This window comes from Drosophila montana, unplaced genomic scaffold (genome assembly GCF_035044405.1).
Source record: "Drosophila montana isolate Dmon_TW-CO22-7 unplaced genomic scaffold, ASM3504440v1 contig_2081_1, whole genome shotgun sequence".
Lineage (NCBI taxonomy): Eukaryota > Metazoa > Arthropoda > Insecta > Diptera > Drosophilidae > Drosophila > Drosophila montana.
Genome location: NW_026996991.1, coordinates 1070499 through 1214041, shown reverse-complemented (window position 1 = coordinate 1214041; position 143543 = coordinate 1070499). Strand labels below are relative to the sequence as shown.

The following is a 143543-nucleotide window of genomic DNA, read 5'->3' as shown; positions in this document are numbered from 1 at the left end:
TCTTTGTGTGTGTGTGTGTGTGTGTGCGAGTGTGTGGTTATGCGGGCGGGCACGCGCATGACGCGGCAAAGGATAACATGGCCCAAGGATAAAAGCGGAGCAACGTTTGACTTTCAGCGAGGCGCTGCCAGAGGCGAAACAAAGGATGCCCATTATGTGCATGATCTGTGGTTTTTCTTTTAGCTCTTCCTCTTGCTCTTTGCTGCGCTGCGGCGCTTTGTCGGCAAACTCGGAGCACACAGGACACACACGCCGTTTGCCAACGCCGGCGGCGGCGTTGCCGTTGAAGTGTGAATTCTAACGGCCCGCGTCGACGGCCTGGCCAGATCATGCATCGAGCTGATCGTAAATAAAAGACGAAGATTCACTCGCTGAAATGTGGCGGATTCTTTTGAAAATGATGCACATTAATTGCCTTTGGGCTGGGGTTTAACGCATTCCTGCTAATTCCTGGCCATGATAGACATCGCTGATCCTTGATTAGCACCTCTCACTCATAGCTGTGGGCGTGGCAACTCCTTTGCGTTATGCGCCAATTGCTTTGGCTTTGTTTCTCACTCGTGGCGTCAAGCCATAAAATTCGTTTAGCACCTGCCGCCGCGCCGGCTCGAGCTCTCTGTGTTTGTGTGTGTATCTGTGTGTGTGCAAGGTGTGATGTCAATGATTATAATTATAACGCCTGCAGCTAGTATTACCTAATGAAAGGGTTGCCGCCCGACACCAGACCAAATCAATCTGCTTCAGATTGATTGTCGAGTGCGCTCTAATAGAGGCTACCATGTTACGCCCAGAGAGAAGCGAAGCAGCGCCAAGCGTAGAGGATATTCAGACAGGTCTTAATTAATATTATGATAATATCCGAAAAGTGTTATATGAAGGGTTTGATTATATTATGCACCCTAAAGAAAATATAATTAAATCTTGAGTACCATAGTGGGTTAAGTCTTCGGAAAACTGATGGCGAAGTTTGGGGAACAAGCCCCCGAATAAATAGAATGAGAAATTATGTGAGTTTGGCTTTTTCTATTCAATCTTTGTTCGATTTGAGAGTGGCTTCAAAGAATCGAGTCTTTATTCTTAGACCTATATAATTAGATAGATGGATAATAATGCCCGTTGGATCATCACCAATATAATTATTTTATAAGGAAGAATTTATAGTGATATCAGATATATACTTAGTTCAATTTCTATTCAATTTAGGGATTAGTCCCCAAATGAATAAAATGAAAAATCATACGATTTTTTTTAATTTATTAGATGAATAATAATACTAGTTATATCAACTCCCATATCATCACTTTGTAGGGAAAAATGTATATGCATATCTGATTTATATTTAGTGAAATCTTAATTTCATTTGTTGCTTTCCAAGCAGCTCGTAACTACTCGTATTTAAGTTCACCCAGAATTACTTTAATGTTCTTTTAGGTAGCATATTCTTGTCTTGTAATCAGTTGATGCATATATAAGTCATATAAGTGTAATTCGAGGATTCTCAGTGAATCATTTCGATAACATGCTCAATTATGCATGCCAACATCCATAAATTCCCCACATATCTCACATGTTTCACATATTTATCACACTTTGATTACAACTAATTTGACATTGAAATATTAGCATGTCCAGAGAAAAAAAAGAAGCCAAGACCCAAAGGCCACTCACCACCAGAAAACCAAATAATCACGAAATGCAATCAATCCTTTGATGCTCACGATGCTGAGGCTGATGATGATGCAAAGCAGGGAGCACTATTCTATAGAGGAACCACATACATATACAGAAGTATACATAAATAATACAAATAAATACGCGCATGCGAGTCAGTTTTTCACCGCAAAGCCTTTTCTTTCATTTTCCTCCTCCTCCAGCGCGAAGTGTATCTCTGTCGCTTTTCCCGTTTTGATTTATTTTCCATAGTAAATGGATTTTTGTAATGCATTTTAGTTCTGCATTGAGAGGCATTTCCACCGCCACCGTTCACGAAATTATCGCCAGAAAATGCCATGTGAAAATGGGGAAAATAAATAATTATCGAAAGGTTACATGGCTGCCATTTGGAGTCGCGCTTCGTGTTTTCGTTCTTCTTCTAATTAAAGACGCATTTCCAGACATGTCTGCGGCTGGCCCCCTTCGCCAATCGATTGGCCACAATTTCCATTTTTGTTGATTTTTCCCAAGTGGCAATTGGCCAGCGTGATTTTCAATTATGCCCAGTGTGCAGTGCGTCGGGCGGCACATGTCAAAGCCCGACTTGGACTTAAGTCATCAATTGATCCCATATTTCAACTATAATTGTGGCATCAAGCCAGGTTGCCGTTAAGCTTAGGGCCTAAAAGACTCGTGCCGCCGACTTTTCCAATACAAATTACAGCGGCTATTTATTTTATTTCTTCTGTGCTTCATTTTTTTTCGACTGTGAATAATTAAGCTGCATGTTATCTTTAGTTGATATAATTCGATTTTGATTTGTTGCGCCATTTTTGCATTTAATTGTGCTTATGTTTCTCAGAATCTGTAATTGCTCTTACATATATTACTTTGAAGTTGCCGAGAGCAATAATTGTATCTAACAAAAACATTTAATTTTTTGTGAGTGAAATCTTCAAAAATGTGTTCAGTTTAATCTTGCACAATACAGGAATAGATTTCTAGTAGTACTACAACAAATTTACTTATGGAATGGGAAGTGAAATAAAATAATATGTAAGCTGTTTGAAATATTGACTAGAGATCACGATATGTTTTGCTACCATTTGCTATCAAGCCTTTCAAGCCCTTCAAGCTTAAAATCAAACTAAATTGGAAATATCTATTCAACAATCTAACAAACAAAGAGCTAGAGCCTGTACGAAAAATGAGTTCATATACCAATATATTAAATACTTTATATCATCTATATTCTTTATAACAAATAAAATAATACATTTCCTCAGCTCGACGCCGTTTTCCCCATTTTGTGATATTATTTTCCAAAATCCAGTCTTTACGCTTACTTTCGACCCAAAAGAAAGCTTCAGATATCTAGACCAGTCACAGGACGCATTTAACTGTAAATATCCAAGTCTTCCGCCTTTACTAATCAATTATAAGCTAATATTCACATTTATAAATTTAATTTATGGAAATATTTTGTGGTCTTTAGTTGGCGTTCAAAATCAATTCGCAATAAACCAAAGCCAAGCGCCATTTGGCCAATTAACACATTAGCTCGGACAGACGGGCATAATTATTTGTGATTATAGTATGTAAATTTGTAGCTGAGAGCTGAGAGATGCACAAGACACGGCCGAATCGTTGGCGTTGAGGTGTCTAATTTAATTAGCATAATTTGGCAACACCTTTTTGGGCTACTTTGGCAACGCCTACAAGAGTTTAGCTAACAGCTGCCTGGCCAAGAGGCAGCCTCTGCGTCTATGTTTGTGTGTGCTTAGCCTAAAAAGCGCTACTAAAGCGATTGGCAACGCCGGAGCGAGGACCACAGCGACAGGACTGCATCAACAGTTGCATCCTTGGCAGGAGCTGACTAAGTTGCCGTATCAAATCGATCATTGGCACAGTTTGACAACTCTATTTGCCGGACAAAACAAACAAAGCGTCCGCTAACTGAGACCACCACCTGTTCGGGGTTCGAGTCCAGTTGCAGTTGCGAGGCTCGAATCCTGTTCCGAGTCATAGCGTAACACTCACGATTTGTAATGGCCTCTATTATGCGACAAAAAACTTCTGCTGTGGACAAATGTTGGCAACTTCTGCTACAAAGTAGCTGAATCCGATGTTAAAAATAGCCAAAAATAGCTGAATAATCTTCGTGATCTCATCAAGCGACAAGAAAGCTGCCTGGATTGCTAACTTCCGCTTCAAAAAAAGAAGCTGAAAACTCAATAACAGCAGATTTAGCTTTGAGAGCTCAAATGACCTCTAATCAGGCGAAAATGAAACTGTCAGTGTTATCAACAGCAGCAAAATTAAAGTAGCTGAATTCGATGTTAAAAATAGCTAAGAAAAAGGTGAATTAGCTCTCTTTCGAGAGTTATAATATGAGCTGCTGAGAATATCAAAATTTAGCTAGAAAACAGCTGAGATGGCAGCACGGCTTTGAATAAAACAGGACCAACCGCGACGTTACCCGAACAGGTAGCACTCCCTCCCCTCTCTCGCACACCCTCTCACTGTGTCTTTAGGCTGCGTATCTGTCAGTTTGCGTTTGCGGTTCGGGTGTTAATGGTTTGTTAGTGCGCGGCATGTCCTTGTCTCCTGTCGTCGGCCTGTCTCCGGCCTGTCAGCAGACGCGCTGTCACCTGTTGCCGGTCAGCGCAACGCGCGATTTTTAGCCCGCAGCCCGCAACGCCCCCGCCAGCATGTCGATACGCGGCAATTATGAGCCCTCTGACACTGCCCCTGCTATTTAGGCCTGTTCCTGCCGACGCCGATGCCGACGCCTCTGTACTCGCATTTGCGTTAATTTAGCTATCTGCAAAAGCCGCACGCAATTTTCGCCGGAAATTGACAGTTGGCTGGGCTTGCGCTCCTCTTGGCTAGTTGGGCAGTTGGGTCGGTGCCCACAGATCTTTGATTTAGGATGCACTCTTTAAAAACGCATTCGGCTGCATTTAAAAATGTTTATGGCCAATGCCAGAGATAAACACAAAAACGCCGACCGTCATCATAAATCTGCGAAAACTTGCAATCGGCAGTCCGACTGCCCCCTGCCGCCTCAATAGTCAACCAGGGAGGGTAGTGGTTGGGAGGGGGGCTAGGGAGCATGTTTAGCAAATTACTCAACACTCAGACATATTGATGATGCACTGCCTCCAGTCTGCAATCCGCGGCGAGCAGGCCGCGCGCTTGTTGCCATTAAATAAATTATAAAGAACGACCTCCAACTCGGAGAAAGAGAGAGAGAGAGAGAGAGAGCGAATGAGAGGAACTCTCCGAAATGCTTAGCAATTTCGCATTGTGGCTAACGAATTGCTCGGCAAAGCCCCTCCACATGTGGGAGACGACATACAGTCTGCCGCAGCCGGTTAGGAGCTGGGAGCTGGGAGCTCTTCTGCGAGGGGTAGTTCCATGTGTCAGCAGCTTGCACAAAGCAATGCCGCTGGGAGTTGCCCCTTTACTGGGTTTTTAATTTATGTTATTGATGCGAAGATTTATGACAGACACTGTGCGAAACATTTCACAGCCTATAGTAGCCAATTGGCTAGCTTTTAGACGAATATATTCTTATATATGTATTGGTTAGATACCAAGTAAATTCAAGATTAGTAATGCCAGTCATTTTTTTACCAATTTTTTCATTGATCAAACCAATCAGAGAAAGTAAATACATATATATAAATTTGATTATGTTTTTCGTAAGGATTATTTTATATTCTATCCATTTCTTCCGGAAATAAGATGAATATTTGATCCCCGATTATGTATTTGTTGGGTTTACTCAATTTGTCACAGAGTATTTTTTCATTAATCTAACTATCTAGCCACATTCTCGGCAATTCCTTGCTAAATTTTATTCCCGACAAAATGTTGTTGCATATCTTTCAGATTTCAGTTTACATCACATTATCTCAATTAAATCCTTTTTAATTTCAACTTTTTTGGAAAGTGTAATGTGGCAACATCTCAAGAGCTGTCTCCCCCTGCGCCGTAGCTCAGCTGCGATCGTAACGTGTGCGTGTGCGTGTGGGAAAATGCGGGGCATGCAACGGCAGACAATGCAATTCGACAATTTCGGTGAAGGTTGCACAACAAATCCCCAGTCACAGCCACAGCCACAGCCACGCCACGCCACAGTCTCAGACTCAAACCAAACCCAAAAACAGAAACAAAACAAAAATAAAAAGAAATAAAAATTTGTTTGCGAGTATTTAAAAAGAAGGCGAATGAGTTACGGATTTGCAATCGCTTAAGTTGAGTGCCAATCTGCAACACGAGACCCTCTGGCACGCCCTCTGCTCCCGGCCCCACAGACAGTCATATAAACAAATGAACATATGTAAAGTCCATGCTCGAAACGCAGCAAAAGACAGTCTCTGACGGGAACGCTGACGTTTTTAACGACTTGACACAGAGCCTCAACGTAAACACAGGGCGGACGGGGTGGAGAAAGGCGGCAGAGCAGGCGAGAGGAGGACGCAGGAATAGTAGTGACTGGACAAAGTGGCCGACAAAAGTCACTCGCAGCCCAAAACCGAGCTGCAGCCGAAGAGCTGAAGCGAGCCCAAAAGCCAAATGTATTTGTATCTGTGGCTGCGCAAAAGTATCTGTATCTGAAGCCAGCAGTGTGGCTGTGCGACTGTAGTTGCAGATCACAGCTGGAGCTGGACTGAAAATGGCTTTGAAGCGCACATTTGCCAAAGTGATCGTAAAAATGCCAAGCCAAATACCTTGAGCACGTCAAGCGCGGCAATTAAAATTGAACTTTTATGTTACAATGACATATAGCCAGCCGGCCAGGTCGAGCGCCCCGACTTTCAAATGAGATGCAATACGTTGAGCCCTCAGATCATCCTTAGGGCGCGGGGCAGGTTGGGAAGGAGCAAGAGAGGGGTGGTGCGTACGAGCGGGCGCAACATCAAAAGGCTTAAGCCGCAAACGCACTTGCCCGTAAGTGGGCTAAGACGCGCTCGAAGCCGAGAAAGGGGCCAACTTTGGGAACTGGCACCAAGTGCGCCGCTGTCGACGGGTTCAAAGTTTTTGGCCGGACAATGCAAAACAGCGAAAGGCCGGCTCAAAGCCGATGCAGATTTAGTTTTTGTTTTTCTGTTCAGTTTCACAATTTAATTGCAAATAAATTGAGTTTTTGGTACTTCATTTAAGCGAAACGCTTAACACACACACTCGCACACACACACACACACCTTTCCAGCCGGCGGATCCATCAAAGTCAGGGGAACGTCTCTTTTGCCCAGTTGAAAGTTTTGTGGTTTTATGTTGTCTCAGTCGCAGTCGCAGTCGTAGTCGCTGCCACAGTTGCTGCCAAAAGCAAACGTAACGAAATGACAAATGAAATTGAAATTATTTTTTTCCAGACATCTCTTAAAGTGGTTCCAACTCCAGACAGATTGCATTTCGCATATATATATATATATATATATACTATATATATATATAGTTCTAGGCTAGAGTAAAGGATTGTGTTGGTTGCTTCTTATTCTTTAATCTTTAAATAGTTTGTATTTTTATATTCTGCATGAGTACCCTGCTGTTCATATTACTTTTAATGTGTTATTCTGTAAAATATTCACTTTGTAAATCATTTGAGCGAGACTTCGTAGATCAATGGATTATAAGAGCTTAAAGATGCATATTAAATGTATAAGAAAAGTCTCATATCAATAACAAAATTATAACATTAAGCTATAGTTAGGCAACTCTGTTGAAAAATATAAATTAATAATCTAAGAAAAATAATAAAAAATAATTAGTATGCAAATACTTTTTCCAATTTTGAATACTCCCACACCTCTGCTATACTAGACAAAATATAATTATTTTATTTTCCCCCTCATAAAGGAAAATTATATTAATATTTGATTCCTGATAATGTAGATGGGCTTACTAAAAACTGTCATAGATTTTCTTAGTCATTTCTACATAATTCGAACTATCTTTTGAAATTTCAAAATCTTTTATTTAGGGTTGGAATTGATCAGTACCTTCTGATCTTTACCAAGCGAATGAGTGTGAGCAAAAAGCATAGTTACAAGTATATAGCTTACATGATATTCACATTGAAGGATATTTACAATGATGGAATATTTACAATGAAGGGGTAGGAAGGTATTTTTTTTTTCATTTTTGCTATCAATTACATTTCTGTTGCTTATCTTTAATTTTTCTTATTGAATCCTATTATATTTAGCTGAACCTAATAGAAATGTAAGAACCCGACAAAATAGAATAAACAATTATTTGATAAAGGCAACCTAGGTATTATCCAAACTCTATTGAACGTCTTAAATCAAAGATTTCTGTGCTCAAAAATATTGTTTTTTCTTCCTATGCAATTGCCTTTAATTACAGGTAACTCCCAAACAAAGCTTCTAAAGTATTCAATAAACGCAATAAATATGTCAATAACAAAGTAAATCGGAGTTAAATTCAAACAAAATGATTCACTCGAGGTGCGAAAATGTGTGAATTCGTATCTTCACACTCTTTGGACAGTTTCCAGCTAATGTGGGCATACAAAGCCCCCAATTAGTGTCCCATAAATGAAATTCAAAAATCAATAAACAACAAAATATCGAATACACTCGTTTAGCGATGCTCTCATATCCAAAGACTTTATGTGAATGGAAGTGCTAAAATTCAGCCAGAAGTCGGCTTCAGCTGAAATGGAGCACATGTTGTGCGCGGGACAGGACAACAAATCTGGGCACATGATTTACAAGGGGGCTGTAAATTTTGTCGCCAAGCACAGAAAGAGGCGGACATTTGAAAGTCAAGATTTGGGCATAAAACTCGTGTATAGATCATCATCGGAGGCTGTAAAACTTTAAGTACATGTATGCCATCGAGATTCATTGACACAGGCTCATAAAAGTCCTTACGAAATAAAAAAGAACTCCTGCAACTGGAACGTAGTGTGTGCCAGACGTGCCCAAAAGTCTCAGCTAACTGGAATACTAGGAAGCAACTTTACTGGAACCGAGCAGCGAGTATTGTCAAGTATTGTCTGTGCGCTTGTGTTTATGACTACCGAATCTCGAACGAGTAGCCAGCCAAAATAATATCCTTGCCACTTGCTGCGCTATCGTCCTGGGCCGCACCCCGTCGTCTGGTTGTGCATCTGTACGCTGCGAGTATTTGCCTCATGCCAAGAGGTCCTGCGGGACCTCGACTCCGTTTGTTTGCCTCGCAAATTTAGCATGAAGGAGTGAAAACGGTTTCACAATTGTCCTGCTAGTTTGCAAGTGTGTGCGTGTGTGTGTGACTTGGCTTCCTAATTTTCACTTGTCCTGCTGCAGTTGGTACAGCAATCCGTCATGTGTCCCACACCTTGGGATTGTTCAATATTTGATCTTATTGCCAGGGGTCTTGAACTTCTCTTCCGAATTTGTTTGTTTTGCCTTGCAGTTGCGGCTACTGGCGGCGATTGAGATTTGAATACTTGTGAATATTTTGTGCATATACGAGCGGCTTGTATGGGCTCTGTTGACACTTGTCTAACGGGTTTTGATGGATCATTAAGTGGAACTTCATTATAATAGGTGCTGGCACAGGAGTTCGTTTATTGAGAGTTGGAATGGATTGTGCTGTTCGTTTCGGGCGAAATAAGTTGGCATTTCTCTTGAAATAATATGAGTATTTGATGGTTATATATTATTTGAAGTGATATAAATCAAGGCACGAGCGCAAAACTTTTTTTTTTTACCATTAACCCAACTTTTAAACGAATTTGTTGTCCAACGACAAGATTCCAAGGAATTCCACAGATACCTTAAGTTTTTTTGCTAGACAACCCCCTTAAAAGAATTTTGATATAGAATCTGTGAAAAAAGGTTCATTATATTGACATAAGCATATAAGCAGGTCTGACGAATACTATGGGAAATAAAAAAAGTGTATCAGAGGATTAAAAATGCCTAGTTCGATGGCGTAGTCCATAAATTGTACTCTCTGAAGGATCTTTAAGATATAAGATTTAAGATTATATTGACTCAGTCAGCCATATCATATGCTATGAGAAGTATATAGCTAAAAACCTTAGAGCTTCATTTACAGCTAGATTCCTAAACATTCTGCATATTTAAGCGATTAAATTACATGTGCTGCAGCCCCTCTTCAAGTCTTAAATTCCACTCAAAAATTCAATCAGTGCTCGTCGAACTCAACTTCCAGGACACGAATAATTTACCCAAACTAAACAGGAAGCCAGGTTTGAACGCCCACCAGCCCAAATGAAACTTCCGTTTGACAGGATAACGACAACATAAAATATATATGTGACTCTTGGGCTTGGCTGTTTATCGATTGGTCCACGCTTCAGGGATTCCAATAATTGAAAACTGTCAATAGGCAAATTAGAAAATTTGTCATGTTTATCGTGACCAAGTTTGTGGTCTACTTGAATTTTTCACTGTCAGAGCCAGCGGCACAATTAATGGCCAGCCCAGGCATGTCCTGTGGCTCATTTGCATTTGCCAGCTGGGGTCTGCAGCTGAGCCATGCGAGTGCATTCAAGTGCCCGAGGACGAGTTGCACAACGCTTCATTACCGTCGAATTTTATGCTGATTAGCGCTGAGAGGATGTTTTACAGAATGCAGGACCCCGGCTCAGCACCAGCTTATAATCCCAGACAGAGTTTCAGCTATTTTAACAGCCTGACAGGCTCATTCCGCTCAATTCAATTTTAATTTCAATTTCTATGTTATATGGAGCACATTTGCATTTGGCCTGATGCCGCACACACACATATACGCACACACACACTCACGCCACACACATACAACGGCCATTTTACGGAGCTGGTTCTATTGGTTTTTCCTTGCCCAGATGCAGGCGGCGTGTGTTCGCATGTGCGTATCCTTAATATGCGTAAACTTCACGCTTAATTCTTTATATTATGATGATGTCCTTTCGCTGCTTTTTGGCTTTTGTTTTCGGTTTACTCTTTGGTTTTACAATTTTTCAAAAACTCCATTTGGCAGTTTTGTGTTCCAGGTGTGACTATCTCCCTTTCTCTCTCTCTCTCTGTCTCTCTTCCTTATTGAAATCGACTGCAATTAATGGCTGTTGATAGATTTTTATGTTTGTATATCGGTAACTGACTTTTGCAGCTGGGGGTTGAAATCTAACCTCCCGCCTGACATATGTGATGGATGGAAAAACTCGTTAGGATGTTGAAAGAGAGCAAATAAGTCAAGGGAGAGGAGAGAGAAACTAGTTAGTAGGGTATTAATATAATCACTTCAGACTGTGCTTCTAAGCAAGGTAATAAAATCGTACATCGATTGCAATTTATTTAATTTTTATTTAGCTGATTTAGCTACTTTTTGGTTTTGGGTTTTAGTTTGGAATTCTAGCTTTGAACACGCTCAATCAATATCAGATATCTTTCATACTCAGTTATCTTTTCAATTAAATTTACACTTGCGATAATAATCCAAAAGACTCTTTTACCCCCCACGAAACCCCATCAAATTGTATTAAAATCATAATTCATAACCCAAGCTAACTGCTAACGAAACAACAAACAGAAAACTATCTTGACTTGTTAGATAAACAGAATCTCCGCTAAATGATGTCTGTGCAAACACAGGAGGGTGGTCGTAAATAGGCATGAACTGCCATTGTGTTGCCAGCGGCAGGATAAGCCAAGCCAAGCCAAGCCATGCCAGAAGGAACTGCGAAACCCCCATAAAACTTGACGATGACAAACAACAAAGCGGGCAACACGCAATGTCTATGTCTATGAGTCGACTTGGACCTAACCCAACTAACAACCCAGAAAAATTGCAAATGAACAGCAACGGCAACAAAAGCTAGAAAAACATTAGAAGCCCTTGTCGAATATTAAACACCCTTGCAACTATACTACATCATATTGGTGAAATTTTTTTTAAAAAATTAATCTTTTAAACGTAAATTCTTATTGGAACTATATGATAAAGCGGTTAATAATCCCGATTATAAGACGGGAACTGGAAAAAGAGGGATCTATGCACAAGAAAGAAAGATTGGGTTATATAAAAATAGGTGGACACGGCTCTAACGACTCGGTGTTGGTGCTGATCGGGAACATTTATTTACTTTATGTGGTCGAAGATGTCTACCATGCGTTACACATTACGCGCTAAAATGATGCTACCCTTTGCAAGGGTATAAAAATGGCATAAGTACACACGACTGTGGGTGCGAAAATGCCAACCGGAACGATTGATAATATAATGCGCAAGAGGTAAAAACGGTGGCCATGTGTCCTGTTCTGTTCTCCTCTCTTCTGTTCCATTCTCTGCCCTGAGCCCTGTGCCCTGTCCTGTGCCGCCGGCAGCCTTCACGCTTTAATTGGCTGCCGGCGACAAAAGTCATATATTGTGCACAAAAGTGTCACACACAAGGACAACAACAACAGCAACAACGGGAACAACAACAAAAACAACACGCACACACAGAGCGGGCAGCAGCAGCCATGACAGGACTAGTGACAGCTGCAGAGATCGCTGATGATGTCGCCGCGTGGCTGCATAGCTGCGTCAGGGGCAGGGGGGGTTGTTTCTTTGATTGTGCGATTGTTGTTGATATCAAAGCGCTGAGCGCGAACCGCCCCACAGCGAGCAGCCAATCAGCGTGCGCAGCCAGCTCCGAGGCGTTGCCCCAGCCGATTAAAGCGCAGCGTACGCGAGACTGAGCACAAGCGTGCGCTCTCCCTCTCTCTCGCTTACTCTCTCGCTCGCTCACTGTCTGTGCACAGGCGAGGTATTTTTTTTGATCGTTGCCATATTGTGGCGCCAGGCAACAGCAACAAAAGGGCGGACGCGAAAGCTGCGCGTTGCTCGCTCTCTCTGTGTGCGTGCGTGCGCGCGTGTGTGTGTATGTGTGTGATTCGTGCGCTTGTATTGCTATTGGGAAACCAGTTTATGGTCGCGATCTCATTGCCGGCCGCATTCGCCGCCCGGCGTCGCCGTCGTTAATTTATGCCTTTAGTTGCTTTGCAAGTCTCGTGCTGTTTGATCGTTGCCAGCGCGCGCAATTCCAAGAAACGGGCAAACGTCACGTAAACTCAGATTGCAAAAACGGCGCTTCCTTCCGTCGGATATCGCGTTCGCGCAGCTTCAGTTTACTGTTAACTCAAACGTTCAGTGATAAGTATTTGGCCAAAATAAAGCCAATTTGGCCAGCCATGTGAATCGTGCATTGTTCCTAGTGCTCCACCTTCCACTTGTGCGTGCAATTTGAGCCCATTTCAGGCCCCCTGTGATCTGTGCTCCACTGTGCAGTCGCGTCGTAGCAGCTCCCAACGTAGTTCCTAAGTTTATTTATAAGCAAACACAACTAAAAAGACAACAATTAAATGGATATGTCCAGCGCCAACTCATTGCGACCGCTGTTTGCCGGTTATCCTTTTCAAGGTAAGTCTACGTCTTGAGGTCGCCAGCCAAAAGGATGCAGCTAATCCGTATCGCCAACTAACTTGCTCAAACCATAACGATTTTAATGATTGAAGCCATTTTGCTGTCAGTTTGAATGCACTCGAAATTATGCATTTAAAATTAACATTTTTTGGAATAATAATCCCTATTAAATGCTTTGATAAAACTGAATAATTTACAAATAAAAAACGAATTATTCCGCTTTTCAGCTTAAAATTTATTTTATAACCCACATTTTATAACAAAAAATAGGTTTATAATAAGTAATGTTTAACTAGCAATGCCCTTTTGGCATTAAGCTGTCATAACTTTTGCGAAAATTTAACCGATTTGCCAGCGGAACTCCATTTTGGTAATGCTTAAAACTTAGTTAGTTAAGAAACCCAGAATCGAAATATTTTTTTGAAATCTATGCATGCAGTCTGCCCCAATTAATGTTGCTAAAAATACTATAAAAATAGATTGATTTATAATCGATTGAGAAGCATTCAAACTAAGTAAAAGACATTCCATTTCAGGCCAGGGACGCGTCAATCAGCTTGGCGGCGTCTTCATCAATGGTCGCCCGCTGCCCAATCACATTCGGCTGAAAATCGTGGAAATGGCGGCCAGTGGGGTGAGGCCCTGTGTGATATCGCGTCAGTTGCGGGTCTCGCATGGCTGTGTATCCAAGATACTGAATCGCTACCAGGAGACGGGCTCGATAAGGCCGGGCGTGATTGGTGGCTCTAAGCCGAAGGTGACTTCGCCGGAGATTGAGGGACGCATCGATGAGCTGCGCAAGGAGAATCCCGGCATATTCAGCTGGGAGATACGCGAGAAACTGATCAAGGTGAGTGCGCAGTGGGTGCTTCTCTCTCCCATTCTTTCTCTCTCGCTCTCTCGATCGCTGCACCTGCGCAGGAAGCAATAAAATGTGACGGCACAAATGGGATAAGGATTTGCAGTGCCGCCCAGTAGCTCTAACCGCATGGCATTATGTCCATTCAGTTCGGCAAAAACAAAGACCAAGACGGCGGCTTACTTCCGTTTTCCGAAAAGTCACGTGGCACACTCGGTTGCTCGGTTCCTCGGGCATGGAACCTGGTGCGTGTACGGCCGACCGCCCGCCCGCCCGCTGGCTTTGTTTATGGCACGTTGCCGTTGTCCATTTGTCGGCCCTTTGCATATGGCCCGGCACATCGATCGGCCAATTGACAATATTGTTGTACAACGGCGACGACAAATTTTTTTGCCAGATGCCACCCAAACCGTTGAGAAATCGATTAAAGCATAAAAGTCGGCATAAAACGCCAACGGACTTCATGTTGGCCGCCTTTTTGTTGTTGCGCTGCGGCTTCGACTGCCTTTCATCCTTGAGGCTAACAAGGTGCAACACAGCGCAATATGTTTATTTTATTCTTTGTTGTTGTTTTTGTTTTCGTTTTTGCCCTGCGGCAAGCGCTTCTAACTTCCGGTTTGACGAGCATTTTATCATGCGGCTAACAGCCAGGTTGAGGCGTAGGTTTATGCAGCTCGTTGTGCACATAACGGCACTGAATACACTTGGCGAAATCGGGCACGCTTAGAGATTACTCACATATATATACATACATATATTCCTTATAATAACAATGTTTTTTAAGGAGTTAAGATTTTGCTTACATATTGGGAGCATAATGAAGAGCTTAGTTGCTGAATTTGCTTAAAATATCTTAAAAACAAAAAGATTTTCTTACTTAAACTCAATGTTCGAACGACTCTCCCTATAACAGCTACACAATATACTGCTTCGAATCGAAGGACTTCAGAAAAAATGCTGACTGCTTCAAAAAGGTTGGGCTTTAAATTTAGGGTGTGTAGTAGAAACACAGTCCGAATTGACCATATAGACAAGATGGATTCTCAAACTTAGGTAATTAAGGTACAATTGTATGAATCATATAGATAGATCGGAGATTCTAAAGCTTTTCGCTGCCTTCCTGTAAATAAAATGTCCTTCAACACAAGTAAACTAACATTATTTGAGCAATTGTCTAAGGCTTGAGCCTGAAATTTAACTATTTCCTTGCTTCATTGAAGCCACAGTTGATTATCACTCAGTGTATATTATCTACGAGCTTAATAAAAGCTCTCAAAATCAATTTAATTCAAGTCACGTTTCAATGCATCTCCCGAAAAAAACAGTAGGAGTTCAATCTGTCAATCCCCACACACACACACAAATCGGCGCACATATTCATTATTTTTTCCACACATTAGCGTAAAAAAATATTTTACAAAATGTTGCCAAAATAAGCCAACAAAAAAGGAATAAAACCAAAGCGTGGAAAAAGCCTTGAAGCGGGTTTTCGAAAATGTTTTCTGAACCTACGCCAATGCTGTTTGCTTAGGGGCCAGACCAAGTGTCTCGGCGGTTTTTGTTTTGTTTTTTTTTTTCGTTTGTTGGCGTGCTGCCTACTGATCAGAGGCCCTCAGATGCGACTGCCTGCCTCCCCTCGCCCTGCCAGCCCCTTCTGATGCTCTTTGCTCTTTATTTGAAGCCGCAATTAGTTACAGTTTATGTGGCGATACCGATTCGAGCGGCCATCGATGCGATCGGTCGAAGATATTGCAAACAGCAAACAGCAAACGGCAAAGCGGAAAACGGCACACGGCCGGTTGCATCACTCGTCGAATGTATCTGTGAGGCCGTGTATCTGTATCTGTATCTTCGCATCTGTATCTGTATCTGCAGCTCTCTTTCGCTCTGTGGCAGTAGGCGTAAACTGAGCCTCCAGGTGCGCTTCACGCTTAATTAGAATACGCCATCGGGCTCCATACGCAGCCTCTCATGCTGTCTCTCGTGATCGTCTGAATCGAAGCCTTAGCCTGATCTCAAGTCGCCTGAATTTGGCTTAGGTATCTGGTTAAAGGCAGCTGTAGTTGTTGTTGTTGTTTTTGCTGTTTCATGTTCGTGATTGATTCAGTTGGTATTTATTGCATAAATCAATTTATTAATCGTCAGTATCGAATTCCCGATCATAAAAATTAACTGAGATATGCAATTAAACATTTTATGCCACAGGCACAGGTTTTATCTATAAGGTTAGCATATGATTTTGCTAATAGTTTTTTATAGAAAACCAAAAACAATTACTCGGCGTTGCCCGGTTCAACTGAAGATATTGAAAGCGCATGTAGTACCAGAATTGTTCGACTAATTAATGCCAACTGTGGACATATACAAAGCCACCCATCAAATCAAAAGCTTGCTTCCACACGTCTATGCATTTGCCCTAAGGACATTCATTTTCCATTTCCTTGTTTTACCCTTGCAGGGGGTATTATAATATTGTCTCGAAATGTGTAACGCATGTAACATCTTCGACCAAATAAAGTAGAAATATTCTTGATCAGTAACAACAGCCGAGTCGACATAGCCATGTCCGTCTGTCCGTCTGTCTGTTTCTATGCGAACTAGTCTCTCAGTTTTAAAGCTATCATCATGAAACTTTGCAGAAGCTGCCATAGGAACGATCGGTCGAAAAGTAGGTTCTTGCATAAAAAACTTTTTATTTTTTAAGATATCTTAACCATACTCGGCATTAACTATTTTCCCAGTGCTCTTAGATACGGGCAAAGCATTATGGCTATTATGAAAAGGTTGGGTCTGCAAGGGTATTAAATCTTGGGCGTGCCAAAGATAGCCCTTCTTTTTCGTTTTAGTATTTAAATTTATTATTATTATTATTTTTGTGCATAATAACAACTCGTTTAAACAAATATACAAAATGGAATTCGAATCGGCGACTTCTAGCTTGCTAGTCCGACGCTCAGATACTTAAGCTATGCAGGCCTATGACAGAAGAGATTTAGCTCAATAACCAAACTGTTTTATAGACATGCTGACATGAGCCCAACTCATTCCGCATTCTCTCTGACAAACTGCTGATTTCCGAGAAATATTTTCATACATTTAACCCTAGAAAAGAGCCGAACTGAAACTGCGAGCAACACACCTGCCACTCATGCAAGATGCTAGACCCAAAAAAAAACGAGACATATAAAAAGTATATGTAGAAAAATATTTTTGTTTAAAGCGCGCTCGAGTGTCAATCCAACTGTCAACTAATTAATTAAATTTCAATTGAATTTGTGTAGCCAGAAATCAAAGAGGCAAAAAAAAAAGGTGTCGCACAGTCGGGGGCAACGCTGCGGCGTCTGAAGGGGCAAGCTTGGGGCTGGGGGCGCGGCAGCCAGTTGTCAGTTGCTACAAGATAAGCTGTCACACATTCCAGCTGGTAAAGTAACTGGCAACTGGCAACTGGTGGGCAACAACGGTAGACACTGACCGGCAGCCGCAGAGCCAACCAAGTGCCATGGGGCAACACACAACAAAAGTCTAGTTGAAAATCAAAACATATTCCCAGTTGTTGCTGCAACAGTTGCTGTTGTTGTTGTTGTTGTTGTTGTTGTCATATTCATGACACATTCAATAGAAATAAGAGCCAGTAGCCAGCCAGTGGGGCAGCTAACCAGTCAGACAGCACAGTGAAGCGCAGTTCCCCCCCAGCGAAAACTGGACAAAGTGTCAGTTTCTAGCTCTAAGCGGCGTCTGGGCTATGTCTATGAGGTGCCAGTTGTGGCACCTCAGCCATTACCTGGCCATAATTTTGTTAGTGGCTACAAAAATATGCTTATTATTAATCATAAAAAAAGTAGTGTTTGCGGCACATGCCACTCCATTTGAGACGCTGATGCTGGGTCAGTTTTTTCAACTCCAACTCAAACTCCAACTCCTGCTCCAGCTTCAAAGATCAGACAACTTGTCCGCGTCGCACAGTTGCGCTTCGCTCCGCAGCGATTAGCTTGGAGCTCTGAGCTGAAGCTGGAGCTGGAGTTGGAGCTCAGCCTGGAGTCGACGTGTTGCTCTAATGAAAACTGACAGTTTTCGGTTGCATTGCATGAGAAATTGGTTTGGATTTTGTTCGTGTTGATATGATTTGATTTCGATTTCATGTTTCTCGGGAATTACGTGCAGCAGCAAACAGAGCTGTTGCTTAAGCGCCATTAGATATCAGATTCAAATCAATTGATGGACAAGCCAAACAAATAAACAAATATATACATAATATATAAAATATGACTTAACTCAATTTAAGGTTTGTTTTATGGAACACTTGAGTTGCGTAAAAGCAAAAGAAACAAAAATCATATAAAAATTTGTTCTAATACATAAAATCAAGGAATACCTGTCATTTCCCGGGCAAAGTAGCATTTTTTAAATCAAATATTTAATAAAATAATATGAAAGGCTTACAAATAACTTCAAATATTTAATAAAATAAAAAAAATGGATTTCAAATAACTTTGAACATTATTTTATTGTCAAAGGGGGAGAAATTTGGGAATTTACCACTGAAAAAATATTAAAAGGCAACATTTTTCAACACTCATAAATGTATTAGATACTTTTGTATCTATACTATTTGTATTCAGTTGAGCTATGGATAAGACGGGCTTCATAAATGATTTAATGTAAGCGAGTTTATTTGTAAATTCGTTTTTAAACAAAACTACTTTTTCATTATATTTTAAACGATAAGAAGACATCTTTTCACCTTTTTTTATTGCATAAATTCTCAAGCCAAATGCATTAAGATTCACACCTGTGATCTGTCGCGGCATTTAAGACAACACGTGACACTCGGACAAATTCTCAAGCCCTGCTCAGCTTGACATTTCTCCTAATTGGATTACAGCACAGAGAGTTTTAGAGCGGGCAACAGCGAGAGAGATGAGAGAGAGAGAGAGAGAGAGAGAGAGAGAGAGAGAGAGTTGGGTAGAGATAAAAATGTGTCCAAACAGCAAGTGGGCAGCTGCCCAGCAACTGTGGACTTAATGTCACTGCGCCAAGTGCATACGTAAATCCTCAGCCCATTCGAAAAGACCAGACCGAGTGCCTAACGCTCGTATAATTTATAGGCCCAACCGGTAGCCCACAAATATTTATGCGGCTGGGGTTTAACCTAATTGGATTTGTGTGCTTGATTTGCTACGATTTCGAGTGCTCATTTAGATAGGGATACAAATACAAGATACATATACATAAGCGAGCTATTTACACGATCTGACCTATTGATAACCTTTTTCCCGCATATCAAACAGGAGGGCTTTGCGGATCCGCCGTCGACTTCATCGATCAGCCGATTGCTGAGGGGCAACGATCGCAGCAGCGAGGATGGACGCAAGGACTACACGATACATGGCATACTGGGCGGTAAGTTTTAAATATAATCTTAACATATAAACCTGTTTGTCCCAAACCGTAAGAGCCAGGAAGCTGAAATTTTCACTGTAGTTACCTTATGTGAGAAAGGTGCACGTTAATACGGGGTTTCGAGAAATTCCACCCGCATGTCTGGAAAAATCGCGGAAAACGTTTCTATGATACTTTTGTGTTTACCATCGGATCGGCTTCAAACTCATTTTCAAAGATCTTCGTTCAAATTCATTTGAGGGGTGTTTCACACTTTTTGAAAAATGCATTCCTCCTTGGTGGAAATGGGGGTCAAAGATTTGGTGGGCGACGTTGAAACGGTTTTTTATTTACCGTTCGATCGGTTGCAAACTCATTTTCAAAAATCTTTGAGAGAATTTATTTGTCATGTACCACGAGCACATGTCGAAACTTCCCACTCCTATAACACGGTCAAAATGCAACCGATTTTCATGAGGTTTGGCTTTTTGTTCATGGGTTGGCCTCTAGATCAATTTGTCATCTAAATCTGCCAACATTATTCATGGTCAAAATTTAAGTGAAAATGATATCCTCAACTCTCCTATATAAACATAGGTTAAACTTTCCCACCCCCATTACTCTCATCTGATTTACACGAGGTTTGGCTCATTGTTTTTTTTATTTTATACGAACCACGGGCAAGGCCGGGGTCTACCCCGGGTATACCGCTCAAATCGGCTTGAACTCGAAATTGAAATTTATTTAATATGAACCGAACTTTAAGGCAAAGAAGATGTTAAAATATTTCGATGGAGTGTCAGTCCCAAAACATAAATAACTTGGGCCTCATTCCTTGCATTTATCTAACCATAACGAAAACCTCGGTTTATGTGTGTAAGACCAGGTTCACGAAATGAAACTCAAGGCGGGAAGATGGTTCGAATCGTTAACCGAACCAGCCTTGCGATATATATATATTTACTCTTGTTTATTTTCCTTGCTTTTTCGGCAACGTGCTACCAAAAAATTGGAGATCATTTATTTGATATGTTTGATGTAATTTCGTAAAATCATTCCCAAATCATTTGTTGCTCAAATCAACAAAGTTGTGTATGTGTCGGCAATGGCTCTTTGATCGTCTTAGAACGAGCGACTTAAACTTAAATCAAAGCCGCTCAAAATATTACAATAGATCTTGGCCTATGCGATAACGATCGTTTCTGTCGGTTCGGTTCGGTTGTTGGCAACACAACAGCCCGAAATACAGGCCACAAAATAGGTGTAGATGATGACACCTGAGAATCAAAAAGTACACGAGATTCCAGATTCTCTGCCTATTGCACAGCTAATAACCAGGTTTTTCATTGGCTTGCGTGAGACCTCGACTCTGACTTCGACTCCGACTCTGACACCGACTCCTACTCCGTCAGTCAGTCGCACTCTGGACGGGGCCAATAATCATGCTAAATATGCAAAGTCATTCGATAAACGATCGGCGGGGGTCAAAGCGGTTCCCCTTTTCGTTTAACGTTGCCCAGTTTACGACTTTCTGCCTCAAAATCGACTAGAAAATTGTCTGTTTCGTATTTGTTGTTCCCATTGTTGTTGTTGCATCATTAGACGAACGTTTTCACTGTACTTTAGCCGACCCTCGACAACCCTCTCGCACTGCCCTCTTTGCCAATTGTCCAATTCGCCGACGGCCTCTGATATTTTCCGTCCCATTTCTGTCACAGCATAAACGCCTCACAATAGCCCAGTGGGTGAGGCCAGAGCTCAGTCAGAGTTGTCACCTTGACTTTGGTTCTCTTAAAGGCCTCAATGGATGCGGCTGGCATTTGCAGAATGAATATTTTTATTTTTATTATGTTTTGGGTGTTTCCTAACCTTGAGCAGAAGATAGCAAGTGTTTGTCTTCTTTGTCTGTCTACTGAATTTTTCTACTCTCCAACTTGCTGCTCTTTCCTGCTGTGAGGCACATTTTCTTGCAGCTGATAAACATAACGCTTGCGAAATAAGCAAAACGGGTGTTTACTAAAAATATAATACTGAAGATAGTTTGCTTTTTTAGCTAACGAAGAGAGAGAGCGAAAGAGAGAGAGAGAGAGAAGAGATCTCATTCTTCGATGTTATCCCAGCCCATAGAGTTTACAAAATAGCTGTGTTAAACCACACTCACAAATAATATAGCTCTTACTTTAGAAGGGTCTGTTTTGAAATCGTCAGAATAGAAAGAGTTGATATTGACCAGAAATATTTTTCTTAGGAAAAATTATCCCAACAAGTCTGTCCTCAAAAATATAATTTTTTATACATAGAAAAACAGATTTTTACTAAAATTTAGCAAGATTCGATTTACTAGATGTATTCATAGATGTGAAAAGCTGGGCTCACAAGAACTCCAACTGACAATTATTGAAGAAACATTTGTGTTCCGTTAAGTGACTCCTTTTTCAAATCGTAACTCTCTTAACCTCTATTCCTTTTGTTACCCAAACTTTTCAGCTTTAAATTATGTATAAAATATAATAATTGGCCTCCCCACATCACATTTAATTGTTTATCCGTTCTCGCTCAGCACCTGTATGCCTAACCCATTTAACAAACCCCAAATGGTGGCTCCAATCGTACAAATGCCAATTACTAAATATAATCTATATAAATTCAAGACAAGAGCTATCATTATGTTGTCGAAGCGTATAATAAGCACACGCCCTCCCATCATCACGGCCATAGCCATTGCCATTGGCATTGCCACAAACCCTACACCAATTCCTACACCAATTCCACTGACTTCGTAATGATGCGACTGCGTAATGATGGCTGGGTTGGTTGGCTGGTCATCCTGGGACTCGCAATCAGAACGCAATCGGAAGAACAGGCACAGAGACACATTCAGGGCGACCCATACAGCTGGCCAAGCATCCGACCAAGTCCGGTGTCGGTGTCGTTGTCGGTGTCGGAGTCGGTGCCTTTGCCTGTAATCAACGCCTTCTTTTGCCGACTGGTGGGGTGGCGGGGTAGGGGCTAGGGGTAAGCGGGTCTCAAACAAAAAAATTATGCATTATTAAATATATTTCTTCGTCTCGTATTTCACTTATAATTTCGTTTGATTTTGATTTTGTACAATTTATACAACTGGGTCTGGCCAGGGCCAGAGCTCTGCGGCCCCACCTCAGCTCTCGGATGGGCCATTGTCGTTGACTGTGTTTAGCGGCGGTTCGCTTTGATCTTTCCACGAAAAGATGTGGAATATCAAATAATAACTGAAACACACAAACACACACACACAAAGAAAAGCAGATTTGTGTGGGGGCTGCAACTGACCGAAACGGGGGCTACTGGTGACAAAAAAAAAACAAGGGCAGGGGAAAGCCCGAAAATGTATCAAAAGCGTTTGATATAAGAAAAATAAAGATGTTAGTCGAAGCATTGATAGTTTTTCTCATTTATAGATGCCGCGTTTGAGCCAAAAACCAATTATAATTGCATTATATTAATATATTTGCTTAAAATTATTTAAAGATAAAAGACATTTTGAAAATGTAAGATATATTTTCTATTTAAATGAGTTTATCCTATAATAATGTCTGGTTCATAAAATTTGGGAGGAACACATTCATTTCAGAATTTAACATTGATTTTATATTAAATTCATTAGACATAAATCAAAGTGAAAAAATTACTTTAAAATGTGGCGCGCAGTTCTGCGAACTATCCATTTGATAAACTTCAAATCGATACGCCTCCGTTTGTCAGTTGCAACAAACTTGCCGCTAAATGTTGCAACGCCCCCGCTAAACGGGCTTAACAATAGCTCAAACCCAGCCGATCCCGTTCCCGACCTTGTGTCTGATAAATACGCGTGCGATTTGTATTATTTGGCGTGTTAATGGACCAACCCATGTCAGGTGAAGGCCCACTCCAAAGAAAATACAAATAAAAAATAGAAAAAAACACACACACAAAATCAAATGCCAAAACACCGACAAAAAGTCAAGAAATGAACACTTGCGGCAATTAGTGTAAATGAAAAGCCGCGCACAGGACAATGGATCAATGCCAGCAACAAGCAGGCCGCCAGGACGACGCGTGGGAATGGCCAGGGGCTATTTACTAAATATTTGAGACGGCCAGACAATGCGGCAACAATTGGCCGCAGAGGCTCGAACCCAGCGCAGGGGCTAGAGCCCGGCCCAGAGCTAGCGCAAATACAAACAGGTTCAATTATTTGCAAAAAAAACAGATTTGAGATAAAAGAGCAGAGACAAGAAGAGAAGTCGCAATGGCCGCAGAAGACAAACGGTCGCCGCTCGATGGAACTCAAGAACAGTTCACGCCAGTGTTGGCAACTGCCGGTCAAACAAACTGGCTGAATTCCATGTTAAAATAGCCAAAAAGTAGCTAAACCAGGTTAGTGAGCACAAAGAGATATAATTAGTAGGAAAAGAAGTAAAATCAGTTTAAAGTGTTAATAATAATTTTCTCTCTGAATACAGACAAAAACAGCTGGAAAATAGATTAAAATTGTATTATATTATTAATGTTCCTTCTGAATATGGCAAAATACACCTGAAAACAGCTGAATTGGCTAGACTGGTTGACAGTTTTTCAAATACTCTTATTATAAAATTGTGATATCAATTTTCCATCATACAAGCTCAAAAAAGCTATATTAAGTTCGAAAAACAGCTGAATTTGCATTACTAGTTCTCACTCCTCTTCTAATGCTTGAGATATAATTGGAGGCAAAAAGCTAAGTCAGTTGAAAATTTTGTTAAGAAGGTTCCCTCTGAATATAGCAAAATTCAGCTAGAAAATAGCTGAATTGGCTAGACTGGTACACACCTTTTCTAATGCATGAGAGTGGGCGAGTTGCGGAGAGCGAACGCGAGGGAGAAAGAGAGAGAGAGCGAGCTGCTGCATTCTTGCAGTGTCAGATGACAAATGACCAGAGCGACAGAGCGAGAGAGAGGGATAGATGATTGCGCAAAAATATCCTGCTCCTTTCGCTTGCATATGTGTAGTGTGCGGTCCCACAATAAGATCTGGTCGTGCCCTCAATCATGCACATGGTCTGCGGCTCTTCGGGCTCTTCGGGCTCTTCTTGTGGTGTGGCGTGGCTCATTTGTTCGAGCTGGGAACCCATTAAAATCGTTCATGCCCGAAAAAAGTGTCAACGTAACAAAAGCAGCGCCTCGACTTCAAATGCACCGATCTGCGGCGGCATCTTTAATGCCCACCAGGGTGTCCTGCGTCGTTCCGTTTGATCTCATTGTTGAGACTCTCATTTTTTGCCGCCGCCGCTGCCGCCACCGCCACCGCCGCCGTCGTCGTCGATGCACCGCTGCGCTGCTCGTTCGTGTTGATGAGTTACAAAATATTTTATTAACGTATTATCACACTTTAGCCAACCCAAGCGAGCCCTTGCTCACTGTGTTAGTATCTGTATTTTTGTATCTGTATCTTTGTATTTGTATCTGTATCTGTATCTGTATCTGCATCTGTATCTGTCGCTGTCTTGCATGTCTGCTCATCTTTGGGGGATTTGTTTTGATCAAGTGTTTGTGCGCATTGTTATTTAAATTAGTTTCATTTCATTCTGAACGCAGAACTGCATCTGAATCTGTTTCTGGTTCTGATTCTTTTTCTTCGAGGGGGTGCTGGCTACGCACAATCGGCTCTTTTGCCGCCGGATTATGATTATAACTAATTTTTGGTCTTTTCTCAATCTCCTTGCCGTCTGTTAACAATTTTGTAAATTAGTTTAAATGTGCTCTGCGTATGGATCGGGCACATTTGATATCGCGAGGGCGTTGATAGAGCATAAATTTTGGTTACTTTATGTTTAATATATTCGATAGAAGCATTTCAATAAATATTTGTTATATAATTATACAGTTCCTGATCGGGGCTCTAAGCTGGCCAGGCAGTTTTGGGGCTTAGAAAAAATGAAAGCTAGTTGCGAGCGGCTGAACAAAAAGACTTTGTCTAACGCTAAGTTTTTAATTTTCTTCTCAATGCAAATATACATATGTTCTTATCTAGCATTTATATTATTTTCTGCTTTTTCGATCATTCACCCAATTCAAATTTCAAGGTCTCTGCACAAGGCACCAATTAAAAATCGCTGAACAAAAGAAAAGATATGAAAAAATTATGAAATTCCTCACTCAACGCTTATTTAATTTCCAAAAAAAAGAGTGTCGTATTTTTTTAAAGCTCCTGTAATCCTTTTGCTGACAAGAATCTTAAGCCTTAAAACAGAACAGCGCCCCATAAGTCGCTCTGGCTGAAGGCACCGAAAGTCCCAAATCTGGCTGGTGACAGAGCCCGCGCGTGTCCGCTCCGTGTCTCCAGCTGACAGCTGACAGTGGCCTCCAGCTTGAGAGGCTCCACTAATAAAAAGTGTCATAGCCGAGGGCAAATGAATTGGGTACCAAAAAAATTTCATTTCATTTACTTGAAGCGTTTCCTATATAATTATATAAACAGATCTCTTGCTGGGGCTTTTCAATTGCAGCAGCCTCCAAGAGCCGCAATCGTTTATTAGATGCAGGCAATTTAAATTGTGTCAGATTCTTGTTGATTGATGGCCGTAGAATTTCGTCTATAACATAGGGTTTGGGCTATTCCAAAAATGTGCAGCCGCCTGATCTGTTGACCTTTTGGACACAAAAGTGTGCCCAGTGACTGTCCATCAAGTGAATGCTTGGAATTGGGGCCTGTGACCACACCAGCCGCCGCCCCAGCTACCCCCAGCTCCGCTGTCAGCCCATTTACTACCTGCTGTTTTGAAAATGCAGTCCGAAACGTCGTTGAAAATGATCGATACCCCGGACGGATTACAAAACCACACAGCAATTTATCACAGAGCCGCTCGAAAAGAAAGCCATAAAAGCCACGGAGCACCACCGGTAGCCACAGTGGTGCCAAAAGTTTGATCTTTGTTTTTGGGGCCACCATCGGATTGTTAAATTGTTAAATTGTTAAATTGTTCGACTGGTGGATTGTTTTTGGACCTGGACTCCGGCTCTTTCTCAGTTGTAGTAACAACAAATTAATAAATTGTTTAACATTTAAAAACTAATTGATTTTTGTTTATCTCTCGCTCTCTTAATCTCTCTCTATCTCTCTCTCTCTCTCTTTCACGCTCTTTTGTTTTTCTCACTCGGCGTTCGGTTTTATTGAACAGCTTCTGCAGTTTTTGGGAACCCGTTTCTTATAATTAAGTTTTATTGTTGCGTGTGTTGAAAGATTAATAGTCGACTTCTGTTTTTATTCATTTTTTCCACGCATGTGAATTTTGAATTTCGAACCACTAAACAGTGGGCGTTCCAGACTTGAAGATTTCTTTGCTTTCGCAGGGATTTTTGTTGTTGTGATTTTGGGTGTGTTTTTATAAGCTTTACGACTTTTATAAGCGTGCCTGAAACTTTAAGCTTACAATTGAGGGTTTGTTGGGTTTCGATTTGGGTTTCTGGCAAATCCTATTTTCAAGATTTGCATTGATTAGTTGGACAGGTGCTTGGGTGTGGCTAGGAGACTGTACAAACTTATGCAAATTCAAAAGTTCGATCATCCATAGACCTTGTTCCTAACAAAAGGGAATAGTTAGCTTTAGAGTGATGAAAGCTGAAACCCGCTGAATATTCGAACTACAAAAATATTAAAGATTTCATAGTAAAACAAGTCCCCTTGTTTCCCTACCTAACTTTTGATTTCCACTCAATTGACAGCTCTACCAAAATAATGAATTCCAATACATAGTCCAGTCTAGTCGCACTTCCTGTTTGCCTGTTAGGCAGTCTCATTTATCAGCCAAATAAAATCAAAGTTGCCTAATCCACTAAACCAATTAATATTTTCCCACTGGACAGACCGGAAAAGATTACAACGCGCTTAGGCTGACCACAAATTGTTCGAGCTCTTCCTGTGCCACACACACACACGCACACGATCAAGGACGATCGATTTAATCGTGCCTTCGATTCAGAAAGCGAGCAAAGTATTTCCGCTGTCAGGACAAAGCCAGGCTCAACGGCAAGTGTGTGTGAGTGTGTGTGCCTCTGCTGCTTTATGAAAAATGATCTTGTGATCTTGTTGAATAATTCCCCACTTCTTTGAACTGCTGCGTCGCCAAGCGAGAAAAAAAAACTCAACCCTAATGTCAGTTTATTGTGTAATGAGCTCTCCAAATAATTTGGCATGCCCTCCGACTTTAACCGAGTGTACAACCAATGATCGCGGCGGCTCTGCCACACGCCGCGCTTCATGCCCGATTTCTTGCCAAGGCGGCATTTACTTTCGTAAACAGACGCCGAAGTTAATTGGCGCACTCCTCCATAGCGCTCCATGGCCTTAGATGGCTCCCATCCATGGTGGAATCGCCAGCTCGTTGACAACTTGCCGATCATCTTCTTGTGTAATTTGATATATTGTGTCACTTGTCAACTGTGGTGACTTTTACGAGCTGCCTGCGGCAACGCCCCACCTCCAACTTCAGCGAACCCCTCTCAGCGGATCGCATCATCTGTTGACTTCTGTTGTGCGATCATCGTCGTCGTCGTCGGCGGCGGCTGCTTTTGACAGATTTGTTGCGCTCCCTGACGTTTCAATTAATATGCAATGGCGCGCAGTGAACGTCGACACTCCCATTCCCATTCCCTGTTCCCATTCAAACTCCCATTCTCATACGATCGCTAGTTGAGGGGATCACACGATTCACCACGTCGGTGGCCCCATCGAATATGATTTAGTAACTTTTTCCATATATATTCCATTCAGCAGGGCTAAGCGTATAAAATTTTATGACTTCTTACGAGGCGTTTATAATTTTAGTAGCCTTTTAATAAAGTGAGTCTCTTTCTTTGCCAGGCCGGGATTCGGACATCAGCGACACCGAATCGGAGCCGGGCATTCCGCTGAAACGCAAACAGCGACGCTCCCGCACCACATTCACCGCCGAGCAGCTGGAGGCACTCGAGCGCGCCTTCTCACGCACCCAGTACCCGGATGTCTACACGCGGGAGGAGCTCGCCCAGACCACCAGCCTGACGGAGGCGCGCATCCAAGTCTGGTTCTCCAATCGTCGTGCACGTCTGCGGAAACACTCGGGCGGCTCTGGCTCCGGGCTTTCGCCCATGAATGGCAGCGGTGCCGGCGTTGGCGTTGGGGTTTCCGTCAGCGGTGCTGCTGCACCACTCGGCTTTGGTCCACTCGGCGTTGGCTCCATGGCGGGCTACAGTCCCGCCGCGGGCACCACGGCCAGTGGTGCGACGGGCATGACCGACAGCACCCACCACCATCACACCACAGCCCATGCGCCCAGCTCCCATAGTGCAGCGGCCGCTGCGGCGGCGGCTCATCATCACACACAAATGGGTGGCTACGATCTGGTGCAGAGCGCGGCGCAGCATGGCTTCCCGGGCGGCTTTGCGCAGCATGGCCACTTTGGCAGCCAGAACTACTATCATCAAGGTGGGTACAAACAAATCAAGATGAATTCCTTTTTGGAACTCCCATGAACCCCATATTTCTCCCACTTCAATACATCCTTCCTATTCCTATTTTAATCCTGATCCTACCCTTTCTCTTTTAGCTCCTTCTACAACTCAACCTCCAACTTTTCCTTCGTATCCCTAACATATCAAAATATATGTCTCGTTCTTTATCACTTTCCCCACCTCATGCTCAATCTCTTCCTTATTCTCTCATCTCGTCTGTGTCGAGCTCCACATCTTCCATAATCTTATTCCATTTACTGTTACATTTATCTCCACCGCCTGTCACGCCTCTATCTTCTATTTCCCCTCAATTTTTCCCTTCCTCCCATTTAGTAACCTCTCTAACAGTATGCTTCTTCTCTTCTCTTCTCTCCAATTTTAGATTATTCCAAGTTGTCCATTGACGACTTCTCTAAGCTGACTGCGGATAGTGTATCAAAGATCTCGCCATCGTTGCATTTAAGCGATAATTATGCGAAACTGGAGTCGCCCTCCAACTGGTCGCAAGCTGCCTACCATCTCAACCAGTCGGCGGTAGCGGCGGCCAATTACAATGCGGCGGCGGCTCACCATGCGGTCGCCCAGCACCAGTTGACTGATTATGCGGCTGCTGCGGCGCATGGCAATGTGGCCGCTGCCTACAATCATCCACTGCCCGCCCAGGGTCAGACGGCCAAGTACTGGTCATGAGTTAATTACTTTAGGCCGAATAGATGCGACGACATTCCCTCTCCCTCCACAGCCCCACAGACCGACACACAGCCCCCGTTTGCATACGATATTTGAGTTAGCTGTAGAATATTTAACTTAATGCATATGACAATTAAAATTATCAGCAGAGGCACATGTAAATCTTAGGCGCTTACCTATTTATTCAACCGATATGCAAATCATCGTCTTATTAGAATTTAATATTATATTATTTAGAATGTACATTACACGGCTTTTAGAGGCGCATTGGGCCAAGACGACGTGTTTCCATTCGCTAAGTATATTTATTTTTTATGATCTAAGATACGAAAAGCGATATTATGTATAAAATATAGAAATAACATAAACAAAATTAATGTGGTATTATTTGGGGTTAATTGTAAGGAAGGGAATTTATGTAAATGACAAACAAAGGGTAAGTATGTTACGAGCTCTTAAATTTTCCAACACTCACTTCTCGAATAACTCATCCAAAACTTATATGATTTTAATGAAATTTTCAGTATTCAAAGTTATGCCAAAATATAATTACTTACGAGAAATTAGAAGTAAAAACTACGATGTATATTTGATAAATCTTAAGGACTTTTTAAAGTTTAATAGCCTGAATTCTTTCTTCTGTCTTTATAGGGGTTCGATCCACAAATTTCGTTCACAGTGTGCCGACTCATAACAAAAATGATGTAAAATGTATGTTAGCCACAACCCGCAGAATGAAACAACAGGAAATTCATTAGTTTAGGAGCAAACCGGTAATAAGTATGTATATATATTTGTAAGTTATATTATTAAGATATTACTTTGAAGTATTCTTTTTAGTATATAATTCTGTATATGGATATAACATTTTGTTAAGTGTTTAATGTTTTTACAGCGCCTTTTTCCGCATTGAGCATAGATAAATACATATATAGATAAACTAAGTAAATATGTATATATTACCGTATATATATATATATATATATATTCGTATATTAAATATTTTATTATATATATTTTGCATTTGGAATACTTTAAATTGGAAATAAATATGTAAGTTAATTATTGACAACATCAGACTTATAATTACGCACATTGAATATGTTTTTTTTTAGTTAGATTTTTATATTCGATTTCTCTTTGGGTATTTTTCAAATAAATATTTAAAAATGATTGAATGCAATACATAATAGAATTTTTTTTTCTTTTTGTTTTTTTTTTTTTAATTTTTCAATATATAATTTTTTTGTTTCGAGTTTTATTGTCAATTCATTTATTGTCTGTCTTGCAGTATTCTTACCAAAGTTTCTTAATTATTGTCTTTGACGCAGTAAACATTCTTCGGTGTGTACGAATGCTTAAATCATGATATATATATGGTTTATATATATATATATATATATATGATTTGGGCCACAACTTAGGCTAGAACTGGGGCCTTTGATTTTCATGTTAATAATATTAGTTATTGTCATCTACACACATAGAGGTATTAGAAGTAGTTAATACAATCTGTAGGGAGTTCGAAGTAACTGACAAAAACTAGGGTAAGTTGGGATCAGAGTCCTGCGTTTGAAATTCAATACTTCCTGCTAAGGTACGGCATTGGCACTAATTTGTTATTGTTTTTTTTTTTCACTTCCTTCTATTTTGGTTTGTCTTGAGTTAAATGAAAATTCGATATGGTTTAGTTTTGATATTTAACGTTCCTTTGCTTTGCACTGGCATCAGTTACCTCATTTATTCATAGATAGATTTGTTTATTCGATATTGTATACATATATTTATGTATATTTTGATATACAGATACGTATTCGAGTGGCAACGAACTACGGCAAATTTTAAGATACAGATACATTTGCGCTGCGTAGCTGCGTGTGCTGCAGGTGTGTTTGTGACGGTGTTAAGAACTACTACATCGAAAATACTGTATAACTGTTTTATATATGTTCTCAATTATCATAAAGTCTGTATACGATGCTATTGTTATTGTTACTGTTTTAGTTACTTGTATTTTAGATTATATTGTCACGATATATATATATATATTTTAGTATTCGTAGTTGTCCATGGACTCACCGTTGCGTCGATAGACGCCTCGATGCAGTGCTGTAATACGCGGCGGAGTGCCCCAAGAGTGAAAGGGGGGATAGATGGGTCGGCTAATGGATTTGGCTGGTCCGCTCGGCAGCGAATTGGTGGAAATGCTGCGCATGCGCGCCGCTGTTGCCGCCGATGACCTGGCCGCCTCGATGGGATCCGCATAGATTTTGGACAGACTACCGCGTATGCCAGCTCCGCTCCAGTTCATCATCGGTCGATTGGGTAGGAAACAACGTTTACAAACGGCTGCGATTGGTTGACGCAGTCGCTCGTGTTGGGGGTAGTACCCGACCTGCAGTTTACAAAAACAAAACCCACACATAGGTCCAATTAGTTCTCGATCGGTTTAGTTAAACTTACACAAAAACGAAATGAAACGAAAAACATTTAAACAGTTGTACGATAACTATGTGTGCACAATATAAAACGCTTGTTTTTCAATACAAGTCTTTAGTTGGTTAGATGCTCTTATATAAGTATATTCTATCTGTCCTACACACTTACTATTCGGCTAGATAACGAAGTAAAATTATAGAAAATAAGCATAAAAGCATAGACCGAGTCGAAACATGCCAATGGGTTTTCTTTTTTGAAACATGCCAATGAGCCAAAAGAAACATCAAACACTTAAATACAATCATGTTTATAAGAAAGTATACATATACAAGTCAGACAAAATTTAATATCATAAAAATTTAACACATATAGAAATTATTAAATTTGTTTATTTACAGGAGATCGTATTGACTTTTAAATAAACAAAAATTATAATTTAATTTGTTAATAAAGTTCAAATTGTTTCACAAATCCTCAAGAAACTACTCTTATATTTTCATTTTTTTTTTCTAAGATTTTTTGGTTATTTCGAGATCTGGTATTCTGTTACTCTATGTTAGCAACTTTTACCAGAGTGACAGTTATATTTTCAGCAGGAACAGTTACTAAAACTCTTGTCGGCTGCCCAAAGGTATGCAACAGAATGACAACTATTCCCGGGAACAGTTTAGCTACAGCCACAAGCCCACTTTGTTAGTGGAAATTTAATTCCTTCTTTTTACCAAGTGCCAAACAAAACTTTTCGAAACAAAAAACGGCTTTAATTGAAATATCGCGAAGGCTTCGCAAAGAAACTTTTCGCTTAACTATTTGAATTATCGCATTTGAATGCTAAATGCGTGGGAATAGAAATAAAGCACATTTCAGAATGGGCCCCGCCTCAAAAGTTTTCCGGCAGCAAATAAACTGCAGTAAAATGAACTGCCGCACATTGTAGGACGAAGAGGAAGGGCGCGACGGTTTGCCGCCCGGCTAACAAAATGCCGGAAATTAGACGATTATCCGTAACACGCAATTGTATGGAGGGGGTGGAGAGAGGAGAGAGGGTAAAGAAAAATGTGCGCAGATTTGCCAAACATACGGAAAATTGAATTTTTCGTTCGACAGTCAATTTAACAAAACAGCTTGGATATAAACAGAAATTGTATTTCGAATGTGTTAACGGAAATGTGAACATAAATTGGATTCCTATAATATAATTAAAATACACAATAGAAACGAAATTCTGGTATTTTAGGTTCGGGTAGCCATTTACAAATTCCTGAAATTATCATTTTTAAGATCAAGAAAGTTATATCTGTTTCTGTCTAGGCTTGTTAGGTTTTCTTATGTTATGTTAAGTTATGTTCAGTAAGACTATGTCAGGTAATGAGGATAAGTTTGTTGAGTTCAAGGTAAGGCTATGTGTGATAAATTATAGGGTATGTTAAGCTATGTTCTGTAAAAGTATGTCAGGTGATGAGGATAGGTTGATTTGTTCAAGGTTATGTCAGCTTACGTAAGCTTATGTGAGGTTAAATTAAACCATGTTAAGCTCCTTATGTTAGTTTTTGTATAGGGTATGCTAAGGTATGTTCTGTAAGGCTGAGTCAGATAATGAGGATACGTACATAAGTAAGTACCAGCCTTAATCCTTTCAAAGCTAGGCTAAGATATAATTCTAAGTTGTTTAAAGGATATCTAGTTTACCAATAGAAACGCTTGTCTTATTCTACAGAAGATTTTAAGTACATGAAGAAAGAAGCACTAAAAGTCGATGCTCACATGCGCCAACTACGAATCGTATAGTATTGGATAAAGGTTTAAGAGCCGCGCATTATAGTTACATTCACGATCTGTAGATAACGACACAGGCGACAGGCTGCAGGCGACAGGCGAGAGACTCAGCAGGCAGGGTACAACTTGAACTTTGAACTTAAACCGAATCACACAAAGAATAATGCTCAATTAAATGAAATTATAAAATAAATTTATGCAGCACACATCGAACCATCGCCATTTACTCATACAAATTGCCTGGCACGTCCCGAGCGACTAAAGCGCCCGCCGGCACCGCCATAGCCGCCGACGGTGTTGCCGGTGGGGCTGCGCAAATAACGGTAACTGGGCAGAAAACCGGAGCGATAAACGGCGCCGATATGACGCTTCTGCGGGGTTGCCTGCTGCTGCTGTTGCTCCTCCTCCTCTAGCTCCTCAGCAAGGACAGCAGCACCGGCATCAGTTGCCTCAATGCCGTGCTCAATGCCAAATAACTCGGGATCCTTGGAGGTGTCTTTAGTGCCGATCGATTAAACATAGGTAGGGCATATATATATATACAAAATTGTGCATAAGAAGGTACCGTAAAGCCGCTAACTAGGTGCAGTGGTGCTGGTGGTTCAACAGGGTTTGGGAAAAACTATCTACGGCAAGCCGCAGATTCGAGACATTGTAGCCTTGCAGCTCAGGTTTGTACCCAAAGGTGTAGTTCATAAAATAAATTAAATTGTAGTTCCGGGCTTGAACCAGCTACGTTAGCAGCCTTGGTTCTATATAGCTTTCCCTTTTACGATCGATTCGATCTGGTTTGACAGTCTAATTATAGTACTCTCTGCAAGGGTAAACAAAAAGATTTATAGTTGAACGGATCCGCTGTTAATCAGCTCTACCTTAAACGGACACTGAGAAGTTGAAAAGAGAGAGAGAGATAGAACTTTCTCTGCAAGGCTACCAAGCAGCAACTAGAACTAGAACCTCCCACACCCGATCTACTCACCCAAGTAACGCTTCTCGGCCCGTCGATAGTCATTCCAGTCGAGATCGGCGTAGCCAGCATAGCTGGGATACCACCAGTAGTTCTGCATGGAGTCGGCATAGTCCGGAGCGGCGGCCGCGACAGCGGGCATCAGGAGCATCTCTTCATCCTCGCGCTTCTGTTGCATGCCATGCACCGGCGACGACTTAAGTGCACCCAGATTCCGTTTCTCGGCGCTGTTGCGCTGATTCTGATGCTGCTGGGAATTGTAGCGTGCCACGGCGGCCACGTTGCGCTTGGGCTGGTCCCGATGGGTGCCGGGTGCACTCTGCAGTCGAGCCATGGTGGCGATGTTGCGTTTGCCATTGGGCAGCTGGAAGTCGCGGGCCAGTGTGCCCACATTGCGTTTGCCGAAGCTCATGAGGCCGCCAGCTCGGGCCAGGGAGCCAATGTAGCGCTTCTGCTCACTAGGCTCACCAGACTCGGCATCCGCATAGTCGTCGCCGGGCTCCGATGTGGGCAGCTGTCCGTTCTTGGCCAGCGTGGCCAGACTGCGCTTGGGCGCATTCAGCAGTCCCTGGGCGGCCAATGCAGCCACCGAGCGCTTGTCCTCATCCAAGTAGTCCGCATAGTCGCCCAGTGGCTGTTCCTCGCCCACTGCCAGCTGCCGCTCACGCAGCAAATTCTTCAGCTGGTTGCGCAAAGCGGAAGCCTGATGGAAAGGGGCGTGGGCGGAGGGAGAGGGAGAAAGAGTAAAGAGAGGGCATTAAATAGCAATTTAAGCTTAAAGCCTGCACAGCTGTTGCTTGTCAGGGGGCCAGGTAATCCTTCTCGTCGTTTTACAGGTGACTTACGTGTAGCTGATACTCGGGACTGGGATTCATCAGTTGATTTATTATGGACTCCATTTCACAGGGCGACATATTGCCAATATCCTCTGTGGCCTTAACGGCAAAGGCGCGCGGCTGTACGGCCTGCAAATGGAAGAGGGAAAAATGGAAAGAAATTTTCCGGAGTGAAAAATTTGTTTGCATCCACGTTGAAAACATTTCAATTAGCAGAAGGCTTTACTTTGGCGCTCTCAACGACTAAATTGCCGCAATTATTTACAGTCAATTAATTTTGAAATGTGTCGATGTTTGCCGCCTTTACGCCCCCGCCTTTAAGGCAACTCCACGCCCCGCCCCATGCCACCCGTTGATTGCCTAACAGTGTTGAGAGAGCCTCGAAGAACTGACAGCTCAAGTTGCCGGCTTAGGCAAAATTTATTGCTTTATTTGTTGCATACTTTTGTGCGTCATTTATCAGCATCTCAAGCGCAACATATTAACGGCTATTTACGCATATTTACATAACTCTCTAACTGTTGCGCGTGCCACAAATTGCGGCATGTGCAGCGCTATTTTAAGCACTTCGTCTGGGAAATCCCTTAAGTAACACAACTTGAAGTTCTTCAATATGGCGTTTCTTTTAACTAGCTACAAGGTGGCTTTTTTATACTTTTGTTAACATGAAAAGCACTTGACGTGTTCTTGAAACTTGCTATAAGGACTTTACTTAAAACAATTTATAAGAGTAGAAAGAAAGCTAAAGATAAAATAACTTAGGAGAAATGTCGCTAAGAAATGCCCATAAATGAAAGCTTTAATTGCGACCGGATATTACTTTAGTTGAGATATGATACAGTTGTAGTAGATTTAATATGGTTTTGAAGATATATTGGGACGAAAGTGGAGCTCTTCATCAAGATAACTTGTTACAAAGAAAAGTTTTCCATATAACTCTTTTCACAACCGATTTTTGTTATATAACTATATGATATAGCTCACTGATATATTAATAATGTTTTGCTTATCTGTAAGAAGCGTGGTGTTTTGTAAAAATCACAGTAGGTCAACATATGTTAAAAGACAAGTGTGTTTTTTATGCAAGAACTAAATTTTTCCGATTTTTTCTATTGCAACTATTTTTGCTATAGTCAGCTAAGGCTATATCGACCCTGCTGTTGATACAGATAAACAGTATATGTATATATATAAATATATATTTATATTTAACTAACTGAAGGACCTCTGAGCATTTAAGATATTCCTTTACATACTTTCATATTAAAATATTTTCATGGAAAAACCTTTTTTTACCTCTTATGTTTATTCAGTTTCAAGAATTTCTTTAGAGCAATGTTTTTCTTATAACTAAATATCGTTGCTTTTTATAAGGATTTGTTAAAGTCTCATTCATAGTCCAGCTAACTGTTGTTCTTATGTGAAGTTCAGGGCTAATCCTTCTTAGCAACAGGCTTAAAAATACCTTAAGTGCTCTCAATGCCTGTCATATCTACTTATTGGCCCACACCTTTTGACAGGAAGAAAAAAAAACAGTTCCTGAGTCACTTGAGGCATTTCCTTGGACGTGTGTGTGCTAGAAAATCTAAGCTAAACTCATAATATTTAGCTTTTAATATAAACGCACACACAGAAGAAGACCGAGTTGGAGGATTGAAAAAGGGCCGAACAGCTTGTCAAGCGAACGGTCCTTCAAGCGAAAGGATAACAACACGAAGAATCTTTATCCTTATATGTGTGTTTGTATGTGTGTGGCGTTTCCTGCCTCTCAGCAGTGCGCCACACAGAGACAATGAATTTGCCATTTAATAACCCAGCAGCTAGCTCCAAGGGGGTTCGAGCTGTGGGCGAGAGGGGCGTAGGGGGTAGGGTACAGGATGTGCCGTGGAATGTGCTCGCCGGCGGCGCAAACGTCCGCATCGCAAACGCCGTAAATCTCCAACAGAAATTGACAACTACTTATGTGCACTCATGTGTGTGCTGCGTGTGTGTGTGTGTGCATTGTGTGTCTGTGTGTTGTGTTTTTAGGCTGGCTGCTTAGAAGTCAAGTCATATCTCATATTAGCACTAGAAATAATGCCTTTCAGGTGTTTGCTGCATCAACTAAATGATATCCTGCGGTTATTTGATTTATGTGAAAAGGACTAAAGCTCTTGTTAAGGTTGGACCTAATTAGAAGTTAAGAGCAGCAACTAGTTAACAGTTAATAGGCTTAGATTTAATGTGGTGGACCAAAAGACAATCAAAATTTTTACAAATTTGATTTTCAATTATAATCAGATGTTGAACTAGTTTTGGAACAAGTTCCAAATCCATTAATCAAATTAAAATGTACGTTGTTTTTTTGCTTTTTAGAAAGAAAACCAAAACTTACAAAATATATAAAACTAGTAGAAATTAACCGGCATCGCCCGGGTCGAATGAATAATCTAAAAAAGCAAGCTATGTCGGAATTTGTTATGTTATTCTCGACGATTTCAGGATGATACAAAGCCTTTTAAATAACCAACACACAATGCATGGGTATTCGCAATAAAAGTAAAGAATGTTCTCCCCTCGGGGGCTCGATCCCTGAACATCACGCTCAGCGCGTTGTTATCTGGTTTGCAACATGGACGACTTTCAACTGAGCTAATTCTGATATAAGCCTGACTGCACATAAGCTTGTTTTGTTAACTGCATGGCGAGATCAGTATTAGTGTGGTCGAACGATTTTAATTCCTCTTTTATATTAATTTACTATATTGTATCAAAAATTTATATATATTTTGTTCATATTGTATAATAAATTAAAATTGGAAATTTACTTTTATTCGTTAAGGAATTTAATTTTATATTTTTTCCTGTACATCAAACAACAATTGTATTATTTTTCTTCAAGAAAGGATTTACATCAATAAAGTATGTATACATATATATATTTTATTCTCAAATGAAATTTTTATTTAATAAGGAATTAAATTTAATATTTTGTTTTACAGTACATCAAAAACCAATTGCACATTCAGCAAGCAACAAATATCATATTTTATTGTAATTGCAATTGTAAATCCTATTTAATGTCAAATTCATATTCACTCAGCGTAAGCGAAAAACCCAACAAATGCCCAAAAACGCAATCGACAAATTTTCACTTGTTTGTTTTGTGCGCAGTCAATAGAAAGACTGTTGGGGGGCGATTATTGCCCTTGGGAATTAACGAAAATGTTTGCAGTATCATAAACGATTGCCATTAAATGGTAAATATATGCATGCGAATATCATAAATCGTTTCATGACAATGCGAAAAGTGCGCACAAAATATTGTTGCATACTTTCGAGCGAGCGTGCGCTAGTCCTGCGCCAGAGTCCTTTTTGTGTTTATTTATTCATGCGAGCTGCGCAGATTGCGACGACAAACAGACAACAACTATGAATTCGGTCTCGCTTTACATTGTTGTCGCACATAAAACTGCCAATTCACGCTAAGAGCTCGTGAGCGCCCAAAAGCATGCAACAAAAATTTAATTTCAAAATTCAAGCGCTCAAATTCCAGCAAGAGCTCGGTTTTTTTCTCATGAAATAGTACCCTAGTCACAGTCCCTATCATCAGCCCCACCAAAGCAAACAGCGCGGCGGAACGTGTGCCCAAGCAAACAAAGGCGCGTGGGCGTGGCAAAGAGCCGGATTTTTGCCTTACTAGAGGAGCAAAAAAAAATGTTGGTCGCAAGAAATGAAGCGCGAAGCTTACCGAAAAATTTGCGTTGACAAAATTGTTTGTCTCGCTACTTTGTCTAATTTCAGTAAAAACCTAGAGGGGATATAACAGAGGGTGAGAGGGATGGCTGTGGGGAAGTAGAGAGGCGCAGGCATAGAATTTGCTCGCTTTAAATATTTTAAATTTATGCCTGATAGTCGCTTAGATTAATTTAATAATATTATTTCCTTAATTGGGCTGTAGAGGGAATATGTTATGAAATTAAAGAAAATGTGGGGGAATATTTGGAATATGTGTCTGCTATAATTTTGCTTTTCAATATATTTTTTTTTAATTTATTCAATTTCTTGCAATGTTAAATATTTTGTACTTAAATATTTTTAATATACATATTCATTAATTAATATACAGATATATATTCAATTTTAAATTGCATTTTTTTATTATAATTGTATGACGTTAAAATCCTTTCAGCTGATTAATTAAATTCTCACTCTACCTCGTTAAGCTGATGTTTTATTTTTCTGGCTCTTGGAAATGCGGCAGACAAAATCCCGCTGATTGTGCGAACGTATTTTATTATTTAATTTCCGGGCGCGTAATTAAAAACATGATAACTTAAAAGTGTCAAAAGCAGGCAGCGTCCTTTAACGCCTGCCAATAAAAATGCAATTTAAAAATAAAACAAAAAATATCAATTAAAATTATTGTCATAAGAAATGGCTGCCACCCACACACCTACACCCACACACACAAACAAAACAATTGAGCTCTTCAACTTGTTCGAATCGTCTCGATTCAGGATTTGTATCGCTAGCTAATTGCTCGTAATAAGCATTATTCATCTTCAAGGCACGCGATATCCGGGAATTTAATTTAATCAGCTTTGTGGCCAGGCAATTGAGTGGCCACGCCCAGCTTAACTGACTGCCCGTCCGCCCGTCCGCCCATCCGCCCGCCTGCTGTCGGCGACAGCTCTTGGCCAGCCTGTTGAGCCGCTTATGTCGCTTGTGTCCTGCCGCAAGCAAATTTTATTATCACGGGCGCCCTAGCAGGGACGTGTCACGAGCTGTTATTGTTATACTCTCGCAGAGGGTATTATATTATTGGCACTATAGTAGCAGGCTTCAGCTGCTTTTAATTTTCATTTTCTTCCAGAGTTGATAATAGTTTTTGTAATATAACAAATAATACAAAAAGTATGTAAACATTTGTCAACGAGACATTTCTATACCCTATAAAGCAGACAATCAGTCGATTTCATATATATGGTACTATCCCAACATAGCTTTCCATGAGTTCATTTTTCCCTATAACACATATATTGCACAGCCAAATGTATCATATAGCTGACACAGAATTGGGTAAGGGTATTTTGTCTTCGGCATCCCGCAGACATCTGCTACATCTTTAAGCTTATTTCGTTTGCTTTTCGGGGCTAATTTAATGACGCATTTTGTTTGCTATTTTCGTTTGGCTCTTCTTTTACTTAAATAAATATTGTGTGCAGCATTAAAACTTAAGTGCTTTCCCCTTCACAGGATTGTCCCACCCACTGCCGCCCGCTCAGGTATGCCAAATACAGCTAGTAGTATTTGAGTCTTGACAAGAATCTTATGAAAAAGTCCTCTGACATATAACTAATTTTGGCTTATTTTCTTCGAAGGATTCGTTTTTCTTTGTTTTTGGCTGCTCCGCTTTGTCAAAGGTAAATTTTTGTGGACTAAGTTGAAAGAATGTTTGCCTAGAACTAAATAGAGAATGAAGCTTCTTTTTGGGTTCGCTTTGAAGCTTGCCCGAGTGCAGAAAATATTTCATGAAAAGAGTTGTGCATAACTTCATGAAATCTCACACAAGCATACTTCTTAAATGACCGGTTGACAATAAAAAGCAACAGCGTCCATTAAACCATTTCTGACATGCCAGGACATTATCTGTGCCCATTACACGCGCGCACACACACTCACACACACATGTACATATTTGTAGCGCCGTTTGCAGCTTTAATTGTAATTACCTTTTCCCGACCCCCTTTTGAATGGCATCCCCGCCTGATGTGCCATTGTTACGCGCTTTTCATAAAACCCAACGACCCTCAATGGAACACATACAAAATCTACATAGGACCATAAAAGGTATAAGCAACATGACGTCGTAAATGTGAAGAGTGGCGGGGCGAGGGGGGCGGTCAGTTGTGCTTGGGCGTGCCGGCAATTACACACACTATACACGAAATGCCAGAGTGGAAAGGCAACAATTTTCTTCATGTTACTAAGTGGATGTCTTCACATGGCCTACGCGCCAAATTAGTGATTGATTGTGGAGATAAACCACTTGCTGGACAGCTACACTCAGAGAAAAACCCAGTGCGAAATTCTAATGTGAGCTGATAAATATCATTAATATCATTTTCTTCTTGATATTTCAAGTATATTTCAGTCTAAAAGATTCCGAAATTAGGTATATTTAAGCTTGAAATATGCTTGCAATTTCAAGAACAAAACTGTATGAAATTAAGCATATTTAATCCGTTTAAGAAAATAGCTAATTTGGATTAAGTTTTGAAATGCTCTGTTCAAGCATGAGCACACTTGAAATAAGCGTCAAGCTATCTCTTTAAGATTTAACTATTATATTTAGAAATTTCGGATTTCAAATAAGAAAGTTTCTTAAAAGAAACTTCGCTCTTTCAAAATTTCAAGCTAACGCACAATACTCTTGATTATTTCTGTGAGTGTAGCAACACAGCTGTTCCTTCAGTTGCCCTTTCTAGTTTTCATGCAGGCCAAATCACAACACAACAATCAAAAAATCACTGCCTGAAATTGAGTTTGTTTTTGTAATAAAGATGTCAAGTTGACGTTGGGGTTTCAGAATTACACACACAAACGCACACACACACTCGCACACACACGTGCCGGCGCTAAGGTGATGAACTCAACTGTTTTCAATCAAAATCCGTTTACATAACCCTGTTGACCTTTGCAAATCAATTGCCAAGCAGCTAACATTGAACTGTCATGGCAACAAATTGTCGCATTTATAGGTTTTCTCGAGTATTTCGCCTTTTGTCCTGTTTTGATTGGCATTTCACCTTAAGCTGCAGCGAATGTTTGCTTTGTGCAAGAAGAAAGCATAAAACAAAACTTAATTTGTTTAAATGGATATTAAACGTTATTCGGTTGAAAGAAGCTTGTGGAATTTGCTTGGTTTTCCTATTTTCACAGCACCCGAAAGTATGCAACACAATTTCAACACACGCCACATACCGAAGGCTGTGACAGTAAATATTTTCGCCATAAAAGCAACAAAATGTTTGCTGCATAGAGATGCGCCGCGCCCTGCCCATCTTTTCCTCTATGCAATGCGTGGGTGTCGCAGAACCAAAATGATAAAAAGAAAATCTCCTGGCATTTTAATAAGAATGTAAAAAATGTAGTCTCCTGTGTCGCATGTGCGGGCTGCCACGACACATTATTGATCCCCTCACATAATGCTGGTACTTATATCTATTTACCACGCCCCCCGCCTCTCAATCACCCCTCGCCCAATATAGGCGCCCACACACAGCTTTTGTGAACATGATTTTATGCGATTTTAATTTACTTGCGCCAACTGCTGACTGTGTTTTCCACAATTTGTAAAGCTGCCTTTGCCTCCTCCTGCATTTGATTGAATTTTTTACGCGTAAATAGCTGAAAGCATGCCAAAGAAAAACTGTGCAAAACTGTCGCAAATATCTTAACTATGCGCAATGCAGCTGATTAAGCTCGAAGAATAGCGCGCGCATAATAGCGGAAAAATTATTCACAGCATTTTATTTTTTTGCATAGCTGGGAAAAGCTTTTCAGAAAATTGAATGGCATCTGCATAAATAGTTGATTAGTTGTTTACAATGTCGAGCTTAAATTTGATTAACAAGTCTGGGGCGTTATGAGAGTTATGAGTAAAAGAATGTTGAGCTGGAAAATTAAAAATATTTCTTGCACAATATTGAGAAAATATCATATAGAGAATATTTAAGATAAATGCTTGTTGTCAGAAATATTCGTGGATATTGTGGCTATTGATATTTGTTCGTATCATATTTCAACAACAAGCTGGTATTTATAAAACAAATATATTAAAAATGTGAACTCAAACTCTTGGCACACTTGGCAAAGCAAACACAAACTTCTTCAAAGACTCCGCATAAACGAGCAACAGCTCGAGTGCCTTTCTATTATTCAGTTGATTAACTTAAAACAATCAACTCAAACGTATTCAAACAGTTTATCAATCTTTGCCTAATCAATGTCAATATTTATCAACACAAAAATACGTACCAAAAACTTGGCCAAAACTTTGCAGACAAAGCCGAACTACGAGCCACAATTGTTTGGCCAATGTCTGGCTGAGAGTTCGAACTAAGCGAAGTTCGAACTGACAAAGAGGGAAGTCTTCTTGGGTAGGACCTCCGTTTCAGGTGTGAATTCTCAATTCCGTGTGGCTCAGAGTTTGCTTATTTATGGGCCAAGACACAGGAAAAGATATCGTGTGTGTGTGCCTGCATGTTGTTTGCCCAAGATAATGAATCTATATGAAGGTGCTCGTATGTGCTCACAATTTGCAATTTTATGAACCTTGATTATTTCGGCAGCATTCATGTGGCGCGGCAGACATTGCGTATGCGCAACTTGAGCGTTTAATGATGCACAGGCAATGATAAGTGCGTAGCGAAGAGGGCGGATGGGCGTAGGAGCGACCTGCAATGTGAGATGCCATAAAGCCTGGCCCACGTACACTCAGACACACCCACGCACACACATACATATCGATCTGCTGTCTGTAATTAGATTGGCATGCCGAGCACAACTGTCGATACCAATCGACGCTGCATCACAAATGTAGCATGCAAAACTGCATGCTACCGTCATGTGGTGCACATGTACGCCCACGAGGACGCCCTGCGTAGCCCAACAACCAACAAAGCGCCTCGTGCATAGCATTTGAATTGACGCCATGTCAGTAAATCTCTGACGTTTTGTTTGCAAAAGCTGCGCAATATGCGATTGCCATTGCCTTTGTCTTGACTCCAAGTGCTGCGCTGCAATTCAAATAAATGTCAATCGGGATGCTGTCGTTCTCTATATATATATATATTACATAAATAGCCGGTTGACGTCGTTGCAACTGTCAGCGACAGTGATTACAGCTGACACGCTCAACGGGATAATAAAAATCACGTTGATTTGTGTCAGCGCCGCGAGATTGACGCATCGTAACAAATTTTGGGCTTCAAATGAAACCATCTTCGACTAGACATAATTTAGAACCGAAAATTGAGCGATAAGGGGAAACAATCTATTTTAAAATATATACAAATTTAGCAGTAAAGCAAGTCCGGACTATGAGATGCCTAACTAGGAGATACCCCACCCCCCTAGTTGTGCCGACAAACGTAATATCTTCCTTTCACACATACATACACAAGCTTTGCTGCCTCTTCGCTTTGCCCCACACTATGGTAAATGTGTTCTTAAATAACTTTGGATTTGTATTTAGATCCTTATTAACGTTTTCATGGCATAAAAAGGGCATTCGAATGTGTGTAAATAACAAAACTCAGAGCTATATCTCAAAGGAATAGCTTTTTACAACTGCTTCCTAATGGGAGCTTGATCCTTAAACTTTGTGTGCAGTAGGCAGACGCTTAGCGCATCGCATATTCCTAGCTCTTACAGCTTGGGCTGAGACCAAATATATAGATCAGCAATCAGACAGTCAGTCAGAACAAACTCTGTTTAATATATATTCTATGTCTATAGACAGTAAATCTATTAACTGGATTATCTTGCTCTGTAATAGAACTTCTTAGCACATCTATAAACAGTTTTAACTGAAATTCCCAAGCAAAGCCCAAAATCGTCTTGGACAGATTATAAACCACTTTATTTTACGCTCTTCAACAATTTTAATTACTCTCAAGCGTTAACCGCAATTAAGCTGCTTTGGAAAATCCTTTGCCAGTACACCCCCCGACCCCACCCCTGCTGGAAACAACAAGGACAAACTGTCACTTGAGCTGCTGCTAACTACATTTGCAACATTCCTTTGTGTCCTGCGAAGCAAAGAGACTTTTCTTGTAATCAAATCCATTTCTAAGAACACTTTATTAGTGCGGGTAAAGCATGGCGTATGCGTGATAAAATGACAAAATTTTAATTAAGAAGCGTGCAAAATGACAACAGCGAGAAAGAAAGAGAGATAGAGAGATAAATATGCAACATTTGGACATGGTTTATAGAAAATAATTTGCCACAACAATTTTGTTCTCAGTCACGAATTTATGACGGACAGCTGTCACGGGATGCTGACAGCGCATAGAGGGCCCGGAGTGCGACGTGGCAAGGGAAGGTCACAGGTCACGACCACAGCCACAACGTTGACACACGTCAACAGGGCAACAATAGAAATTGTTCTGCATTCCACATAAATTGTTCAATGTTGAGCTTTAAAAAAGATGAGCAAAAAATGTTGCACTTTGGGCCAGTTGCACGTGTCGCCAAGCGTCGCGCAGGGCACTGGTTGACGCAATATTGTCTCTGGCCCCGTTGGTGGTCGTCGTTGCGCAGCCACAATGGCAACTGTTGCAGCTGCCACAGTGCACCCCCCCCCCCCCCAGGGGAAGGCGTGGCAACATAAATAACTGCACAGCAACTAAGGCGTTTACGGAGTGCAACTGAAATATTGCAGACAATTTACAAGTACAAGTCCATTCCACACAAGTACATACTGTACCAGTGCTCAAGGGTCATTGCGGCAAGTGAATATTTTGCTCATTTGGTAATTGTTTGGGTCTGCGTGTGTGGGTCTGTGTTTTTGTGTGCGTGGGTGTAGTAACAAGTAACATAGACGAAAATTCCTAAGACACATCTATAATATACAGTCTAGATAAACATATTTAGGGGATATCAATTTAATTTAATTAATTTCCAAAATAGATATAGTATAGTATAGAACTATCAAAGGGGAGAAACCACAGATATTCTGCCTAACTCGATAGGGACAAAAGGCGGTAATTTTAAATATGAGGCCCATGAATAGAACTTTTTTTTGAATTTGCACTTTGTGCTTTTTACAATTTATTAAAGAATCTATATAAATGTTTTATGAATTTTCAATAATAATTACTCATGACTTAAAGTTCGAGCTGAAAGTTGAATGCCTTTCATTCATAGGAGATTATTGTTCTTAATTATTAAATTCCCCTAATTTCTAAGACTTCCAATTACCAAAATTTAAATTTAAAAATAAATTGCATTGACAACATAACCAGAATATAGTTTGAAAAACTTTTAAGAATGCCTCGCAACTCTCTATTATCTACGATTTTAAGAGAAAATATTTAAATATGAAATTAAATCATTTAGATAATTATAGACAATTAAGTTAAATGTCAGAGAATTTATATTTGATAATATAAAAATGTCTCATAATTATCGAAAATTTTCAAGGGAAATCTTTATAAAAATTCAAGAAATGTAATTTAATAATATTATTTGTTTAATGCATTTTCAAAATAAAATTAAAAAAAAAAAATCGTTATTTTCTCAAAGAATTTCCTTTTTAATATAAAATTTTCTCCCAATTAACTAATGCCTACGGATTTTTTGATAATGTTTTCAACAAAATATAAAATGCATTAAATGCAATAGTTTTGATATTATTATCGTTATATTAAATAATTAAATTAATTTTTGTTGAAAGCATTATCAGAATATAATTTGAAACTTGTTTTTGGAAGAATTTATATTTTATAATTAACAAATTCCTGCCAATTGACTTATATCTAAAATGTTCAAGGGAAATCTCTTAAAATATTTAATAAATTTATTTTGATAACATTATCAGTATATTAAATGAATTTATGTTAAAAGCATTATCAAAATATAATTTAGAAAAATGTTTTATGTCTTTTGTCAAGGAATTTCTATAAAATATTCTCCAAATTGCCAATTACCTACAAATTTCACATCAAGTTTTAAGCAGAAAATGAAATGGTTTTAGTTTTGATAGCATTATTATTATATCACAGATTTAAAGGAACTTTTTTTGAAAGCATTATCAGAATAAATGTTTTTTCAAATAAAAGTCAATGAAATTATATCTATTAAACTTAAAAAAAAATCCCAACCTCCGATTATCCACAATTTTCACAGTTAGTTTTAAATAAAAATGAAATGGATTGCATTTCATAGCATTATTAATATATTAATTAATTAAATGAACTTATTTTGAAAGCCATATCGGGATACATTTGTTGAAAAAAAAGTCAAAGGACAAATAATATAACATTTTCTCTCAATTATTATTTCGATAGCAACATAAATATATTTATAATTAAATGAAGGAATTTATATATATATATATTTTTATTAATATTTGCTCCCAACTATATAGACCTACCCTTTTGATTGGAAGTTTCAACGAAAATTTAAATATATGCATTTTGATGGCATTATCAGAACATTAAATGAATTTTTGTTGAAATCCTTATCAAAAGTCAAAGAATTTTTGTATATTAATAAAAAAAGTTCTTCCCAATTTCCTATTGCCCACAATTTTCAGAGGAAATCTAAAAACAGAAATGAAATGGATTTATTTTGATAACATTATCATGGTATTAAATCACAGAGCTGTGCTCTTTTCCAAGAAATCCAACGGCAATTGAAAAACAACACAAGGATAAATCCCACAATAATTCTCTTTCGCCGCCCCACAAGCAGATATAATTGAAATCTGTTTTGCTCGACACAAATCCGTTTAAATAAAAAATCGTAATGCGCTAAACAAAGAATGGCGCTTGTAAAAAATAAAAGAAACAGGAAAAAACGAAAAGCTATTTCGCAGAAATTTACGCCCCGTTGCACGCACGTCCACGTCCATCTCTGGACACTCTGGCTAAATTGGAAAAGGCAGTGCGAGCCACGACTTGATGACTTGCCTGCAATTGCTGGCGGCATAATTTCAAAATTGAAAATATAATCCCCCCGCAATTTAGCACCCAGCCTCCGGCCTCCGGCTCCCGGCCACCGCCCCGGCCCGAGCGCATTACTTACCGCATTCAGCAGCATGGAGAGCAGCAGCAGGAGCCACTTGCTCCTGTGTGCAGTTTTGTGCACGGGCTGCATTGTGCTCGATAAAATGCTGTTCGTCTGGCTGCTGGGAAGTGTCCTAATCGGGTTTTGGCTGCAACACGCGATGCGAACTTCACACAATACACAAATCAAATTAAACGCTCGAAAGTCTGCTACACTCAGCAATCTGCACCACTGTGCACAGTCGCTGTCAAACTGTTTCAAACTGTAACCGTTTTCAACTAGTCTGTGCTGTGGCCCGCTTGTTGCTTTCTGTTCCTAGACACGTACGCAGGCAAGTCTTTCGTTTGACTGTATCCTGCTGCCAGGACACTTCGCTATTTATACAGCTCGCACGCACGACGCCCGGATAACGGTCCACTCAGCGCGACTCCGGTTGCTCGGCATTGCTCGGAATTGCTCTCTCGGGTGCACGTAACGAGAGACGAGCTCTGGCGGATAAAAGTTCCCTCAGCAGCAGCAACTGTTGCTAGTTGCAGGCGGCATACTTTCAGGCGGTCCAGCTCCTGTGTGTATGTGTGAATGTAGGTGTGTTTGTGTGAGTGTAGGTGTGCTTGTGTGCGTGCGCCTGTGCTTGGCCTGCTTGCGGGCAGCTTATGTGGGTAATGACGTCATAGCAAATCGTAACTTGTTGGCATATTGAGGGCAAACGTGCAGCACAGTGGAACCAAAGCATTTGAACTGTAGTTCAAATTGACCATATCAAAACTGAAAATGAATATAAATAAAGTCTTAATTGTCTCGAAGATAATGTGATGAAACTTTGCATGGATATACTCTTTCTGTTTCAACCAGTCTATGTGTTCTCAATCATCGCATCATACCCTTTAATTGTATAGCTGCTATAGAAACGATGAGTCGTTGAATAAGTTCTTGTATGATCCATTTATCAAGATATTTTAACTTAGTATTTTTTCATTTCCCTCTGCTCCTTACATATGTATGAGCAAACTTTTATCAAAATCGTTCTGATATATCATCGGAATAATACAACTTTATAATAAAAAGAATTGGTTGAAAAACGAGTTTTAAAAGCTTATCAGAATATCTTGGGTTTTATTATTTTCCTCACATTGCTGCAAGCCTTTATCAAATTGGAATATGTACTATATTATATGACTCTATAGGTTGCAGATAAGGTTTTTCCATAAAATCTTAACTAAATACCATCTCAGCAGGTCTATTTGGTATTTGGCATCCCGAAGACAGCTCTTCCTCCTGTTTTGAGCATAATATTTGCTCAGACAAATGAGCAAATGAGCTCCTTCATCCCAGTGTGCGGACAACTGCTTGCGCCCATACGAAGAGCGTTAGGTTACAATTCTCTGGCGTGCCTATTTATCCATATGCACTGAGTTCTGGGAGGTGCCGTTAGTTGAGCAACCCAGTCAGAGCACTTGCGCAACGCTCACCGCTCAATTTCAAACGAAATTCGAGTTGCTCTTACGCACCGTTGTTTGCGGCAGGAGTCGTGGGAGGCTGCCTGCTGCAGCGCCTCAAAAAAATTGCAAACTTTTGCCTTCTATATAAATGTGACACATGCCCAATTAAAAGTATTTCATTTCTTTGGAAGTGCCTTTTGCCCTTTCAGCTGGCTCGCCCTTTGGGCTCAGATTTCATCTTGGGTTTTAGATTTCAGTGCGCGGAAAAATACTACAAGATAATTACATTTGAAATTTATTTTATTTTTGAAACGTTTGACTTGTGAACTTTTTAAGAACTATAATTAAAAATATTGCTTTGCAGCTGCCATAAAATACTCAATGAATAATATTTTTTTATATATATTAGATGTATCTAGTTCTGTTTTATGTTATGTTTAATTATGGATCGATTTATCGGCTCGCAATGCATTTGTCATCACATTTAATTGTCAAGTTTTTGATTATACATTTGCATTTTGTGATAAGATAAAATAAATAACAATTTTGTAAAAATTTTATTAGTTATTGACGTAATCATTTTTTTTTTTTTTATTTCGCAGTTTCATTTATGCTTTGACGTAAGAGTTCATACATATGACGTATTTGAAAATAAATTTCCGGTAAAATATCCGAAAATGAAAACAAGCCAGCGGGACATGGGTTTATTTTTTACTATAAATAGAAAAACAAATAAGCTACAAATTTTGACAGACAAAAGAGACAAAAGAATTTGACGCTAGCAGCTGTTGGGTACTTTTAACCTTTGCCAAATTTTCTACCTTTCTACTATATAAGACCTAGATAAGCCAAAGAGTTTAAGTCAGTTCCTAACTGTTTGTCAGAGCAAAGAAAATGCGTTTCTCAATTATTTTCATGGTATTCATTGGCTTGCTAGCCTTAGCTGCCGGCCAGGGCTTTGGAGGACCAAGAGGCGGCCAGTGTGGCCAGCTGGGCTCAGGCAGAGGTGGCCAGGGCTCACGCAACTCCACAAGCTCTTCCTCTTCTAGCAGCAGCACAGTGGCCAGCACATTGAGCGTGACCACCGCAGCATCCACAGATTCCTAGTGAATCTAGCGAAAACCTGTCCTCTTTTCAAATATATATTTTTCTGTAAATAAACATAAATTTAACATTCCTTGCTACAAACAATATTACCCTTAATTTCTCGCAGTGTAGGGCATTTTACGTTGCTGTCAATGTTTATCCCAAAGGCAATAAATATCTGGTACCACACGAAAGCATTATCACACCAACTGTTGGCCACATAATAGGATACAATATGTCAGCTTCTGCAAATACCTAAAATAACCAGGAAGAGTGCTCTGGGCGATAGTGACTGAATAAGAAATACCCTGCATATTCACACAAACACACGCGCTGCCTGTTCTCTAGGTCCGCAATTTGGGAAATGTATGATTCAATATCTTGGGTATATACAGCCTAACATGGAGTGTTATCGATATCATCAAAAAATTAGCGAAAGCTATCGATGATTTTCCCAATATTGAACACCAAAGATATTTTAAAGACTCTCGAAAGTTAACAGTAATTAGAAAAGTATCAAAATTTATCGATAATTTGAAGAGTTTAGATATTTATCGATAATTCTAACAGTATCAGTACATTGAATGGCTTATCGCAACCGTTATGCCTACAGACAGTTCGAAAGCTATCGAAATTGATCGATAATATTAATTTTATCGAATGCTAACGATAATGTGACATAAGTTCTATCTACGAATAGTACATGGGAACCTTTATTTCGACTTCGCTGTTGATTCTGTTCAAGGGTTTTCATATTTATTTTATATGATTGCAGATCCAAATTTTTCCCTGTTACATACATTTTTACTATGTCATTAAACCCCTTTACAATAGGTATAGGGTATATATATAAAATTATGAAGCGTAAACAGCGTCAACGAAGCTGCACGTAAATTGTGCAAAGTGCAGTTCAAATTCATATTCATGAGTGTGCACTCACACACACACACACACACATAGACACACACACAGGAATACAGAGGTCATAGTCACCTCGGGCAATTGTTACGCCTGAATGCAGTTAACAGATTGCACGCCGATAGCCTCGAGGCTGCCAAGCTGCAAAACCGGCCGGTTTAAAAATTCAGTTAACACACGTCAAAGCCGTAGCCAAAGCCGTGAAAAGAAAGGGTTGCAGGTGGTTTTGCGGGCGGCTTTTGTTTCAGCGTAGCGATGCATAAAATTTGGTTAGACGAACGCGCCAGCCAAGCAGCGCGACGAGTGGACCAGGATAGATGCACCTCACCCTCAACAGGGCGCATTAAATGTATGCAGATTATTTTGCAGCGATAAATGCGCTGAAATTGTTTTCAATTTATGCAGAAAAATAAACAAAAATCAACGTTGACCGCAACAAACGAATATATTAATTTGTTTGCGAGTCAATTAGCATTTGGCTTTGAAATATTAAAAACAATTTTGATTTGCAATTTTCAGCGAAAATAAGCCACAAATTAATTAATATTTTATTTATATACCAAACGCAAGATAAAATAATATTATTTAGAAGCATCAATAAGCTAATATCAACAATTTAGCTTGCTAACCTTTTCGGTTGGGACATTGCGTTGATTTTCAATTATTTCGATAATGGAAACAATATTAAGCTCTGTTAGGGAGTATCCGACTAGGGGATACCCTGAACCTTCTTCAATAAAATTCAAATGCTATAGAATATTCCTATTTATGATCTGTCTATATTATTCTAGAAGCAATATGTCATATTTGGTGACTCGAGCCCTTAAACCCTAAGAGATTCGCTTTATAAACAGAAATAAATCATCGTTTGAAAAAGGGCAAGATTGTCAGAAACAAATTCGTACTACGCGGGCACTAGGAGGCCCTACGACCCAAATTTGAAGTCTCCAGCTCCTTTAGGTTCTGAGATCCTTGCGTTCATACATGCGGACGGACAGACAGAATGCGGTCGGATAGACAGACAGACGGACATGGCTAGGTCGACTTGCTGATGCTGATGAAGAATATATATATACTTTATGGAGTCGGAGATGCTTCCTTCTGCCTGTTTCATACATTTGCACAAAAACATTATACCCTTTTTACCCATTTTCAGGGTATAAAATTCAAAAGAAGAAACCAACAGCTGAAGCTTCAAATGCCTTCGAACAAACCGTGTAAATGAATGCTATCATCTGGCACATTAAAGAGCCAGCTCGAAACTGGAAATATATCAAATTAAAAGCGTTTGCCATTCTTGGCAGCATTCTTTCCGTACAGATATATTGACCACTTAATGAGCAGCAAGCAGCAGGAACCAACTGCCAGTTGTCGGCTCGCAGCACGAGTTCATGGGGTTAATCAACTCTGCCCGCCCTAAAAAGTGGCACAATACACGCGCTTTTTTAAATCTGAGACGTGTTCCGGGCTTCGAGCCATAAGGTTGGGCAGCAGCCACGCCCAGTTACCAACGCCCCCGTCTAACAATAGCAGCGGCAGCAGTTCAATTGGCATTTGCTGGGAACCCGTTTAGAAAAAGCGACTTCATGTGGTCACGCTTTAAAAATATTTATAGCACAACACCAAAAACAACTAACGCAAATTCCAATTTAGAAAAAAAGGCAAAAAATTCCAAAAACCATAAAAATCCAAAATAAAACCGCTTTTTCGGTGGGCCTTTTGTTTAATGTTCGCAACGGCGCAGAACCGACACTTGAATTGATGTGTAATAAAAAATCGTGGTAATAGCCGCGATAAGTATAGGTGCACACATGTATATATGCATATGTATCTAGACATATATCATTATCGCAGCCGCGGCTCAGCGTGCTTTGCATTATAATCGAAAGACCCCGGCCAGACTGCATGGCAGTTCCATTCGCTAATTTGTTATTTAAATTGAAAAAAACTCGCATAAAATATCAACAAAATTACGAACTGCGTGCTGTTGTTAATTAGCGGGCCTCGCAAAGCCGGTCTATGATATCTGTTAAAGCCGCCCCGAACTGGGCTCAGAACGCGGATGACTAATAGACGACATCTGTTGTTTATCTACATCCAACTAACTGGCTTTATCACATTGTTCGGCTGTCTAACTGTCAAACTGTTTGCTGTAATTGGCTGACAAAAGATATAAATAATAGATAAAACTAGTAGCAATCGGGTGTACCCGACTGCGCTATGCTCTGTTCACAGAGTATTTGGAAATCGTTAATCAAAATATGTTTGGTTTGCTCTTAGTGATTTCTAAACTGTTGCCCCCCAGTCACTCTCAAACTGTATATTTAGGAAATATCGACTTATGCTAGCTGTGGGTTAGTGGTAATGGCTTTGCCTTAGCTTTAAGTCTCACATTCAAAGATACCAAAAAGTTAAATAAAACCAATATGCCCTTTTGTCACTATATGCACAGAGTATATAGAAAAAATCAGGTGCTGGTGTTGTAATTGGGTAATAAATGTGAGCCTAATGGCGCATTGTGTCGGGCATATATCATAGCGATAATTAGAAGCCACTTAGATGGTGTCTAGAGAAACCGTTTTGAAGTGTCTGTTGATTGTTCGTTGAAGATATTGGTCAAGAATTCTTAAGTTAAAGGCAATAGGCATACGTAATAGAAAATTTGGTCTTACCACAAAACTCCTAATTTCGAAGGAATTTGGGCGCAGTCATATACCAATTCCATAGAGCAGAATTCTGAATAATCAGCAAAATTATCACTCAGTATTAACTCTCCTACAAATTAGTTGTTTAGTAGTTTCACATGAGGTTAGCCCCTGGACAAAACATTTAATTCAGCCTCTTTCGTGTTAAAAGCCATTTCCATGTCCAAGACAAAACGAAACGAAACAAAATAAAACCCATCCATCAACTACATTTAACTTTTGAATGTCAAGTTCTGTAAACATTTCGTATACAAGGCAATCGAATGTTTACACAGCATACACACATATCATATCATATCATATCATTAGATATACACAACAGTTTGATCAAGTGGCTTGAGTCAGCCTCTAGAAACTTGTTTACAGTGTTTTTAAAATCAATGCTAATTCAGTTAACAAGTTTAGACAGCTGATTGCATGAATTATTTGGCAAGAGTTTTAAAAACAAATAGAATAAATGTGTTGGAAAGGTAAGAGTGAGTGTCAGCAGTAAATTGTATAAACCAACACTGGTTTTTAAACTTAAATTAAATTGAAGTGTAAGGTAGGGTTTATGCAGCCAATAGATTTTTAGCTAAAATTTCAATTAAACATTTCAAGAAAAAGTGTTGGTTACTTAAATGTCAATTCTAGCTGCCAATCAATAGTTGTAAACCAACACTGAATTTGAATCAATTTCAATTTACAAGCTTTATTTTTAGTTTGTTTTACTTTAAACAAAATTAGAGCTTTACGAGATTCTTTACTTTTTGCAATTTCTACAAAGTTTCGATAACAAAATACAAGACATATGAGTATGTTAAACTAAGAAGGGTAAACGAGCAAAATAAAGCTGTAGTTTGGGTTGGGTAGGGAAGGAGGGGGACGCGGGCACATAAAAGAAAATAATTAGTAACTAATTTACATATTTGGAGTGTTTCACTTAAACATACATATACATATACTTATGTTTTACATCGATTTTACAGTTTAGACATATACATCATATCATAGAGCGTATATTATATCAACCCTATATCAAACGCCCGATCAAATAATTCATTTACTTTCCCTACAGCTTATTGTGAATGCTTTTGCGCTTAACAAACTAATATATAAAGCCAGAAAATGAGAATAAAAAACTATGCAAAGCAGCTTTAAAATATGCTCAATATTGTTTATCGGACTATATAAACATATATATACTCCATATATATAAATATTTTTGTGTATATATATGTATTTTTGATTCATTTCCTTTTGTGAGGGGCTAGTTTAGGAATGTTTTGTGTTTGTCTCTTAAAATTCAATTTCTTTTTGCTACGGTATGCAATATATATATATATATATGTATATATAGAAGAAGAAGCAGGCATTGGGGGACAAGTATAAAAAATATCAACTTTTGTTCGCCTCTAACATCCAATGAACACCCACACAGAAAGCTAACCGGTTTTTGATTTTTTTTAATGTTGTTTTGGGCGTTCTATATATATTATGTCTGTCTATCTTTCCACTTTTGTGTGTCTGTCTCTCTATGCTCGCGACACGCTCTCAAAGACGGGTACAACAGGTACAACAACAACAATTAAACGCTATGCTAATTGGGTAGACCCTTCTGCCACAGACCTGGCCCTGGCCAACCCATCTACAGATTTGACAGCATCAAGATTAGCGTTATGCTGCTGCCGACGAATCCAGCAAGTCCTGTGGCGGCTATTGTGGCGGCCGCCTTATTGTTGCCGCCGCCAATGCCGAAGCCAGCGAGCGCTGCGTCCTTGGAGGACATATTCTCGGGCGCCTCATTCGAGCTGACCTCGTTGGTTGAGGTTGAATCATTTAACGTTTTCTCCAGCGAATCCGGACCGGAATGCTTAACGCCCACATGCTCGACACGCACCAGCGGCGGCTCATGTATGGGCGTCGGCTCATTGGTGCTGGTGGTGGTCGCATGTGTCGTTGTCGAAGTGGTCGAAGTGGTAGTGGTCGTTGGCACCATGGTGCCATTCTCTATCCAATAGACGGGACTGAACTCCATCTTGACATCTTTCAAGTAGCTTTTGCGCACCTGCAAGGAATTGGACAAGGATTAAACTGGCTAAGCGATGGATTATATATGCAACACTTACCTCGGCGCTGATCTTGCGCGAAACGCTCTCGCTATCGTAGTAGAAGGCCGAAATTTTGGCGGTGTAGGGCGCCTCCAGGGTCACATAGTTGCCGCGCAGCGTCACGTTGATGGCCGTGCCCGGCCAGAGTTTACTGTAGACGGCCTTGTTCTCGTGCCGCTTCTCACCGCGCTTCAGCGCCCAATTGATTTCAGCCGGCACGGCTCCATTCTTCTCATAGATCTTGGTGGGCAGACCCTTGGCAACGCCCTCATGCGAGCCCCAGTACTGCAGATAGTCAAAGCTATAGCTCATTACCTTCTCCATGGTGTCGTAGGTTTCGCCGCGGTTCTCCAGAATTCCGCTGGCTAAAAAAGTGGAAAGTGGGTTTAGTCGTAAAAAAGCTTTGATATCTCCTGATCTTCTACTCACCCAGCTCGGTCATGTTCTCGCGCAGGGTGGTGCGCAGGCGATCCAGCTTGATGTCGCGCAGCTCGTAACTGAAGGGCTCCGTTTCGACCAGCACCTCGCCCTCATCGTAGTACTTTTCGCGTTCGCTCTCCACCACCTTGATCTTGCCCAGACCCAGTGGCTCCAGTCTGCCCAGATTGTAGTCGGCACCGCGATGCGTCTCAACGCCCTCGGCATTCGCATGATGCACGGCGCGATGGCGTCCAATGTAGGAATCGTCGCCGATGAGTACGGCGCCCACTGGGATGCCCGCATTGAATTTGGTCCAGTGCTTCCAAGCGATCTTGCTCAGATGTCCCCTATTCATCAGCACATCAAAGTGCTCGTTGATGCTGTGCTTGTAGAGTGCGGCGACGCACACGTGCTTCTGTTGCACCTTCTCGGTGTGACCAGAGGTGCGCACACCATCGATGGTCACACGGCAAACATAGATGGGATAATGCTCATCCTCTGTTATGTATTTGCCGCCCTCGACGGCTGACTGCATCTGCTTGGCATCCTTCGGATCGTAGCTCTCCCAAACCAAGGTGCTCGACGTGACCAGCTGGCCGAGCTGCGTGGAGGCGTTCTTGTATGTGAGCACAGGATGTACATGAGCCTGGCTGGGTGCCATCTGCAGCTGCAGCAAGGCGAATAGTAGCCCAATGCCTGACAGCCTGAAGCGGGAACTGGTTGTACAGCTCATGCTGTTGATTGTACTTCGTCGTCTGATCATGCTTTCTATAATTTATTTATTTTTTGTTGTGCCCAATGTGTGTTGAGGAATATTCTGCAAGAGTAGAAAAAATTGGCAGAGCTTAGATAAAAGGTTGGAGACTAGATAAAGTATGTTACAATTCTAGCTATGTTAAGCATCATCTTAGACAACTACTCTTCATTAACTCTTATACTCTTTCCAAAGAAATATAAGCTCATTCATGTGTTATTTTATTCTAAAACTACTTGGGAATTACAAGCTTTTTTGAAATGACCTTTCATTGATTTTTTATTAGTTTAGCGTGGAACACTTGCTATTTTATCAAATCAGAGCATGTTAAAACTTTGTCTTTCGATTTCAATTTAACTGCTGTGGCAGTCGAGTGACTAAAACTTTCGCTTTATCGGCTGGCAAACTCCCAACACTATTAAACTTGATTTCAAAAAGTATCTTAACAAAGCATTCCTAATGGACTGTCGTAGGCCATGTGCTGCCGCTGACAAGGCTTAAAGTTAACTCGGTTTGGTTAGGTGCCATTGGCAAAATAGCACATGAGCGTCCAAGCGCCCTTTGAGGCCAGAACCAGACTGAGTCCCCGGCGGATGTTCGCTTGGTTGGCACCAACTCCTACTGCCCACATTTTGCCATTAAAAGCTTAAATGGGATAAACAAAACCTAGCCATCGAATACCCAAATTCATTTGGTGTGTGTGGGGGCGTGACAGCATTTTACAACAACAACTCGTCAGACGCCGACGTCGACGACGACGCTGATCATTAGAGGCGTCAATGTCAGCAACACAGACACGATGATGTCCACTTCAGACTGGGGAATACATGGACATGAGGCGAAACATTGTCCGCGCTGCGCCATGGGACATTCAATGTGGTTGTTTCAATAAATTTGTCGCTTGTTTGCGTAGCCAACACATGGCGTATACGTAACTTTCAAAAACAGAAAAGAAAGAAAAGGAGTAGACGTTGGCCAACCGAAGGGTGAATACCCTAACGTTTGACAAGTTCTTCCTATGTCAGTTTGATTTAGCTCTTATGAGATATAATAACATTTTCCATTTACTTTAAAAGTTCTTATCTGCAAATTTTGCCGAATATGTGTCATAGAATAAACCACCAGGCATTGCCCGGTTCAAATCAAGTGTTTAAACTATGCAAATGATACAGATTTATTGTTTGCGTAACTTTCGTCAACTTCAGCCTCAATGGAACAAACTAAAAAAATATTTTTTTATTTATTATTATAATTACTGGATTTGAACCGGCGACTTCTTGGTAGCTTGTCTGACACTTAGGCAGCCAAGCAACGCAAGAGCTTGGCGAAACTTTATATGGCTGCGATGTTATCCATGTGTTTCATAGCTTCAATAAATATTTCTGCTTCTTAGCTCTTACGAAACAGTCAGTCGGGACAAACTCGTTTAATTATATAACTAGTAGTGTTGTCCGATGCCAATAGGATTTTTAGTTTAATAATTATACAAGAAAAGAAAATGTTTCTCGCCCAAAAACGTACACCAGTATCAGTTAACTAATCAGATCATAATACATGCCAATATCCCCTCAACATTGTGACAAAATCTTAATACCCTCTACAATAAAGAGTATATAATGCTAGAGCGGAAGTAAAGTCGACGCCATGTTTATTCATTAGCAGCCATTGTGAAGGCAGGCAACTTTGTGTCCTCTGTGTCCTGCTGCTGTCCACTAGAGCTGTGTCTAAGGTCTGTCTTCGTCTAGTGTCCGTCTGCTGTCCGCACTCCTGTCTTGACACTCTGCATTGTGTCGTGGCTTTCTCTTTGCCAACGTCTAACCTTAGCGCTTGACCTTAGGTGTTGCCACCAAGCCGAACACTGGCCGCTGTCTGCAACGGATATGAGATGATAAGGTTACATGCAACATCATTTGTTTGCCTGACAAATGATGTGTTATTGTGATAGTGTTTCAAGAGCCAGCACAACGGGGCATGCAACTTTCGAGTGGGGCGTAAAGTTCAAGTGACGTGAGTCAAAATTTAAATAATGCAACAGAATTGAGTGTGTGTGTGTGAGCTGGCTGCACAAAGTGATGGATGACGAAGCGGCTACTGAAGACTTGAAAGGATTACGGCGATTAAAATATGGGATTGTGAATGGGGGAGAAAGCAGCGCATTAATCTGCCAGGAACACACACTAGAAGATGCTAAATTGGGGGAATTTTGAAAATGATGAGTACGCTTACAGCAACATATACCTGCCGTCTGAGCGTCGGAGTCGGAGTCGCCAGATCGATTTGGACGATGTGTAATTTCTTTTAGTTAAATATATTTTAGTTTCGATTAACAAAAGTGCTCCATAGACATATTTATTTTAAGTATTCTCTCAATTATAATAAAAACCGCACATTCTATAAAATTCCTAAGCAGTTGATAGTTTGATGGCACGTACTCGCAACTTTACGACCGAAAAATAACCCAAATTTAAGTAAAATATATGCCGAGCATTAATGATAAATGTTACTCATGCTTGAGACCACGCTTCATTCACTTAACCCGCTCTTTAGTTAAAGCATTCAACTATGACGCATGGCAGAAAGTAAACCACTTGCGACCGAAGAGTTCGAGAATTCTTGAGAGTCGTGGTCGACGGAAGTAACTGTCGTAAAACCGGGGGGCATTGGAGTGGGAGGGTGGGTTTTATGTTCATGCAAGGAGGAAATAACAAGACATAAATTGACCTCTGGTAACCGCATAGTTGGCCCCCTTTTTGTGCGGTGCAATAAATATGCTAAAAATAGCAAAGTAAATTAAGGCGCAGCGCAGCAAGAGAATGTCTGTATATTATATTATTTAAGGCGCAACCAAGTTGCTGCATGCTGCACGTTGCAGCTAATGACCCAGGCGCAGAGCACAGCAAAATTCAATTGAACTAAGTGGGGGGAAAAAGTCGAGGCTGCCGCCGGTGAAAGTTCACGTTGCCTTTTATTAAATCAAATGCTAGCAGCTTTGCAACTTTGTTGCAGCTCTCTCACAGTCTTTAATTTTGGGGCAGCCAGGCAGGCAGGCAGGTTGCAGGCATTGAGATTTACGAGCACGGGGGTGGGGGGCAAGCGTGTTGAAAGGTCTGCGGGCGCATAACTATGGAGAGAGCGGGGAGGAGGGCGAGCCCAGGCGCTGCGCCAGTTTAATTGGATTTTATTGAACTTTGACTCTGACCCTCATAGTTGCAAATGCAACAAGTTGTAGTTGTTGCTGATCATAATGCTGATAGTTGCACATGCAACACACACTCACTTTGTTGCAAGCATGAGTTATGAATCCGGTACTCCGCGCTTTATGAGGGCGGGCGACCCGCGCTTTAATTCAGCTCAATTTGCCAGCACCGCGCGAAGGTTGGCTCCGCATTTTGACACCCAATAATGAGACGGCGTCTGTTCTATTGTATTCCCTATTTGATTTCTCACTCGGGTAGATGGGCATCAGGGTTCAGTGCACTTGTTGGGTCACTCGAAGCGCTTGATTGCCGCGTAAACAAAAATTAATTAGAAACTCATTAAGAGCTATTTGCCTGGAACTACGTGTTGCCCACTGTGTTTGGCCGTGAGAATGTAGCAAATAGCTAGAGAAATAAGCAGAAAGAGATAGAAGCAGTTAGAAAGAGACAACATACAACGCCTCCCAACACATTTACTGACATTTACGACGTTGCGCTCACTGCCAGATAATTGATGTAAAGTGAAAAGTGTTTCGAGTGCCCGAAAACTTGACTGGGAAAATTCAATTACTGCCGAGTATCGAGTGTTTTTCATGGAAATGGTAAGGGTTAAGCTTTGATTATGCAATAAATCAAGAGATTTCAATGGAACCACAGAATTAGTTGGGCAAACTATTGTTGAGTTCTCGTTTTGTGGCGTTGAGTTCGGGGTGAAAAAGTCAAATGAAAATGAACATTTTCCTTCTCTGATAATAAATTGCATTTGTGCTCTCAAGTGGCACAGAATTTCATTTCAAATATTCGAAAGAACTGCAAAATTGTGAATGCTATTGAAGCTAAGTTTTAATTGAAATGGAAGAGGCTCAAACAAAGTTTGAATTTTAATCAATAGTCATAGGTAAAAGCAGTTTGAATGTTTACTTAATTCTAGAAAAAAAATAAGCAAAATATAAAAAAAATAATAAGAAAAATTAAATAAAAATAAAAAATAAATTAGGGGGAAAAGCTTAAAAGATGTTTTGAAAATAGGTTTAAATTGCTATAGAATTACATGAATTATTCAAATAACTATATCATATAGCAAGTCGTTCTCAAGAGTAGTTTTTAAGAGTGACTTCTGTTGGTATTAAAATATATAGTTTAAAGCTGTCTAACTAATTTATTAAATTCAAATTTTACTGTATGTTATATATTAATTTCCCTTAGTTTTTTCCATAGCAAATAAACTGCAAATTTTGTTACAAATGACGAAAAATGACAAGTTAATCAATAGTTGTTTTTCTCCCTGCTTTCGTATTACAATCCCATTACGAGGTTTGCTTTTCTTGGCCAATCGAGACCTAATTAAATAGTGTTCCACATGTTGCATTAACACACACTCACTGTGTAATTGGGCATTGATTCGAAATGACTGTTGAAACACGAATAACATGAATAATATGAATACTTAGACAAGTAGTTGAAAGCGATTGAGCGATTGTGTTCCACTTGGAAAACTATAAGTATATAGTCTCAATGATTGCACTCAATAATTATTGGAAAATGTGTATCCGCAGTCTTTGCAGCTATTTGATAAATGTTTTCTCGTTTTTATTCAATTTTCAACCTAATTGATAGACCAGTGCATAAACATTTTTGCAGCTGGTTTTCGCGTTTCCTCAATTATTCAGTAGAAAACCCGAAGCCGCAGGAGCGTGTGATAATTGCGCTTGAATATGAATTAAGTCGGTTTTTGTTGTTGTTCAGTTTCGCAATGACGTCAGCTGGTATAGAAATCCGCCCAGAAATGTGGGTGGTGCGCCTCAAAGTTTGACTCGACTGCAATTTGGACTGTAATTGCATTGCCACGCCCACTCGCGTCCGCCCTAGGGCGCACTAAACCAGTTCAGAGCGCGAGACAAGTTTTGCAATTGCCCATTGGATTTGCCACTGCTGATAACAGGTGATGATGTCGCCAGCCCGCCGCGCACCTCACCTCACCTGCCACACACCCACGCTAATTGTCCAATCTCGGTATCGATTCTTTATGCAACCAGTTGCCCACACCTAGCCCCGAGCCGAGCACCGGGCCGCGTCTGGTTTGCGGCATGTGCCGCATTTTTCTCTGATGTTTTTAGCGGTAGGTAAGCTCAAAGAAAAGTAACAGAAAAAAATTACAGCGTTGCTTTTGGCTGTTGCTCTTTTGCTCGAAACAGTTGTTAACTTAATTAAAGTGCACTGCGCAATGGTAACAAGAGATAAGCAGCGAAACAGGGCACTTGAATTAAGCTCGGATGATTCTGCAGATACCCTTCAAAGCGGTTATATCCATTTAATGGCTAAACTACGACCTAAGCAGGTAGCTGGTTCGAATCCCAGTGTTTTGAGGTGTTTGTCTTGGATAAAGAATATGTACTAATAAATCTTAAAAAGACTTCAAATATCGCTGGCTAGATTTCATGTATAAATTTGAGATGATTTTGTTTAGATTAAGAATATGTTATAAAAAATAAAAGAATATGTTGAAACAGATTCGAGATATTTTTGCTGTGTCTAGATAAGATGAAGAATATGTCGTAATAAATAATTTAAATAGACTTGTGATAATTTTGCTCTATCAAGAATTTATTTGAGATGATTTTGTCTTGAATAATGAATAAATTCTTTAAACAAACTCGAGCTATTATGCTGAGTCTAGATTTCTTAAGTATATATTTCAGATTGTTTTACCTTAGACGAAGAATATATAATAATAAATAAAAAATGTAGACTTGAGATATTCTTGCTCTATCTATATTTCTTCTATATTTGTCTTGGTTAATGAAAATGTAATAAATAATAATTTAAGCCGACTCGAGATATTTTTACTCTGGCTAGATTTTTTTTTATTTAAGAAACATTCAGAAAATATTGACCTTTTTTTTTTAAATTTTACTTTTAGTTCAGTAATTATTATGACTGTTATTTTTAAGCGAAAATCTGTTTCTATTTAACTGTTTAGCTCTAGAGTCTAAAATTCATTTTCACACATAAACTTTTGTTTCCAATGATAAATCAACACCTTCATTTCGCCTCTTAGTCATCATTAGCAATTACAGCTATTGCTACATGTGCTCTCCACATAATAAATAGTTTAATTAAATTCGTTTTCTACTCTTTCATAAAGTTTCTGTGGTTGTTATTTATTCATTTTTTTTCGTTGCTTTCCACACTATTTCTCTTGCTTTTGTATGAATCAAAATATTTCTGTGCATATGTCACGAATTTTTCATTTCTGTTTTAAGCTTTTTACCTTTTTTTTTTTTTGGCTTTTTTATTGGTTTTTCAGCTGCTGTCGTGTGTGTGTGATTTATTAGAGAGCATCGTAGCTGTTTGGACAGCTTAGACAGTTACTGTAGCTTCGTATGCTAACTGGTTAAACAATTGACAACCCCCCCTTCGGCACAGCTGCTGCAGCCCATTTGCATGTGCATCTATTGGAGCTGCATCAATTAAGGCGTCTGGAGGACTCCACACACAGACACACTCGTTAGCGCCAGACTGCAGACCGACTTGGACCAGCTGCTGGCCAGCCCATTAAATCGAATGCAGTTTGCACGTGACGCACGTGACAATGGGCAAGGTGTAGGCGGGCGGGCGGTTGATCCCCCTCCTAGGGCTGGTCCGGTCTGTTGGCAAATCGTTTGCACTGCACTCAATTAATTTAATGGATCAATCGAACGCTTTGTTTGATGCTACTCATTAAATTAACGCATTGGCCGGGAAATTTGTGGGCCTCGGAATTACCTCGGATGTGTACTTTTTTTTCATTAACTAATAGCCGAGCAGCTGCGGTTGTTTAAAGCTACCACAAAGTTTAGTAAAGTGAATTGAAAATCAGAATATTATCTATACATAGTTTACCTAAGCGTACGACTAACAAGCGGCTGGTCACTGGTTCAAAGACAACAAGCTGTAAAATGTCGCCTGAGTAGAGCGGTGGGCTAGATTAGGGTTTGAGCCCAGAATAATTTAAACAGAAAGATTATTCTTATGTCGCTCGAAGTGGTACGTAAAAGAAAAATAATAAAAATGACACTTATATTCATTGCACCCAGGCAACGCCGGGTAATTTCCTCTAGTTACTCTATAAATATTAAAATTTCGAATAGCAAGTTAGTTGACTTATCCACCCAGTTTTTCATTTATATGCAAATTGTAAACTCATAAATTGTACAAGCTGCCCATTTCCTGTTTTTTATACAGTCAAAATCATAAATAAGCTTCAAAATGTATGCGAAATACTCGAAAAGCAAGAAAATGTGAGCGCGCATTGAGCAAGGTTTAATTAAAATGAAATTAGACAAACAAATGAGCGGCTAATTAATTAATTCGTAATGCCCAATAAATTTGTCATCAATTTCAATTCGGTGGCTCTTTAAATGCAATGCATTTTTTATGCGGCTTTTAAGTAAAAACCAAACAAAAAACGATCCGCTGCTAATCGGTCCGTTTCATAATTTATATTAATTTATTTGTAATTTAATTTTCTGCGCTTTGTAAAAAGCATCTGCGATCCCGCACACAAATGCGCGCAATTAAATATTTAAATTGTTTTCGTTATTTTTTTGAGACGGCAGCTTTTTGAGGCCTTTGCATGTTTTACATTTGCCGCGAGTCGAATTCATTTGAAGGTTAAAAAATGTTTCAATTAATAAAATTGAAAAGGAAAATAATTCTGCGGAGAAACGTGAGCAAAAAAAGCAAAGTAAAACTTTAAAAGAAAATTCAAGTGTCTTAGCTTGGCAAAGAAATTGTCGAAAACTATGAAATACTTATTTTTATATTTTTATTTAATGTCTTAAAGCTTCTTGTGTTTACTTTGCAACTTTTCGCTACCTGATATCAAATTCTGGACAAGAAAACAATTTGCTGACAGACGCATTGAACGTGACTTGAGTGGCCCGTCAAATATTTATTTACAGGAGGATGAGAAGATGACAGTTCTATTAACTTTTCTGCGTTATGAAGGGGACAAATAATTGAATAAATGTGTTTGCAAAACATCAAATTTTCAATTAAAACGAAGAGCAACACAAGTTAAAGTAAAAATAGAATAAGTAGATTATTAAATTGTGTAATAAGTTCTTTAAAAAGGCTTAAATAAGTATTTGATATATAAGTTATATTATACTTGACATAAAAATGACATTTTACATTTATTTTCTTTATGTTTGCTAACATTGTTAAAATTTAATATTTATATTTTGTTATTTATTTTTCTTTGTTGATTTTATATTGATAAATTTGAAGCAGAGCAAATTATTAACAATGAGCAATGAGAGAAGAAAGAAGAGTGAGAACGAAATTCAGGTTTATGAAGTGGAAGCCTATGGCCATCCCCAACAGGAAACAGATTCCAATAGTTCCGATTCATCGCAAGCGGTTAAAAAACAACGCAATGTGAAAACAAGTGAGTGCAACTGGAATTACCTTTAACCTTTCCAACTAATGGGTCAACTAAATGACCCTCCACACAGCTGAGAATGTGCCAAGCAAACCGATTGAACTGATATTTGTGATATTATCGTTTATCGTGATGATCATCACATTCCCGATATCGATATTTATGTGCGTGATTATTCTGCAGGAGTATCAGCGAGCGGTCATATTGAGGCTGGGCCGCCTACGGCCTGGCGGTCCCCGTGGTCCGGGCATGGTATTCATTTTACCTTGCGTGGATAAATATAGAAAGGTGGACTTGCGCACCACATCGCTTGATGTGCCGCCGCAGGATATTCTCACCAAAGACTCGGTGACCATCAGCGTCGATGCCGTGCTCTATTACAGAATCAAAAATCCGCTGGATGTCACACTGCAGGTGATGGACCCCGAAAGCTGCTGTGAGCTGCTGGCGATGACAACGCTGCGCAATATAACCGGCGCCTATATGCTCATCGAACTGGTCAGCTCCAAGAAGGCGCTGTCCAGGCAAATCAAGGCCGCCTTGGATGCCACTGGCGCCACAGAATCCTGGGGCATACGCATCGAGCGTGTTGAAATGTAAGTTTAAATAATATCAATACTAAATTGAGACTAAGCTGCCTCTATGCCCATCAAGCACGGATATTTATATGCCGGAAACTCTGCAACGCGCTATGGCCGTGGAGCAGGAGGCGCGCCGTGAGGCCATGGCCAAGGTGGCCGCAGCAAATGGCGAGCGGGATGCTGTCAAAGCACTCAAGGAGGCCGCCGATATCATGGAAAGGAATCCCATAGCACTGCAGGTGGGTGCCACACACGCAAAAACAAAAGGTTAAAACATAATTACGATTGGCTATTAATTTCCAGCTGCGCTATCTGCAAACACTCAATACGATTGCAAATGAGGAAACACAGTCCATTGTATTCCCATTCCCCATCGACATTGTGCAGAGACTAATGAAATAATTAAATTTTTGTTTCCATAAAAGTCATGTATAAAGAATTTTTAATAATGTAATGCTTAAAGAGATGTATTAAAATTAAATGTAGTTCAGATGAAAACAAAACGATTCGCATATGTTGATGAGTTGTCCGATCCGGCTTATTCCGACCTAAGAACTGTCTACAACTACGAGACGGATCCTGGCCAAGTTTGATCCACATCCTACCCAAGATCGTGTGCACTAAAACCAGCCTGATCTGGTCCCTCTCAAAGATTTATAATTCTGAACTATAACTATTTTCAGTTGCAGTTCAAATGTTAAACTTTATGCGCAATTAAACGAAAGTTTCTTCAGATCTTGAAACCATTTGGCATATTTCCGCAATTAAGCAATAGATTTATGTTCATTTTGTTGCCCCCAAATACCACAGATTGTAATATGCATCATTAAAATCAATTAAAATCTGTTGTAATACAACAAAAACATCAATTAATCTTGAAAATATTCAAATGAACAACGGGCAGTAAAAGCGAATACAAGTACGAGCATCTGAACTCGAAACGAACTTCTGTTGATTGACATAAAAGAAAAATGCCCTAACAAGAGGCAGTTCTTAAAAAGATGGAAGACAGTCCGCCCGCCGACGCTCAAGGCCAGATGCTGTAAAGGGAGGGAAATAACATACTTAAAGAATTCTTGAAGCCGCCGCCACTTGCAGCACTTGCAACATGTTTCGCATACAACTCATTTTAATGGATTTTTTATCATTCAAAAAGTAAATACAATCAATACAAAAAAATTGTTTAAAAAGAGACACTTGAAAAGCTTGAAATAAAATTAATTAAGTTCGATCGTGAAATAAGCAAATTTTCTCTATTTAAAGCACTTTTAATTATCAATATTTTTGTTTTATTTTAATTATTTTTATTTTTAAATATTTTTCAAATGCATTGACCCCATGTGGAAACAACTTCAGCGGCGACTGCGCACTTAACCAACTGAATTGGTCATGGACCGTTTGAGTTGCGAGATCGCGAGTTGGACACATGTTTGTTTTTTTCCTTTTAATTCTCTCATTATTCCAAAGAGCTACGTCATCGTGGCAGCAGAGCAGAAACCGAAACCGAAACAGAAACCGGTACCGGGCGTCCCATACCGAACCACGTGCTCTGCCATTTTGCCGCCAAAAACAAAAAAAACAAAAAAAAACAAAAGCCAGCCAAAGAGTTGAACTGGTTTTTTGCGCTTCAGAAGCAATAAAAGAATAAAAGTGATCTAGTGGAGATTGTCTGACTAGAAGATACCCTAAAGACAGCGCTAAGCATTCAAACTTCTTTCTTTACACTAATATTATATTTCCCAATGGAAAATCCACAAATTAAATATATAAATTCTATACATAAATAAACATACCAGCTTTGGTGTAATTAGCTCTTTACATTTTCGAGTTATGCTTAGATGTTTCCATGTTTCAAAATAGATTTTAATCGATATCTTCAAAATGGGAGACATCGAAAAAAATTATAAGTTCCTGTCAAAGATTTTTATAATTTCTTTATCCATTCAAGAAGCAACATACACTGCTCAAAGCCCGCCTGAAATCGATTGTCATCGATATTATAAAAAAGGGAGTTATCAAAAAATAATTAGCTAATCTTATTATATTATTTAAGTCTATTTTTCAGTTCAAGAATCAACATACCAAGTTTTTAGCTACCTTTTTAAACTTAAGAGTTTTCCTTTAGAGCCCCTGTCTCAAAATCAATTTTTATCGATATCTCAAACATTGGAGATATCGAAAAATTAATTAACTCGTTTCATAAATTTTTTTTTTGTTTATTTATCTATTCAAGAATTAACATACCAAGTTTGCTGTAGCTAGCTCTGCAAATTTAGGAGTTCTGCTTAAAAAATACAGTCTTAAAATCGATTTTTATCGACATTCCGGAAATGGGAGACATCGAGAAAAAATAATAATAAACTCGTTCTGTCAATTTCTGTTATAGTTTGTTTATCTATATTGTGTATTGAGTTCTTCCAATCGATTTTTATCGATATTCCCAGAACGGGAGATATTGAAACACTCTTTGTTATAGTTTACTTTATGTTGCGACATTTGGCCCCACAAATTGCTTTTGTAGAGTATCTCAAAATTCTATATTCCAGCTTCAGAGCATTCATTGCCATGCTTCAAATTGGCTGCCACAAATAATTAATAAGCAGCCGCGTTCTAAGCGCTACAAATGTATCTATACATTCATCTATCTGTAGCTGTGTGTATCCATGTATTTCTCGAGCCGTACATTTAATTTATGAGCGCATTTTCAAGGTGATTGTGACGTTATAAAGCAAACACAGGCCTCTATTACTTGCTCCCTGTGCCTATTTGGCCCGTTTGAGCAATCGAAGTTAATCAATTTAGAGATTTATCGCTTCAGCTTTGACAGGCGGTTCATTGTCGTAGTTACATTTTATAATTTGGCCTATTGCTCACATGCAAATACGTTGGCTGTGCATGTATCCAAATGCGAATCAGATTCGCATATGTCAGCATTAAAAGGCATAATACACAAAATACACATCACAAATCATTTTGGCAGCTCTTTGCAGCTCGTAACTGAATATGAAACGCTAGATCGGACAAAGTATCTATGGGATTGTTTTCAGCTGACAACTTTTGTGTTCGCTTATAGCGTGAGCGCGACCCATTATTATTATTATTATGAAAAAGTGGGCAACACGTCAGACGACTCCAACTCACTTTATATAATACTTTATTTTCATTGTAATTGCTGGCGTTTATTTTTGTAATTTAAAGCTTAATAGCTACAATTTTGCGAGCTCTGATAAATACTTATATGTGGGCTGTAGTTTCATTTATTTATTTAATTCTTAAAATTAAATAATTTTGACCTATAAACGATTTAAATAAGGTTTCATTGTTGGAAGGCTTTGGAATAAAAAGTTTTTATTTCATTTATACTGACCACTAAATTTAGGGATCGAAGCCCGAGAGGAGAACAAAATATATTTTATTTAATGTTCAGCTTGCAATTCTCAAACTTATTTATTATTGTAAATTATTACTTTTTTTAACTATATAACTCCTATTACCAAAACTTTTCCAAGAAACATAGTTCATCTCATTTCCAACTTCTTTAAACCCAGCTCTGCTGCGCAAACTTAATTAAAACTTGCTGCAACATAAGCAGAAACCACATAAGAAAGAGAAAAAAAAAACGTTCGAGAGCGACTCAAAATTTATTCATTGCCCGGCACAGATGTGGGTTCAGATTACACACCGCGACTCGAGCACCACTTGAGAAGTTGCAGTGGGGCAAATAGGCGGTGGTAAGTGCAACTTCTTTTTTGTTGTTAACTTTTATTAAAGATGCACTTCGCTGCAGTAGTTGCAGGCAACTTTTATCGGTTTGTTGGCTGACGAAATCATGACTGTGGTTTGGCTTATGCTAACTGTACATCAAAGTTATGGTTAGACTTGCAGCTGGAGTCGACGTCGTGGATTCCGCTGACAGCCGGCTCCATTAGCACCTCATTGACATGCGAACGAGGGACGATCGTGTTGTGTTACGCACCGCTGCCGCGGTAGAGGGGTGCAGCTGTTCAATGTTCGTCATGAAAACTAGATTACACATTGATGATGCGCTCCAGTAAATGCTGCTGTTTGGCATATCGCGTGCCGCACTTATTATGTATCTTTAAGATACAATTATGCATGTGTGTAACTTGCGGCTGCCATCAAGCAGAGCCTGTCACATTGTTGTTGTTGTTGTCGCTGGTGCTGCTTAAATAAACATCAGCGAGTGTTTGTATAAGCATTCAATGACAGCCCATCAATAAGCAACAGCCACATCGCTCATACGCCATGTTAAGTTGAATTGAAATTTGTAAACATTATAGCTCCCAAGTGCATAATAATATATCATCGGGCTGAAGTGCTCTTTGAATTATTTCTAAATTTAACTCTGATTTTTTAACTGCTGAAAATTGTTAACTGACAGTTTGATCTGTTGACAAAGCTCTTCTCTAGCTGCCAGTCAATGGCAATGTTGGGCTCTGAGGCATTCGCTGAACTCTTTGATGCTTATGCTCAGTCTGAGCTGCCCCTTTCAACACGCTTTTAAATGGCTTTAAAAACAGCCTCAAGCACAACTTGACACATTTGTCATTTGATCCTTTTGAAGAATGCCTGGGGCATTGAAAACCCGCCACCAATATGAGAAAACTGTGCTGTAATTAACTGGCAATTTGCATTTTATCGAAGCCGCCAAAGCCTTGTTATGCCCTTTACTTAAGACATTAAGGGGGTATACTGTTTCTTTCTGGTGTTGGTTTATAATGTGAAAAAATTCCTTTTGGTACCTATGAAAGCTGGTGACTTAGCAAAATTCATACTCAGTGAAGTCTCCAAACATATTTGAAGCGGGGGCAGTAGTTATTTTATCTTTGACTTTATTCAAAACAGGGCATTTCTTAGTACATCAGCCTATTTGTACGCATTCACAAATGCCTTTGTCTTGCGACATTTGTCCCCTTTTGTGACTTGGGCGCACTTTGTTTACACATTATGCAGAGACTTTGTATAACTTTTTTCATACCAAAAACAAATGGCAATTGTTTGCTGTTTACTTTTACTAATTTGTTATTGTTGGCCGCTTACAGTTTGTCTTGTTTTCAAGCCCCTCCAACCCGTAACCCGTTGCATATTACTTAACCCGTCGGGGGCTTAGCTGAAGTCCCTAAGATGTTTGCTTACCGGGTTTCTTAGAGCGCATTTCAACTCAAATTACCGCGCTAAATGGATTTTTCGGGATACAAGCCTTGGCAAGGGGAAGGGAGGTTGCGTATAGCTTTGCAGCGTGCAATTTGTTATAATAAAAGCGTTTTGTTTTTGTTTTTTTCTTGTTTCTATTTCATTTTTGTATGTGTCCAACACTGGCCTGCAATTTGTTTTATGCGCTCAGTGTCACTTTCAATTTCTAGCAATTTAAATCGCGTTTGCGGCCTGTGGCTTGTGGCGCGTATCCGCCGAATGAGGTCAGCATTGCCCGCGACAGATATTAAAAAAAAAGAAAAGGTTCCACTCGCCCCCAACTATGCGACAGATAGTATAATATAATATACGCCTAGCTGCGCGTTCTATCAGCTCAAGTGCCAAAGTCATGAATTGGACATGTCGAAATGTCCAGATGACCACCATCATGCCTCGTTTGGTGTCGCCTCTTGTTGCGCTGTGTGTGTTGCACAGACAGCGGCAATTTCTTGGCGCCACCGCCACAATCAGCATAAATTTTCACAAAAAATGCAAATTTGTGGCCTCTATTTGCGGATAACGAATGAATTAAACAAGTCGCTGTACAACAAGACTCGTTTCACGAGACATAATTGATAGGAAGCTATAAAGTAGTTTGTTTTATAAGATATGTAACCAACGATTAGGCATAAAGTAAATCCCCCAAGATTAGCACCATACAAATTAAAGAGACGTCTTTGTCAAGACTAGAAAGATTTGATGACATTTACTTCTAGGCTTGTTCTCGATGTTAGTTTAAGTTCGTTTAAATACTAGCGGGAATACCCCGGCCTTGCCCGTGGCATGTAAAAATAAAATTAGTTTAAAATCGATCTGATAAGCAAAAAACTTTCATACAACCGTTTTCCGCTAACTTACCACTGTTCCGGGTGAAATTTCCCAAATCGCGGAAACACGTATTCATTAAGTTCTTATGTAGAGCTTAGAAAATTATTTTAAAGCAAAACGGACAAAACTAAAAACTAAAATCGCCCTTTCAACCGAGGAAGTTATGATTTTGCAAGAAATGTGAAATACGTCTTTCCCTGGATATGAATTTGAGCGCGAAACGTCACCTACAAAATCTTTGACCCACCTTTCCACCAAGGAGGAATAGAGTAGGGGGATTTTCAAAAAGTGTGAAACACCCTTCAAATGAATTTGAACAAATATCTTTGGAAATGAGTTTGCGGCCGATCGGCTGGTAAACAAAAATGTTTCATACAAACGCGATTTTTTCACAAATGCGGGTGGAATTTCCCGAGTCCCCGTCTTAACGGGGACCATCTTCATTACATAAGGTCTCTACAGTGACAATTTCAGCTTCGTAGCTCTTACGGTATGGGCTGTGCGTTGATCACCAATCAGTTAGTCAATAGTCATAGTCAGTTTCATTTATAGAGATATGAATATTACATAACATGGGCTCGAGTTACTATATTAAATATTACGGAAGAAACACTGGAAACTTATTAGCACAATTGGAGATTATCTAGTTACATGTATTATAAATAATAGGAATGCTACAAATAGTAATTTCCTATAACCATAGCAAAACAGAGCTCTGGTGCTGCAGAGAACGTGAGCTTTTGCATGTACATAATTCCGCAACAAGAAGCGGCAAAGTACAGCAACAAATCGTTCCAAAGGAATGCACAGGAAATGCCGTAGAATGTTGCACTGACCGAGGAAATGCTCGAATAATTTCAGTTGATTAGAATGCAGAATATGTCCAAGAATTTGCATGCAACAATTTGATTAATCACAAGAGAACAAAAAAGCGAGCTGCACGCGGGAGTTGGACAAAGGAATGCAGCTGATGTCGGCTACTGGACGCCAGGTGGCGCTCTGCCCGGCCTGCAGCTGTGGCAGCAGACACGCCCCATTCAATTGGCGCTGATATGCCACAACGGGCGGCCGCTGCTACCCATTTGGCATTGCAATTAGAGAAAAATGTCAGCGCGCACACAGTAATTATATAATTGAGTTTGACTGGGTCAGCAATGCGACACAGTCACTGCATTTACTAATTGAGCTGGCGGCAGGAGATGGTTCAGATATCGTGATATCACATAGATAAAAATAATAATAAAAAAAAATAGAGCACAGTGTGCGCGACACTTGACATCAAATGTTATTAGAAGTGCAGCCAGAATGTCGCTCCACAACTAAAGCTGATGACATCGTTTGACAACATTGACACACGCATCTTCAGACAAACGCATCCGATAGATACAAAGATACTTATGTAACTTTGTGCTCAGCGAGCATCTAATGGCCCGGAACTGCACCCGGCGCGGATTCCCTGTGGAGTGGGCGTGCGCCAAGTGCGGGCATTGTCTCAAACTTAGAGGAGTATGTGTGCGTGTGCGTGTGTGTGTGTGTGAACTACAACCAAGTGCATGATATGCCGCATTAAACGCGATAAGCGGCGTCGCCAAAGAGTGGAGCATACACTTCTGCCCGCAAACTTACCATTAAATGGCACGCACTGTGGCAGTGGATAAGTGGGTTAAGTTATTGAGCACATATCAAATTACACGCTGAATACTTCTTGTTCATAAAGAAGGCGGTTACAGGAACTCAAAGGAAATTTCTAAAGGGTGCATCATTTTCCATTGTTAAATGATATATTAAAGAAAGTGTGCTCGAAGTATGTGCTGAAATATATGTTGGGCATGAAAAAAAGGTGAAATATTCACGCAACTTTTTATTTCTTTTATTTTCTAATAATATAATTAAAAAAATTTCATAGTATTTTCAGACCATGATATTCAATTTCCAAAAAGACAGAAAATTTTCCGCAAAATTGTCCACAAAGATCTTTAAGTATGTGATTGATAGAAAATCAAATAAGTTTTCCTTTGTGCCGTTTCCATACATTCTCCAACAACTAGAAATATTGCAAAATGCAGTCTTAGTATCAACTTACCGAACACAATCAATCAATCAGGACAAACACCGAACTACAGGGTATCTCCTCAAGCTCGTTATATTGTTTGTACGTGCTTTTAATAAGCATTTGTGTACACATATTGAGTTTTAACCTTGCACATCAATTCCTCTGAAGCCTCTCTCCCAGAATTCAGCCCATTTCGTAAGCCACACTCATTGAGGCTCGTAAATTTTATGTGTCCATCAAATTGTACAAATGTCGTGGCAAAAAAAATGACCGTAAATTTGAATAAATATGTATGCAAAGCGTCGCCACATGAAAATTAATCACTGGCAGCAGCTGTCGACAATTTGGAGGTTCGTTTTTGGTTATGGGGTTTTTTTTGGCGCCCACCCCCGATTTGAGTAGGCCGCCCCCTCACCCCAGGCCAAAGCCCAACTTTTTGCATCTGCATTTGACTCTGTATTTGCCTGCGAGCTATTTATTTAAGCAATTGGATTTATGTTCGGGCGAGAAAACAAATAAATAAAAGCAATAAAACTTGCGAACAGCAAACGCACAAAACATACAAATTTGCTTATGAAAACAGACGCAGACAACAACAACAAAAGTGAAAAAACGAAAAATAAATGCAAAACTGCAACTACTAAAAGCGTGAAAAGTTTGTTTGAGCGGCAAGTGAGGGGCAAATGCTCGTAGGAACAAGAGAGAAGCCGAATTTTAAATACCCTGTTAGACATGTGACGTAGAAATGCGTTAGATTTATTGTTCCTTTAGTAGCGTATTATATTATTATATAAGAGGCCGAAGACTAAATAACCTTTCAGGTATGTGGCTTTAAAATGCTTATTTTATTTATTGTTTCCATTGTAGCCAAATAAAATAGTATTCCCTTTTGAAACGGTTTTGTAGTTGGGGAGAATTAAGACAAGCATGATAAAGAAGTCCGATTTGGAAAAGATTTGGCTTATATGTTTAGAGCAGGGTAGAATTAGTATATGCCAAGATTGGTAAAACTATCTTGAAAAATAAAAACGTTTTTTTAAAATAATTTGTTGTATGATCCATATTTCCATTGACTATCAAATGACATAGTGGTACGATTCGATTGTTTGCGTTTCAGGATGCAAGCTTTTAAACTGAGAGACTAGAAAGAAACAGACTATATCTATACATCCATAAATATACCTAGCTATATCTAATCTATTGACACTGATCAAAAGTTATTTATACTTCATAAGATCCGAGAATTCTCCTTCCATACGTTACACATTTCATGACAAACTTATAATACCCTTAAATGAGGGTATAAAGAAAAAAGCAGACAAGGTAAATAAAAGCTTGCGAACCCCTAGCGACCCCATCAACAACATCTACAAACAACTACAACTTCAGTCTGTCTGATCTCAGCGCTTGGATAATAATGCGACGCGCGAGCCTCGAGAACCCGGCGCGGCCCCAAAAGCTACCGCTTGTCTCCGTTAGCGACGCCGGTTTGACATTCACATGTAGCCCGCTTGTAGTTCAAGGTGCGCCTGACAACTGTTCAAGCGTCAGACTATGCGGGCACAGTGCCTAAAGCATACAAGGCTTAAAGCAAGAACTGTCTGAGAGAGACACAACTCTTAACTTTCTAGTTACAAGATGGATTGATTAGAATATGAATTGTAATTTAGCAATATATAAAAATGGGAAAAATTAGATTGTAATATAAATTTTGAAATTCAGATTAGGCACAAAAAAATTGCTACGAGAATTCGCAACCTTGGAGCGAGCGTAAATTTAGTGTAAAATGTGCTCAATTAAAGTCTTTATATCTTAGACTGGCATATAACTTTCATTAATAAAATGTAAAACTCAAAAAAATAGTTAAAGAAATACAAATTTTGGGCTTTATTGACTTTAGTAAAAAACTCTTGACATTTTTTTTTATTGTAAAGAACATAAATTCTGTACTCAGTTTCTGGGATACTTTATTTCGTCTATCTCCTTTTCGTGTCGGTTGCGTATAGTCAAGCTTCACTGTAGCTACAGCTTACTTTCTTTCATTGGACAGGCACAACTAGAAGGCAGTTTTGTATATGCATTGTAAATTGACAATGATTGCCCACAATTTGCTCAGCACAAAACGCGACGCAAACTGTAGATGCAGATGCAGATGCAGATACAGATACAAACAACAACAAAAATACAGACATAACCGTTGTAGCTGCCACTTTGGACTTGTCTGACTGCCGCATAATTCATGCTACTTAAGTTTGTCGCACGGTCAACTTGACACGAACCGAGGGCCGCGCACAAATAATAATAAGCGCAAAATGGTAAAAAGGAGACGATTCTTGACGATTCCCTGACAACTTCTCGCTGAATTTACAAGCAGCCTCGATCATTATTCAATTAGGATTGATGCTAATGAAGTCGTTTAAAACGCGTCACTAATTGACAACCCAAGCAATGATGTAAGCCCCTCTGGAGCGCTGCTTGGTACAGATCCGCAAAAAATATGGTAACTGCCCAAAAATGGCGCCGCCATCAAGACTCCATAGCATATAAGGTGCAACATCTATTGATGGCTACAGCCTGTGGCAGTTCGATTAAGTTGCCACCTGGGTTACGTTTGGGTTATAGAGAGAAACGGCCTTAAATGGCAGACTGGCACCTATAAAAAATTGCCAAATGCAACTTGGAAAGTTTTCAATCAAGTTTACAGAAACTTTTCAATAATTTTACAAAAGCTGATTATGGACTTTTCTGCTTAAAAGAATAAAAATCTGTTTAATTATTATAAATATTGTACTTACCCCTCGATTGTGCAAGCTTCCAAATGCAATTAATCTGCAATAAAAATATATAAAAAATAACTATTAAAATCTTTTTCAATAAACAAGCGAGTGCTCTAGTAAAAGATTTATCGACTTTGTGTTACCCTCTAGCCAGCTGTGAGCTGTCTTTTCTTTCGCATTATTAAAAAAACGTTCTCACAAATAACTTCTGTGCTCATCTTCCAATCGATATGCAACAATTGTAGCTTTAAGATTATTCTCAACTATGTAAATATATCAAAAATCAAGTTTATAACATCCAATATTTATGGGGAGTTCCCTTTTTCTGAAAATCGATAGTTATCGATGTAAACCCAGGAAGTTATCGATATAATTTGATTACAAATTTACGTTTTTAGCTTTCTCTTGTGGCTTAGACATGTTACAAGATGTACTCTACTACAATATACCCTGTGTAAGCCTCATTCAAAAGGTATACAAAAAAAAAAAAGTGAAACTTGCAAACAAAACATAGAAAATCCATTTGGAAGCTACAAATTCTCAACTCGATACTGAAATTCCCGATTAAATCAGCTTTTGTGTTGCACAAATCAGCTGAACTGTTGCCGGGGTCGAAAGCTGCTTGGTAATCTATCAGTTGAGCCGACATTATCGCTGTAAATCTCACGAGCTTGATGCGATTACGGGGCTGTTGTAGTTATGAGGCACGGCTGTGGTGTAGATGGTAGACTTAAGATGGGGCCATATGCTTTTCACCGTTAGGCACGACTTTAGCCAGACTAATTGCAATGCTGCCGCAGTCGCTGCCGCAGTCGCTGCCGTGGCATATGTAGTATGTGCGGTAAAAATGGAAAACCCGTTTAGAGTTGCCACCAAACGAGCCACTGCACGTGGCCACAGGCCGGGGCCAAGACCATTAAAAAGACGCTAGAACAAAGAAGCCGCCGGTAGGAAATTGGAGCTTGCTCCCGACCAAAAGCCAACAAAGTCGGAGAAAGGTTCGCAAAGTCAAATGCAATTTGTGAGCGAGTGTGAGCGTGTGTTTGTGTGTGTGTGGCGGATGTGAGCGTAAGCTGCAAATCGGTTAAGTTCATTAAACAAAGAGCAGAAGCCCAATCATAATTGAAAACCTAGAAATCAATTGGATTGCTTGTAAGCTCAATTACAAATTATAGTTCGCAATGGCTTTGATATTGGCATTGGGGATTTGGCCTCACGTCTCAGTTTAAGACAATGTTCAATTAAATAATTGGACTCCATGGGCAATGCGATAAGAAATATACCCTCAATTTGGATAGGCAATTGTTTTGGAGACTTTCTGCAGGAGACGCGATCAAATCCATGGTTGCATCTTAATAAACAGAGCTGCCTATTGATCCCTCGCTTGGGAGCTAGAGATTATGATAGCCCACCTGACGGGCATGTCTTCGTCAAATACCATCTGCTCAAGATGCGCCTCTTTCCTTTAGCCTCTGCTTGAAGGAAGATAAATAAGCTATGCACATGCTCTGTGAATGTCTATTGGGATAAAAGGAAGCGCATCTGGGCAAACAGTTTGTATCCCCAGCTCAGATTAGTAATAAATCAGCAAGAAGCAGGACAAAGTCGAGAAACTCATGCGCACTTGGGCAGCACCAGACCTCGTCACAGTCACAATATCTATACATTATTTTAGACACGCTTAACAAGTCGAAATATGCTAAACAAAAGGTTTTGAAGAACATATTCATAATATCACCTGCATATATTCTGATATCTTTCTTTATGTTTTCCAAGCTTTACATCTGTCTTTATCCATAATCTCCATAAATCCTAAAAAAAAAGTGCTTTCATGCAGGATTGATTGAAAGTTTTGTCATATGCTGCACTCAAAGCAGAAACCAATTTGATTTGCCCCCTTAAAACCTACTCCCTGCCCCCGCCAACATTTCCCTTAACGCCCAACACTTTGGGGCACATTCAACTTGCGCTCTGTGCTATTATTTCCAGCATCGGCAAATGGAACCACCAGAACCACAATACAAAAGAAGTCTTTACAAACCTTGAGCAGATTTTTCACTTTCCTTTCCGACGGCTTAGCCAGGCAGAAGAAGAAGCAACAGCAGCAGCAGCGGAGTTTGCAAAGTTCACGCTAAATTTAAGTTGTACAAAGCAAAAAGGCAGCCCAACCTTAAGCCCAGAAACCATCAAGGTGTGTGTGTGCACAGCTGTTGCCAACGGGCTGCGACTCACCCACAATAATGCCGCATCCGGAGGCACTGAATTCGATATGCCCCAGCCCCTTGAATCTACACCCAACTCCCTGCCCCGACGCCCACATTTATGCTGAATTGCATATTTTTGCAGAGACCGCAGACGACTGCAATTGCTGCCCGCCAAATGGGATTTATGAATGCCCAGAGCCAAAGCCACAGCCCCGACCGAGACCCAGACCTCGCGTTTCAGCCAGGGCCAAGGCAAGCTTTACTTGAAGGCAGCTGCTGATAAGCGGCTGCAACTTTAAGTGCGGTATTTTGAGTGCTTTGCTGATAACACGAGTGGCACCCCGCCCGACCACTTATGTTTAGCTAAACCCAAAACAGCTCGTGACAGACCCACATGTATGTCCAAACAACAATGGTAGAAAAATCAATAATTCAAACACTTGGCAACTCAAATTGTTGCACCACTTGAGTGGGGGAGTTGGGGGAGGGTTGTAGTACATTCTACGCAATTTGAGTGGCGCCCGCTCTAAACAGAATACTCGAATGTTGGCGCCATGTCCACGTTGCCATGCTCCCATGTCATGTACATGCATGTTGTCCATGTTGTGGCTCCTCTTGTTGGTTTTTCTTTCGATTTTCCCTCTGTTTTTCCTTTGGCACTTGACATGGCAGCTAGTTGTATGCGGCATCCAGCTAGAGGCATGCGGCTCCTTGTCGCTGCAAATTAAACGTGCTGTCCCCAACTAAATTGCTATTGGAAAATTTGCTGCCCCTGACCGAAGTCCCCCCTCCCTCATCTGAGGGATAGGTTCTTGGCCAATTTTCCATGCGGCTGACCAACAATTGTTGCGCTCAATGGAAACTAGCTCACTCTCTAGTATGAACCTGTGTAGTAGGAACCTCTAGGTATTCATAATTGAGCCCAGGACCCGGCTCGAAGCAGGCTCTATAATCTAGTTGTGGTCAACGCTGCCGGCTAATGGGCTGGGTTAATGCAGTTGTGTGTGTGTTCTTATTGATTTATGTAGTTCAATCCGAAAGAGAGAGAGGGGGTTGGGCAAGCAGTTGATTAAATTTGCGGTTCTTATCAAGCGATAACCGCAAATGTGAAATTAAAATCATGCGGGAGAAGAAATTCGAAATTCAATAGAGAAATTCGATTGCTGAAATATAAATGTATGATAGGCATTACTACCCAAACATTCCAATGTTTTCACCATAAGCTGGACATTAAATTGAGCCAGTTGCAAAAGAGACAAACTAACTGAAAATCGAACCGCATCAAATTTGTCTTCCAAAACAGTTTTGTTTAAAATATAAAACTCAAGTTTTTCTTACAATTTTGATATATGAAAAACCAAGGCTTGAACAAAAAACTAATTTCCTCTTTGTGGAAAATCAGCTTCAGGAAGCGAACCTCAAAGCCAGAAAGTTGGTTCGAACCATACACGAATTCTCGACAATTGGAGTGAGACTAAATATACGAATTTGTACAATAATTTTAGTTCTATCCTGAAATGTGTTACGCCTAGAAGCATTTCGGATCCCATTAAGTTGTATAATTCGTTCTTTTAGTTGCAGATAGATAGATCGGGTAATAAATCAGAGTTTTTGTAGAAGTAACTTATTTGTTATTCAAGATATCTTGAACCAATTAGGCTATGTGTAACTATGTAGAACAAAAATGTGACTACCATATTATATATTTCTAATGGAAAGGATCGAAACTTTGCTAACTTTGCTGTTTAAAGACTTGAAAAACTTCTTAACCATTTCTGAGTTCTTTAAGTGTTTTCAATTATAATACAGTTCACAAGTTCTAGCTCTGGCTAATTCTCCTGCTACCTGACAGGTACAGCAACATCTTTGGGTATATTATACAGTCCACTAGATAAATCTATTATCTCCGAGCAAACCACATGAGTTGGCAGCAAACCACAACAATGCCATCAGCAGCAGCCGCAGTAGACTGAGCCTTAGGATGTGTCACAACAAATCTTAACTTGCAGGTTCAATTGTCGTTTTGCATATAGTCACGCCCACACGCACAGCTGGCATGCCAGATGTGTCCAAGTACCTCAAAGTGAGCTCATGTTTTGGGCATTTATGTGTGTGCGCATCTTTATCTGTGGACAAGTGCTCCTTGGTCAGCTGTCATAAATACCAGCAAATAGCACAGCAAACACAAGACACACACACACAGCCGGCACACACACATAACTGTCAGTTCAATTACAATGCCGTTTGTTAGTTGTGCTGATGGCCAAGCTAATAATGAGCTTCCGTTTTGGGCACAGTCTAAGCAAAAAGTATGACGCCAAGCAATCAAAATAAACCACACAATCTGCCAGATACATTTGCAACTGAGCGATGCGTAGGCGTTGCTGCAATTATCTGAGCTTAAAAGTAATTAACAAGCGCTTGAGACAACACAGGCTAGCCAAGCCTTTATTGCCTATTTTCGGTGCACTTTTTAGACTAACATTAATTGGAATATTTTCCATAAGAAATTGTTGTATACTGAATCAGCCTGTCGACTGCCATTCGGTCAATTACTCAATCAAATGTTGCACGGGGCTCAAAGGGCGAAAATTATGAACTTTTCACACCTTAATGGCCGGCACAAACCCCCGAACTGGTCGCTGTCATTTAGACTGGGCTGGTCAACTAACGGTTAACGGGCTTGCGGTTTGTTTATTTTAATTTTTCGTACACCTGCAATGCTATAAAATTTTATGGGCTCTGACCATAAAAGAGACATTTGCCTCCATAATTAATTAGCAAATATGTTTTATGAAATTTTATGACCAAAGTCGTTAATTTGTAACACAAAAAGGTGCAGAAATTTAAGAGATAAGAGGGAGGCGGAGAGGGAGCGAAACGAGGGGAAAACAATGCAAGCGCATTGTTTCAATTCTTCGAAAAGCTATAGAAATTTTATTGGAACGTATAACTTGTATAAGGTTTTATATGCAGTTCATAATTGAAAAAATTAAAAATAATATCCATTAATAAAGACGCTCATATATGCCCATTAATAATATAAAGCCAGACGGTTCGAAGTTTATGTTATTTTATGTACCTCTTGCTTTAACTTGTTGAGAATTCTAGGAATCAACTATCAAAAAATAACAAACCGAGAGAAAACAAAGTTTACGTTCTTGATGATATTTTCAAAAAATTAAATCAAATTATTTTCAAAAAAATTAAAATTAATTGGATTATGTTTAAATATACCCTCATTAGAGCATTTAATACACTTTAAGTACATATACTATTATATTTAACACCCCACTTGAAATCTCTAAAGCTCAATGAAACCCCAATCAGTTATATTTAAGCATTTGATTGGTTTGTAATTTGCCTAACAACATGACAGCTCTATGCCCACTTAAGATTATTTCCACGTCAACCAACAGCCACACCCCAAGCCATTGCCATCTGCTTTATACCGCTCCAAAATAGCAATTATTTCCATTTGAGTTACGCTTTTGGGTACTAAAGCTAAACTGTTTACGCTTCTTTAAAGTAAACTTGAAACTCGAAAGCAACAGCAACAATATCAAAGGCATGTCAAACACTCGAGCACTTGAGTATTGGAGAGGAGGGAGAGAGAGAGAGTGTCGAGTATGTTAATTGCAAGAATGCAAGCGATGTGACCTCACAAAACAAAAGCAAAACAAAAAAAAGGGATCGACCAAAAGGATATTCAAGGCACGCAAAAGCCGCCCCCGAAAGGCAGCCAATAACCAGGATAAGAAATAATAAAAACAAAAGCAAAAGCAATGTGAGTAATTTTCAAAATTTCATACAAAAACACAAAGGGAAACAAAAATACTCCTGTTTGGTGTGCCAGACTGTAAGATACTCTTTAGACAGCACTGAATAACTCATGTCTACGAGCTACTATGCACACACACAAAAATACTCATGGGTACCTAAGTACCTGTTTCCCTGAGCCCATAGTTTAAGAATGTGCTTCTCATGTGACTTCAATGTTTAGAGTCCGATCTTTTTGAAATTTGGAGAACTTAAAAATGGTTTATTTTGTCGTGTACATAGGATTTTAATACAAAATTAAATATAAACGCTTAAAAACAGGGCCCAAATTCATTTCATTATACCTCTAACCTTTTTCAGTAGCTACAGGGTATAAGGAAGGCAAGTAAAGGCTATTTGGTAGGGTGTCCAGTGCGGGGTGGTTTCCATTGGCAGTCGTTGCGCAGGCACCGCAGGATATGCCATTAAGTAGAGCCGCATTTCATATATTGAGAACGAGCTTCGTGACGGTGTCGAGAAATTTCACGCAAAATAACAATTTTGTCGCCGACTTTTGAGTGTAGAAATTAATTTTATGTGCCTCGCGTTCGTTCGTTTGTTTGTTTGTTTACAGAACGTGAAGTAATTGCCGACGGGCGCCGCTGCCATATCGCAACAGGATCTGGGATCTGGGACTCTGACATTAGCCGTGGCGACGCGTGCGGTTTTCCCTTTACGCATTTCATCGCCAATGGCGCCTGCGGTGCACGCCAGGTCTCGTGTCCTGTGTCCTGGGAATCGCTTCCAAAAGTCAACAAACCTAAAATAGAGCCAGGACAGCAGCTGGCACTGGCACTGGCAGCCGGTTCATAATGGGTGGCCAGCAACCAGTCAAACACTCATCCAGCATCCAACAGATATGTATATAAATATTTCCTCTTCTTTTTGGCACTTGCTTGCTTTAGTAAATAACCCGGAAATTTCATCATTTCCACAAATGCCGGAAATGCAGTCAAAAATTCTTTTACTCAAAGTAAAGACCTTAAATTTTGATGTGTTGAAAAATAAGCGGAAGCCTTTCAATTGACAATTTTAAAGAGTTTTGTTCGAGCTTAAATGGGTGAAAAATGTTGTGCACAGTTTCTTGAGAAGATGAATTCTTTTATATGCTTCTAAAAGTTGACTTTTAAAAGATTTTGATTAGCTATTAAAAGTATGTATATGTATATAAAGTATAATTACAATTATGGTAATTTCCACAGAAATACTAAACAAAAGATACATCTATTTAAAGAATATTTAAAGAAAGCTTTAAATTTAACTCAAGTAAAAATATATTAAAAAATAAATATTTATATACTATAAAATATCCCAGATTGCTTAAAAAAAAACAACTTCTATTTTGACGATTGAATTTTTGAATTCTTGAATTGTTCATACATATCTATAACATCATATATGTAAGCATTACCATAATATTAAAAATTCCCAGCACTGTGCAAAATGAACTCAATCAAGGCCATGCCCAATTTTTTAGCCACCACTATGCAGATTCTCAGCCGCAGGCAAATTTCACTCGAAACGCGTTAAAGGACTCGTCCGAAGAGTGCTGTTTGGCCGCCCCAAAACAAAGCCCAAAAACTGTGCGAACGGGCGAACACAACAGAAACGCAAATTGGAAGAGGAAGAGGCAGCAGCAGAAGCAGCAAGCCAAAGCGTAATAGAGAATGAAATAGAAAATAAATAATAAAATATAAGCGAGCGCCGCATGCCGCAAGCCAACCCCCGTTTCTGGTCGGGAGGATGAGCGCGCATTGACGTCGTCCTGCGGCCGGTCCTTGCTGCTGCTTCTGCTGCTGTTGTTGTTGTTGTTGTCTGCCCAAAAAATAGAAGCAACGATTGCTGCGAGTGGCAACAAGCAGCAGCAGCAACAGGGGCAGGGGCAGGGGGAGGAATGTGTAAATGCTGTAAGCGAGGCGCAGACAACGCATCCGAAAAGCAGAGTAAACCACCCCTCGCCAGGATGACAGCAAGGACAATGCCACTAGAAGTAGAAGTAGAAGAAGAAGCAGCAGCCGTGGCAAAACCGGCAGCAGCTGCCGCAGTCGCGCAGTTGTTAGTTGGCTCGCAGGCATTTTTTGCGTACTTGTCTCGACGCGTCGTCTGAATCTCCGTCGCAGGACGCAGCTCACGCGCGCCCATTCCCATGCAGGTCCTGCGAAACCCCGTCAGCCAGCACATGCTGCATGCCACAAAGTAGCTGCTACGACTTTGTTGCGTGATTCATGCCGAGGGCGAGATTCTAGCTAAAACATTCACTTCCAGCCTTTAGATAGAAGATATCCTAGCAGACATATTACACGATTACGAAACGAAACCCATCAAAGTTGCCTCCGTGGCAACAAATGAGTTTTCCAGAACTAGAAGCCACATAATACGCTTGGTCAAGCAGCTTAATCTAAGGGCGAGCCCAATAATCATATCTGATTCAGACTTTTCTCATTTATCATCCCAAAACTTTGCGACCTTATGTTTCAGCTAAATATTACGAACATTAATCAACTTGGTTTTTATAATAACGACTAATTACCTGAACTCTATTTAAATATCAAAAATTAAGCTAAAATCAAATGAATATTCAGCTGAAATTGAGTACAAAAGAAATAAAAGCCAAGATATAAGCCGTAAACAACAAAATGGTTGGCTTTCTTAAAAATAACGCTTTATAATTAAAAGAAAAACAACAAAAGGTTTCCACGTAGCCAAAGAATAGATCTGGCCGCATAGCTAATTGTTATTCGATTTAACAATAGAGCGCAATTTAGCTCAATAAACGGCACGAAATATCCGCACATAAATGCACAAAACTATGCAAAAAACAAAGTAAATAAAAAGAGTGAAAAGTTCATTAGTTGGAAGCGAGTGAACAAAATCAATGAGTGAGTCATGAGCAGCTCATTCGCCTTGCCCGTTGATGACGAGAGTCTAGGCTCAAGGTCTTGACCATATTATCATAATATATGCCATCTCGCAAATTGATGACATCACAAGAGAGACTCATAACTATGCTGATTGGGTTTAGCGGGCGACTTCTTACAAGTTTGTGGGTGGACCAGGCACATTTTAGTCATGGCTTAAAAAAAATGCTTGAACTAATTGGAAGACGAACATAAATTTCCTGGAAATAAGAACAATTTATGCACGACTCATTTTGAGTTCGAAGAGTTTACAAATGTTGTGTAATATCATACAATTTTGTAGAATGCGGAAACAGCTTTAAAAATGAGTAGGTCTTGCAAGATTTGAATGAGGTTAAGAATATGTTGAACTAGATATATTTGTATTTTATATACGATCTAGTTTTAAGCAACGTTTTAAATATTAGGGGCCACTATTGACTAAGACAATACAATATCCATGCTGAGAGTCAAAGGGATTCGAACCCAGATTTTCATTTTTCAGTCGCCTTAATTGATCATTTAGACAGCACAACTACCGAGGTCTGCACCTAAAGCCGAGAACCAACCTAAGCTCTGCACAACTTTTTCCGACAGATTTCCTATTCCCTTTCTGACACATGTGATGTGTTTCCTTTGCTGCCTTGCCCGCTCTCCTTTACTAAGTGTTACAGACAGCTGGTAACTATAGATGGTAGGGATAGAGTAGTTATCAAGTATCCTTTACTTCTACCCGTCACATTTGCCTGTGTCTTGGCTTCGATGACACGACAATGGCGCCAATGGCGCTGTTTGTCCTTCGCTCGTCTGTCTGGGTGGATAGGGCGCTCGGGAAATGGTAGAGTATGCTGTCAAGGATATGAAACTTATTTGCGCCACGCAAACAGCAGAGTAAAAGGACAACCGCCGGAAAACAAACAACACACACACACACACACACACAAATCCAAAGAGCGTCAGTTAAAGGCGGAAAAGAGTAGAAGGACAATTGCTGTTAACAAAGTGCCAAAAAGGAGCAACAACAAAAAAATAAAAAGAATAATAAAAAACATATGAACAAAGTTCAGAGTTAATTCATTTTGTTGTTGCCGCAACAAAAGCCACGCAAAGCCCGAAGACAGTTGTCCCGGAGTCCTCGGAGTCCTGGCATTGTTTGCCCGCAGATTGAATCCTTGTGAAGGCCGCCTCGCAGCCCCAGTCATGAGTCATCCTTAAAGCTGGTGCCGCCGCCACACGCATAACTTTTATTCCATTGTCGAATGCCAGCGATTCGACACTTAGAGAAAATATCTAGACTCTTGTGCTCGAATTGGGTACAAAAAAGTGTCAAAAATTAGGCATAAATAAATTAGATTGAAGTTCGACTTTCAGAAACTCTTCATCCGATTCCAAACATTCTTAATTTAACAAATGTTTTACTTCAATTGAGAATGCTTTACGCTCTTTTTAAGCATGCATAATCTTGTACTAAATATATTTAAGCTTTTTCTAACACTCACAACTTTTAATACAATATGATTCAACCTTGATTTAAGTCTATTCAAGAATTAAGAACTCTATGATGATTTTTCCAAGTGTACTTTATAGCCGCGCTGGCTCCACGCAGGAGTCCCAAAAACTCATAAATTCTGCCATTGCGCTTGGCTTTTTCTTTGTTTCTTTTCAATTTTGCCCATGTTGATTATGAAATTTCATTTGGGGCTCAATTAACTTGCGTCGAGCACGCGATTCCGCTTTGCCGAGTGTCCCACATTGTACATAAATACATATATATATATATATATATTTTCTATATCTATATGCACTCGTTTATAGTTCGCCGTTTTCGCTGGGTTGCGGTAGGTTTGAAGCTCTCTCGGGCTGGGGCCATTGCTTAATGGCCTTTTAAATGTGGCGCCAACTCGCGCAGCGGTCCCGCCCCCGTGCCTCCCCCAGCCCTCAACGGAAATGTGCATTTAAGTTGGCCGAATGAGTTTAAGGACCTTCGGAGACAACGGTGTGTCCTGTCGCACGCACTGCCAAAGGCAAATCGATGAACTAATTTGATGGACGTCAGACTTGTGACTTATTAGTGAGGGCGGACAGAGACGCGCGCGCGTTCAGTTGTCAAAGGTCAAACCCGAGGGCGTTGATGGGTCAGGGCTTGCGGGGGAGGGTTGAGTGTGTGTGTGAGCAAAAGTAATAAAGATGAGGTCCTGAAATTATTTAAAATGCTGCGTGAAGCTAAAGGGGAGGTTTTTATTGTTGGGGGAGATAAATATGCGCTGATATATTATTTGACATGTCTGGTTATCAGGATATGCCATAAACCATACTAAAATAAGAAAAAGTTTTGCTATTGAAAATCGAATAAAAATTCGTGCTCCATGAAGGTCGTAGATGGATATAATAAAACTGTAGTGACCACAGTCTGGGAAAAATTTCGTTAAAGGAGCTGATGAATCGTGAAAAATCGTCAAAAATTACAAACCCAACAAAAAGGTAGTAGATAAATTATCTTGAACCATCAAATTCTTATACTTATATTAAAATTTGAAATAAACTCAAAAATAAAAGCAATATTGCTCGAGGACATGGAAATGGTCACACACTAAGGCAAAAACGGGCGCGTTCGTAAAAATTATAGTTATTAGAAAAACAAAATATACCAATTTTTCTATCATTTAAGAGAGTAATAAAAAAAATATTCCAAAATATCAAATCAATCAATATCAAACTAAGAAAAAGCTTTGCTATGGGAACCCAAATGAAATAAAACTCTCCATGTATCTCCAAAAAAAAATACTGCAAATTATTTTGAACGGGAGACAATGTTTATAATAAATTCCAACGAAAAGGCTTTGCCGTGAAAATACAAAACACCAATTTAAAAAGACCACAAAGAAAATAATTTGTTCCCATGGAGGATATGAAAATATATAAGTCGCATAAGGCGAAAAAGTTTTTAAAGGAATTAGAATTAAAAATATAAGGAAGAATCGAATTCCTATAATAAAAATATAAAACAAATTAAAACAACCATGGTGAAGGACATGGAGATAGATATGAAACTAGACGCATACTGGGAAAAAACTAAAACTGGGCGCAAAACAAAAAATTCAATTTTCTACCTTTCTAAAAACAAAACACTCCACGTAACTCCAAAAAAAGTATTCCAAAATAGGTTAAGAAAAAATGTTGATCTTACTTTTAAAAATTTAAAACTTTTTAGATTTGTTGCATTAAAAATTAGGCAAAGATTTGCTATGGCAATATGAATACAGCACGTGCCTAAAAATATCAATTATACTTAGTCAATATGATAAAGCGGAGCTTAATTTTTAGCACAAGTAAAAAAATATATATAAAAAAAATTAATAAATAAGAAAAGAACGACAGAATATGACAGAAACTCTAAAAATCGCACACAAAACAAAAAAAATGTATGTTTCTAACAGAAAGAAATTTAAACTTTTATTAAGTTTATTAAAATACAAAAATAAATGTAAACAAAATAAAAATCAAAAATAGCTTTAAAAAAGAATTTAAAAGAGACAAACAAAAATTATATATTGAGTAAATGAGCTTTTCCAGCAGCTATATGCACAGGCTGAGAGTTGAAAGACAACTGAATTGTCTTCCAAAATCTGAGAACCAAAATCACCTTCGGAACTTCAAAGCCTACTAAATAGATTAAAGTTAAACTTGTTCTTTTTAAATAACTCAATGCCTACTCGATTACTTAAAGTGCACGAAAATGCTATTTGAATTAAAAAGCAGTGTTGGTAAATTCCAAACAAGGAAAAAACCACACAAAAACAAGTTCCGTATAGGGAACTAGCATATGATTTGGTAAAGCTTTACTCATACATAATTCCATTATCTGATTTTAAGATTTTTCGTACACAAAAAGACGAATTTATGCCGATTAATCAAAGATTATTACAAAGTACTTTCCTTTCGCTTTCTATCAGATGGATTATTGAACGCCCGCAATCTTGGACCTGCCAGCATTCGGGAGAGAGACCCGCAAAAGCCATCAACTTAAACCCAAAAGCTGCTTATCGCACTCGACCCAAAAGCACTTAACTTTCGACCAAGGGCTCAAAACACAGCAACAGCAACAACAATCAGTTGAAGCTGGTGGCGCCATCAAGTGTCCATTGTTTCTACCGTTTAGAAAAAGGCAAAGAGAGAGAGGGAGGAAGAGAGAGAGAGCGGCAGAGTTCAAGTTGAAAGCTGCGAGTCAAAGAGCAGTCCAAACAAGAAGAAGAACTCTAATGTCTAAAGTGTTGGAAGCTACAAATAAAACACGAATAAAATTAAAAATAGAGCACAATTGTTAAGCAAACAAAAGAACACCAAAAAAGAAACACCAAACAAAAAAAAACAAACTAAAACAAGTTTTTGCAAAGCTACCAAAAAAAAAAAGATGCCAAAAGAAGAGCTGACAACAGAGGCTAAGAAGGCAAGGGGAGCGAGCGCCGAGAGGGGTGACACGAACAAGCAAAGCCAAAGGCAATAGTTGAGAGTCAAAATATGTGGGCAGAGCTTCAAAAAGAGCACAAGTCAGAAGGTTGCTTGACTAGAAGATGCCCAGCAACCAGCTGAATAACTTCTGTTATAATGGAAAAGATAGCGTTAGAAGTAAAATAAATAAATAAAATAAAAAGTTAAATAGCTTGAACTATGTATGATTGTTTTTTCCATATTTTAAATCTCGACTGCGTTGCAGATGCTTTCCCTTCAGCCTGTTACATATGCAATATACCCCTTTTCAACAACTTTCAACGGGTAAAGAGTATATAGGAAAAAAAGAATGTGACTTAGCTTATCAAATATCAAGAAAGTGCGTGTCAAAGCGCACAGAAAACAATTTTTATTTCCTTTTTGATTTTGGGCTTCCTTCGAAAACTTGCGAGGAACATTATATTGTATATATGTATATATACATATGTATATATACATACATATACATACATATATGTCTTAGAATTATCTCTGTTGCAATCAATTTGGGCATTCGAGTGTTCTGTCAGCAACCCCAAAATTGGTTGGCCCCATTCCCCCCTGCCCGCCCCTCATACCATTGCCAAAAAAAAAAACTAAATCGAATTTACGGTGCATTCAACTTGGGATATCAATAAAAATCGATTTGGCCTCCAACACGGAAGCACTTTGCTCACTAACTGCCACCAACACCCCTTACCGCACCCCCTCATTTTGTCAACCCCACTCTTGGTCCTGCTTATTAGGTCGAACGTGCCTAGGCAAATTGTCTATGCCGGGTTTCCGGCCTTTTCGTTTCATTCCAGTCTGGCCCAGAAAAGGGCATCCCGCAGCCCCTCTGCTGTATTCCCAACACCCCTCCCACCACCAACACCCCTGGAACGCTTGAGCTAACAGTTTTCTGGTTATTTGATGGCGCAATAAAAGCCTTTGATTATGATGTCCTCTTATTCCTTTGAGAGCTGCAACTTTTCCTGTATTCCACACACACACGCGGGGGTTTCCGTTACCCCCCCCCCCCCCACACACACACCAATACAACTTTGTTGAACACTCGCTTTTTGCACGTTTCTGTTGTTGTTGTTGTTCAGTCTGGTGCATGTCTGGTGTTCCGTTATTTACAGCCTCCCCAGCGGACGGAGTGAGCGGCGCGGAGAAAAAAAAAACAAATTTGGAATACTTTTTGTAACTCTGAAGCTACCCGCATTTTGCAGTTAAATTTATGTGAGTTTTTCTTTCGCCGCTGCTTCTTCCTGGCGCCTCCTGAAGGCGCACTTAGGAGACGCAAGATTTTTAGGGCGCATTAAAAATTCATTAGCTCGGCAACTTTGATGTTTTATTGTGGCCAAAATACAATATGGTTAGACAAAAAACAACCTGAGGCTTCCAAATAGGATTCCATGCAGATGATACGATTTAATAGATGCACATGATTTGGTTCAATTGAATTTAAAGCAAGGCGAATTTTTATTCACTTAGCGGATTATTCAAAATTAATTAATGAGTAATTCATAGAGCCATGAGACGAATAAGAATTATTTCATGTATCGTATGATCAAATAAATGGGAAAATTGATACAAATAACTTTTAACTGACTTTCCCCTTGGGATATATGATACCAATGTATACGAAATATACTTTAAATTTTATATATGTATATAAAAAAATAATATTAATTACTCACCTGAATTGATTTTTATTGGCTTTAAGCTCAAATGCAAAATATAATTTTTGTTTGGATTTCGTAGAGGCTAAAAGAACGAGTAGGGGGAGAAAAAAACACAAAAGAACGAGATTAATATTCACGCTGATCGAATTTATAACTTTTTTGTAGCAAATCAAAGCGCGATATCAATTCATTTAAAAGAGAAACGAAGAGGACAATAAAAAAAACCGAATATGAATATAAAGCACGATGAAAACTGGGATAACAAAGCCCCGTGGCCTTGGAGGCTGTGTTGTGGGTTGGTAGGAGTGTGGCGGGGGAGGGGGGCTTTATATGTTCAAGGCCTTTTCTCAGCTACAAGTGCAGTGCGTAATAAATGAACAGTTTGTTCTAATTCCAAGCACACACACACACAGTCACAGAACGTGAGGCTAACTGGACAGAGAAGTAGCGCGCGAATGACGTCATAGATCCAAAAGGATGCTGCACGGTCTTCACAATAAAACTTTGTTCATCTTCAGTTTCAATTCACAATTTCAAAATATTTCGCACGCACCAAGAAAACGCGAAAAATTACGCGCTCAAATTTGCTGCGAATTTGAATGGCCGCTTCTGCAAATTGTACTTAAATATTTAATTTGCTTGTTAACTGGAATGCGTTTCTAACAAAACACGGCCACATAAAATTGCACGCAATTACTGTTCGTCGCAGTGCCCGCTGTCGTTTTAAAACCTATTTCGCTGTTTAAGTATTTTTAATGTACAAATAAACGCGCGCGCACAACCTTACCGTAGTGCATTTGCTTCAAGACTGAAGCTATCGATACGAACTGTGTCATCGATTTGAGCGCCTGCACAAGAGTAAAATGTGCGCTTGCAGCCAACTTCACGCGACGCACAAATGCGCAGCCAACTCTAGCTCTAATAGTTAGCTGTTATTAGCGTATTTTAACATTTGGCGCACTGCTAGCAATTGAAAAAAAAAGAATGGCATATACTTAGCAGAAATGTTATTGCGAACACATTGGTATATTTTAACTAATTGACAAAATTGTTGCTACTATAAGACTAACAATCATTTGGAAGTTCTAAATAAATACATATCGTTACACTAGCTGCGCTGCCGTCGCGACTCAAATGCCACCTCAATGCGACTGCGTGGACGCCAGCGCTCCAAAAGGAGCAGCGTAAAGTGGCCCACGACGAGAAAGGCCAAGAACCAGGCGCCACACTGATAAACGGCATAGATCAGTTCGCTGAGTGTGAAGGCGCGCTCCTTCAACACACGATCGTAGACTTTAACCGTGCGCTGGGCAACATCCTCCCAGTTGTAGAGCGTCTCCACCAGCTCATTGCATCTGTGCGGGCACAGTACCGGCTCCATTTGGCTGCTCCTCGCCTCATTTGGGCTTATGGCACTTATGGACGGCACAGTTTTGGCAGACTTCTTGAGGCGCTTACGCCTCGCACGCGCCGTCTTCTGAGAAATGTTACCGTTTGGAGTTGAACTGCTGGCCGGGGTAATCTTGCGGTGTCTATCGATGGCCACCAATATGGCGGAATAAATGGCTTCAATGTCCGGCTCTGCGAGCAGTATCAGACTATTTGGCAGGACCTCGGGTATGCCACCCACGCTGGTGGAGACCACCTGCAGGCCACAGCTGGCTGCCTCTACAATAGCCATGCAATAAGCCTCCGTTAGCGAGGTGTTCACAAAGATGTGGCCGCGCACGAGCACATCACGCACCTGCGCATGCTCCACGGCGCCCAGTATCTCCACACGATCCTGCATGTTGGTCTTCTCGCGTATCTCCTCGAGCAGATCCCTTTTGGGTCCATCGCCCACTATGATAAACTTAATGTTTGGCGTGTTCTTAAAGCGCGGTATTACCCCGGCTAGAAGATCGATGCCCTTGCGATAGACCAGACGCGAGGCGACCACAATATTGATGACTCCGTTTACCGGCCGCTGAGCGGGATCGGGCGTAAAGAGCGCCGTGTCCACAGCATTGGGTATAACCGAGACGCGATGCTTGGCAACACGAGCGCGCAGCACCGTGTTCTCCTTGCCAATGTGGGACACGCAGATCGCATGATTCACCATGCTCAAAGTGATCTCCAGGAGCTTATTTGTCAGCGCAGCCGAAAGATCCGCAAAGCCAAACAAACTGTGGTCCGTGAAGACGGTCTGGAAAGGGAACAAGTTGGGGGTTTAATGGCAATACCCAATATAGCTACATCCCATATTTAACATTATCTGCATTAGTTTAATATCCTGAGCCCACCTTCAGTCCTAGCAGAGCCCCCACTATCAAAGCCTCATGGGCCAAGGCACTAAACGCAGAGTGACCATGCACCACGTCCACCTGTTCCCGCAGCAGCACCGCCCGCAGCATGGGCACATTGCAGACGGCGGTGGGCAGGATGCATTGGTTGTAGCAGACCTTAATGGGAAGATAGTAGACCTTCAGGCCGTGCGTCATGTGGCGTATGCCGGTGCAGTCTCCATAGGCGTGCGTCAGCACAACAACCTTTTTTAAAATACGAATTAAAAAGAGATTAGATTAGAATTGCCTCTGTAAGGATGCACGTGCTCCACCTTGTGTCCCAGCGCCAGCAGCATTTGTGAAAGATTGTAGACATGCTCCTCGACGCCGCCGATGCTGGGATAGAAAAAGTCCGATACCATGCAGATGCGCATTTTTCACATTGATTGCAATTTGCCAGCTCACATGCACTTGACATTACACAAATAAAACTTTTATTACAATATTAAAATAATAAAAGAAACTAACAGATCTGAGTTGTGTTGTTTCAATTGGAGTATGTTAAGCTAAACGGTTCATTGAGCCGTTCATGAACAATACATTCAGTTCTGTAAATGAGTTGCTCATGAACTGGGCTAATTGGGGGTATATTTGGCATATATATTTAAAAAACTATTCATGAAGCGAATTAGGAGAGTTTAACAAAACTAATTAGTGAATGACTTAAAAGTGAACGATTTTACTTGTTTAATTTGATTATCTCAAGCACAAACCAGCTTGCCTGTAAACAATGCTAATTAACAGTTCCCGTATAAATATCGATAGTCAGTGTACAGCACAATAAAAAAAACTCGATAGTTTTGTGTCAGCCCTTGCACGATAAATAGCATTTAATGTGGCGGCATTTTGTGGAAACACTGGCCCCAATTTTGTTTTGATGCACGAAGGACTTGTGAAATTCGCCTAAATTCTTATTTAAATGTGTCAGCAGCATGCCAAACAGCTCGAAAAAGTCGGATGCAGCTGATATGAAGACGCCCACCCGAACGGCGAACAGCAGCAGCAGCAGTGTGAACTCGACACCGACAAACAACAACCGGCGACAGCCGCGTAAACGGCGACGCATTGAAAAAGATAATCAACATCAGCGCAGGCAAAGCCTGGACTCGCAGCTGGGGGACTGCAACATCGAGGATGCCAAAGAGATTGATCGACGGCTGCGCAAGGTGGCACGCGCCAATGCCATTAGCAGCGAGGACATGCACAAAGTGGTGCGCCGTGTCGTTCGCAACGAGCATGTCCTGGCCCTAGTCACACTCAAGGCCGAAGATGAGCTGGCGCGCGAGAAGCGCGAGGCGGCCGCTGCCGACGAGGAGCAGCAACGCGGCGCCATTATCATAACAGAGACACCCTCGGTGCCAAAGCTGACACGCGCCAAAGCACGCGAATTAAATCGGACGCCGGGCATAACTCTGCCGCCGCTGAATGAAACGCCTGTAAATAATGAGATTGAGGCGTTAATTCGCGAGGATCTGCACTCGGATGAGGAGGACGAAGAGTACACTTTCAAAGAGGATGATTTTCATGTGAGCTTACTTTTAAATACACCAGCTCGATCAAATTAACACCATATTTCACTCTCATTTGCAGTCGGATGATGATCCGAGCACGACGGCCTCCGATTTCGATTCGAATCCCTGCACACCGCAAACCCCATTGACCGCCAACGAGGAGTCGCCGGTCAAGTTTACCTCCGATGGCTGCTTTAAACTGCCCCCAGAAAAAAATTCCGATGATCCGCGTATTGCAACGCGCACGCGCTCCAAGTTTTGCTTGCAGCAAACAACCATCGAGGATTTGCAGTCCGAGTTTGTGCCACCGGATGTTGAACAGAGCGATGTGCCTGAATATGACATGACGGCCAATGATGCGGAATGGATGCAATTTCTCACTGACTTTTCCAAGCCGTTAAGTAAGTGCAATGCATACCAAATTAGTCAATAAGTCTGTTAAATCGAATCAGTCGGAAATAAGTCAATCAGTCAGTTATTGTATATTGATCACCAGTAAGTCAATCAGCTGGGTAGTCAATCAAATCAGTCTGTCTGTCAAGCAGTCAGCTACTAAAGCAGTCAATTCGTCAGTCAGCAATCGGTCACTCATGACTTATTCAGTCAATCAATAACCCAATCAGTTAGTGAGTCAATCGAATCAGTCATTCATAAGTCAGTCAAGCAATCAGAAATGAATCAGTCAGCCATTAGAAAATCGAGCAGCTAGTCAGTCAATCGAATCATCAATCAGCTGGTCAGCCGTGACTCATTCACTCAATCAATCACTCAAACAGTTTGTCAATCGAGTCAGTCATTTATATGTCGGTCTGACAGTCAGGTTGTCAATAAGAAATGAGTCAACTGAGCGTCAATCAATCAGTCAGTTAGTTATAATCTGAATTAGTGCATCTGTCAGTTAATCAATCAGTCGCTCCGTCGTAAAACAGTAAGCCAATGATTCAGTAAATAATTGTGAGTTCATCAATCAGTCCATCAATCAGTCAATCAATCAGGACAAATACTTATATACTGTATATATTTTATATAGACAACAGCTTCTTGGGCGATGACGACGATCCCATCAATGATCCGGAGTATGTGGCTGCTGAAATGGTGACCGTGGACGCCGAGGAGCTGCGCGATGTGAACATATCAAAGAAAGAGCTCACTGATTTGGTCTCGGAACTGTTTGCGGGTTTGTTGCAGGAGGGCGTATCACTGGACTCCATTGAATTGGAGACGCCGCAAAAGTTTCTAGCTCAACAGGATGTTGCAGCAACTGCGCCAGTCGCAGCGCCTGTCGATCCCATTGAGCAGGTGACGCGCCAAATTGACTTTGATGCGCCCGGAACAACTGCGCCAGCTGACATGACCATGCCAAATCTGACGGGCTTGGACTCCTTTCAGCCACAGCTGATGTCCACGCCCAGCGCATTGTCCGGCCTGGTGCCGGTGCCCATTGCGGAAAGCACGTTAAATAGCAGCCATTTTAATGGCTCCTACACAATAGTTAACATCTCGCCAAGTGCAATTGGACAGCATCCGCCGGAACTCATAGCTGTGCCGCTGCCAGGTCAGCCCAATTGTTTTCAGCTGGCCAAGGTGCTGGCCAGTATGCCGGCACAGCCGCTGGCGGAGAGCGAGTACCAGGCACAGGCTCCACGTCCGGAGTCCTGTGAGCCCTATGACATTAACTTCTCCTGCAAATATCTGTCCATCCGGAAGCACATACACTCCGAGTATGAGGCACACTTTGAGAGCTTGCGTCACATAAAGCCGACGCCAACGCCAAAGGCTCAGCCCGCTGAAAGCCATGTCAAGGGGTTTACGCAGACGCAGCATGATCTCCTACAGCAGCAGCTACGCATACACACCCAAATGCTGACACAGACATTCCTGCAGACCTACTCGCATCCCATGCTCTATGCCATGGCCGAGAAGCCCCGGCAAATGCTGGAGGAGCTGCAGCAGCGTGCCACTAAGGACGCCAGCTTCAATTGCTGGAATCTGAATGGCGCCGTGGAGCTCATTAACAAATGGCAGCACGATCTCAACAGCGATGAGTACGAGGAGCAAAACCAAGAGATGATGCGTTTTATTAACAAAGAGGCGGAACTAACGTGAGTTCTGGATAGTTAACTGCTTCGTCTTTCAACTAATCCGCCTCCTCCTCCAATTTAGCGACGGACACACACGACAGGTGCCACGGCTGCCGCCACGCATCATGGATCTCATGCTGGACAGTAAGGTGTTTATGTATCCCCAATATCTGCCGCGTATGGCGTTTCAGCCCCGAACCTTGCAGTTCACCGCATACGCACCTTCGGAGTATCAGCTGATTGCCATGGGCCTGGAGAAGCATCTGAACGCCATTAAGACCGCCAAGCGGAAGTTGCACAAAAACGCAGATCCCATTCGTGTTGCCTGCAACCGCATGGCCAAGGATCTGTTGCACGGAAAGCAGGGCAGGCGGCTGTTCTACAAGGTGAAGGAGCTCTGCGACATGGAGCAGTACAATCCTGTCAAGTATTATTTCGAGCACGAGCGCGCCCCGCCCGTTAACCAAATCCTGCTGGGCTTCGAGGGCGGCGTAGTGCGAACGCCGCGCGAACAATACTATGCGCTGCCCAGTGGCTGGAAGTACTATATACAGGTGAGTGGGCCTATCTATATTAATCTAAGTTTGATTGATGTGGATTGAATTATTTATGAAAGACAACAGCTCACCGCATGAGCTAAGCTAAAATTTTCACACTTAAGTTTTGTGATGCAAGTTACTTAAGGTTTTCGAAAGTTCCACGACCAAGTGTGGAAAATCGGTGAAAAGCTGTTGTGTGACTTGTTTTTGTCCGATTGTCTTTAAACCTATCAAATATCTAAAATATGATCAATGATTGAATGATTTTCACCAATGGGTCGAAATATTGGATGTCAAAAAAAACTCTGCCCGTGCAAAACCGGGTAATACTGACTAGTTTTACATGTTTAATTCGGGGAAAATAAAATCTCTATGCACGGTTAATAAACGGATAAGAATCTAAGTCTAAGCTGTAGGCTAGTGCCCCACACGATCTCTGGGTATGAGACGCAGCTCGGAGCCATGCTTGAGGAACACATTGCCCGCCGTCTGCTGCGGACTGATGCCAATGCCGTCGTCTGTGATGATGGCGCTTGTCTCTGCGGGCACCTTGAACTCCTCCGAGGCGAATTTGAGCACAGCTGTGAATGGCGTTGCCTCCGGCACGCTGAGCACCTTGAATGGCAGCTTGGGATCCGATGTGAGAGTTATTTTAAATGTTACTTTGCTCATTTTGTTGTTATTGTTTGGGTGTGCGGAATGCAAATACTATGTGACGTGGTCAGTTTTTGTTTTAGCTGCCAGCTGCTGTTCCAATGGCCTTGTTTGGTTCGTTGTGAAGGGACTTGCTCACGGCAATACCTATTCAAATTAAAGATTTGTTAATTTGGGCCTTTTTAAGTGCAAAAAATCGTGAATTTAATTGAAAAACAAAATTTCTATTTTGCTCTTACGCGCAGTGATGTGCAAAAGAACGATAACGCATAAAACGTTTTATATTGGAATACAATATGATATCGATAACATTATCCACTGCTACTTCCATCACTGACTGTTTACAGCGTTTGTTGCTGCCCAGTGTAACCAATTTAGCTATTTTTCACTTAAAATGTTATCCTTAGATACGGTTTGTATACATTTATCCATTGCGATTTTAACAGCAACGAATGAAAAAAAGTTGAAGCTGACACCATTTATAAATAAAGATAAGCAGGGTGTTTCGGCAATTCCGTTACCTAGCTCTTATTAATTTCAGCCGTTTTTAGCTGTTTGTCAAGAGGGCAGCACTGTTGGTATTCTGCATAAATCTCACGCTTTGTAATCGAAAAAACAACGCGATTTATCGATAACGTAAATACAATTCACACTGTTTAGAGCGAATTTGTAAATATACGCTAGATTTTTGCCATAAAACTGAAGCAAACGTAATTTGAATTGGCGTTATTTGTTGCAGAAAAACTGGAACAACGACAAACGTACCCGTCGCAGCAACAAACCACTTCCAGCTCGTGCCTCATCGGCAGCAAGCGTATCATATTTGGAATTTGTACGCGAAGCGGTGGGCGAAGAATTATTGCTGCCCGAGAGTCTGGGCGAGGCTGCGGCGCCACATGGCAGTGCCACGGGCTTAACGCATTCATCTCCACTTACGCACACACAAACCAAAGAAGAAGGCAACTTCAAGTCCCATACACAATCTCAGCGCAAGCCTCGCCGCAAATGCGACGAGCAAAATCAGTCCTCATCGTTGACCATCAATGTTAACTACGTCTTTGGCGGTGAGCTAGGCGTCGTCAATACCTTTGGAGCTGGTGTCTCTGTGCCCTTTCAGTCCAATAATTTTGCCAGCAATGTGGCGAACATAAATCGCACGCTTTATCCAACCAGCGAGTGCAGTTCATTGGCGCTGCCACCGCCGCTGCCGCCATTGCCGGACGATGCGCCGCCGGCAGTGAGTCTCTGCTTTGATGCACTCACGCAAACAGTCCAAATCAAAGAGTCGGACCAGTCTGCAGAGCAGACCGAGGAGCAAAAAGTGGACGTTGCCAACAGCTCCAAACGAGCGCGTTATCAAATTTACAAGCGGCTGCTCTTTGCACGTGCGCAGCGACGCCGCGGCTTAACAGCGAAGTCGACGTCGGCATCGCCGTCGCGCAGTCGCTACCACGTGTTGCGACAGCGATTGCGCCATAAGCTACAGCTACGCTGTCAAACGTTAATCACCTCATACGCCAGCTACCTGCAGCAGCAGCGCGAACTCTACGCCAACGCTCCGTCCGTGCAGCACTATCACAGACGCTTCCTGGCGCTCGAATTGTACACACAGCTGCTTGTCGAACTGAATATGTTTTGCCAGAGCAAGGAACATCCGGTGCCGGCCACGAGCTCGAGCTTGAGTTCGCCGCAGCAGCAAAAGCGACAACGCTGCGAGGAAGCGGCACGCATTCGCAGAGCCAATCGGCAGGAGGAGATGCTGCGCCACATGCTCAAGACGGATAGTCCAGAGGAGCGCAATCGCAAGGATGCCAGTAAGTCCAGCATGGGCGCTAATTTAATTCATTGAAATACATCGCTCCTTTTGCAGCCTTTGCTTACAACTTCTACGATAAAGTTGAAGAGGCGTTGCTGTCTTCCAATCGCATGGAGGATTGCCACAAATTCAATCATCTGCTGCAAACCTTTGACCCAAAGCAGGATAAGGTAGTTGATTTGTATTTGGTGAGTGCTGTACTTTGCGATCTCCCTTTCGCTAGATACGCTAGTTCACGCCTTGTCTTTGCCTTTTAGAAAATGGAAAAATTACTGCTGCCCGATCATCCCGAGCTGGCCGAGGTGTTTCTCAACTTTCTGCTACCTGCGGAGGCCGCTGAGCTGGGCAAATACTTCGAGTACTTCATGATCACCAATGCCAGCAACTTTATCAACAAGCTTAACATCTACTTTTGCAAGCAGCCAGCGCAAATTCGGAAGATCTACGCATGCCTCAACGAACTGGCCCAGCTGCCCAGCGTGAGCATAAAGAAGGTCCAGTCGAAAATTCTGCCCCTGCTCAAGGGCAATCAGTTCCTACGCGATTGGTTTGTGCAGCAATTTCCACAGGCCAAGCCGCCGAAGCGGTAAGCACTTTTAACATACCCTACACCTAATGAAAATAGTTTAAGGGCGGGTGAATAGCGAATAAGCGTATTTATGTAACAATACTACTATATAGTATTAAGTCTTCATGACAAAGCTAAATCAATCGCGTCTCGTCCGTCTGTCGAAGATCAAAGCTGGGAAACTGAGTACCGGTTATCTTCTAGTGTTTACTTATGTTTCTATATTATATATTTCAGTTTTCTGCCCCCCGCGGAGACCATGAATATGCATGAGGTGCTGGGCAATACCAGCGGTACATTCTCGGAAACCCTGCAGGATCTGCCGGATGATTCGCCGCCGCAAGGCAAACCGCCTGGCTGTCAACTGAAATATGTGAATGGACGCATATTTTATGGCGCCAAGGTGATGCTGCCAGCAAAGCTGTCTTTTCGAGCGGCCAGCCTCTACAACGAGCAATGTCACGAGCCGCTCAGCAGCGACGTGACCTGTGCGCATGGGGTTCGCGCCCACGGCGAGAAGCTGATTAACGCTGCAGGCGCAGTGGACAGTGATGATGCGGCAGAGCGCAGTGAGGAGGATGATACCAACCGTACGCTGGTGATTGACACCACCACCGGCGACGAGGAGAACAGCAGCTCTTCCCTGGACATTTGCGATGACATGACACTGCGCGCACACGCCATGCGCCTGAATGCCAGCATCAACAGAAGCACTTTCAATTGGGGCCATCATCATGGGCATCATCAGTCGCACGGCAAGAAGGCAGCCAGTAATTTGGGCGAAACCTCGCCGCGTCGCCAGACTGCGAACAATGTGTCGCCTCAGTCGGGAGTGAATGCGTCTATGATCGGCGCCTCGCCACAGCAAGACAAGCGCAAGTCGCCCAGCAAGAAGGTGCGTTCGCCTCTGGGCCAGACGCAGGCGCGTCCACGCTACAATGTGCAGCCCATGGTGGTCATACATGAACCACAAGTGCGTGGGCCAGCGCCCGCCTCGCCGGCTATTGAGTTTGCAAAGCGCCTGCGCACGCTGATCAGCCAGGACGGCAGCGAGCCGGACAACAAGGCGGGCATACAAATCATAGCGCAGGCCAAGCGGAAGACCACTTCACCGTCAGTTGCTAAACTAGAGCTCACCTCACAAGATGATCAAGAGTTTCTGCCTGAGAATGCGGCAGAAACAACTCTATCGCTCTCCCAGCAGTCCTTTCCACCCATTAAAATGGACATTGAGCCAGAGATGACCCAACTGAGCAGTGGCAGCACGCCGCAGCATGTGATTACCACGCAGTTTGACAGCGATGAGGACTGCAAACTGGACGTGGTGGCCACGTTGGCCAACTCTGTTCAAGAGGATGAAGTGGAGCAGAAAATCGAAGTAGCCAGCACTTCCAAGCAGGCGCCCGTAGCGCCCAGCTCAACCGGCGCTTGGACGCGCGAGGAGGACAAGGTGATACTCATTGAGATGAAGCGTGGCGCACGCGACCGACAGCATCTGATCAAGCGCATGGGCGCCAAGCTCAAGCATCGCAACGAGGACGAACTGCGAGCGCGTCATCAATTTCTCATGGATTTTCTATCTAAGCTACAGGGCAAATAGAAAATATAGAATGTATATAGAGAGTTTGAGTTCATAAGTCGACTGCAAATTAGTTTATCAAGCATGTTAAGGCAGAAGCCTTAAGGACTGTCGTTTTATTACAAGTCTGCAAATTAGTTTTTTATTCATTTTAAGGCACAAACTCCATGCGAATTTGTTTAGCATTCGAGTTAGGGCTGTCTGTTATGAAAAATCTCATTGATAATTAGTTTAACATGCATGTTAGGGAGTTTTCGAGGACAAGCCCCATGCAGATAAGTTTAATATTTATTTAAGCGCTGTTTTTTTCCAGCCCCATTGCAGGTTAGTTTAACATGAATGTCAAAGCATAAACCTCATTGAAAATTATTTATTATTTTGATTACAAAACTCATTGGATATTAGTTTAACATTCTTGACATAAGACATACTTAGCTGAGGAACCTCTTTGTAAATTGTGTTTTCACTATCTCGTGAGTACGAGAATCAGTTTTATCATATGTTTAAGTTAAGTAGATTACTCGAGAAGAAATCTAGATTTGGATTATCTGAATAAATAACCAAACTAAATGTTTTATATAAGTATAAATAAGAAGAATCTTTGGTTAAAACTGGCGACTTCAGTTTAGAGATGGGCACGTGTCGGTATATTTAAACAAATTATAAATGCTTAAAAACACGACAGGCGCCCAACTTTTATTCAGTTCCACAAATGTATCTATTCATAAGACGAGCTGACCCTTAACTCATCCTCAATGGCCATGCGACGGTGGATATAGCTTTCCTCGTGAGAGTTTGTCCACAGTCTACACACTTCTGCAAACTTGGTTAATTTATTGAATAATATCTTAACTAAGATCACATGGCGCAGGAACTGAGCACGTCCTCCAGGATTTGTTCCTCTAGCTGCCGGCAAGCGCTGGCCTTGGTGATAAATACCGCCGGTTGTGCCTGCGCCTCTGCCCTGCACTGATAGTCATCCACAAAGGTGAACGTGCCCGCCACCGTCTTGCAGTGGCCGCCATCAACGCAGCCGGAATCGCTGCTCCAGCTCTCGCAGCCACACTGCGGCGCCTCATCCGGGGGCAGTTGCTGGGCTGTCACGCTGCTGACGACACGTTCCTCGGCGTGCGGCTCCTGACGACGCCGCCGCCAGCTCCAGCAGCGCTGACAGCCACGCGACATGCTGGCCAGGCAGCAGAGGCGAAAGCAGACATCCGAGGCGCCCCGCAGACACAAAAAGAATTCGGGCATGAAGCTGGGATTAATCACAGCATAGACCACAATGTTCATGCTCAGCTGGAGAGCGTTTAGTGTTATAAATATGACCTCCAGATGCTCCATAAGATCCTCATCCATTTTATTCGTATCGCCGCCAAAAAGCAGATTAAGGGAACTCTTTCTCGATGTCATATGCGCCGGCAGCTCACCCACCATATAGAGCGTGATGACAATTAGAATGCTGACTGTGAGCTTCATTTGATGCTGCAGTGGTACGAGAAGCATTTAAAGGTGTTGGACTGGAGGATTAGGCCTAGACATATACCTGATAGCGTTTCTGTGTGGTGCGCTCGTTGTCATTGCAGCTGCTCTGCTGGCATCTTTTGCCCTGCTTGGTCCAGCGGCGAAAGGCAATTATGATAGCCGTATTGCCAATTAGCAAAAATACGGCTGGTATCAGCGCTAACAGAGCAAATGAGAACCAGTTGTGTACCTGATAGAACCTGCAAATGGCTTTAAGAAATCAGGATAACATTGAAAGAGCCGCCCGAAAAGTCCACTCACTTGGAATAGTAGAAGTCCGTGACATGGCAGGTGCCCGTATCCAAGTCGACAATAAAACAAAAGAAGTACGGCATATTGACCAGGATGGAGATGAGAACAACGAAGCAGATCATGAAGCGTGCCACCTTGCGACGACAAAATCTGGGTGCACCGTTGCCGACCGTAAAGCGTGACAAATAGATAAATCTATCAAGGCTAACGCAGGCCAGTATCAGATTAGCAGCGCCCGTACTAATGCCAAAGAGCGGCGTCTGCCACTGATAGTCATAGGCCACCCAGGCGGCGCTCTGATAAAAATAGCTGCGCGAGAGTGCGGTCAATGTGATGAGCAGGCAGGACACGCAATCCAGCCAGGAAAGGGCGGCCAGGTAAGTGAAAGCCGAGGGCGTCATCTTGGGTCGCATAAAGACGACAGCGTTGATGAAATTTGCGCACAGACCAAACGCGGACAAAGTGGGCACCACCAAGCCGTAGATCAGGAATATGGTTACAGTTGGCGTGGTGCGCTGGAACATGCACACATCTTTCGAATGGAGCTGGTAGCTGGAGTTGGAATTGGTGTTGGAATTGGATTTGTTGCTGGCGAAATTCAGGACAAAGTAATCCAACATGTCTGACTAACTGACTGATTGCTGACATACTGAATGGGTGCGAGCGATATGTTTATCTAATTATTCACAAATTCAGTCGATAAGATTATCTATAGTTAACGCACACATAATGTTAATTTGTGAGCAATCAAAGATAGCAAGGTACTCAAGTTTCGAAAGCCTAGCACCGACTATAGTTCCAGAGGATTGCAAGGGTTTCTGGTATGCTCTGCTTACATTATATTGTTAAACCAACAATTCTTCTGTCTTTATGTCTTATACATATAATTAATTTACTCTTTAGCAACAATTGAAGCCAATGAGAATTGCGTAGAAAGGCGTTAATACCTTAATTGCGGTGTGAAACAGATGAGAATTGAGTAGAAAGGCAAATGATTGGGATTTTTTCCCAGATAAGGTGAGACTCTGCATTGTATCTACTAGAGAATTAAATCGTTTTGTATTAATTTTAATTTTATAGATTTGACTCATTAATATAATTTATTTCAACTGAAATCACATCTTAGGAACTGAATTGAAGAATGAGAATTGCGTAGAAAGGCGGTAAAGAAAGTTTTGTCTGCTCAGAAGTGGTAACACTTTATATTGTATCTATTAGACAACTTTCTCGTTTCAAATTTTTTTTTGTAGATTTGTCTAATACATATAAGTTACTTCGTCCTTCAGCACCTATTAGTAACGATTTTAAGCCAATGAAAATGGCGTAGAAACGCGTTAAAGGCTGTGCGGTTTGTCCAGAAGTGGTAAGACTCAGTATTATATCTACTAAAGAACTTTCTTTTTTTGTATTTATTATGATTTAATAGATTTGTATAATACATAACATTTATTTCCACTTTCAGCTCATCTAAGAAAAAATGTAAGCCAATGAGAATTGCATAGAAAGGCGCTAATGAGTTAATTTCAATTTTAAGCAAATGAGCTTCAAATAGAAAGGCAAATGGAAGCGCTATTTTCCCGAACAGGTAAGACTCCGTACTGTATCTTCTAGAAAACTTGCTCGCTTAGTATTTATTTTGATATTATAGTGTAGTTTTTATTCGTATATATACACGCATGATGCCTGCTTATGCCATTTGATTTAGGTGTATTTCAGGTGTATTTTTTTATTTATTGCTGATTGGATTTATAAATTACGTATATGTATGTCGTATATCGATAGACGCACAAACATGTCCCCCGACGAATCATGCATTTTAGTTTAGCTTGCGGTTTGTTTGGTTAGACACCAATAATAATATCGGGTTTTTGTTATTTTTTGAAGTAATTTATTGAGTTGAATTTCAGTTTTTTGTATCTTTATATAGTATGCTTACGGCAAACATCGAGATTTGTATTTGATTTGATATATATGTATATATTTGTTGTTATTTGTAGTTGAATTTGTACTAAAATTAATGCTTCATTTATAATTAAATATGCGATTTAAAAAAACACACACATATGAGTTGTTCAAAAATACTTAAAAAATAATTGAAGTATGTTGTAAAAATGTTTTTGCTCTAAATAAAAAATCAAATAACAATAATAAGTGTATATATTTATATATATTTGTTATATGCATTTTGTATAGTTCCATAGTAAAATTAATGTTAATATTAATGCATAATATATATTTTCAATATTTTAAACAGACTTGAAAATTTTGTTTTGTTGTTGCCATCAAATTCATTAAAGTAATCAATTAACTATAGTTACACGTACTACACACGCACACATGCACAATTATAAAGTTATTTTTATTTATTTATATTTAATAATGTAGTATAACATTTCATATACGAGCAAATTTACGTGTAGAGTACAATCTGTTGAACTTGAACTTTAAGTGGTACTCGTCATAGTCATTTTTAGTCACAAAATTAGTTTATCTCCAATAATAATATTAGTATTTATTTGCTTATAATGTATATATTTGATTTTAAATTATTTAATATTCGACTGTGTTTGAAATTAACGTTTTTAAATGCTTCAAGTTCGGAGTTATACATTTTTTTATAATTATATATAAGTTACTTTAGATTTTAAACGAATCTTGTATTTTAAATTTCAACTACTTTGTTAATTTAATTTAAGTTAGTTTTTAGTTTTTGTGCCCTAGTGTTTAGCACATAGCTTGGCTACTAAGTTATCGTTTAATAAGATTCCTTTCTATATTTATTAGAATATATTTATATAATTAGTTTATGTATATTTGTTCTATATATGCCTCATGCAAAAGCCGACAACTTTGTTGATATAACTCGTCAAATTTTAGAGTATTTCGAATTACTTATGCTTCTAGAAAGAAAGAGAGCTACGAGAGGCACAAAAGCTTAGCTTAGGCTGCGCTACACAAAATATTTAATTTCGATTTAAATTTAAAATTATTTTTTGTTCTTTTTGGTATTTCTTTTGGTAACTGAAGTTCTTGATATAACACGCATGTGTTTGTTTTAAGCTTATAGTAGATTGTCTTTTCTCATAGTTAAACAGTAGTTAATTAGCAGCTAAATTTCAGTTAGGTACTAAAGTTTCTACACGAAGATAATACATACATATGTACTATACATATATATATATATATATATATATACATATATATATATATATTATCCCATCTATAGTTAGACTTTGGAAAGCTAGACTTCTGGCGCAGTTAAGAGCAATAAATTTAGTTTATTTTTAGACTAAACCTAAACTTTCTTTTAGCTTTAACTTATTGCTATGCAATTAGTTTTGCCTTTTATTTTCCTTTCTTTTTATTATGGTACATTGAGACTCTATGCCGTTTATATGTATGCATATATTCGGGTAATATATGCTAGAAATCGTTTATAATTCATATAATTTATACACACACATACAGCTAATTGAAAGGTGCCAAATAAGAAATACGCTCATAAGTATGCTATGATATTTCTGAATGTTCGAAAGTAATGAAAAGTGCTTAGAATATATATATGTATATATGTATTTATATACTAAATTGTCCATGCCAACTTGCTTAAACGCATATTTCGATTTGCTTATAATGCAGGGGCCAACATTACAATCGAATAACGTTTAAAACTCTCAACCGAAACGTAGTATCCTTCATCTAATTGCTGAGTGTGACTAAAAAGAAAGATAAAGTTTTGATAGAGCGAGACAGAGAGAGAGAGAGAGAGTGAGAAGGCGCTGAAGATCAGTTAATTAAAGAGCATGTGTATATCTATAACTTTATGTGATAACATTGAGATGTTTGCTCAATTGTATTAATATATTTTTTATGCTTAATTAAATACTTGAATCTGAATCTGAATCTTGAGAATTTGAAAATTTGTCAAATAGTTCGCAAAATTGAAAATATGTATATGTGAAGCGCATGACTGTGTTAGGCAAAAAGTTTTTGTTAAGTTTCGAGCAGGGAAAGAGACAGAGAGAGCGCGAGAAAGAGAGAGAGAGAGAGAAAAGCGTTGGGTAATGGTATATAAAATAAAAGTTTTTATTGCATACTTTTCATCGTTTTTTCTTCTTCCATATTTTTAATTTTAATTTCTTTTGTTTTGGCTTTGAGTTTCAGTTCCAACGTGGAGCAAATGTTTAACAATGATTGATAATTGTTGCTATAACTAAATGAATATGTCGTGTATGTTAACTTAGTGTACTCGTGAGTGCCTAACAATTAGTCAAAGATTTAAATAAGCAATAAATAAAAGCTTAAGACAACAAATTATTGCTTACGTTTAGCATAGATAACAATTATGATACGACTAACCAAAAACAAATGAAAAAAAAAAATATGATGAAGTCTTTTTTAATAAACAAATAATATCAACTGACGACACAACTCGCTGGTTCCGTTTTCGTTTCCGTTTCCGTTTCCTGTTCCTAACAGCTGCTTATGGGCTGACAATGTATTCGGGATTGACATAGGAGAAGCCAACAAATTCCGATTGATCAAGATTCATCATAAACACCTTATCCGTGGGCGTCAAGTCTGTTTTCTCTGATGTGAATTGCTTATCAAAATTGGACACATCCTTGCGGTGTTTCTGTGCGGCAGGACATAATGGTCAGTAAAGGATTTTTTTTATTTATACGATAAATTACTTACAATTTTTGGCTTGAACGGCGGCTGCACCTCACGATTTTCTATCTTCTCCCAGTCGATGCGCCGGAAAAATGGATGCAAACGCACATCCTCCTCGCCGGAGGCGCCGCAACCTAAACGCTTGTTGGGCTGCTTGGTCAAGAACTGCAGCAAGGAGAAGGTAAGTAAATAAATAAATTAAGCTTTGCACAACTTACGCCCTTGCACGCCTCCTTGGCCTCCTTGCTGAGACTCTTGGGATAGGATACATTATGATCGGTTATGGCCGCAAACAGCTCCTCCTCATCCTCGCCATCGAAGGGCGGCTGACCCACCAGCATCTCATAGAGAAGCACACCATAGGCCCACCAATCAACAGACTTGCCATACGGCTGATAGAGTATTATCTGTGAATAGACCCAATTTAGATAGGTTCCTTAAATTCTGCTGTTTAACCCTGACCTCTGGCGCTATGTAGTCCGGTGTGCCGCAGAATGTTTTGGTCGTCTTCTCGCCCATAATGTTCTCCTTGCACATGCCAAAGTCGGCGATTTTGACATGCCCATCGGCATCCAGGAGCACATTGTCCAGCTTCAGATCCCGATACAAAATGCCCTTGGCATGCAGAAAGAATAGCCCTGCCGCAATTTCCGCAGCATAAAATCTGACCGCGACCAAAAGAAGGTATAAGATAATAAGATGATATAAGATATCTTCTGAATTGGCTGCCAAATGCCTAACAACTTACACGGCGACTGGCTCCTTGAACTTTCCAAATTGTTGTATTTGAAACATTAAATCGCCGCCGTTCACATACTCCATGACAAAGAAAAGGCGATCCTGTGCGGGTAGAAACTATGTTAGTTAATCAATTTAAATGATTACGTATACGCACCATGGTCTGAAAGCAGGAATGCAGCTGGACAAGAAACGGCGGCTTCTCGCCCAGCGCCAGCACACGCTTCTCAATCATGGTGCACTCGACATCGTCGTCCTGTATAATCACATCCTTTTTGAGTATCTTAATTGCATACAGCTCCTCGCTGCCCTTGCGCTCCGCTAGCAGCACCTGCACATGCACATGCCACAAAAGTTTCACAAGTTCAACTTTAATTCGGGTCAAATGGTGCCAATTTACCTTGCCAAAGGAGCCCTTGCCCAGCACTTTAATAAAATTAAAGTCTGTGGCACGTATCATGTCCTTTTTGGACTGTGAATGTGTGTGTGTATCGCAGCGCATCATCGGCTGCTTCCGCTGCGACGGCTTCTGCTTCAGCTTAAGCAAATCCTGCTGATCATCCGCACAGGGCACATTGTAATATTCGCCCTCGTCCTGTGTCAGCAGCTTGAACCAACCGTTGGTGGGATTCTTGATAATCTCCGATATGCCAAACGACAAGGCGCCCATAAAATCATTGCGTGAGGTGCGATCCCAGTCCCACACCTCGATCAATATACGTCGATCCTTGTCCTCCGGCTTGAGATCGCTGCAAAAATGGAGATTTTGAGTGCCGCAAAAGAAAACTTCCAGACAATCTATTTATCCTACTAGCTAATGGTCTCATTCCACACGGGATTGAGGCACGCCTTAATGGTGCGCGTCTTCTTCTTGGACTGATCCTTGTCATCGGGTATCAGCTTGACCTTCACATACGGATCGCTCAGTCCATTGGGGTCCATGGGTATGAGATTGCGCCCCTCCTTGACTGCAATCATAAACGTGACCATAAGAATTTTTATATGTATTTTCTGCAACAGTCAGCCAGCAGCTGGCAAATTGTGCAAGCGCAAAATTCTATAAAATATGCCAACGCATTATCCTGGCCCATTGTTATTGTTCACGTGCTGCTTCGCTTCTTTCACCTCCTGCCTGTCGTCTCCTATGCCGCCTGCTTCAGTCTGCTTCAGCTGGCTTAACATATTTTTATCACGCTTTTGTTTAGCAACTGCATTTTAGTATTCATTATGTGGCATATTGTGTGGAGAGTTTTCTTCATAATGAATTAATGCAAATCATAAGCAATTTGCCAGCGCCTCATCTGAGGGACAAAAGCAGCCGCAGGGCAATACCAGGCTTGAATACTAAACAATTTCTGTCCAGATTTCGAATTTTAAGAGTACAGGATAGAAAATAAATCTAAATCTTGCTTGAGTTTTGCTCTTTAAGGCGCCGGAGCAGGGAAAATGAAGTGTTGGAAAATTATAAGAAATATCAAAATCCCAGTAGGAATTTTTTAGATGCGCTTAAAATAGATTTCTTGAATTTAGCTATGTTTACAGTAATTTGTGTTTTTTTTTGGAAAATATGTGAAAATAACAAAATCAATAGAGCCTAATATAGATTTCTCGAAATAAGCTCTGTTTGCAGTTACAAGTATAGTGTTGGAAAGTACGTAAATATAACAAAATTAAGAGGGCCTAAAACAAATGTCTCGAATTCAGCCAAGCTTACAAGAAACACGCATGATGATAGAAAATATGTGATAATAACAAAATGAAAAGGGCCTGTTTCAAGTATAGTATTGGAAAATATAACGAAATCAACAGGCCTAAAATCGAGTTCTCAAATTTAGCTATGCTAACACGATACACATATAGTGTTGGAAAATATGTAAAAATAACAAAATCAGTAGGTCTTAAAACTGTTTTCTCGAACCAACCTGTGTTCACAGTTACAAGTAAAGTGTTGTAAAATATGTGAAAATAACAAAATCACCAGTTTATAAAATGAAATAGATGAAAAACGGGGATTTCTCGCACTAAAGTCCAGACTTAGTGTTGAAAAACGTGTTACAAATGGAAATATTATTGTTTAGTACTCTAAATCTGAAATTAAGACGTGTAACATGTAAACCAAGTCAGAATTATAATACTTCACAGTTGCCGTTGGAAGGAGACAGTCAGAATTTTAACATTTTAGGCATCTTGTTAGTGAAAAAAACTTTTCAACTGCTTTCCATAATTTTTTACTGTATTTTTTTTTTATCTTCTCGTTCGTAAACTTCTGCGTGAGGTGGAGGCTTATTGTAAACTTGGTGAGCGCCGCAATTGGTTAAAACTTAAGCGCTTTACAGTCGTATTTTAGCTAGGGAGGTGGAGTGAAGTGTGGCTGGGGGTTTCGCCAACAAGTTGGCAACAACTTAAGAGCTTGGTCGTAATACGCTTAGAATTGGGTGCATTACTCGTACTTACTGTGCACGGTGAGCAGATGCTCTTTGACATTTATCTCGAGATATATGCGTCCCCGTCGCTCCGTATGATCGCAGCCGCACAAGCTGGGCACGTTCTCCTTGCAGCGTGCATGAACGTTCATATCGCATGCTAAATAATGTTGAATGAATATGTTTTCGTTGCCAGGTCGTAGGTCACGTAGTGGAATAAAGATAAGTCGCTTGTTAGTGGCCACTTGGCAAACATTGAAATAGATGGTCAGCTCGGGCGGGAGAAATATACAGAGAATAGATTGAAAGTGATTTCTTTAGCTGTTGGCGGTGCTACAGGAATAGCAACAGGAGGCAGATATACACGCACAGACACACACGCATACACAAATATATACACACACGCGCACAGGACACGCGACAGGGCACGCATATAAAGTGAGTTTTGATATAGCTCAAGTACTTACCCCACAATCCATAAGCCCATTGAATACGAAAGTGAGGAAAAAAAATGTATCCTCGGCATGCCGAAGCCTGGAATACCCTTGCGAAAGATTTTGTATATAAGGCATATAAATACGAGACACTAGAAGCTAGAAGCAGACAGACAGATACATATATCTAGATTCACTTGCTAATATTGGTAAATATGCCTACTTCTTAGCTACAAATATGTCTACTTCACGACAAAACTAATATACCCGCTGCAAGGAAAATAAATAAAAAATTGTCGCCTACTTCGTCGGTACGTTGGGAAACATCTGCGCCCGGTTATCAATCAGCGCGGCAATCCAATAAACTCATCCGCTTCTTTTTGCCAAATGCCAAATGCGTTGCCTGCTATCCTTTTGCCACGCCCACAGAGAACGCCACTTGTGCAATACAAAATCAACGTCAATTTGTGTTGTCGACTGCAATCGCAATCAATTTGGCAGCGGCAAAAACGGGCCAACGGGGAAAAAACTGTTGCATAGTTTGGGGCGCACATGTTGCAGGCATATGCACAGGATATACATATACACAGGCCAGAGTTGCCCAGCAGGGTTGCACTGGGCAGTACTCTAAATGCATTCGATTGGAAATTATTGCAAATGGAATTTTAATTCATTTTGCACTGGAGACGCATGTGTTCAATTCGTATATAGAATTTTAAAAATTCCCTGAAACATGGAGCAGCCAAACAGGAGAGGCAGGTTTTTTGAGTGAGCTAAGCGGAATATTAAGTTGGCATATTTTTAAGGAATTTTCGGAAGTATTAGTTAAACGAACAGTTCTTTAAACTCATCTGATTTCGGTAAGTGCTAATAATTCCTTATTATTTTCTTATATGCCTCAAGCTATTTATTCGAAGAAGCCTCAAGATATTTATTCAAAGAAGGCTCAAGCCTAACTAGGAATTTAACTGTTTCATAAACTTTAAGCCATGTAAATATTTATTTACTATTTATTAACATTTAACTAACAAAAATATAGCCCATATATATATATAGATATATATATAGGCCCAGGAAAACATTTCATAAAAATAAATTTCAGCTCTTTTCGTGTTTGGATTAATCTACTAACTAATCGATAACATTGATACTATACTAATCGATAGCATCGTTGTAGCGATAAATCAAAATCAAAGCTGCAATTTATAAAAACGGAAAATGCATATAAAAAAAGGGAATTCAAAAATAAAAATAATAAAACCCAGCTTATATAGTTGCTCTTAGTCTAAATTGTTTTACAGGATATCTGCGAGTCAATAACATCACTATCCACCCTCTAAACCTGCTCATGATGTTAACTGTAATTGACCAACCCATCGCTCATTATCATCATGTTCATCCGCATATATCGCTATGATTGTCAGGCCTTTCGGTCCTGGGGCGCTGCATCATTGGCTGATTTCATGGCATTTTCTCGCTTTTGTTGTTGTTGGTGTGTTTTTATTTTTATTTTCTTTTCGCTTTCTTTTGCCGCTTTTGCTCATGTGTAAAATTACTTCGGACACCGCTCACAGCCCACACCCGCTGCGAAAAGTATGCGCCATTGGGCGCCTGCATCGACGTCATTTGGCTGTTGAGGCGCACGTGGCGTATACGTATTTTCATTTTCATTTTCATTTTTTTTCTGTTGTGAAACTTTCGCTTGTTGCTTGCGCCGCATGGAAAAAGTAATCATTTTTTGATGTCCACAAGCTTACTAGGGCGTTGGGGCGTGGCAGGCTGGTCAGTTGGGCAGTCTGTGTGTTGTGTTTAATGAAAATATGAAAGAGTTGTTTTTTTCGTCTTCCTTGCGGCACACAACAAAAAACACAACGTCAAATAACAAAAAGGAAATATAAAAAGGTTTTCCCTTAGCGTGCCACATTTCGTGGAGCAAAAAGAACAACAACAACAACAAGTGTGGGTGTGTTTGTGTGTGTGGCCCAGTTTTGCGTGTGCCCCTTTTTTGCGTAAAATTATTTATTTATATAGCCTCATATGCTGGCTTACTATATATTTTAAATACCCTATAAGTGCATCTAAATTGGAGGATTGCATTTCTGGCTGAAGCATGCAACACTTTGAGCTATGTAAAAAATATATGTACTATAAAAGTGCACAAAATTTCTACTTCAATTCGGCTTAGTTGACAATTTGCTGCCGTAGCTCACGTAGCTACTAACTTTTTACAGGGTATGCTGTTATTAGGTTTATGCCTAAAAGACTTATTTTCCTTGTTATTGCATATTTGGGCAGCAGTTTTTTGTGGGCCTTCCGATGAGTTTAAAGTTGGCCGCTTTGCTGGTCTGAAAAACAGGCCAAATAATCTTGTTTCCGCAAATATTCCATAGTTGTTTTAGGTATCAACGTAATTTGTAGCTTTGCCAGTCCATAAGGATTATAGCATAAATTTGAAACCCCTCTGCAAGTCTTTCAATATCCTGAACGCGTAGTTCAGGTCAATTTTAATCTAAGTCTTTTTTAATATTTTATGCTACTTTGTTCATGCTCTAAATTAATTTAGCTTATAAATTTTCTTCTATTCCTAAAACAAGACTCTTTCAATAGTCAAATTTTTGACCAGAAGGAAACTTTTAATTGAATTCTAATCTTAATTGATAAAAATTGATATCTTAAAACCTTGATAATGTTTACTGCATAAATGACCCGTAAAGTTCCAGAGCTCGGCAAAAATATTCTAGCCAGATTTCAAACTCTTATTTACTTGTCAAAGCCTTGTCAATTGTCTTATGTGAGTTGCTTTGGGACGTCGTGTGCTTTTCAGTTTGTTTGATTAACCAATTTTCCAATCGCTTGTAATAATTCAATTATTGTGATATCTTTTTGTTTGTGAAAATATCCTGTGTGGGAACCATGTGAAATATGCTCAATAATTCAGAAGCACAAATGAGGCAAACCAAAAACACAATTGCAATAGAATTGTAAACGTTATAAAGCTGGGTGAAATAACACACATGCACACACACACACACACACACACGCACATATGCACAAAATTGGCGCTCGATAATGACAGTCACACACACAGACACACACACACGCACTTCCGGCAACGGCTGCGGCTTATTGTTGGAGAATTTTCTGTTGCCACATTTACATTTCCATTTGCAATCTGTTTGCTTGGGACTGTTTTCAATGCGTGTGTGCGAGTGTGTATGTGTGTGTGTGTGTGTGTGGAGTGGAGTGGTCTGTTTATCTATTGTTATTGTTGCTGTTGTTGTCGCTGTGGTTCTACTTGTTTGCCTGGCCGAGGCAATGAGGCGTAAGTAAATTATTTGTTTGCCAAGGGGCCATGCCGGATATTAAGGCAACAATTTGCGCTGTCTAACAAATGATTTGGAAAATTGTGTAGTTTTATCTTCTTTCTTTTTCTTTGTTGTTGTTTTTTGCGGCAAACCAAAAATTATTCAAAACAAAAGGACAACAAAACTAAGTAATATAATTAACATTCAAATGCCGCAATTTGCAATGCGGCGTTAAAACAAATATTGTTGATATGATTAGCGGGCAATGCGAATTCTCGCAGGCAGCTGTAAATTCTAGTGGCAACAACAAAAACAATTTACAACAAGCTGCTAAGGTGCAAACAAACATTAGAAAGGGGCGTGGCACGGTGCAAGGGCGGCAACGTGTCAACAACAAGCGCAATGGCGACAACAACAATAGCATCAACAGAAACTCAAGTGCGTCACATCCACACACACAATACACACAGCGAACACAATACATACACACAAGCACACACAGAACGTGGCAAGTGCGCACTTGAGTCGGAACAAAGCGCAGCTAATTGTAAATTGCAACAATCCAAAAATGCGAACTCAACCAACAGACGAGACGTTTGCTTAGATGCTAAAAGAGATTCTAGCCTAGAGATGAGCGCGTGACACGAAAGTGCACGTTAAGGCATCACAATGCAGCTTTAAAATTAATAAGCGAAAAATGATACAATAAAAAAATAAATAAACCAAAAGCACAAATATTTCCAAAAAATAATAAAATTAATAATGAAATATAATATTACTAATAAAAAACGTATTTTCATAAAACTATGCTGAAATAAATTCAAAATTATTGTTTTAGTATTTAAAAACAAATAAAAATTAAAATAACATACGAAAAAATTAAAAAAAAAGTTTCAGATTTGATAATTTTTGTTTAAGTGGAACAAATTCTTTTGGCTTATAAAAAAGAAAATATAATAATAACTAAAGCAATCAATTTAAAATAAATAAACCTAATATTATCAAATCTTTTTGATATCAAATTAACTTAAATAAATTTAAAATAGGAAAAGCAAAAATTTGTTTCTTCAAATAACATGCAAAAAAACCTAAAAAATAAATATATTTCAAAACTAAAAACAATAAAATAAATATATGCTGAAAAATAAAAACGATAATAATTAAAAAATAAATAAGTCAAAGAAACCAATTGTCAACAAATCATTAAAAAATTCCAATTATAAAGATAAACCAAGGCCTAATAAAAAATGAAACGAACAAATAGTTGCTTAAAATAAAAAAAGAAATAATTTATATAAGTTTAATTTAATTTTTTAAATTAACTTAAATGTCTTTAAACTTTTAAAAATTAAATTAAATTGTTTATTATTAATTTGCTTTAATTATAATTTAATTTATAAAAAAAAAATTGGTATAATAAAATCAGTTATTTTTAATTAATTTTACTATTTAATTTTTAATCTTAGTTTAAGAAAATGTTTGTTCGTTATTTTGTTCAAATAATTTTTCGTAGCACGCGCGCATCTCTACTCAACAAACTCACACACACATACGCACACACACACAAAAAGAGAGAGAGAGAGTGTCTCCGTTCGGACACACAGTTGGACATTACCTCGACACTTGAGACCCTTGTGCGTGATGCCGTGCAAGAGCGAGCCGCAATGATCGCAAAACATCGGCGATAGGAAGGCAACGTTGTGCCATTTGTGTGGCATCTGGTGTGCCTGAGAATTGGAACAGTTGGAGAGAGCTAATGGAAAATTAACGCAGGTTTTTCGCTATGAATGCGTACATTAACTCTAAAGCAATGCATAAATTACGATTAACAAACCACTAACAGCCAAAAATAAAAAGAAAACATCACGAGTTTAAAGAAAAACGTAGATGACTTTTAAAATAAACGCTAGAATAATTCAGTTCATTTTCCGCATGTTAAAAAAGACAAACACCAAAGCAAAAATGTTATAAATATAGAGAGATGGGAGTATGGAAGAGCTGGAGCATGGAAGAGTTGGTATGGCTGGTTATGGATATCGGTTGTTGGTTTTTAGTGGGTTATGGGTTTTTGTGCTTGTGGAGCTGGCTAATGTGCTGTGCAAACGTACAACGTACACATGGAACAGGGTGCAAATGGTTTCCAAAAAGAGAAAAACAGCGACTTGTTCAGTTGCATATCAAAAGGTTCCAAAAAATTCGTGTTAACAGTTTAGTTTTTACGCCCAAAACAAAAGAGTTTCGCCAAACAAGTGGACAGCTCTGTTGTGCTTAGCCAAGCTTAGTATACGTTTTAATAGCCTTTTGTTTTTCTGCTCCATTGCGTACATAAATAACAATTTATATTTTCTCCGTGTTTTTTTATTCCTTTTTTGCCCGCCTCTGTCGAAGGCTGAAACCCACAAATGCCAAACAACAGACAATTGTTGCCTAATCCGTTCTAAGAAGCAGCAGCCACATAAACAAATGGCACACACACTCACAGGCAGCCGCACACACACATACACACACAGCACAGCACATTTTAATGTGCACAGAAAGACGATGTCAGACACACACACACACAGAGGAGAAAAGCCTGCTTATACCCTGTAGTACCGTTGGTAATAGATACTATGTACTATAGAGTACTCAGTTCATGAGGTTGGGAAGAGCTTTTTGAAGCAAGTAAAGCACTACAGGAACTGCTTATACCCTGTGCTCGCTTTAGAAGTGGGTATACTCACTAAAGGGAAAATTTACTGAAAACTTGTTCCATTGAGCATGAGTTCCTAAGGTACCTAGAAAACGAGCTGTATATTCTATTATATTTACAATATAACAATGGAAATGACTGCTTATACCCTACAGCTACTGTGCAGAGCGGGTATATTCTGCTTGGGCAGCGAACTGACACCTCACTCCATAAATCATGTTTCTAAAAAAGTTTCCATATAATTATCTACAGAGTATCTTATACATACAAAGGATATATACAGTTACTGGCAAGATTGGTAACCCGTTTTGAAAAGAGTTACGAGTCTCTTATAGGAGATCTACAAATAGGGAAAGAACTCTGCTAAGGCACTGCAACTTGTTATCGAAGTTCCTTAAATAGCCTTCGAGTTTGTGAAAATACCCAGCCAAGTTGCCGCACTTTCAGAGCATTGACAGGGTATCTGTTCGTGTGTAACTCAAACATGTGACTGAATCTTATTATTTTGAACTGGCAATGTCAGTGCCTTGAACTCATCAGCCCCAAAGAAGCACACACGTGTTTTGTTGTGTTGCCTGTTTTTGTTGATTTTTTTTTGTGTATCGTTGTTTTTTCTTCTTTTTCTTTCAAGGCGGCTTCTTAAAAGTGGGCAAGGACATTTGATATTATTATGCGCATGCATGAGCATCAAGGAGCGCATTTTTGGACCATTTGTTGTTGTCTGTGAGTCTTACAGGGCTCAACAGCTTGCAGCAATGCTCAGTCGAGTATCTCGCTGGCTCGACAAACAAAATGGAGCCGATCCAAGTGCAAAGCTCAAAGCGCAAAAGCACACACACCCACAAACACACACAGACGACCGCAACGAGGGGTCTGCTTGGTGTGTGTGTGTGTGTGTGAGTGGGTGTGTGTGTGTGGGTGTGTGTGTGGGTGTGTGCTATGGCTGTCCTTGCTGCGGCTGGCAGGGCCGCACACACAAAAAAGTGTTGCATACTTTGGCGGGCGCCCAAGGCTGTGCGTCTGTATAGTTTTTAGCGTGTATTTGCTTTTGCATTAAATGCATTTGTATGCGAGTTGTTTGAAGGTAAAGCTCAATTGCCAATGGCTCTGCTGCCAACCTTGGCTATAAAGTTGCTCCACAGCGACAGGTGGCATTAGATGCCACTTTGGTTCTAAAAGGAAGTTGTACGCTTTAATAGCAGTTCGTCATTTTGGCTAAAACGTACAGTTGCATAAAGTTAAAGTACATAAGTGCTGTTTGGGAATAGAGCAAACAGAGAGAAGGTGAGAAAGAAAAATGCGCCCAACAACATTTTTCCATTAGAATTCCCAAATGGTTTTTGGCCAAAAATGTGTGTTAAGGCTTTGCTGGAGTTGGAGGAGGATTATCCAAATATATACTCAAACTATTTTAAAATCTATCTTAAGAATCAGCTTATTAGTTATAATAAGCTTTACGCTCATGTCCTAGTTTTATATATTCATTTATTCAATTAATTAGGCTGAAGAATGCTTCGTTTACTTTAACAAACTATCTCGGCAGACGTTAAAAGTTGATTTAACTCGTAATATTTTAGTATTTTATGCTCGTAAACACGTGCTATTATTTATGTATTTGGGTTATGCCGGAAATAAGCCAAATTATCAGCTCGCAACATGCCTGATTATGTGGCATCAACTGTGCTGAGCCCTCATTTAGTTATTTATTGCATGTTGCACGGGTCACTTTTCAGTTGCGTCACGTAGGCCTCACACACGACTTGCTGTCATATTTAGCACAATTTCGTATTTTTATTTTCTTTATTTTTTAGATAACAGGTCAGTGGGCGGGGCATATTATAGCTGCTCGTTTGCCACGTGCCAGGCGTTTTTTTTTCCAAAGTAAAATAAAATAAATTTATTTGCAACAATATATCACGCGTTGTTTTTTTTTTTGACATTTTCTGTTGTCACTTCACAAATTTGCCACCTGTTTATTGCGCGCCTCTGACTGCCACACGCACAAGGTGTGTCCCCCCCTGTCCGCTCCCGTCTGCTGTTCCTGTGGTCTATCCTGCCTATCGCCCGCTTTATATCTTTGCCTACCAGCAATTTTCCAACTCCAGTTTTGAGCAGTAATTCAAGGATGCTACGCAGCATACACACACTTTTAAATCCACACACACATATATAAGTATGCGCATATTAAGAGTTGATGTCCTAATAACATGGCCGAAAGTCTTTGGCGTAGTGTTGGGATTGCATTTATAAATTGCCATGTCATTTATTATGACAGCGCGCATGATAAGGGGCGTGTCAGTGTTATAAGCATGCCACACACATACACACACTGGCACACAAACACACTCGCACACGGCTCAGTTGGCAGATGAGGCAAAACCAATCAAGCAAATCAAACAGCGTAGTGCAAACTAGATTCGTTTTCAATTTCCGCTCAGCAAACGTACAAAAATTAACACACACACACTCAGGTGAGTGTGTAGCCAATAAAATGCACAAATTTACCTGGCCCCAAACAATGGGCATGATTTTTCATAGCTGTAGCCCAAACTTTTGGCACCTGCATTCAATTTGATTAAATTGGCAAATGATTGCGAAATAGCAAACTTGGCAACAAATACCATAAGAAAGTTCAAAAGCAGATGGGCTAAGGTAGCCGAAATTTAAATACCCTTGCAGGAATGCAAGTGTATATATAAGCACCTTCGGATAACGATCTGATCCCAAGCAAGATCTGACTAATTGATATAAGCCTGATTTGCCAAGATCTTATTATTGCCCAGCCATCTTTATGATAACTAGAAGAGTTTAAACAGTTTATGTGAGGAAAAAAGAGGAAAAAGTAAAGAGAAAATTGACTCAATGATGCTTTTAAATGCAAAATAAATATGATATTCGGACACTTCGCGATTTCTTTGATATTATTTTTAATTTTATTATTTTTTTATCATATTATTCATATTTGATTATTTTATTTGTTTTCCAATTATTTCTTTTTTATCGTTTTCAGTAGTTATCTATATTTTATAATTGATATTTTTCATTAATTCTTTATATATTGTTTTTCATTAATTTGATTTATATAATATTTATGTTCATTTCATTTACTTATTTATTTATTATTTATTTAATTTTCATTTATTTATTTATTTTATTTTTACTTCGTTTATTTATTTTTTGTTCAAATTTTTTTTTTATTTATGTTGTTTTTAAATTTATTTATTTATTATTCTTCGTTAATTTTATTTATTTTATTTTTTTTTCACATGTTTTTCATTTATTTATTATTTTTCATTTTATTTAATATTTCATTTATTTATTAAATATTTTTTTATCTTATCGAATACTCGTCTCTTTTAATGCGTCACACATTTCGTGACAAAATCGTATTACCTACCCGCAGTTGTTAGGCGTGTACAAATAGAAAAAAAAGATAGAAAGAAGAATAAAAGCAAGGACCAACAGGTGCTGGGCATTGGACCGTTGATAAATTGATTGCTATATTTATCAAACTGTCGCCTTTCTGTCTGTCGTAATAAAATATATATTTGATCCGATTTGCAACAACAATGCCACAAATCGTACAACTTGCAGGGCGTCAATTCAGAAACTTCGCCCTCAAAGCGGTTGTCAACGCGCTTGTCTGCAATCACAGGAGCAATTCAAATGCTCACAAAGGCAACACTTGAGCACTTGGATTCTATTACAGCAACACACACTCACACCCACACACACCCACACACACACACGCACACCCACGTTACCTTTGTTGTGGGGTTGGGCTCGATTGATAAAATTGCGCGCATTGTTAGCTGCCGTCTTTGGGACCGGGAAGCCGCATAGTTGCCTTTCTCTTTTCACCGAATTATCGAGCACGTGTCGCAAATGTAGTTAAATTTATGATGTGAAGTGCCATACAATTTGCATAGCTTCCAGGCATCCCAACACACACACCCACACACACACGCACACACAACCATAATTTCCGCTTATATTTCTATCGCGTTGATTAACAGAAGAAGAAATACACACCCTGCGCCCCCGCTAAATAGTTGCCATGACATCTTTAAGTTTCTTTCACAGTTTTTCCTCATCGATTTTCCCGCAGCCCCAGTACCCCAGTAGCCTAGTAGCACCAGCAAATCGAGCACTTAAGAGCTCTGCCATATTGCAAACCTCAAGTTTGAGTAGACTGAGTGCACACACACTCACACACACACACACACACACACTCACACACAATACCTAACACGAGGGCACTTGCCAAGGTTCCAACAGCATTTGACTTTGGCTGCGCAAATTATCATTAGTAGACTGTTTGGGGTCTAGAAGTGCTCTCCTATTGTTTTGGGTGGCTCTCAATTGTTAGTTAGCAGAACAGGTAACGTTTATTGGCACTTTAGTGGCAAACCCTCTTTAACATCAAAAGCGTTTTCAGCAACTGGGCAATGCACTTAATTCTCCAGAGAATTTCATTTTACAATGTTTGGCAAAAGTGTTTCAGTCAAGGTTTCAAACGTGTTTTGCAACGAATTCAATTCGAGCCTGAACATATTTTTTACTATGAACCGTCGATCCTTAACTTTATTTCGAACATCCAAAGCGCTTGATAAAACTTGTACGAATGAAGATAAAAGAGATAGAGAGAGAGAAAGAGAGATCGCGCCGAGAGAACACACTTAAAGGCAGCCCATTCAAAAAACTTTAGTTATTTCCCTCGGGCCACACACACATACACGCACATAGCTGTGTGGCACCCATTCCCTACCTCACCCACCCACACACATCTAAAAGCTGCCACAGACAAAGCACAATTGTTGTTGAGCTCTCTGAAAAGTTTTCGTTGAAACATTGCATTTATGCGGCCGAAAGTGCATTAAATATTTGCACAGCAACAAAAGTAACAGAGGAAGCAGTAGTAGCAGCAGCAGCAGCAGCAGAATCTGCAGCTGCCCCCTCGGGGAAAGTAACCTCATTATGCGCCATGTTTGCCAGAATTTTGCATATTTTCATAATGCCTTCAACGGATTCTGCTTAGCTTTTATCAGCTGCATAGCCGAGGGCCCGCATGCAGCCGCACAAACATTGAAATTTTAATTATATTACGGCTCAAAAACTCTATACAATTTAGATATAAGTATCGTATCCTATACAGCTTGTACATTGTCCTGTGCATAATTATGCAAATGAATTGCCTGCTAGCAGCGGGCATGAGGGGAGGGGGAATGGGGGGGGGGAGCTACAAGCTCTGGACACGTGCCAGCAGACAAAAAACAAAAACTTTGCTAACTGCAAACAATTACCACAAATTTACACACACACACACACAGAAAGTAGTTGGGTCGGGCTGGGCTTTAAAAATTTGATAGATATATACATGGGTAGTTGGGATTAGGCATTATATGTAAAACAGTAAAGCTATACACAAATCTGTACAATATTCTAAATAATAAACTTTTAAGTCTGCAAGCTACTTAATTTAGGGCACAAATTATTTTAAAATATATATGTGCATACACACACACACACACATACCCACACGCGCACACACACACACACATAGAGGGGGAAAGGTAAAGAGTAGAGAGTTTAAAAGGTTTGCAAGCAATTAGCGACAGCTCTAAAGGCCTAACAGCTAGTTAACAGCGCGTTAACAGCGCATTAACAGAGCGGAAACTTAGCGATAGGATAGGTTAGAAAAGAGCAGCAAAGATTAAGAGAAAGTGAGAGAGAGTGAGAGAGTTGGAAACGGGTATTTAGATAGGTTAGACTGGGGTCTTGACTTTACCTGAACATTTGAGACCCTGATGGTAAATGCCATAGAGTAGAGAACCACAATGATCACAGAACGTGGGTCCTGCGTATGTAAATGGTTCGAAATGGTGCTGAGTTTTTGGTGAGTCCTTCAATATTTTGTTTGTTTGTTTTGTTTATCAATTTTAATGCATGTAACGTGCCACAGTTTGGAGTAGTTTTTTAATATTTGTTTTTTGGTGAGCGATGTGATTTTGATAGATAATTTTTTGTTTGGTACATGAAAATACAAAGTACAATTTATGGTAAATAAACAGAGAGCACGATGACAATAAAACATTGCTGAATGGACAATAAGCACAACTAACTTAAGGTCTAAATTGTGGTTAGTATTAAATATTTGTTGCTTTTTCTTATGTTTTTTTAAATTGCATTCTACGTATTTTATTAAGTTGCTTAACTTAACCAAAAGCTTTAATTATTTGTATGCAAACTTTCAACATTTTCATGTGCGAGTTAAAATTTCAAACTTTTAAGAGTTTCCTTGAGTTCGAATTTATTTTGTGAATTTATTTTTAACTTTTTTCACTTAATTTTTACTCATTTAATTTTTATTTAACACATTTTAAATTCCATCTTTTTCTTAAGTTATTTTTTTCTAAGAACTAAAAACTTTCAAACATATTCAATTTTACTTCTATCCCATGTTTGCTACAGTCAAACTTCATTGCAATTAAATAAACCTCATGTTAAGTAACTCTTAAACGTCATTGAAATTATATAAACCTCATGTTAAATCACCTTCAAACTTTATTGCAATTATATAAACCTAATGTTAAATAACCTTTAAACTTCATTGCAATTAAATAAACCTTATGCTAAATCCCGTTTAAAATTAGCTCAGCTGCACTTACTGTATTTCATTTTTTCTGCTGTCATATAGAGTTAATATTTGTATCATTAACATAAATAAACTCAGCCATGAGTTCATCTAAAATGTCGCTATTCTCAACGTCGTGACATCTACTTCGAGTTGTGGCTCTGCGCTTGTGACAAGTTTTAGCCGGGTCAGCAGGAGCTGTGCACAAATATGAAATTCATGGTATGCTAAAAAGTCTAAATGACATTTTGGTAAGCCAACAACCAAGCAGCTGACAGGAGCTTCAGGAGCCGAGCCATGACGGTTGAGTCGGGAATTTATTATATTTTTTTTTAACCCAAACCCTGAAATGACAGTTAAATTTGACAGTGCAACAAAACAAAATACCAAAAAGCGCAAGATGGATAAAAAATGTATTTACTCGCTTTAGGAATATAAGTTTATAAAAGAATTTGGGATACGCACACATGAAAATGCTGTACAAAAGCAAACAACTTAAAGCTAAAACCTAGTAATTAAGTTAAGCTTGGGTTAAGTAGAGTGTTTTATATGGCGGCACTTACGGAATCAATGCCCTTATCCTTGCCGGGACATATGAAGGTGACGTATTCATGGCAACGCTTATGCACCACATAAGAGCAGACTGCAACGAGTAAAAAGTTATGTATAGCTCTCTCTTATGATTTGTAATCGCACGTTCATTTACATACCTTGACACTGGAATCCTTGTTTGCCAAAGCCCCTGCAAAATGCCAATGCGAAATTAGTTAGAAATTTGTTAAATTACACGCAAAATGCGGCGCCTGCTAATTTGCTCTAATTGAATTGCTGGTGTTTGACTCTTGTGTGTGCGTGTGTTGGTGTGTGTTTGTGTGTGTGTGTGTGTGTGTGAGAGGGTGTGTGTGTTAAGCACTTTGCATAAATATTTAATTTGCCCGCACAGCAAATACTTATTAATCAATATGCTAATTTTTGCCAGGCACTTGCCAGTCGCCAGCCATAAAATTCAATCAATATAATTAATATAGAAAAGCAAATGGGTTGCTTTACAGGTTAAAGGTCAAGCTTTCCAGCCAAACAGACAGACAGAGACAGTTGCTTGGTGCTTTTGTTAGCTGCTTTTGCAACAATACAATATATATATACATTTTTATTTGAAAAGTTAAACAATCTTTACTTATGTATTTTTTTTTATATATTTAATTATTTTTCTTAATTTTTTTACATTTGCTACGGAGCCTTTTTATTTATTGCCTGTGTTTTTGATTTACTTTAACAATTTCATAATCCAATATCCGCGGCAATTTAATTAATATTGAACTGAAAATTGGCGTTCAATTTAATTATTTTGCCAAGTATTTGCAACTGTCAATTAAATATTAATCAAGTTTGTAAAAAATGTTCAGTTTAACATGTGAGATTAAAAATGGACAACAAAAATTAATGTTCGATATAGGCATACAATTCGGTATGTAGCCTTTTCTATAGTATACACAGATCAAGAGTATGTAACTGTTTGAAAAACACCTCCCGTTTAAAAATTAAAAATTGTTAGAACACGCATTTTTTGAAGCTTAGTCTTGGACTTTGGGATTTACGGACATTTTAATGTCATATTTATGCACCGAAAATTTCATACAGTTCGCATAGTAAGCACGGAAGTTATTCAAGACTGAATTTCTTATAGAGTGGTGCTTAAGGAATAAGAAGCAGAACCACAGCGTAAACTTCGCACCAAGCGGTGTGCGTGTGTGAGTGTGTCTTTGTACATGTATGTGTAGAAGAAAACAGCTGAGCGCTGCGTTCTGGGTATCTACTCGTCTTGCAGGCCCGAGTAGACCACTAACAGTTCTTCTTCCCACTTGTCACTGCGCCTGCAGGCTTGTGTGTGTGTGCTTTACTTATTTGTGTTGGCCACTTTTAAGCTTAAGCACAACGTCCCTGGGTCCAGTTAGCTGAGCTGGTTCGCTTGTAAAGGGGCTTATGTGCCGGGCGTCGGCAAAGAGTGCCCGCATTAGTTAGGCATATTCCATAAGCCATAAATGCCTTGACCACAAGCCGCTTATCGACTGAACCCAGGCCTTAACCCGACCCCCTGCAGCCCCACCCGCTAGCCAGCAAACAGATTGCATATATGTGGCATATACCAAAGTATAAATTTATAAACTGTGTATATCGCATGCCCATTTTTTCTATTGCCGCTGTGTCCAGCAATTTGCATTCTTATGCACTGGGAGCGGGTACTTTAGGTTCAGCCCGGAACATATGAATATATATATATATATATATATATATATATATATATATATAAACCACCCATATGTAAAATTGGCTATAAATATGGATTTTGTAAGATATGCCACGACATGCCACAAGCGTATTTATACTTCGTATTGGCGCTGTAAAGTTTATTCTTGGAAATTTTAGTTGCACAAACAATTAATAGAAAAATGTGTTTTAAACATTATTTTAAACGAATTAAAAAATGTAAATATTGCGGCTTCGTGGCAATTGACATTATCCGATTAGCCCAAAATGACAATTACACAACACAATTTCATAGCTTGATTCCCGAGGCGCATTTTTCAGTTTACATTTTAATTAATTTCTATTTTAGTTTAATTACGAGTCGTTTGTTTGCTCATTTCAAATGTTTATCAATGCGACAGTTTATCATTTGTTCATTTGTCAGTTGGTTTTTGTTTGCGCATCAAATGAAGTGGAAAAGCAATTTCCACGCGCCGCGCCTGCAGTTACGCTACATTTTTTTTTGATCAGCAGTTGCCTTGCCTGGTTTTCCCGCTGCCGCGCATTTTTGTTTTTCCTGCATTTTTCAATTTTTAATTAAGCGCATTTCTGCAGCACGCAAACAAAAAGAAAACAACAACAAAAATGTGCGGCAAACAAAAAGAAAAAAAATAAAGCGAAAAAAAAGAAGAAAATTGTTTGCAATGCGAGTTAATTTAACACGCAAGCAAAAACGTTAAAGTGCACGCTAGAGATTTAAGATTGAGTTAAAAAGTTACGCAGATAAAACTTTACGAACTCGTGACTTGCATTTCAAAATAATCAAATGATTTAGAGCTTAAAAAATAAAAACAGGAAATTATGAAAACTTATGAATTTATGAGCAACAAAAAAAGCTTTTTCTTATTGACTGTCTTAAAGCTTTCAAAGCTCTTGATCGAAAAAGAAATTTGTGGAACTGTAACGGAATTAGAAGAAAAGACATTGAGAAAAACATTCCAATAAAAAAAATGTACATTTAGATTAATACTTAAACATAAATATATATTAAGAAAATATCTTTTGAAGGAAAAGCCCCTTGGGAAAAGCTTTATAAGTCCTTAAACGCTGCCACAGCTTCAGAATGAAAGCTTTTACCTTAACAAAAGCTTCATACTTTGCAACAAAAGATCGAACACTGCACACGTTGCAAAAATATCGAAAGCTGTGATATCAATCGCAGCTTTATACTGTACAAAACTCTATTAAAAGATTCAATTAGCTTTTGATCAGAAGCTCTGAGCTTAACGATGTATTTCATAATATTTTTACTAATTTAAATATGCTAACTATTAACATGACTCAAGCCGAAATTCATATTTTTAAATGCTCTTAATGTTTTTTTTTTTTTGATATTCGATACCCAGTTTTATCAGAGAACTTGTTTGAAACAAGAATAAAACTGTAATATAAAATTGAGGAAAATGCATTGAAGCTCTTCCTTTCCAATAGATACATTTTTATATACATTTTCTAAATATTTTACATAAATATATAATATAAAAATTCTTTCATTTAAAACATAAATATTGATTAAAACTAAAAAATGATAAAAGATTGAACCCGAACGTCGGCTCGACATCTCGACATCTTAAAGCTCTTCATTTATTCAAATGCTGTTGTCTGTTTCTCATTTATCGAAAAATTCCGTGCTTTCAGCTCATGTCATTACAGTTTGTTGTGCACAATCAATAACTGTGATAAAAGCTTTTGCTTCCTTTTTGACATTTGCGTTATTTATATTACTCATGCATCAAATTTTCATTTGAAATATTATTTTGCTTATCGCAGATAAAACCTTACAATTTATGAATTTGCTTTTAAATTTCACAGATGCAGTCGCTATCGGGAAAATTGCTGCAAACATTTTCATAAACAAATTGTTAGCAAACACTTTCGTTATCTGATTTGGTCAAAACATAAAACAGCCAACCGTCTCAACCTGCTGAGCCATAAAAAATCGTGTTAACCTGAGTGCATTTAGATGGGAATGTATCTTGAGTGTATCAAAAGTAAAAAACAGCGTGCGGGCAATGAGAGTTGATATATTTTTAATACCCTGCATTACATTTATGAGAAAGGATGTATAGTTGCCGAGATTATGTTTGTGTTGTAGAGGTAGGCTATTGCGATCCATAAGAACTGAAAGATTCTCTCCTATTGGAGATATAGCCTTGTTTATATATACACATACTTATTGCCATCTTTAAGCCATAAAATTGTATCATATTTCCTCTCCTTTTTTTAGTTATAGCCTTAATATTGGGTATAATGCCATCTTTGAGCCAACTAAATTTAATTTAAGTCGGAGAATAAATATGGACATTGTATAAAAATGTGTTTTTCATGTCTGAGAAACGAAGCTGAGCAGCGGCTTGCGTCGTGCGTGTATTTATATAAAGAAATAAGTGTGACCGCATGCTGCAGCAGCTTGAAGCTGGTTACAGGGTATCTATGAATCAGTCATCAGTCGAACCATTACGTTTTTTTTTTTCATTTTTGTTGTTTTCTCGGCTCTGTTATGCAAATTTCGTGGCATAAACACGGCGGCAATTTTCACTTGATACACCCAAAACAGTTAGCCACCTGGGGACGCACAGGCAACTGCCGCTACCCCCTGCGCCTACTCCCTAGTCGCACCTGGCTTGCCTGCTGTGGCGCCTCATTTGGTTGCTTTGGCTACGTGCCTGCAACGCTTTGTGTGACGTGTGCACCCAAGGAGCCAACACTATTAATTAAATAGCCGAAACGGGCCCCGAAACGAGTCGCGAGTCGAAAATTGTAACTCAAATTGTTAATTAGCTGCTTATGGCCAAAAGAGGCGTACGCAATTTGGCCCATAGAACGGGCGACAATAGGCGGCAACAACAGCATCTACGCATCTGTAAGTATCGCCAAATGTATCTTTCAGCTCGTCGTTGTTGTCGCTTTTGTTGTCTCCGTTTCACATGGCTCAGTTGCGTTTCGGGTCTGGCTTCTTTTTGGTCATAGTCAGATCGTTGAGCCGCATTTTAAGCAGCAATTAATTTAATTATTGGCTAAATGTTTTATGGCAATTAGCTAAGAGGCAGCGACACGCCTCAAATGCTGGGCGACACACAGCTTCCCATGGACTTGTTGACATGTGCCCAGCTCTTCGGGAGTCCAACAGCAATTTCCCAATTAATTGTCTTGTCATTTTCATTGTGTGGCTTTTAACTGTCAGCGCAATGATTAGGCCTTTGACATTTGAAAGCATTTTCGCAGCAAATTGTGTATTTTAAATTTGAATTAATTAAACTGAGAGCCGAACTCTTGACAAACTTTTACCAAAGTTGTCGCCAAACTATGAATATTGTTTTCAATTCATTTAATTTTAATTAATTAGCCAAATATTTAAATATGCATTTTTCAATCAATTAGTTTTCCTTTTTGGGTAGTGGCAGGCTCTGAGAAATCCATGAACATGTAATATTTAAATTAAAAGCCCCAGAAACAAGGTGACAAATAAAATCAAGGCAAAAGCTTAATAGACAGAGCTTTAGATCGCAGGCTTTTATGTCAATGGAAACTGTTCAGCTTATAACAGGATCGACAATTTTTATATCAAAAACCAAGCAATTGTTTAATTATACGAATTCATGATATAATTTTAGTCTATAGATAATGCTCTTTAAGATCTTTTAAAGATGCTTTTTTGTATATTCCAATACCAGACCCATACTTAAAAGTTAAGATATTGATATATCTGAATGCGAATTATGCCCCTCAACTAGCAATACCAAATGCGTGTGATTAACTGTATGATATATATATATATATCGTAAGAAATACCTACAACCATGCGTATCCCGATTGATAGCCGCTGTAAGAACAAAACAATAATATTTTCATATAGAGTTGAGTGGCATCTTATTGGTTCACTGGCGCACTACGCAAATATTTGCTAAGGTTTTGCGGTACCAACACGCTCAAAGCGGGGCGTCGAGAAATTATTATTATGGGCTGGCAGGGGAACTGAAACCTAATGCGCATGAGATTGGTTCATAATCCACAAGCCGAACGGAAAGGAAAGTAGGTAAGCAGGAAGAGCCACAGGAAAGGTAACAGGAACCGAAACTGGAGCTGGAGTTGACCGAAAAATTTGTATTTCTTGTGTTTATTTTGTATGCATAACAATGGATTAGGCAAGATTTTGAGAACGAGCTTTACCTAAATTAAATATTACACAGGCAGGGCAGACTAAAAGTTGTTGTGCCTTAAAACGTTTTTATACGCTTGCAGTGGGTATAACTATTTGGCCATAAAATATGTAAAGCATGTGGAAGATGTCAGCAGAGCATATATAATATTGAACAAAATCAATAACTGAGTTGACATATGCGTTCATATATTCAAACGAGTCCCTTAGCAAAGAGGATGAAACTAAGCATAGATTAGGCTTTTTGCTGCAGGCAGTATATAGTTGGAAGGTAGCTGGTTCGAGTCGCTATATGCTATATATATGAAATAATATCAGCATTTATGAGCTTTCAAATCCACATTGTGTCAACATCGGCCAACTGTATTATATAGGATCTTCTGTAGCATCGAAAATAAAGTTTAGAAATATTTGGCATATTTGGTAGAGCATTCAATCTTCGGCGATTTGATATCAATTATTCTCTTTTGCTGAGCTTTTCAACTGGATTCCATTGCAATGTCATTAGCTTGGCTTTAATGTGTGGCTGTTTTTGTTGTAGTTGCTGCCATTCGCTGCTCTGTCGATAGACAAAATATCGATTGACGTAGGCTGCTTAGTTATGTCGCCGATTTTGCTGCCGCGGCGTAGACCCACAAGTGCGAACGCGTGTCGCGTGTACCGCATAAAACATAAATTCGAAAGAATATAACCCGGTACACATTTATTTTAAAACAAGCAATAGCAAAAGCCGAACAAGCTTTCAAATCTGCAATGTTTTAGTTTAGGCTAAGCGTCTCTTTAAAGGAAAATTCTGGGCTCTATCTGTTTTTTTTTTTGGGATTTTAGCGATAGTATATATGTCAATATATATGTTATAATGAAATGTAGAGAGCTACAGAATTTCCCAGTCAAGTTTGGAAACAAAGATTTTTGCTAACACTTCAACTTATTTTCAGAATTTTGGATTTAAAATAATATATACTAAATTTTTTTTTTTTATATTATTTTTACAAAAAAGTCCTATAGATTAAGGTTTTGTGCTGTTTTAGAAAATAAATTCAATACAATAATACTCAGTATAATAATACTGAATATTCAATATAGTGTTTAATCTGCTATGAAAGGAAAACTGAGAAATGCCATTGCGCTAATTTCTCTCCCAATTCGCAAAATCTTAACGTATGTATGTCTATAGTCTTAAAGTCTTTTAAGAAGAGTTAACTTTTTGATTGTTTTACCGACTTTTATTAATGAATCACAAATAGTTTTAAAAATGCAGTTAAGAAACTTAACCATATTGAGCTCTTGTTGTGTTTAATTTGTTTATTAATAATAGATATATAGAAAATTTTCAGAACATTGACAAGTTTTTAACTTTAGTCTCAAAATAAACACAAGTCTCTAAGTTAAACGGGTTAAGTTAAAAATTTTGTTTGTTTTTAATTATTTTCATAGAAAAGCTTTCTAGTGTACTTTTATATGAAATTTATATATAGTATATATTTAGCTGACTCGAGGTCCAAGGTTTAGTTTATTAAAAACAAAAATGAAAAAACAATTTTGTTAAATTTATATTTTTCCGTTATATAATAAAACAATCCTTTTTTAGTTATGTTTTAACAAACTAAACCCCGACTTTGAGCCAGATACATAAAGATTTCGAAAATGGAAAGGTCGCTTAAAACAACATAGAAATGCAGATTTATATATATGTATTGTTAGGAGCAAAGTTTAAATAGGGTTTTAAAATTATTTAGAAAGCTTTTATATCAAATAATAGAAACTTTGAGCTCTTACCCCTTTGATTCAAAGACTTGAATTTATTTAGAGATTAAAATGAAAAAATTTCCAATTTTGTTGAACATTTTCGTAATATTTGAAGCGTTTCTATACTGAAACAGCATAAAAAATAACTTTTTTCAAGCTTTCTAAGCTGATCTCGCTTAGCTTTATTTGTAAGCATTGATGCTAAAACCAGTTGGGAATTTCAAGAATAGCGATAAGTGAAGCATTTCTACGTTAGCTTATCTATTTCGCAACATGCCCAACTACAGTTTTAATTACTTAAAGCTTACCAGATGAAATCCTTGCAGTGGGAACAGAACGTGGGCTGCTTGAAAAAGCGTGCGATAAAGCAATGATCCTTGACATTGAAGACATTCTTCTTCTTGAGGGCTCCTTTGCGCAGACGCGACTTCATTTTGTTTTCGCCCACGGCCTCGCCCTCCGCACCCTGGCCCTGGCTCTGTTGGTCGCCATTGTTGTCGCTGCTGTTCTCTGACATACTTTGTTTGCTTCAGTTGTTGTTGGCTTTGTTGTTGCTGCTGTTGCTATTGTTGTTGTTGTTGTTGCTTAGTTGTTGCACTTTACAAATTGGTGGTTTAATTTATTGTTGTTTTGGTTGTCTTGTGGTTGTTGTTCTTTTTGTTGTTGCTTCATTTGATACACTTTCAGCTCTGTCTGGCTTCTTTTGCTGTTACGTTTTCTTTCTTCTTTTATTGTTAAGTATTTATTTGGCTTTAGTTATTTAGTTGTTGTTGCTGTTTTTCTTCTTTTTAATTATTGATTTTAAAATGACGGCCAAATTTGAAAGCCAGAAACTGAAGATCGTATAAAGTAAATACTATTTTATTGAATGCAAATTTTAATTTATGCTCGAATTGCTTTAAAAGTCAAAACAAACGGCACATAAATAAAAATCGGCAAGATTGTAAATATTTTAATATATTTATATTTTGTTGAAAAATTAAAATTTTGCAAATGCACGTGGCGCGAATTTCATGTTCAAATGCCAGAAACAATAAAAATATTAAAAAATTTCGCTTAATTGGCTTTTATTTTAATTATGGGCACAGTTCATTAGCTTAATATTAGTTGTTGTTGTTGTTTTTATTAATTTTATCGCTTATGATTGAATATATAAATAATTTGCATTTATTTTAATTTTTATTTATCATTGTTTTTGTTTTTTCTTCTTTTTTTTTTGCACGCGCGTGCTTATAAAAAGCGCTTTATTTTGTTGGCTTATTATTGCTTCTTTTATTTGCATATGCTTTGTTATTATTTAGTTTTTTTGCAGAGCCAAATTTGCTTGTTTAAATAGACACGTCTCGTCGCTGCTGTTCCCTACTCGCCCCTCTGGGCCCTAGCAGCGAGCGACGCTGTTAGCCGTTAATAGAAAAAATCTATAAAATTTATATTAAATTAACAGGCGGTCAGCTAAATACATATGATAACATATGCAAAAGCGAGTATGTGTGTGAGTGTGTGTGTGTGTCTAGGGCTAGCAACAGTTATAACAACCGCAAGCAAAGCTTTAAAATGTTGTTGCTCTTGTGTTTGTTTTTATTATTATTTTTTTGGCATTTGTCAATTTTTGGCTTTTTTGTTTGCACGCTGCTTTACGTCGTTTGTTTACTTTTTTTATGGCACTCTTGCACTCGCACTCACAGCCGCGCTCGCTTTGGCGCTCTCGCTCGCACCCGCACTGAAATTCGCAGGAGCAACTGGCTTCGCGTGCTCGCCAAGACGTTGTGAGTGTGCAAATAAATTCACACGCTGTAAAAAGCGCACACAGCCTGTCCCCTAGTTGAACACTGTGGTGAGTTTAACACACAAGCACAGGTGAAGAGAGCGAGAGCGCGCTTATCTAACACTCACACTAACACGCACACACACACTTGTTGTTGACAACAGTTGTAAGGGGCTCCTTTTGTTTTATTTTTATTCGCTCTTTTCTCTGATTCGGGCGCTGCTCTGTGACAGCACGTGCGCTTCGCTCGAGTTTCAAACGCGTTCTGATGACACAGGGAGCCATTTTGTGCTCCGCTTGCCATTTACCGTAGCAAGCTTTTGAGCGCTGCGCTGTCGCTGCTAACTAACAGCCGGCTGTAATGCTAACTGTTATATTCATGTTATACGCTGCTAAATACATTGTTTCCATTGATAAATGCAAACAAACAAACGCTGATCGCATTTGACATCATTTAACCGCTAATTGTCGCGACTGCCCGAAACGTGTTAATGCCGAGTTTCGTTTTTTTTCTTGTCCGCGTCTCGTTGTTCAATTAAGCTGATAAATACATATGAGCGCTGCTAAAGCGACTTTTAAACACAAAAAAAATCAATTAGATCGCTTGAAACGTAAAAGAAAAGCGTTGCCCAGTTTCCCACGAAGCTGGAATACACTTTCTAATAGCATTTAGTCCCGATATTATGCACATAAGTTTATTGCTTCTCACGGACAAACTTAACTAGTGGTTTATTGAACCATTTACACCACATGTTAAGTAACAGTAGCTTAGTTGATAGAAAACGCTGTTAGTATACATAATGTTGTTAGCGCATGAAAAACATACCGATTGGTTAGTGTAACTGGCAGACTGTTCGATTGATCAACGGTTTTTCTGGTAAGCTAATAACTGGAACTGTCTCGTACTTATGACTATGTGTCGAACTACTTGTATTTACGTGCCCCAACCGCAACCTTCGAGTGCTGCGTGTTTTTTATTAGCGCTCAAGTGCAAAATCTGATAGCCAAGTGTCACGTTTCGTGTGTGGGGCACCGAGAAACGGTCAAAACTATTGCGGCTAATGCAATAATTATTTATGCATATGTTCTATAAAGATATAGAAAAGAGCCGAGCATAAATACATCAACTTTTGGCACTCTCGTTTTGACTGCCCCTAATAAAAATGCCAAATATTTGTATAAATCTCATACATTTTAAAACGCAACCAACACACACGCACACACATTCTCACCCAAACACAACATGTAAATTGTGGCAATAATTTACATGAAATGGCAAAGAAAATGGAATTTGATTTTATGTTTTTTTCTGTCTGTTGGCAAATATTATAGCAATGCCGCATAAGAGAATGTTGTTTTCAAATGAAAGAGGAAGCAAACATTCATAAAATAATAAGAGTTTTGTTTAGTTTTCCGATTTATGCAGTCATAAATTTCAATGAGGGCCACAAGCCAATTAAAACCCATTAAGGATGCGTTGAGTGCCAGAGATAATTATACAAACTGTAGTCACATGTTTCAACTCATAGCCAAAGATTACAAAGTAGTTCAAGGGCTTTTCTGCTAAGCCTCAGCTGTTTTTTTGTTTCACAAACTTCAAAAATGAAAGTACTTTTAATTTTTCAAGTTTTTAAGAAAAAGTATACTGTGGTTATGCGAATACAATTCGCATATCATTCGCCTTAGGCTCAGCTCTTAAGCTACTTCTCAACTAAGTGTGTCCGCAAGCTTTACCTAAGTTTTTTATGTTCACCTTCGTTCAATGCTTTTTCTACCCTTCCTGCGTAGAGCCGGCTATCATTTATGTTCAATGCGAGGAAAGTTCGTACAAAATATAAGTAACAGATTAAAAATTCTTTAAATAAAAATATTATAACAATTATTTTCATGATATTTAAATATTTTGTTTATATCTCGGATACACTTAAGAGCCTCAAATACACATTATTAAAGAGCAAGTTGTTCTAGGAATTGATTCAAATATATTTTCAAAATAATTGTAATCCGTAAATTATTAAATAAAAAAAAGTATATTTAAAAATCTATAAAAATGTTTAATTTATGTAAAAATTATTTAAAAATATATATAAAAATGTTTAATGCATAACAATTTTTTTTTGTAATCTTTAAAAGTATTTAATGAATAAAAATATAAAAATATATAGTCAAACATCTATAACAATGTTTAATGCTTCAAAAATATATTTTTAAGAATCTAAAAAAAAATGCATAAAAAAATATAGTTAAAAATCGCACATGAAAAATATATTACCAAATATTACTGCCTATTAAACAGCCCTCGCAAAGCTCGTCGCTTGTTTGGCAAAGCAGTCACGAAAAAAATGTATATCTAAACAATTAAATGATATTTTGTTTGCGTTTGTGACGTCATTTGTGCAGCTGGATAAAAACAATTTGCTAATTACGGCGGGCAATAAAAAAAATTTAGCATGTAAATGCAACAATAACAGAAAACAAATAGCAACAAAAAAATGTTAACAGGCAAATCGCCAAAGACAGCGGCATAATGTAGAATTAATGAAAATTCCAAACGCACAAATGAAATTGGTGGGCGTCTAAGCTATTTGTGGGCGTGGCACACACATTTAAGGTATTCAGAGCGGCAACAACAACAAAGCAAACCAGCAGCCGCATGAGATAAATCGTAAGCACATATCCATAAATTTTCTATATATTCATTTTATTTTTACAGATTTATTATTTTATTTTACACATTTTCTTTTATTACGAACTTTTGGTTATTGATTTTTCTTATTATTTAAATATTTAACACCAAAATAATTTGTTTGTTATTGATTTTACAAATTATTTAATTATCTATCCACACACTATTCCGTCTTGCAGTTTTAGGTATAATTTATATTAAAAGTTATAAACAATAGTTTAAATTGTTTCCTCCTATATTCTGCTGTCCTTAATTTGAGTTTTTGATCTCTGAGTAATTAGTGGAGTTATTACCACAAATTTATTCCATCTGATTGATCATTTTATTAATTAATTATTTTAATAATTTTTATTTAAATTTTTATATTTATGCAGTTTATTTATTTAAAAAACATTTTTTTATAATATATAATATTTATATAGTGTTTTTATTCTATTTTGTAGCTATTCGTTTATTATGATCTATTTTTCTTATATATATTATTTTATTTTAGTTATGTTTACATTATATTTTTATTTTATTTTGAAACTACCCGTCCATTATTTTTATCCCGTTTGGTTCTATTCGATTTTCTGCACATTTTTGTGTTTGCAATTTTTACTATTATCGATTTTATTCCGCTTGCGTCTATAGTTTTATATATATATATATATGATATTTTCTTTTATTATTTTATATTCTTTTGTATTTTTCGCGTATTAATTGAATTTACGCCAAAAAATGAGCATCGCGTCGCTTCTTAATTGAATTCTTTTGTTAGTTTTTGCCGCTTTGTCAATTGAGGCAAAGCAAATAACACACACTCGCACACACACACATACACATACGCTCAGTCTAGAGAGCGAGAGCTGCGCACACACGCAGACACACAGACACTGTGCCACATTTGATTAAATAAGAGATTCGCCGCATGCAACAAATGTTCCAGCAATTTGCTCCCGAAATCGAATCAATCATCGATCGCTAATGGAGGTGGAAATCGTGGAAATCGATGCCGCCCGCCGTTATAAAAAGCACTTAACGAGTCACTGAGAACCGTTCGTCCGCACCGCCATATCCCCCTTGCCGCGACCCGCCCGTTCACCGCTATACACTTGTTTACGTACGCTTGCCGCTGGCTCTTCGTATCGTTCAGATACAGATACAGTTCAAGTCTGTCTGCCCCACAAAAACGAACGCTGGTCAGTCGCTGATCTTCACAGCAGCCGGTAGCTGGCAGCGCAGTCTGCGTCGCAGTCGCCGTCGCAGCCGGCGTCGCTGCCTGTCGATTTGTTATGACAGGCCACACCGGTTCGACGCTTGCGACGACCGACGCGACGATTGGCCCACTGTGCAAAACGACAGCAAACAGGCAATGTTCAATTGCGCGCGGGCATTGTTTATAGGGTATTCGTGAAAGGGTAGCTTAGCTAAGTCAAAAGAATTGTCATATTTAATGTCTTATGAAGAACACTTTAATCAGCTGCCAATCTTAGTATTGGGAGTTTTGATGGTAAAATCGCACTTTTTCTCTCTCTCTCTCTCTCTCTCTCTCTCTCTCTCCCTCTCTCTTTCCCTTTCTCTCTCTGTCTCTTTCTCTCTTTCTCTCTCAGTCTCTCGCTCTCTCTCTCAGTCTCTCGCTCTCTCAATGTCTCTTCTTTTATTTTTCAATATATTCTTACTCTCTCTCACTATTCTCCCTCTCTTTCTCTCACTCTTTATCGCTCTTTGTCACTATCTCTCCCCCTCTCTCGCTATCCTCTCACACACTTTCTCTCTCGTTCTCAGTTGCATAATAATAAATAAATCTTCTGTGTGTTTTTGCGCTCACCCTCTCTTTCCCCCTATCATCATCTCAGTATTTCATTCTTTCTCTCTCCCTCTATCTCCATATCAATCTATTTTTCATTCTCTATCTCTCTCTCTCACTCTCTCTCTCTCTTTCCCTGTCTCTCATTCTCCCTCTATTTCTCGCATCTATAAATCTTCTGGTTGTCTTCGATTTTGAGCTTAATAAGCCTTAATACAATAAAAAATGTTGATGGGTTTGAAAGAGTATTCAATAGTTGCTACTAATTTTGTGTATAGGCTTTTGACATTACATTTTATTTCATTCAATTTGCTGCGGCTATTGCAGCTACTTTGGCGAAGCGTTGGCGTTTCCAACTCTGAGAATGAGTGCAGAGTAGCACTATCTCTCTCACTCTCTTTCTCTCTTTCTCCCCCCCCCCCCCCCCCCCTTCTCGTTCTTTCCCTCACGTTCCATACAGCAGTTGCTCTTTTTGGCTGCTGTTTTTGGGCTCTGCCAGTTGCAATCAGATGCTGCTGCAGATGCATCAAGATGCAGCTACAGATACAGCTGCAGATACAGATACATTAATATAGCCAACGCCTGTTGTCTGGCTCTTTGCCAGTCGTGCTGTCGCATTTTGTTGTTGTTTCTGTTTGTCGCACCATAATTTAAGTTGTTGATATGCTGTGCACACACACGCGCACACAGACAAGCGCATATTTTGGGTGCCAAGCCAAACCTATCCCAATTTTTCGTTGGCTTTGGACGTCATCATCTGATTGCCAAGGCCCAGTCCAATAAATTGAAATCGTTTCGGGTTTATTTTTTTTATCTCTTATGTTTACCGACTGTTGCCTGTTGTTGTTGTTCTGCCACTTCTTTTGGTTGTTGTTGTTGCTGTGCGCGTTAAAGGCGCGCTTTTTTTTATAAGGCTGATTGCCAATCGTAAAGTTGCCTTTTTTCCGTATTGTTTGCTTTTATAGAGTCAACGCGTCGCATGGGCTCTTTTTGTTGTTATTGTTATTGTTGTTTTTCTTATGCTGCGTGGAGTTATCAGCAGGCCAGCGCCAGCAAGTGAATAAATCAAATGTTCTATAAATAATTGAGTGAAAATTATTAAACATCTGTTGAATTGAATCGAGGAATCAGTTGAGGCCAGGAATTTGAATACAATGGAATTAAAGGGGGTTCAAAACTGGCGCTGACCACCATGAAGGGGCGTCCGTGGAGAGGGAGCCGAGCGCATTTGCATACAATGGAATGGAAGGCAATGCTACGGACAGCAAAACGAAGGTGTGTGTAGTCTTTGAATATGGCATAATAAGAAAATACAATTGGCAGTGCCGACGTGTGAATACCCTTGCAGACAAACAGCTTAAGGTTAAACTAAACAGAAACTGAATAGGCAGCTATTGTTCCCTTAAGATACGAGTTTTAACAACACGTGAGTGCTGAATTACATAAAGTTGCAAGATAGTTATTAATGCAAAAACTTACTATTCCTGCTGTGGCAGCTTTATGAGCTGGATGTCCATTTAAGACTAAGTAAAAATTGCTTCAAATATCTTATAATCTACACACTTTATGTAAAAACGTACATACCCGCATGTAAACCGACAGGGTATAAAACTAGGCCACTTACATATATATGAAGAAAGGTTCCAAATCTCTGCCATAGGTATAACTGGAATTTTTAAAGAGAAGAATATTTTCATATCAAGCTTTTGAGACCGTATAGCCTAGCCCAACTTAAGAGTCAAATATCGAAGGTAAATAACAAATACAAAGGTAAATCGAATAACATATATAAAGATACGCCAAAATAAACGAGTTTGTGCATCACGTGAAAATATATTAACTATTTGTAGCTTAAATTTGAACTAAAATTCAAATATTAGCCCTTTATCAAAACTTAAAAAATCTTTAATCACACATCACATGGCCGCCGCAGTCGCAATGAGTGTCGCAGTCAGCGTCGCAATCAGCGTCGCAGTCAGCGTCGCAGTCAGCGTCGCAGTCAGCGTCGCAGTCAGCGTCGCAGTCAGCGTCGCAGTCAGCGTCGAGGCAGTTGAGGCCTCTGCTTAGTATATCTGGAAATGATGACGTCGTCGGAGTTGCCTATTTAATATGCTGGTTCGCCTTAGTTTCGTTCGCGGCTGTTGCTGTTCGATATCATTTTTTGTTTAGGTCGTTTTGTGTTTCAGTTTTTTTATGGCCAGCATTGGCATTCATTTCGGTTTTTCAATCTTTTTTTTTATTCTGTGCGTCACACAAAATAATATTTCTGGTTTTGGGCCCTGGGCTTGGGGTGAAGGGCCGCATGATTTGCTGGGCCCTTCTCTTTTTTTGTATTCTGGCTTCGTTTATTATTTATTTATATATGCGCGCATAAATTAAAATGTATTTTATTGTTGTGCAATTTTCTTAGAAATACAATGAAAATTTCGCAGCTTCCCGTAATGTGTTATTGATAGGCATTTTATTGGCAGCTGT

The 143543-nt window shown here is 39.5% G+C and overlaps 9 protein-coding genes across 14 annotated transcripts; 3 read left to right on the top strand and 6 right to left on the bottom strand.

The window, feature by feature from the left end:
- The first annotated feature begins 12650 nt into the window (after positions 1-12650).
- On the top strand, positions 12651-29860 carry gsb-n (gooseberry-neuro). Its single transcript, XM_064680067.1, has 5 exons — positions 12651-13083; positions 13623-13936; positions 19234-19345; positions 28184-28786; positions 29195-29860. Exons 1-5 carry the CDS (start codon positions 13026-13028, stop codon positions 29500-29502), a joined length of 1395 nt encoding a protein of 464 aa, XP_064536137.1. The 5' UTR covers positions 12651-13025; the 3' UTR covers positions 29503-29860.
- A 1228-nt stretch (positions 29861-31088) lies between these two features.
- Nplp1 (Neuropeptide-like precursor 1) lies at positions 31089-48639 on the bottom strand. Of its 3 annotated transcripts, none has more exons than XM_064679932.1 (5): positions 48319-48639; positions 35530-35649; positions 34697-35387; positions 33951-34213; positions 31089-31897 (listed from the first exon to the last, which is right to left on the bottom strand). In XM_064679932.1, the coding sequence occupies exons 1-5, from the start codon at positions 48388-48390 to the stop codon at positions 31553-31555; spliced, it is 1491 nt and encodes a 496-aa protein (XP_064536002.1). In that variant the 5' UTR covers positions 48391-48639; the 3' UTR covers positions 31089-31552. The 3 variants fall into 3 exon arrangements, with proteins under 3 accessions (XP_064536002.1, XP_064536005.1, XP_064536003.1); XM_064679933.1 differs by having other exon boundaries at positions 31760-31897; positions 33945-34213; XM_064679935.1 differs by lacking the exon at positions 33951-34213 and having other exon boundaries at positions 31690-31897.
- Positions 48640-55123: 6484 nt separating this feature from the next.
- uzip (unzipped) lies at positions 55124-93682 on the bottom strand. Its single transcript, XM_064679876.1, has 6 exons — positions 93653-93682; positions 92881-92947; positions 77806-77839; positions 56968-57775; positions 56557-56903; positions 55124-56495 (listed from the first exon to the last, which is right to left on the bottom strand). The coding sequence occupies exons 4-6, from the start codon at positions 57719-57721 to the stop codon at positions 56076-56078; spliced, it is 1521 nt and encodes a 506-aa protein (XP_064535946.1). The 5' UTR covers positions 57722-57775; positions 77806-77839; positions 92881-92947; positions 93653-93682; the 3' UTR covers positions 55124-56075.
- On the top strand, positions 66100-67421 carry LOC135426646 (stomatin-4). The gene is made up of 4 exons (XM_064679873.1): positions 66100-66340; positions 66408-66930; positions 66989-67154; positions 67219-67421. Exons 1-4 carry the CDS (start codon positions 66199-66201, stop codon positions 67315-67317), a joined length of 930 nt encoding a protein of 309 aa, XP_064535943.1. The 5' UTR covers positions 66100-66198; the 3' UTR covers positions 67318-67421.
- A 175-nt stretch (positions 93683-93857) lies between the features above and the next one.
- PIG-A (phosphatidylinositol glycan anchor biosynthesis class A) lies at positions 93858-95838 on the bottom strand. Its single transcript, XM_064679745.1, has 3 exons — positions 95462-95838; positions 95148-95393; positions 93858-95050 (listed from the first exon to the last, which is right to left on the bottom strand). The coding sequence occupies exons 1-3, from the start codon at positions 95561-95563 to the stop codon at positions 93974-93976; spliced, it is 1425 nt and encodes a 474-aa protein (XP_064535815.1). The 5' UTR covers positions 95564-95838; the 3' UTR covers positions 93858-93973.
- Positions 95839-96013: 175 nt separating this feature from the next.
- mute (muscle wasted) lies at positions 96014-104619 on the top strand. The gene is made up of 8 exons (XM_064679744.1): positions 96014-96715; positions 96780-97101; positions 97731-98802; positions 98864-99335; positions 100714-101788; positions 101845-101978; positions 102048-102376; positions 102596-104619. Exons 1-8 carry the CDS (start codon positions 96122-96124, stop codon positions 103956-103958), a joined length of 5361 nt encoding a protein of 1786 aa, XP_064535814.1. The 5' UTR covers positions 96014-96121; the 3' UTR covers positions 103959-104619.
- On the bottom strand, positions 99655-100121 carry Ufm1 (Ubiquitin-fold modifier 1). Its single transcript, XM_064679746.1, has one exon. The coding sequence runs from the start codon at positions 99990-99992 to the stop codon at positions 99738-99740; it is 255 nt and encodes an 84-aa protein (XP_064535816.1). The 5' UTR covers positions 99993-100121; the 3' UTR covers positions 99655-99737.
- A 176-nt stretch (positions 104620-104795) lies between the features above and the next one.
- Positions 104796-106334, bottom strand: LOC135426799 (uncharacterized). The gene is made up of 3 exons (XM_064680093.1): positions 105723-106334; positions 105484-105661; positions 104796-105422 (listed from the first exon to the last, which is right to left on the bottom strand). The coding sequence occupies exons 1-3, from the start codon at positions 106331-106333 to the stop codon at positions 104796-104798; spliced, it is 1416 nt and encodes a 471-aa protein (XP_064536163.1). The 5' UTR covers position 106334.
- Positions 106335-108449: 2115 nt separating this feature from the next.
- Positions 108450-135656, bottom strand: Pkc53E (Protein C kinase 53E). Of its 4 annotated transcripts, none has more exons than XM_064679837.1 (15): positions 135137-135656; positions 132717-132743; positions 127324-127355; positions 127177-127256; positions 118903-119014; positions 113580-113708; positions 111937-112093; positions 111526-111874; positions 111283-111456; positions 111136-111227; positions 110850-111051; positions 110606-110794; positions 110412-110552; positions 110138-110349; positions 108450-109429 (listed from the first exon to the last, which is right to left on the bottom strand). In XM_064679837.1, exons 1-14 carry the CDS (start codon positions 135343-135345, stop codon positions 110197-110199), a joined length of 2046 nt encoding a protein of 681 aa, XP_064535907.1. In that variant the 5' UTR covers positions 135346-135656; the 3' UTR covers positions 108450-109429; positions 110138-110196. The 4 variants fall into 4 exon arrangements, with proteins under 4 accessions (XP_064535907.1, XP_064535906.1, XP_064535909.1 ...); XM_064679836.1 differs by lacking the exon at positions 118903-119014 and adding an exon at positions 125768-125882 and having other exon boundaries at positions 135137-135652; XM_064679839.1 differs by lacking the exon at positions 132717-132743 and having other exon boundaries at positions 135137-135652.
- Positions 135657-143543: the final 7887 nt, after the last annotated feature.

Coding starts and splice junctions, on each gene's coding strand:
- gsb-n (XM_064680067.1), top strand. CDS start 13,026: ATGGATATGTCCAGCGCCAACTCATTGCGACCGCTGTTTGCCGGTTAT. Junction 19,346..28,183: donor GATACATGGCATACTGGGCG/GTAAGTTTTAAA, acceptor TTTCTTTGCCAG/GCCGGGATTCGGACATCAGC. Junction 28,787..29,194: donor CCAGAACTACTATCATCAAG/GTGGGTACAAAC, acceptor CTCCAATTTTAG/ATTATTCCAAGTTGTCCATT.
- Nplp1 (XM_064679932.1), bottom strand. CDS start 48,390: ATGCAGCCCGTGCACAAAACTGCACACAGGAGCAAGTGGCTCCTGCTG. Junction 35,650..48,318: donor TCTCCATGCTGCTGAATGCG/GTAAGTAATGCG, acceptor TTCCATTTGCAG/GCCGTACAGCCGCGCGCCTT. Junction 35,388..35,529: donor GTCCCGAGTATCAGCTACAC/GTAAGTCACCTG, acceptor CCTTTCCATCAG/GCTTCCGCTTTGCGCAACCA.
- uzip (XM_064679876.1), bottom strand. CDS start 57,721: ATGATCAGACGACGAAGTACAATCAACAGCATGAGCTGTACAACCAGT. Junction 56,904..56,967: donor CGAGAACATGACCGAGCTGG/GTGAGTAGAAGA, acceptor CCACTTTTTTAG/CCAGCGGAATTCTGGAGAAC. Junction 56,496..56,556: donor CGCGCAAGATCAGCGCCGAG/GTAAGTGTTGCA, acceptor AATTCCTTGCAG/GTGCGCAAAAGCTACTTGAA.
- LOC135426646 (XM_064679873.1), top strand. CDS start 66,199: ATGAGCAATGAGAGAAGAAAGAAGAGTGAGAACGAAATTCAGGTTTAT. Junction 66,931..66,988: donor CGCATCGAGCGTGTTGAAAT/GTAAGTTTAAAT, acceptor ATGCCCATCAAG/CACGGATATTTATATGCCGG. Junction 67,155..67,218: donor GGAATCCCATAGCACTGCAG/GTGGGTGCCACA, acceptor ATTAATTTCCAG/CTGCGCTATCTGCAAACACT.
- PIG-A (XM_064679745.1), bottom strand. CDS start 95,563: ATGCGCATCTGCATGGTATCGGACTTTTTCTATCCCAGCATCGGCGGC. Junction 95,394..95,461: donor TGCTGGCGCTGGGACACAAG/GTGGAGCACGTG, acceptor ATTTTAAAAAAG/GTTGTTGTGCTGACGCACGC. Junction 95,051..95,147: donor GGGCTCTGCTAGGACTGAAG/GTGGGCTCAGGA, acceptor TTCCCTTTCCAG/ACCGTCTTCACGGACCACAG.
- mute (XM_064679744.1), top strand. CDS start 96,122: ATGCCAAACAGCTCGAAAAAGTCGGATGCAGCTGATATGAAGACGCCC. Junction 96,716..96,779: donor TCAAAGAGGATGATTTTCAT/GTGAGCTTACTT, acceptor TCTCATTTGCAG/TCGGATGATGATCCGAGCAC. Junction 102,377..102,595: donor CAGGCCAAGCCGCCGAAGCG/GTAAGCACTTTT, acceptor TATATATTTCAG/TTTTCTGCCCCCCGCGGAGA.
- Ufm1 (XM_064679746.1), bottom strand. CDS start 99,992: ATGAGCAAAGTAACATTTAAAATAACTCTCACATCGGATCCCAAGCTG.
- LOC135426799 (XM_064680093.1), bottom strand. CDS start 106,333: ATGTTGGATTACTTTGTCCTGAATTTCGCCAGCAACAAATCCAATTCC. Junction 105,662..105,722: donor ACGGACTTCTACTATTCCAA/GTGAGTGGACTT, acceptor AGCCATTTGCAG/GTTCTATCAGGTACACAACT. Junction 105,423..105,483: donor CCACACAGAAACGCTATCAG/GTATATGTCTAG, acceptor GTACCACTGCAG/CATCAAATGAAGCTCACAGT.
- Pkc53E (XM_064679836.1), bottom strand. CDS start 135,345: ATGTCAGAGAACAGCAGCGACAACAATGGCGACCAACAGAGCCAGGGC. Junction 127,257..127,323: donor ACAAGGATTCCAGTGTCAAG/GTATGTAAATGA, acceptor TACTCGTTGCAG/TCTGCTCTTATGTGGTGCAT. Junction 110,350..110,411: donor CGCCGTTCAAGCCAAAAATT/GTAAGTAATTTA, acceptor CCTGCCGCACAG/AAACACCGCAAGGATGTGTC.